At 44.5% G+C, this 144,179-nt stretch overlaps 3 protein-coding genes across 3 annotated transcripts in view; 1 reads left to right on the forward strand and 2 right to left on the reverse strand.

Moving 5' to 3' along the window:
• Positions 1–21,295: 21,295 nt before the first annotated feature.
• Positions 21,296–32,718, reverse strand: LOC110307185 (large ribosomal subunit protein eL33-like). The gene is made up of 4 exons (XM_085828226.1): positions 32,694–32,718; positions 28,572–28,784; positions 21,715–21,861; positions 21,296–21,534 (listed from the first exon to the last, which is right to left on the reverse strand). Exons 1-4 carry the CDS (start codon positions 32,716–32,718, stop codon positions 21,296–21,298), a joined length of 624 nt encoding a protein of 207 aa, XP_085684352.1.
• A 7,526-nt stretch (positions 32,719–40,244) lies between these two features.
• On the forward strand, positions 40,245–75,538 carry Bfsp1 (beaded filament structural protein 1). The gene is made up of 8 exons (XM_021156425.2): positions 40,245–40,600; positions 45,548–45,608; positions 53,091–53,186; positions 56,106–56,195; positions 60,319–60,426; positions 70,009–70,229; positions 71,893–71,978; positions 74,430–75,538. Exons 1-8 carry the CDS (start codon positions 40,245–40,247, stop codon positions 75,401–75,403), a joined length of 1,992 nt encoding a protein of 663 aa, XP_021012084.1. The 3' UTR covers positions 75,404–75,538.
• Positions 75,539–85,923: 10,385 nt separating this feature from the next.
• Pcsk2 (proprotein convertase subtilisin/kexin type 2) overlaps positions 85,924–144,179 on the reverse strand; it is a 263,586-nt gene continuing 205,330 nt past the window's right edge. Inside the window, exons 7-12 of the mRNA XM_021150157.3 lie at positions 143,595–143,683; positions 126,764–126,939; positions 110,035–110,250; positions 107,650–107,750; positions 102,386–102,613; positions 85,924–88,817 (exon numbers count right to left, since the gene is read on the reverse strand). Of these exons, the coding sequence (XP_021005816.1) occupies positions 88,331–88,817; positions 102,386–102,613; positions 107,650–107,750; positions 110,035–110,250; positions 126,764–126,939; positions 143,595–143,683 (1,297 nt within the window). The 3' untranslated portion in view covers positions 85,924–88,330. The remainder of the gene's footprint in view (positions 88,818–102,385; positions 102,614–107,649; positions 107,751–110,034; positions 110,251–126,763; positions 126,940–143,594; positions 143,684–144,179) is intronic.

Raw genomic sequence — 144,179 nt, forward strand, 5'->3', positions numbered from 1 at the left:
GGTGATGCTTATTATCCCAGGACTCAGAAGACTAAGGCAGAAGGACTGCAAGCTTTGGGTCAGCCTTAGAGCAATATCCTATCCAAAATAAAAATATTTTTGACTTACAAGGATTTCTTGTGTTCAGTCCCATAACATACTAGCCACGTAGGAATCTGAGTAGTCTGGTTAATGTTTTTTAAAGGGCTGTTTTCATCTTCCTAGTGTCTATTATTGCTAAATGTTTTCCCCATGAAAGAGAGAAAACAAGTACTAGAGAGAAGCTTGTATTTGGAGGCAAAGCAAGGCTCTTGTTTCCTTCCTAAAGGCTCATCCCTTTGATGCTTTCTGACTTTGACCTAGAACTGTTTCCTGGAGTCCACTTTTGCCAGCTATGGCTGTTAGCCAAAAGCGCAAAGATGAATAAGTCCATACATTTCATACATTTCTGTCAGGCAGCAACAGATAAAAGGCAAGAGAGGCTGAGCCCCCCTGGGATTGTTCTAGATCCTAAGCAGTGGGGCAGATCACGTCAGGCAAATGTTAGGCCACCACCACCTAGCCATATGTTACCAGGTCTTCAGGCAGCAAGCCATCCACAAAGGGAAGCCATAGAGTTGGCCTCTGTGACCAATGTGAATGAATATAAAGGAGACAGCTGCCGGGCTCACTGAGAGGTGGAAGTTTGGAGGAAGAGAGCACAGATATACTCCTATCAAGAAATTAGACCTCATATCTAAGATATCTGAATGTAGAACTGAACGGTTTGTCTGTATGCATGTTGGTCGTCTTTGGGTAAGGGCTGCTATGGTTTACGTCCTTGGTGTCCCATCTTGACATGAAAGGGGTGGTGCCAAGTAATGACTCAGTCACAGAAATCCAGGTCTTCTCAAGGAGGAAAACAGTTATGGCCAAAGAAGCCACTTCTGGAAGTCAAAATTATTTTCATTGCTACTTCATAACTGTGATTTTTCTACCATAATGTAAATATCTGTGTTTTCTGATGGTCCTAGCGATCCCTGCAACAAAAGGGGTCACTACCCACAGGTTGAGTGCCACTGCTGTAGCTGCTTCATTGAGAATGGAGATGGAACTCAGTGGAAGAGGTCACGTTTAGCTCATGTCAGGCAGACCCAGGATTCAATCCTCAGCACCAGAATAGTTAAAATAAATATTTAAAAAATATTATTGAGAGTTTAACCTGGTCTTAGTAATTTGTATTTTATGCAAGCCATATGAAGATGGACAGATTTTCACTTATAAACTCTAAGACGGGCACTAGACATAGTGGCTGTTGTTTGATTGATTCGTTTTTTTATTTTTTGTTTTTGTTTTTGTTTTTTGTTTTTTAAGATAAGGTCCTCTGTAACCTAACTTGGCCTGAAGTCACTGTGTAGCTGAAGGTGGCCTTGATCTTGAATTTCAGATCCTTTGCCTCTATCTTTGTAGTGCTAAAATTGCAAGCAGGTGCTATAGGAGCAGTGCTGGGTACTGAAACCCTGGTGTCATGAATGCAGGCCCAGTCTCTCAGAGGTGAGCCTCTCCTGGGATTCTCTGTGCTGGAGGTGGGAGGAATCACTAGCTCATTTTGTTCTTGTTCCTGTGGAAAACTGACTCGCCTGCTCCTTCAGCCAGTGAGTCACTTCCTCCCTGACAACCTCTGAAGTCTCCTTCCTTGCCCAGCCCAGTTTAGGAGCTTCAGACGACTGTAGGGCGAGCACCCAGACTTTGACCCTTCAGAGATGGATCCTCCAGGCAGGAGTGTGCGGGTGCCCCAACAGAAGCTGAGTGTTGGATTCTAGGCTTTCTGTTTTTTCCTTTTCGTTTTTAAACAACTCTAGGAAAGAGACGTCCGTAGAAGGTGCTGCGAGTGCAGGTTTCATTTATGACTCATGGAAATTTCTAAAATGATAAATATTGGCTCCGAAGCAGCCTGACCTAAGAAACACTCCATTAAACCAGATGCCATGGTTACAAGAGAGAAGAGCGTATTCAACAAATAAACTGTGGTCCACTTCCAGGCTGTCAGAGAAGAAAGCTAGACCTTGCTTCTCAGCCTTGCTGACAGGCCAGTGCCCTGCTGGATTTTCCTGAGATCAGAAACACCCCTCTGAGCTGGTTGCACTGTCTTTCTGGCCAGGAGGATATTTCAGATAGTTTGAATTCTATACTTAGTCCAGATTCTTTTTGCCTAATGTAATGAAAATATTTTACCAATCATAAAAATTAATGAGAATAAACATAAAAAATGTTCCCTTCAAGAAAGGGAGGGGGGAGGAGAGAATATTTTCCTTGTTGTTGAAAACATTGACTCTCTCTGTGTGGAAGAAACTAGACTGCAGAAAAGCTAAGAATCTGGACTTGTAGACCAGCACCTGCTGGCCTGAGATTTTCCTGGTAATAAAAGAGCTTTGGTTTATCATGCCATCAGCTGCCTGTATTTTCTAAAGAAAATATTACATGGAAACTTTACACCCAGTGAAAGGCTGATGAAAGGCTGATGAAAGGCTGATGAAAGGCTACTCAGGAAGATTGTAACAAATGTCTGGGACCTGCTTTTCAGTTGGCTTGTCTTCTGTATAGATTTATTAACAGAATTGCCTTGTTGGTCAGCAGTGTTCCTTATAGCTGGATGCCAAGTGCATACATGTGCACATATATATACACATAGACAGCCACTAACACTCACATACCACTCACATGCACACATAAACACACGTATATCCACATACCACACACGTACACACATGCATGCAGAAAAAAACATACACCAATATACCACACACATGCACACATAAATACATATACACACACAAACATACACAGTCTAGAGTCATGATAAACATAAGGTAAGGAGGGTTAATGGCCTAAGTGCTATTTTCTTAAAGTTTTATTTGACACATAATTATGCTTTTTATTGAAAATATAAGGGGCTGGAGAGATGGCTCAGCAGTTAAGAGCACTGACTGCTCTTTCAGAGGTCCTGAGTTCAATCCCCAGCAACCATATGGTGGCTCACAACCATCTGTAATGGGATCTGATGTGTGTCTGAAGACAGCTACAGTGTACTCACCTACATAAAGTAAATCTTAAAGAAAGAAAGAAAGAAAGAAAGAAAGAAAATATAAAACAGAAATAGATCCCCTCCCCCATATAATATATCCTAATTATGGTTTCCCCTCTCTGTGCTTCTCCCAGTTCCTCCCAGTTCCCCTCCCATCCCGTTCCCATTTCGTGTTGGGAAACAAGCTATGAGTTTATTTATGGCGTAATGATGAAATCAGGATATTTGGCTTACCCACCACCCATAGTTTCTTTAATGGTGAGAATATGGCCAGTCCTAGGTATTTTGAAGTGCACAGTGGAACACTGGATTCTATTCACCCTTGTGTTCAATAGCACTTGAGAGCTTACTCCTCACGTCCAGCTGTGGCTTTACACGTAGAACCAGTCTCCCTGCATTCCCCCTCCTGTTCTCCCTCCCTTCTCTGCTAGCCACTATTCCATCTTCTATTCTCATCGAATCCATGATTTTTATAATCCACACATGAAATAAGTGATGTGGTACTTGTCTTTCTATGTCTACAGGCACCAGGGAGGGTAAGACAGGACGATCACCCCGCTCTGCCAGACTAGCCTGGGCTACATGGCAAGACATTTGTAAACGGACTGGATGGCCACTAAGATAGCTTAGTGGAGAAAGACATTTGCATCATAACTCCAATTCCTAAAAGAAAGAGCTCCACAAAGCTGTCCTGGGACTTCCATACACAGACTCCCACACACATAAAATAATACATTTCTTAGAACCTGGCGTAATGGCATGACATACACCTGTGTCCTCGCCAGGACAGATAGGAGAGGAGGACTGTGAGTTCCAGGACACACTAGGCCACATAGTGAGATCAGACAGTACTCCACTTGCTAGTGAGCCCACTCTGCCCTTACAGTGTACTCAATAAACGATTCAAACAACCCAACAACAACAAAATAGGTAAGGGAACCATGAAACATGTAAGGATCCCAGGACTTAAAGGAAGGTGCCTGAGGCACCAAAGATTAAACCTCCCAGGTCTTACTGATCACTTCCCACAGCTTTCCAACAATGGTGGACTTCCCTTCAACAATACAGAAGCCATGTTGGGACAGAGATAGGGGCTCAGAGTAAAAACTCTAGAACACATTGAAGAGAGTTGGAGATAAAGGGTGCATGTGTTCCTTTATAGAAGCCCCTGAGGTGGCAAAGACCTGGGTGGTGTGGTCTGGGAAGGGGGAAACAATGGCTGCCTTTTGATCCAGCAGCTGGGAAACTTATCTCAAGTTCCATTAAGGAGAGAAATGGAGCCAAATGTATCAGTGGCCTATGGCATGGCTCTGGCTCTAATGCTGAGCAGTGCTTCTCCTTCAGGCCAGCCCCTCACTTTACTGTCCTTGACTTCTCCTCTTAGATTAACCAGGGTGCAACCTTGCACTCTGCCAGGAACAGAGTGCTCCCCACCCTTCCAGCAGTGACAGGAGTCTCTCTGCAGGTAGTCAAGGTGACGCTGGCAGCTGCATCCACAGCCATTTGATGGTACTGGCAAGAGAGGCTTGTTGTCTGCCAAGGGAGAAGGTTGGGCCCAGGGCCAGGATGCAAACGGACCTGAGAAATTCTGCAGGTTGAACTAGATGACAATAACAATACACTTAGAACAGAAATCATTCGGGTACATTTTTTCTGGTTCTAAAAAAAAAATGTTTATTGCATGACTGAATCTCATGCATTTAACGTTTTCATTATTACATAAAGATCAATGGAGAGTCATATCCAGGGGTAAGAATAATACAGACTCTATGGACCCTTCAGTTCCCAAGCAACAGATGGCAACACTATGGTATATGTCTCAGTGCAGAGAACACAAGAGTGCCTTGTGGTGGCTTTCATGTGTGTGTGTGTGTGTGTGTGTGTGCTTGCTTGCTTGCTATGGGAAAATATGGATGTCAGAGAACAAGTTGGTTCTCCCCTTTTGTCATGTGGATTCCAGGGATTGAACTCAGGTCATCAATGTTGGTAGCAAGTGCTTTTACCTGCAGAACTGGTTTTTTTGTTGTTGTTGTTTGGTTTTTTGTTTTTGTTTTTTGTTTTTTGTGGCTCTCATAGTGCCTTTCTTTGCCCATGCATATGTCCTTCCTCAGCTGACCGCTTTTAGCACATCCACTTACACGCTCTCATTTGTTCAATCCTGTCACTGCATTCTGTCAGTGGAGGTTGGCTTTTGTTTCACTAGTACAATTGTTTGGAGGATGCCTTAGTTAGGGTTTCCATTGCTGTGAAGAGACACCATGGCCAAGGCAACTTTAGAAAGGACAACATTTAATTAGGACTGGCTTACAGGTTCAGAGGTTCAGTCCATTATCATCATGGTAGGAAGAATGACTGTTCAGGCAGGCACAGTGCTGGAGAAGGAGCTGAGAGTTTATCTTGTTCCAATGGCAAACAGAAGACTGTCTCACGGTGGATCCTCCTGGGAGAAGGGTCTCTTCCACACAGGGCAGAGCCTGAGCACAGGACCTCAAAGCCCAGCCACACAGTGACACACTTCCTCCAACAAGGCCACACCTATTCCTACAAGTCCATACCTCTTCATAGTGGAATTTCCCAAGAGCCCAGCTTATTCAAACCACCACAGAGGGTTTTTTAGTTTTTGACAATGTCATATATGTAAACAATGTACCTTGATCACATCCAACCCAACCCAAGCTCCGTTTCACTCCCTGAAGCCCCCTGTCCCCAGGGCTTCTTCCTCCTACCTTCACAATGGCCTTCTCCTATTCTATAATCCACAGAGTGAAGTTGGATGACCATGGGTGTGAAGAAACTCTTATTCAGGGCAGGAGTAACCTCCCAGCAGCCACACCCGAAAAGAAACTGACTCCTCCTACCCCACCAATTATTACTAATAGTCACTGAATGCTGATACCTTCACAGGGAGGGAGTCTCCTGGGCCCCTCTCCCACTCATACTGGAATGCCGCTGGCTTGATCTCTGGCAAGAAACCACAGCTTCTGTGGGTTCATGAGGACATGCCGTGTCAGAAGACAGCATTTCATATTGGAGGTCATTCTCGGAGTTGAGTATACAGGTGGTTTGTTCCTGTTTAGTGCCAAATTGTATTCCATATGATGACTATGCTATAACTTAGCCATCCATTGAACTATATCTGACCTGCACTGGGCCTACAGAAGACTAGGCCTATCAACATCCAATCAGAGACAGGAGAGAGACTCATTCAACTCTTACATTCTAAAATATTGGCTACTGATGGATCTGGAGGGAATACATCTTTTTCTTCAGTTGAACTACCAAACTCCAAGTCTTACAGACAGCCTTCACTAAAATCAGTGGGTCATAATTTTCCTGAAACTGGCATAGTTTCTCCGTGAAGAAAGACTCACTGTGTATATGTATCATATTTACTTTCTCCACTCGCCTGTGGCTAGGAGTCTAGGTTGGTTCCAGGACTTGCTTACCGGGTACAGCATCACACTGAGCATGGTCTGTCTCTGCAGTGTGCTAGATAACATGGTAATTCTGTTTTCATTCTAATAGGGCCTCCGTTCTCAGTTTCCTAGGACTCTAGTTTATATTCTCGGCTGCAGTATGCAAGGGTTTCCTTTTCTCTACGTCCTTGCCAGAGTCATCGTCGTCGTCATCTGTTTTCTAATGATAGCCCTTTCCACAATCGTGAGATGGAATTTGCATCTTCTGCTGGCTAAGGGTGTGGATCAATTATCATGTATCCTTTGACGGCATCTGTATTGCAGCTCTGGTAAAGTGTCTGCTCATCGCATTTGCCAACTTAATTGTCGGGCTGTTTGTTTTAGGTGTTCAACATTTTTGTGCTTTTTATACTTTAGAAAATAATTTCCCGTGAGGTATTTAGACAGAAAGAGTTTTCTCCCATCCCGTAGGCTGCCCCTGCAACCTGTTAATTATTCCTTGTTCTGTACAGAAGTTTTTTAACTCCAGCAGTCCCATTTTCCTGAGCCACTGGAGTCCTTTGAAGAAAGTCCTTGTCTACCTACATCTTGCATTTCCCCCTTGTAGTTTACACATGTTCCATTAAAGGTCTACGGTCCATTTTGAGCTAATCCTTATGCAGAGTGAAAAATACAGTTTTATTCTTCCTCATCTGATACCCAGATCCTCAGCACACTGGTTGAAGAGGATGCCTTGCCTCCAGTTTTTGATGCCATTGTAAAAACCAAGTTGGCCTACAAGTCCTTTATCAACTCTGTTCCATGCTTTTTTTTTGTTACTATGGCTTAAAAAGATCAACATCTTTTTGCTCAAGGTTGTTTTGACTATATAGGGCATTTTGTGTTTCCATGTGAATTTTTTTTCCTATTTCTGTGAACAGTGTCACTGGCCTTTTGATGGGGATTGCACCGAATCTATAGAGTGCTTTCAGTATTGTAGCTATTTTGTTCATTCTGACATGACATGGGCATGAGAAGTTATTGCATATTCCAGCATCATCTTCCATTTCTTTCTTTGTCGTTCTAAAGTATAGTGGTCTTTCACTTCCTTCAGGTGTTTTGTTTTGTTTTGTTTATGTCTATTGTGAATGGGTTGGTTACCTTTATCTTTCTCTGTGTGTTTATTATTAGCACATAGAAAAGCTATCTATGTTTAAGTCGTTTATCTTCTTTTGGTTTAATTTTGGTAAGTCAAGTCACATGTGTCTAGGAATGTGTGAGTTTCTTCTACATTTTCTAATTTATTGAAATACATATTTTTAAAGTATTCCCTAACTGACTCTCTGATATTGACAGCTATTTTCTGTAATGTAATGCTTGTAATTTGTAGTTTGTGTTTTCTTTCTCTTTTTTGTTAGTTTAGTTAAGGGTTTGTCAACCTTGATTTTTTTTCAGACAAGCAACTTTGTTGTGTTAAGGTTTTTTTTGTTTTTTGGTTTTTTTTTTTGCAATTGCATTTTAAAGTCTCTATATCATTAATGTTTGGCCTGATCTTTATTATTTTTCCCATCTACTAATTTTGAAGCCCCCCCCCTCGTGTTTCTAAAAATTTGAGTTTTATTACTGGATTGTTTTGTTTTAGTCATCTGTGCATTCATAGCTATGAAATCCCACTTTAGAATCATCTTTGCTGTATCCTAAGGGTGTTAGTTGCATTTTCAATTTTTAATTTGATTTTTAAGAGTTTTTCAATTTCTTTCTTGATTTTGTCAAGGGTGTACATTCAGGGACTAGGGAGATGGTTCCATTGGTAAAATGTATGTATATTGCATAAGAGTGATGGTCCAAGTTTAAATTGCCAGCATTCACACAAAAAACTTCCTGTAGCAGCATGTTTTTCTAATGTTCATGCTCAGCAGATGTGTGCACGTGTGTGCATTTACGTGTGTATAAAGGGTGCTGGTTGAGACAGGTAGCTTCTGGGAACATATTGGCTCCAGCCTCAACAAATTAACAAGCTCCAGATACAGTGAGAGACCTCGCCTCAGAATATAAGGCGGAGAGAAGGCGTGGGAGGGCATCCGCATCGAGCTCTGCGCTATGTACACATCTATGTTCACACATATTTATAGGAACACATACATAGAGCACACACACACTTATGTTCACACATATTTATAGGAACACATACATAGAGCACACCTATGCATTTTTAAAAAAGAGTATATTGTTCACTCTCCATGCATTTGTCTAGATTCTGTAGTTTCTCTAGCTACTGACTTCTAGCTTACTCCATTATGATCTGATTAGATACAGGAAACTACTTCAATTCTTTTGTTAAGACTTGAACTTGGCCCAGAATGTGGCCTATTTTGGAGAACATTCCAAAGAGTTGCTGAGTAGATGGTAGGTTTGTTTTAGCTGTTGGATAGATTATTCTGCAAGTGTCTATCAAGCTCACTTGATTACAGATTACATCTGAAGTTTTTCCATTTTGGGTGTGTGTCTAGCCAATCTATTGATGAGAGAAGAGTAATGGAGTTTCCCACTATTATTGTACCTGGTCCTGTTTGTCACTGTATGTCCAGTAGTGTGTGTGGTTTTTTTTTTTTTTTCAATGAAATTAGATGCACCAACATTTGGTACAAGTATATCTGATGGGCTCCTTTATCTCTTTTGACCAACTTTGTCTTGAAGTCTGGTTTGTCTTATATAAGAGTGGCTGTTTCTGCCTGTTTCCTGCTTCAGTTTTCTTGGTACATTGTATTCCATACTTTACCTTTCTAGCTGTGTCTTTGCCGGGGAGATATGTTGTCTGTAAGCAATAGATTATTAAGACCTTGATTAAGACCTTGTGGGTGTTTTTGTTGTTGTTTTTAATTCTTAAAATTTATTTTATGTGCATTGGTGTTTTGTCTGCATTCATGTCTGTGTAAGGGTGTTGGATCCCCTGGAACTGTAATCACAGACAGCCATGAGCCACCAGAAGGTGCTGGGAATTGAACCCGGGTCCTCTGGAAGATCAGTGCCCTTAACTGATGAGCTATCTCTCCAGCCCTGAGTGTGACAGTTCCTCAGCCTCGTCTTTCTTCTGCCTAGTGTTGTGTGCAGAGGCTACTTCCCACTGCTTTATTTGATTGGTTGATTCCTTTTTTTTAATTTGTTTATTTATTATATGGAAGTACACTGTAGCTGTCCTCAGACGCACCAGAAGAGGGTGTCAGATCTCATTAGGGATGGTTGTGAGCCACCATGTGATTGCTGGGATTTGAACTCAAGACCTTCGGAAGAGCAGTCAGTGCTCTTAACCACTAAGCCATCTCGCCAGCCCCTGATTGGTTGATTCTTTCATCCCACTAATTTCAGTTTGGTTCCTTTTCAGAATCTCAGTTTCCTGCTTACTTTCTCCTTCATGCAGCAGAGTCTCTTCCCATGCTGCTGACTTTTAACATCTAGGTCTTGGGCTAGAGAGGTAGCTTAGTGGTTAAGAGCACTTGTTCTTACAAAGGACCCAGGTTTGACACCCAGCACCCACATGGAAGGGCACCAGGTGTACACACACACACACACACACACACATATGCAAGCAAAAACATTCATGCACACAAAATAAAATAAATCTAAAGAATAATAAAACCTAGGTCTTGAATTGCTTTCTCTCATTTGTCTACTTGTTTGAATCCTCTCTGATGTTGCTGAGTTTTAGTGTTTTGAATTGGCTTCCCTGTATTTCAGCTATTTCAGTGTCTTTGGCTTCAGTTAGGGAGGCCTTCTGGGGGCTGTGGGAGGCATCGTGCTGGCTTTTTTGTGGTTTGTGTTTCTGTGTTGTAATTTGCACATCAGTTGGGATGAGTGTGTGTGTGTGTTTTCTCATTCTTTTTGTTAGTTTTAATTTATATATAGATCTTCTTAGTGGTTGTCACTTTGACTGCAGGATCCTCACTACGAGTTAGAAGGGACGTACAGGTAGTGCTAACTTATTTTCTTTGCTGATAAAATGAGCCAATCCAAGGCAGATTAAAATATACATAAATGCAGGTTTATTGGGAAACTGCTCTTGGGTGGGCCAGGTCACAGGCTCTAAGAGGAAAGAGACCAGACAGAGGGGAGGGGGAAAAAGGAAGAGAAAGTGCTCATGCAGAGAGAGGAGAAAATGTCTGGATTATACAGGGAAGAGCATCTGTGGGAAGGGCAGCCCAGCCCCTGGGCTGGAAGGTTCAGGATTAAGGGCAGGGTATTCCAGGTAGGGACTGAGGGATGCTGGGAGAAGCTGGAGGCCAGGATTGCTCTGGTATGTAAAGTATGTACCTAGGTCCCTTGTCCTAGGTCTGAAACTAAACAGATAGCAGTAATAGGAATACTGATTAGATCAAACGTAGTGCTGAAACACATCGGGGGAAAAAAGGTTAGAGGCAAAAAAGGGGGCACTTCAGTTACACTTCCATTAGGGCTAATGTGGTGACTGATCTTAATTACCAACTTAATAGGGTTTACAATGACCACATATACAAACCTCTTGGCATGTGTGTGAAAGATTTTTAAAATTAGGGTTTTCTAAACATGGATGGTGCCAGACCATTCCTGGTTAGGTGTCCTCCATTGTGTAACAGAAGGAAGTTAGTTGACCACCAACATTCATTCCTCTCTGCTTTCTAACTGTGGGTGAAATGTGACTAGCTCCCTCATCCACTGGACAAGCCAACTTCCCTGCTGCAATGGACTGTACCCTCAAACTGTGAGCCAAAGAAACTCCTCCCACCCTTGTTCTGACACGCGTTTTCTTACCACAATAAGAAAAGTAATTGATAAAGCTAGGAAGCAGAAAGTTAGGATACAATGGGCAGTGGTGGCACACGCCTTTAATCCCAGCACTTGGGAGGCAGAGGCAGGCAGATTTCTGAGTTCGAGGCCAGCCTGGTCTACAGAGTGAGTTCCAGGACAGCCAGGGCTATACAGAGAAACCCTGTCTCAAGAAAAAAAAAAAAAAAAGTCGGAATGCTTTGATTAAAGGTTAGCAACGCTAAGGAAACTAACAAGCGGAAAGAAGGAGCAGGGAAAGAAATGAGACCAAGAAAGGAAAACCACGTAGGCCACAGGGAAAGGAGCACAGTAGAATGACCATAAAGTGAGGAAAGACGAAGATGAAGTCAGCACACAGATGTGAAGACAAAAAAGAAAAAAAAGAAAAAGAAAAAAAGAAAAGGTACCGTGAAATAAAGAAATGAAGATAAAACAGAGTACAAAACTAGCCAATAGTTTTCCCTTGTAGGGCGTGACAGTCTTCAGGTCTCCAGACTTCACTTTCTAATCGAACTTTACTGAGAACAGCTCTTTGTGCCTCAGGATTTCAAACAGGTTAGACCGGAATGGTTTGTGTGTGGTGCCCTGCTGGGGTTCAAACTGGTTGGACAGGAATGGACTGAGTGCAGACTAACTTCTGTTTCTCTCTTCTGCAGTTGATTTCCCTCCCAGGCAGCAGCCAGCCTGGGTTTTATGTTTGTTTGATTGTTTGTTCGTTTGTTTGTTTGATTGATTGATTGATTTAATTTTCACTTTTAACCATGCGTATGTGTGGATATGCGCATGTGCATGAGGTGCCCCTGGAGTCTGGAAGAGGTCGGCAGATCCTCTGGAGTTGGAGTAACAGGCAGTTATGAGCCTTGAACATGGGTGCTGAGAACCTCCTCTGGGAGGGCAGGGCATGTTCTAACTGCTGAGCCATCCTTCCAGCCCCTTGGAGCCCGCGTTTCTATAAGAGTTTCCTAGCTCTAAGCAAAAGTTGCCCCCTGAAGATAATACCTTTCCTGCCAACCACTGTCTTCTTTGTGTGCGTTGTGGTCACATTTTCCTTGCCTGAATATCAATTTTCTTGCGTCTCATGGGTGGCAATAAGGCTGTATTTATCTTTGCGGTTGGATTTCCTACCCGTCCAGAGTCCAGGCTGCTTTCTTAAGTGTCCCTCAGAGTTTCTGTAACTTTGTTTGTGGCCACTGAGTTTATGTTCGTCAGCTTCTGTCGGTTGTTACATACTTAGTCAGTGGTGGGAAGGGGGTGGGGGGAGCCCCACATGGTATGACATGTTACCAGGGAAGCTGGGGGTTCCTTTTTTAGGAAGTTAGTTTTGTTAATGAAATAATTTATAAACAAAATTGAAATGAAGCATGAAGACAATTAGAATTTGAGAGGGAGAGGGAAAGAGAGAGAGAACACTACAGGGTAAGCACACTATAAACGTGGGCAGCCGCTGACAGGAGGAAGGATAGAAAAGGGAAGCGAAGGGCATGTAGTTCATAAGCAGCCGCGTGGCACCAGTGTACAGTGAGCAGCGTCAGAGAAGGAATGAGAAGCTCTGGGCACCCAGGAAAGTGTGCCTAAGTTTGGACAAAGAGATAGGAATAAGAAAAAGAAAGGTCGTGCCTATCTGAGTCAGTTATGCTCAGCAATGTTCACTCTGGCAGCTCTGTAACTGTCTGCGCTGACTTAATCTCATAAGGGGATAATTATTCCTCCCCTCTCTCCTCAACACAGCATCGGGAGCCAGGGCATCAGCCTTCCTACCTGGTAATCTCTTGGCCTGGTGATCAAGAAACCCAGCTGGATTAACCTTCAAGGAGAAGGAAACAGTTAAGAATGTTCTTTCTAATCTGGAGAAGAGATCAGCATGCCATGCCCCTCCCCTGAGCCAGAGGTAGTTTCCAATCTTTTTTTTTTTTTTTTTTTTTTTTTTTTGGTTTTTCAAGACAGGGTTTCTCTGTGTAGCCCTGGCTTTCCTGGAACTCACTTTGTAGACCAGGCTAGCCTCAAACTCAGAAATCCGCCTGCCTCTGCCTCCCGAGTGCACCACCACGCCTGGCTGGTAGTTTCCATTCTTTAGACCACGAGGAAAGAGCATTCCCTTCATGGTCCTCAGCAAAGCCGTGGTATCCAACCTTTATGGCCTCCAGTAAATACTTCTGTAACTGTAAGTGTTAGTATTTCTGAATTCTATCTCGTTTCTTGCCATCTATTTATCTGTGGCATTTCTTTGCGTCACCCTGCCTCTCACTTCTTCCTGCTATCATAGATCTAGTATTCTCTTACACGTGTGCAGGAGAGTTTTTATCTCTGCTCTACGGTCTTTCTTTTTCCTCTGTAGTCTTTGCACTTTTATTCTAAACCTTGGTTAAGGAAGTCTTCTCCGAGGCTGGAGAGATGGCTCAGTGGTTAAAACATTTTGCTATGTAATTGCGAGGACCAGAGTTTGGAACCTACTGTGAGTGATCCCATGAACACCTGCAACCCTAGCACCAAGGAGGGCTGAGGGAGGAGGGTCCTTGGGGTTGGTTGACTACCAACTTAGCTGGAAAAAAAATGCAAGCTCCAGGTTTAGCTACAGACCTGGTCTCAAAGGAGTACAGCAGGGAATGATGCTGGAAGACACCTCCTGGCCTTGGCACACTGGAGGTCTCTCTCTCTCTCTCTCTCTCTCTCACACACACACACACACATACTGAATAAACAAACAAGGTCTTCTCTACCACTAAGACTTCACTTAGAATTAGTTTTATATATTATTAGGTAATCTAAATTTTTTTCTTAAATGTAGATCTAATTGTCTCAGGATGATTTGTCTAGTCTTTTCCATTGGTGTGAAACATCATTTTTATTGGGCTTTCATCACTTCTTGGAGACGGATACATATAAAGTTATACTGTTCATTTTTAAAAAGATATCACCTTAGAAACTGCTCTAGCATGCGCAGACTGTCTTAGTCAGTGTTCTATTGCTGTGAAGACACATCATGACCACCACAACGCAAAGAAAACATTTAGTTGGAGCTTGTTTACAGTTCCAGAGGTTTAGTTTATTATCAGCATGGTGGGAAGAATGATGGCAGGTAGGTAGACATGGTGCAGGAGCTGAGATTTCTACATCCGGATCCACAGGCAGCAAGAAAAGAGAGTCACTAGGCCTGGCTTGGGTTTCTGTTTTTTTGTTTTTTGGGTTTTAATTTTATTTATTTAATGTATGAGTGCTCTGCTGCATATACATCCTCCTGCCTGAAGAGGGCATCAGACCCCCCTGAAGATGGTTTGCGAGCCACTGTGTGGTTGCTGGGAACTGAACTCAGCCAGTGCTCTTAACCACTAAGCCATCTCACCAGCACCTCTCTCCTCCCCTGCCCCAGCTTGGGCTTCTTAAACCCCAAAGCTCACCCCCACAGAAACGCGCTTCCTCCAACTCCAACAAGGCCACACCTCCTAATCCCTCTAAGTAGTGCCACTCCCTGGTGACTAAACATTGAAAAACAAGGACCTACGGGAGCCATTCTTACTCAAATCACCATACATACATATACACATACACATACACATACACATACATACATATTCATATACATACATATACATACATATTCATATACATACATATACATACATATACATACATATACATACATATGCATACATATACATACATATACATACATACATACATACATACATACATACATACATACATACCTATCTACCTATACACACATCTCCTCACATTTTGGGTTAGCACTGTATCACGCAGCTTCATCTTCTGCCCAGTAATATATTTTAAAAATTGTAAGGTCATTTTGAAAGCTATTTTTTAAAGTTCTTATGCATTTTCTCCCATATGAATTCCAGGCTCACTTGTGAAGTTTTATCTTTTAAATGCTGATGATGTTTCGAGGAAGGCAGGAAGAGATGCGTCTGGTAGTTCAGTGTAGGGGCCTGAGAGTAAACCGTTCTAATCCTTGTCGGGAAATGGGAAGGGACCCTGATTGGTTCTCTCCTGGCCAGAGGCTGGGATGCCAGGGTGAGTTCTGGTTTTTTATTGTTCTTCTTCTGGATGAGGACCCACACTGGAGGCTGCACACGAGGGTGTGAAGGAAACACTCTCCCAGACACCAATCTGTCTTGGTGAAGAGCTTTGGAGTTGGATTCCTAGATGTTCGTGGTTTAATAACTATACCAATCCAGCCTATCTCCTAGACAGTTTTACAGTCTCAATTGGAGAGGGTGATACTGAACTCTCAGAGGCCTCTGAGGATGATTACCAGAGTTTTGTTGAAGCTCATAAAGGGAAAACTCATGGGGAAAAATAATCTAGAGTCATTCTGTTTCTAAACGTGAAAATGTTCTATATATCCATCCTCTCTCTTCAAAGTTAACCTAGCTGTGCCTCTCAATCACCTGACCAAGAGATTACTACTCAGGGAAGGTTGATCCGCCTAATGCTAAGGAGAGGGAGGAATAATTACCCCTTAATGGGATAATGTCCTTATCCTCCCAAGAAACTCTGCCCTCCATGCAGTTACTCACAGAACCACTGCCACATAGTTCTGCTAAGCCAGCCTGCTTTTCTAAATTTCTCAGAAAAACAACTTTTTTCTTCTTCTTTCCATCGTCTTGTCCAAAGCCGCAGGCATGCTTTTCCAGACGGTCTGGGCTTTCTCGGTCTTTCCTTTGTTTTTTCTTTTTCTTTTTTTTTTTTTTTTTTTTTTTTTGTTTTTTGGTTTTTCCAAGACAGGGTTTCTCTGTGCAGCCCTGGCTGTCCTGGAACTCACTCTGTAGACCAGGCTGGCCTCGAACTCAGAAATCCGCCTGCCTCTGCCTCCCAAGTGCTGGGATTAAAGGCGTGTGTCAACACGCCTGGCATTTTTTTTTTTTTTTTTTTTTTTTTTGGTTCTCAGTCTTTCCTTGAAGCTTGCCCCCCCCCCACACTTTGCAATGAGCATCTTCTGAGCATCCTCCTCCTTTGGGAAACTGCCGACATTTATAGCTTTTCTACTACCCTATTGTTTTCTCTCAAACTCTAATAAAATGATAATTTTATTAATGAGACCAAGAATTCATGAACGGAGACCCCAGTTCCTCTAGCAACCTGTTTAAAAAACGCTTGTTTTCGGTTATGAGTACATGACTGATGGTGGCCTGTGTGTGGGAGTGGGGTTTGTGCATGTTGGTGCAGATGCCTGACGATGCAGGAGGCCTCTGACCCCTGAAGCTGGAATTGCATATAGGTGTGAGCCACCCAGAGTGAGTGCTGCGAACAGAATTTTAGTCCTCTGAAGACTGGTCCATACTCTCAACCACTGAGCCAGCCCTCCATCCCTCCACCCCTTCATCCCTCCATCCCTCCAGCCCCAGTATAGCCTGGTTTTAACTAATCAGTTTGTAGAGGAGGTGTGTCTTTCCGCCACTAGCTGAGTATTGCATGTTTTTGATCTGTTCAGATCTTCCTTTTAGCCTCTCAGTAAAACTTTATAAGTTTCCCCTTGTAGAGTCTATGTATAACTTAACTGAAACATTAGAAAGATATTTTATGATTTGCTGATTATATTGTGTGATTAGTTATTGTTTGAATAAAGGCAAACAAAAGTCAACCTTGATAATTTTAGGATGGTTCCTCTGGATTTCATTAAATGCTTGAGAATAATGTTGTACAAGCCACAAGCAATAACAATTCTGTTTCCAGTTTATAACTCAACCCTGACTCTTGTAACTGCATAGGTTAAGTTGAAGGTGGCCATAGTGACAAGCATCTCTGCCTTCTGCTTCCTTTCTGGTGGGAAAGCTTCCAGCACTCCACCAGCCCTCTTTGCATTAACAAATCAAGCAAAATTCTAATCCCATTTTGTTAGGTTCTTGTAACTTTAATTTTTTTCAAACCTTATTTTTAATGATGGTTCTTAAAGGCTTTAGCCTCCCTTGGAGCCCACCACCCATCAGAGGTAGTGGAAAAGAAAGGCTATGGGGGTTGGTGGAGGGGGGAAGCGGACCTGTTTAGAAAGGTTCTTTGGAGCAACTCCAATCTGTGTTGTATGGAAATCGTCAGTTCAGTTCACAGATCAGCAGGCAGCAGCACTTGATCCACACCTCATGGATACACCAGCAGTCCAGTTCAGTAGAGTCGGGTTAGCAACAGCAGTGACACAACCTAGCAGAGACAGCCAGGCATCAGCCTCAGCTCGCGTCAGCAGGAGGGACCAGCAGGATCACCAGGAGTTCTTCGCTATGCCTCTTTTAGGGAAAGCTAAGATCATCGAACACTTGAGATCCACAGTGGTTACACAGCAAGCCAAGCTCTGTCCTGGTCACTTCGTGGAGTCTTCTTTATACTCTGCAAACATCATGTCATCATGTGTCCTCCGTGTGCCTTGCCTCAGCTCGTGCCTCAGCATATGCATCCAATCAGCTCAAGTCCAAGGACTTTTGACAAATGCAGCTCAACCACGCAATGTAAGATGGACTAATACACGAGTCTTGTTAGTAAAGTTTCCTTCATCACGTTCCTTTCACATGCTTGCTTTAGCAGAACATCTTCTCTTCTGTGTCTGCTTCAGCAAAATGTTCCTTCAAGTGTTTGCCCCAGCAGAACACCGTCCAACCGACTTTCCAAAGAACCCTTAAGTTTCCACTTCAGGTTTTGTTTTTAATCAGCACTGCATGCCTATCTAGTTTACTAAATATTTTAAAGAGTCCATAGGAGTGTTACCCACTAATCGAACAACATAAATTATATAGAAGGATTTTCTTATGTTGAACAAGTCTTGCCCTTTATGATGCATATCTACATGGCTATGATTTTTGTTTTCTTGTGTGAGGTGGGAAGGAACTGATGTATGCATGTGTGTGTGTGTGTATGTGTACATGAGTGTGTGCATGTGCGTTCTTCCTTGCTCACACACCAGTATACATGCAGAGGCCAGAGAAAAATGTCAGATGTATTATTACTCTATCTCTCTCCATCTTATTCCCTTAAGGCAGGGTCCCTCGATGAGTCTGGAGCTATGCTGGCAGCAGAAAGCTCCAGGGACCTGTCCTATCTCTGTCCTCTCACAGTGCTGGGTTACAGGCACATACAGGCATGGACAGTGCTTCACATAGTAGAAAGATAGGGAAAAGGAAAGATAAAAATGTCTGTTCTTGCAGGCAGTGGTGGTGAACGCCTTTAATCCCAGCACTTGGGAGGCAGAGGCAGGTGGATTTCTGAGTTCGAGGTCAGCCTGGTCTACAAAGTGAGTTCCAGGACAGCCAGGGCTATACAGAGAAACCCTGTCTCAACACCCCCCCCCAAAAAAAAATTCTGTTCGTGTGGAGTTTATATTTAAAAGAAGGTAACAGGAATGAACTAAGTTAACTAGAGGTTAAGGACAGGAGAAAAAGCTAGGACAGAGAAGACTGGACAAGGGTCACCAAAATAAAGTTTTATAGAGGGGGAAAAATTCTAATGTTGTACCATAGAAGGGAGATTACACAACAATTTGCTATATATTTTATAAAGAACCAGAGGGGAGGAGTTTGAGAGTCTCAATATAAAGAAATGGTATATTTAAGGAAACACAGTGGTAATTACTCTGATTTGATCATTATGCATTGTACACACATATATTGAATTACCACACTGTAATCAATCAATAGATACAATTAACATATCAGTAAAGAGTTCATGCCCAGCTTGGTGGAATAAACTTATACAGGCTTATCAGTTAGGAGGTTAAGACTAGAGGTTCATCTGAGCCCACGAGTCCAAGACCAGTTTTCTTCTGACATAGCAAGCCTTTATCTCAAAAAGAGATTAAAGCAAACAAGTAAAAGCTACATTAAGTTAATGGTGACAAGTGATACAGAGAAAATGTAGACATTGAAGGGAACTGAAGAGATGGAAGTGGGAGAAAATTTCAGACAGTATAATCAGCAAGGTCTTTCCTAAGGAAGTAATATCTGGGCAGAAAATTGAAGTATGCAATGGGCAAGCCCCATGAAGTCTAAGGAAGGTGTACTCTAGCCTCAAGGAAGATCTAGTTTGGCAGGATAGGCCAGGTTTGCTCAAGGAGAGATGATGTGGTTAGTATGACCAGCATGCAGACGGCAGAGAAGTGGAGGAGGGACCACAGGTCAGATGAATTGGGTCAGACAGCTAGGGGCCGGAGCCTTTCTACAAAATCCCTTGTAATGGTTTTGTTTTGTCATGTCAGTAGGAGACCATTGAGAGTCTGTTGGCACATAGAAGGTTGGCAGCAGAGAGCTGTGGGATAAAATAACTGAGTTAGACTCCAAAGTGTTGTTAGGAGGACCCTGAGGGTGTAGAAGTGAGACCCACGAGGCAGCTGGGTTTTTTTGTGAACATGGGCCCACATATGGAGATGGCAGAGTAAAGACAGGGATGAACTGGGTCTAGTGGCCAGGCCACACAGACTCGGAACTGCCCTTCTCTGTGCTCCATATTATCCCAGAGAAGTTCAACCTTATCTGTGTAAGCCATTGCTGTTGGGTGTCTGTTGTGTGCATCAGACCCTGTGTGGTGCCAGCTACTGATAGCTAAGGTCAAGCAGAGTCTGACCTCTGAATAGAAAAGAGAAGTGAGCTCTACTATATCAGTCTTCAAGGAGTCTCAGTAACTCCAACACAGTGAGTGGGAGCTGATGCTGTCAGGAGGCTGACAAAGAGTGAGAATAGGAGGAAATAGAGAAGCAACTGGGGTTATGGAGATAAAGGTGCCACAAGAAGGGAACAGTGATGGGCAGACTCAGATGCTGATGAGACACTCTCAGGAAAGGAGCACACCATTGGTATGGGAGGCAGGACTGTAGTGGGCTTTAAGTGACTTCTGTCTTGTTTCTCTGAGATTGCACCATGACCGTGTGTGGTGATTCTGAGTGCTGCCTTGCTGGGTTCGTGCTGCTGTGAAGGTATGCTGGGGATATGGTTAGCATTAATAATCATTTGCTTTAAGTAAAAGCAGATTGGCTTTAAATAGTTAGCCTCACCCAACTGGTTGAAAGTCTTTATAGCATATATTAATTTTCTGAAAAGGAAACTTACCTCCAGACTAAAACACAGAACTCGACCTGAGTTTCTATCCTACTGGCCTGCCTGGTGCTTTTTAAATTTCAAACTTGCCAGCCCTACAGTCACACAAGCCAGTCCTTTTAAGTAAATGTCCCCGACCCTTCTGTCTGTCTCCAATTCACAATCCATTGCTAGAGACCATTGACAGTTTATAAATTTGCCCAGTTATGTTTTTTTAGCTAAGTTCCAGGAAGTAGAACTACTACTGATGTTCATTTAAAGAACTGTGTATGCTATTGTTAACTTGCTTTCTAGAAATGCTATGAGACAGGCACACCAGTGGGCGGGCCTCATGGGCTGGCAAGCCTTCTGGACTCGCTGCGTGAAGCCGGTATTTATGGGCCCTTTCATCTTCACTGTTGTTGGGAGATACCACCTGTTCATTTGATATTTGTGATGCTCTTGATGAATAGTGAGTTTTGAAGCTTTTTTGTTTGGGGATAGATAATATGCCTTCTTAAAGACCTCCTGTTTTATGTAGATCTCTAGAGAAATTACTTGGATTTGAAACAATTCTATTAGTTACAGCTAATTTTCCTTCTATTTGAAAAGACTGCTGACGTTGAAGACTAATACAAACTTCTCAGCTGCTTGGCTTTTGCCCACGTCTCTCCTGAATGTTTGTCTTGTTCCTTTCAATTTGAAATTTTAGAAAGTTGTGTATTTTTATTTATTTAATTTATTTATTTGTGAATTGATTTATTTATTTGTATGCGTGTGTGTGTTTGCATACCCGTGTAGAGGTCTTAGTCTGCATCCTGGAGGCTATCTGTAGAGATCTCAAGCCCAGGCTGGTGGGAGGGTTCAAGGGAAGAAAAGGCGCGAGCAGGGAGGGGAGGTATGCAGGGGGCGTCTAGTGTCGAAAGCCTTGGGAGAGCGTTCTCTTCCTAGGCACTTACAGCTCTTGTTGCTCTCCGAGTAATTCTCACACATCTTTATTCCTTCTGGATAGGATTTTTTTTCCTTTTATTTATCTACTCTCCATTAGTTTAAATCCAGGATGGGTACAGCACCACACGGATTCTGTGTCCACTGGCCTTTGCAGGAAGGTAGCTTCGGAATTTGGCGCGAACCATATCACTGTTTCCGTGGGCCTGAGTTTCTTTTTCCAAGATCGCTCTGGTTTTGTTCGGTTTGCTTCCAGGAATCACTGTATTGTATTTTGCTTTGTACGCATAAACACATCTCTTGCCTAAGTAGAACTCAGTTTCATCTCGAGCATAAACGCCTTCAATTTTTTTTTGTTTTGTTTTTTGTTTTGTTTTTTGAGACAGGGTTTCTCTGTATAGCCCTGGCTGTCCTGGAACTCACTCTGTAGACCAGGCTGGCCTCGAACTCAGAAATCCGCCTGCCTCTGCCTCCCGAGTGCTGGGATTAAAGGCGTGCGCCACCACGGCCCGGCAAACGCCTTCAATTTTAAGAAGAGCCATGTGCTCTCTTTGGTTTCGGAGACCTCGCTTGTAGCCAGCAAAAATGGCCTTGCCCCACAGCCTTCCAGACAGACTTGCTTTTAGAAGTCCTGTTCCCAGCAGGCCTCCACAGGCTCCGAGGTGGCCTGGATAGGATCTTATATACAGTTTTGGGGTGGGTTGGGCCTGACAGCAGGTACTTCCTATTGGCTTGGCCTGAGATGCCTCATCACATGCGGAGGGACTTGTGGGCGCTGCCCCTCCATGACTGAGGCCATGATTCTCTCTGTGGAGGGCTGTGGCTTTGTGACAGAGGCATGGAGCAGGAGAAACTCCTCAGTCCCTTGTGGGTCTCCAGGGCTTCAAGCCCTAGCTCAACTTTACCAAGCTTTCTCTCACGGTCTGCCACCCCACATAGAGGTATGTCAGGAATTCTATCTTTCCTTTCACTGTGTGAATTCCAAGGGTGGTCATTAAGATTGGCAGCAAGCATCTTTACCCACTGAGCCTTTTCCTTGATCCCAATTTTCTTTATGCAGCACCATGTCTTTCATCTAATATTCGAACTTTCCCTCATATTTTGTTTAGTCCTAAACGTTGCTTATGGGTTTTGTTTTTTGTTTTTTGTTTTTCCAGGCAGCACATTTACCAAAAAAAAAAAAAAGTAACGCTGAAGCCTACCAGTCTTTTTCTTTTTTCTTTTTTTAATTTTATTTTTATTTATATGAGTACACTGTAGTTGTTTTCAAACACACCAGAAGAGGGCATGAGATCTCATTACGGATGGTTGTGAGCCACCATGTGGTTGCTGGGATTTGAACTCAGGACCTCTGGAAGAACAGGCAGTGCTTTTAACCACTGAGCCATCTCTCCAGGTCTCAGTCTTTTTCTTATCAAAGCTCCTCGATAGTCATTTATTGTAGCAGTGATGACCATACATATGAATTCTGTTCTTTTTTACATAAAAAGGACACAGACAACCTCAGAAGCAATAGGTGTAGTTCTCTGCTTTGGATGGAACTTACAGTGCTAATAATGGTTTTAGCATTTGCCTCTCTGTCTGGATGCATGGGAAAGTCTTACCATGTTATTTGTCCTAAAGCCTTGTCTGGTTTCAGTTGCTGGGGAAACCTGCTATTCAGCTGCTAAAAGCTTAGAAATTTTGGAGGAAAGAGGGATGGTTTCTTTTTTCATGAATGCTTGGCTGAAACATGGCACTGTGAAAAATCATGAATACAGCTTTAGCTTCAAGTGATAAGCATCAAAGAGGAAGTGAAAGGCTCAAAGTAGATTGAGCATTTAAACTCCACATATTATCCCCAATTCTGTGTTGATCTGATAAAAGCTTATGTAAAAGGTTTTAAAAGTGGCATATTTTATTTCTTGCCTTATTACCTCCATCCAAAGCAATACAGAGGAACTGGACTGGAAGCTCAATGGCAAGGTAGTTGCCTGGTGTGGGCAAAAGCCCTTGGGTTCAATCCCCAACATCACAAAAATAAGATAAACTAAAACTAGCATAAATGAGCTTTGGTTTGTTGTTGTTGCCTTAGCTTCTCTGGAGGGCTGGTCCATTAAAACAAACAGGCATACATCACTAATGAACACTAATCGAGATGGCTCAGGCTCCTTCACACCTAGAGCAGCCTGCCTATTGGTGCACCTGTATTAGTTACTCTCCGGAGCAGTGGGAAAATACCACAACCAAAAGCAGCGTACGGAAGAGTTTATTTTGGCTCATGGTTGTAGAGGGTTAAGAGTCCATCACGGCAGTGGGGCACAGTAGCAGAGCCAGGCATGAGTGCAGGAGTGAGAAGCTGAGAGCAGGCATCTTCACACAAAAGCACAGAGCAGAGAGAAAAGGGAACGTGTTTGGAGGCTTTGAACTCTCAAAACCCCACCTCCAGTGCTTCCTCCAGCAAAGGTGCACAGCCCAAATTTCCCCAGACACTGCTACTGAGAACAGAGTGTTCAAAATGGAGACCTATGGGGGAAACTTCTCATTCAAGTTGTGTGTGTGTGCATCTATCTATATATCCATCTATCTATTATCTACTTATCATCTATCTAGTATTTGTTGCTCTGGGTTCGTGATTAAGTCAAGTACAAGAGGAAATTATGCAATCTTTTTCCAGCCTAGCATACTGATTCACAGTGAGTAAGGATAGTTTTTAAAAAATTTTTAGGTTTATTTATTTACTTTATTTTATGTGGATGAGTGTTTTGCTCACATGTATATATGTGTGCCATGTATGTGCCTGGTGCACACAGAGGTCAGAAGAGGATGGTAGATCTCTTGGAACTGGAGTTCCAAGAGCCACTGTGTGAGTACTGGGAATTGAACTTGGATCCTCTGTAAGATGATTATTCTAAACAACTGAGACATCTTGCCAGCCCCTACTTTTGCTCCAGCCTCCAGAATCCTAGGATTAGGGGCATGTAATGTCATACCCTTCAAAAAATTTTTTTTCAGTGCTGGGGATAGAACTTGAACATATTAGGCAAGAACTCTACACTAAACTACATTTCTTTTTTTTTTTTTTTTTTTTGGTTTTTCGAGACAGGGTTTCTCTGTGTAGCCCTGGCTGTCCTGGCACTCACTTTGTAGACCAGGCTGGCCTCGAACTCAGAAATCCACCTGCCTCTGCCTCCCCAGTGCTGGGATTAAAGGCGTGCGCCACCACGCCCGGCCTAAACTACATTTCTAGTCTCTTTACCCCACCCACCTGGAAAGATCAAGTTTTGTTTTCTGAATATATTTTTTAAAGATTTATATCTTTTATGTTTATGAGTACACTGTCGCTGTCTTCAGACACACCAGAAGAGGGCATCAGATCCCATTACAGATGGTTGTAAGCTACTATGTGGTTGCTGGGATTTGAACTCAGGACCTTTGGATGAACAGACAGTGCTCTTAATCACTGAGCCATAGCTCCAGTCTGCTTTCTAAATATTTTTAAACAGTGTTTTTATTTGTCCCTTGAAAAGTTCATACACCTTTACGATGTATTTTCTTTTCTTTTTTTTTTTAATGGCTACTTCTGTTTAGAAGTAGCCAGCTGGAGTCAGTTTAGGACAATCCCAGTTTCATTGTCAACATCCAGAGCCAGGCCTTCTTCTCTCCATCGGGTCTTAGCAGGGTATTGCCTTTGACTACATCAGTGTCATAGAGGCTTCACAGCCTGTTTGATCTGGTGCTTGCTGGTCCTGACACCCACAGTAAACACCAGCGTACTGTTGTCTTGTCTTCCTCCCAGCTGACTCCTCGGTCAAGGGGATTTGATGACAGGTGGGTGGCATGTAGATCTTTCTTTCTTTCTTTTCTTTTTTCTTTTCTCTTCAGTCGCTTATTATTGTTATCGAGTATTGTAGACTCTGCAGTTATGATACCATACTTTTAGACACCTGGCAAAGCTGGAGGCATGCTCACACCTGTGTTGCACAGAAACATAAGGAACGCATTACTGTGACAGCTGTGATATCACTGGGCGATGGGACTTTTCTTTCTCCGTTTAAATCTCTCCACATCACTTTATGCAGGAACTTCAGCGGGGTTCCTGCATGCCTTTGGCAGTCACCTCTCCACACTGAAGGCCACCTCCTCAGCACCACCTGCTGTTTCCTGTGCTTTGAGTGTTCTGCCTTCACGAGCATCTCTATCCTGACAGGTGACAGACAGAGTTGTCTACTGTCAGCATCCAAAGTCTTTTCCTGGGCTGGCTCTGCTCTATGTCTTTTATCTGTACCCTAGAGCCCAGTGGGGCCCAGGTTGCCCACAGTGGCACTATGGCCACAGTCCCATCAGGGCCCATTTTCTCTTTCAGGCCTCATTTCCCCTTTCTTTCCTGGATCTTGTCCCAAATACATGACCTGTATTTGAATTCTTGCTTCAAGGTCAGCTTCTGAGGAATTCCAAACTAAGACCAATGTTAAAATAAATCAGGCTACTTGTAAAAATAATGTCTGGTGTCTATTAAGGACTTATCATCTACCAGACACTGTCCTAAGTACATCCTTTAGCCCTCACAGTAACTCTTTGGACACTAGTGTTATTCTCAATTTTCAGCCAAGGCCTATAAAGCTCAGAGAGCTTAAGCATTAGTAACAAATCATGAAGGCTTTAAACCTTGATGAGCTAACTCAAGTGCTCGTGGCTTTAATTACATATGCCCTTTGATACAGCACATCGAATTACTTCAAATATCTTCCCTGGTTCATTTTTTTTATAGGCTTTGGAGAACATTTTGCCTATCGGGGTTTGCTGATAGATGAGTTTATAGATTTTTCTTTGCGATCTCTCAGCAATAATATTGCATAATATGATGTGAATGCCATGGCCTGCTCTCATCCAGCTGAAATCGGAGTCACATGCAAGAGGCTTTCCTTTTTGTGACTGTTTCTGACTGTTCAGTGGGGTTAGCTTTTCCTGTCTGAGCTGTTCTTTGGCACAAGTCTAGCTTTGCAGCCAGGGAGGCCGCTTAGCCTCGTTGTTTAGAGTGTCTGGTGGTATTTTTGCAGATGTATGTTCTTGCTGATTTTGTTAAAGCTAGTTGCCCAGTTTAAAATTTATTATATGGTAAGTAAACGGCACCGTTTCTGTTGCAATAACTAGTTGAACCAATATAGGCTTCTAGCTGACCAGACACTGGGTGTGGCATGTTCATTTCTAGTTTGAAAGACAACATTTCATGGACCCCTGGTGACGCTTATTTGAACTGGAATGTTCTGCTAGCAGCTGATCTTGTCAGGCTTTTTTTTTTCTTCTTTTGTTACAATGTAAAATATTATCCTCCGCTCTTACCTCCCCTGTTGTTCAGAAAACAGGAAAACAAATGTTTTGTGGTTCCTAGAAAATGTTATAAAGTTGTTTCCCAAGTTAGGTCATTGCAGTTACAAAATTTCTGTTTTGAAAGAAGACGTGGCCAAAACCAACAGAACCGAGGGTCAGTTATTATTTCAGGGGAAAAAGATCTTGAGACTAGCCAGGAGTTGTGTCTCCCTTTGCACAAAAAATACAGACAGAATTTTTCCAGCTGGGCTTAGACTATTTTGAGACCATCTCTTTCGCTCTCTCTCTGTAGAGTCAGACTTAGTTTACTGGCTGACTTCCCCAGGTTTTGAAAATGCCCTATAAAATATTGAAAGGCATTTTAACTTTATAAGGCAATTTATCATAAATTAATTTACAGGAACTTTTGAGCCAATGTAACATAAGAACCAAACTCCTGAGTCACAGGCTCTAATTTTAGTTTGAGATTTTAAAGGTATTTTCTCTGATTATTGAGGTGTGTGTGTGTGAATTTTGCTGGTTACTGGTGTGTGTGTGTGTGTGTGTGTGTGTGTGTGTGTGTGTGTGAATTATGTGACTCTGAGGTGTAGAAGTACCATGGTGGACATGTGGAGGTCAGAGGACAGCCTTTGGGTCTTGGTTCTCACCCACCCTGCTGAGGCTTCGTTGTTTCTGCTGCTCTGTGTACTCAAAGTGACTAGCTAGTTAGCTTATTGAAGATTCTCTGCTCTCTTCTCTCTCTCTCTCCCTCTCTCTTTCTTTCTTCCTTCCTTCCTTCCTTCTTTCCTTCCTTCTTTCCTTACCTCCCTCCCTCTCCCCCTCTCCTCTTCCTTCCTTCCCCTCTCCCTCCCCTCCCTCTCCTCCTCTCTTCTTCCTTCCTTCCCCTCTCCCTCCCCTTCCTCTCCCCCTCTCTTCTTCCTTCCTCCCCCTCCCCCTCTCTTTCTCTAGCATGGACTCTGGTGCCCTGACTCAGGTGGTAAGGTTTTCAAGGCAAGGGCACTTACACACTAAACATCTCAGGATTTCCTCACCTAAGTTTTAAAATTAGGATTTTAAAATTTCAGCATCAGTTAAATTAATATGCTCATGAAGTCCAAATTTTTTCTTTGTGCTCACAGAGGCTGGGCAAAGGATGCCAGCAGGTTTTTTTTTTTTTTTTTCTTTTTCTTTTTCCTAGAAGTTTCAGTCATCAGGAATTAACATTATTTAAGTAATATGAAAACAGTAAATATTTATAATTTTTGTGAAAACAGTAAATAATTATAATTTTAACAGTTCACTAGCCAATATGAAGATGTCTTTACCTGCAGGCTTTGGCAGTTCCTATGGTGTAAACACCCTCACAGCAGGCTAGGCTTTGTTAGTTCCTATGATGTAAGCACCTCACTGCAGGCTAGGCTTTGTCAGTTCCTATGGTGTAAACACCCACACTGCAGGCTTTGTCAGTTCCTATGGTGTAAACACCCTCACTGCAGGCTTTGTCAGTTCCTATGGTGTAAACACCCTCACTGCAGGCTTTGTCAGTTCCTATGGTGTAAACACCTCACTGCAGGCTAGGCTTTGTTAGTTCCTATGGTGTAAACATCCACACTGCAGGCTTTGTCAGTTCCTATGGTGTAAGCACCCTCACTGCAGGCTTTGTCAGTTCCTATGGTGTAAACACTCACACTGCAGGCTTTGTTAGTTCCTATGGTGTAAACACCCTCACTGCAGGCTTTGTCAGTTCCTATGGTGTAAGCACCCTCACTGCAGGTTAGGCTTTGTTAGTTCCTATGGTGTAAACACCCACACTGCAGGCTTTGTTAGTTCCTATGGTGTAAACACCCTCACTGCAGGCTTTGTCAGTTCCTATGGTGTAAACACCTCACTGCAGGCTAGGCTTTGTCAGTTCCTATGGTGTAAACACCCTCACTGCAGGCTTTGTCAGTTCCTATGGTATAAACACCCTCACTGCAGGCTTTGTCAGTTCCTATGGTATAAACACCCACACTGCAGGCTTTGTCAGTTCCTATGGTGTAAGCACCCTCACTGCAGGCTTTGTCAGTTCCTATGGTGTAAACACCTCACTGCAGGCTTTGTCAGTTCCTATGGTGTAAACACCCTCACTGCAGGCTTTGTCAGTTCCTATGGTGTAAACACCCACACTGCAGGCTTTGTCAGTTCCTATGGTGTAAGCACCCTCACTGCAGGCTTTGTCAGTTCCTATGGTGTAAACACCCACACTGCAGGCTTTGTCAGTTCCTATGGTGTAAGCACCCTCACTGCAGGCTTTGTCAGTTCCTATGGTGTAAACACCCTCACTGCAGGCTAGGCTTTGTCAGTTCCTATGGTGTAAACACCCTCACTGTGACTGACTTCAAGCTGCTGCTGCCAAGCCAAGCACACAGCAGGTTCCTGCAAGTTTAGCAGTCGGCTCTCATGAGCTGCTCCGAAGCATCTCCAGACAGAGGAGAACAGATGACTCAGTCAAATCACATCCACTAAGCAGACTGAGCTCCTTGATTTGGTGTCTTTGTGATATCCTGGAATACAGCACAGAGTTTACTTACAGCACACAGCAAATCCCGGATGAGTGGCTTGTTCAGATCCAGTGTGCATCACCATCTTAATTTTCTGTTGCTGTAACACAATACCTGAAAGTGGGTAATTTATGAAGAATAGAGGTTTGTTTCAGCTTCTGGCTTTGTTTTTGTTGTGTCTGCTTTGACACTTAAACACTGAAGCCAGGGCTTTTCTCATGCTAAGTGCTTGTTCATTTTACCTAAATGAGCTATAACTCCAGTTTTTGGTTTACAGGTTAAAAAAAAAATCTGTCGTTGTTTTTGAATGATAGCTCGAATTTATTTTCTTCAAGAACAGGCATTTGATAGCCAAACAAAGCAAGTAGATTCTAAGCAAAGGCTGACAGGATTGAGTCCTCACAGTGTAATAACTGCTTCAGGAAGCTTCGTCAGAAGGGACCCAAGGTTAGGTAGAGTCCACTACCTTTTCTCTCATAAGGCTTAGGGGGACATGGTGCATCATGTGGAAAAGCTAGTCAGGATAGTGGAAAATGGAAGCATGAGGCTTGTCAGGAGGTTCAGCAGTCAATCCTCTGGGTCTCCAGCTGCAGGTGTGATATCTACAAAGCCCTAGTATATAGGAGAGACTGATAGGACCTGCTTTTTTTTTTGTTATGCTGGGGCTCCAGGATTGCCAGAGCCGATGGGGTCACATTAGTCAGCACAGTCACCAGGAATCAACAGGACCAGACCAGGCCTAATGTGGTTGATAATAACAACCACTGAAGCCTCCAGGACACCCTCACCACTTTCTGCAGCGTGCATAGCTCCTCGTTCATCTCCCTCAGGCCATGTCTTGACTACTCCAATCTTCTCTGCTGGAAGTCTTCTAATCTACTCTCTTCTCCCTATTCTCATGGTTCTTGAAGCTGGAAAGTGCAAGGGCATCAGCTACCTCAGCAGAAGGCCTCCTGCTGCTCTAACCTGCAGAGGAAAGCTGGAGAAGAAGTGGACAGGTGCAGAAGACAGGACAGTGATGCCAGGCTGCAGAAGCGCTTCCTTATTCCTGGGAGATAGGCAGTTCTATGCTCATGAGGGTCTTGTCCTGGGACACATCTGCTGATGAACCCTGCCTCCAGATGCTGCCAGATGCTGGTGGAGGAGGGAGTTCTGTGGCAGAGCATTTGCCTAGCACACACAGGGTCCTGGGTTTCATCCCAGCACTTCAAAAAGCAACACAACAACAACAGCAACAACAACGAAGCAAATCCTCTAAATATTCCAAAATTTGGACTTTGGAGGACACAATTGTGCCTTTGCTTTCTCCCCTGGGAGAAAACACCCTCTTTAATTATCCTTGGTAGGTCATATAGTTAGGGTCACCAAGGACAGTCCAAGAGCGTTTTAGACACAGGGGCCACTTACAGCTCTGCGGCTGGGGTGAAGACTGCTGTGTTCAGCAAAGGCTGACCACAGAACAAAATAAGCAACTGGAGTCAGCCTGGATGCCGACTGGGTTTTGTTTTAGGCTCATATCTGAAAACCCACAGCCTCTTTTGAGGAGGCCTGGGATGTGTCCTCATCACCTAGAGATCTCTTCCTCCCTCCCTCTCAGCCCTTTTCAAAGGACTTAGTTTTTCCCTCTCTCATGTCTTATGAGTACAGCCATTCTCCTGCCTGCTGCAGATACCATGTGACCAAAGATGTATTGGTGCTCTGTCCCTTTATAGGTCCTCTAATGATGAAAGATGACATAAATCTAGCTATCAATGTGGGGAAAAGTGGAGAGCAAAGTATATTTCAATTTGAGGCTGCTGCTAAATTTGACTCTGCCCTTTGAAACAGTTCAGTCAGCGAATCTGGAGTGTGAGGCCAGGCCCTCCTCTGAGCTGCTGATAAGAGTGAGCCCAGGCAAGGCTTCATCTGTGGTCACATGGTCTCTAGCTTCCCAGAGAAAGTTTCAAGATGACCCTCCCAACAGCCAACAATCTCATCTTTCATTTTGAGTTTCCAAGGTTCTCTCACACGCCCTCACCTACCCCTGCCTTTTGAAACCAGGCTTCGAGGTGTGTCAGAAGTTTTAGTGGTTGATGAGTGAGATACTGGATTGCTGAGTTCCTGTGTAACTAATGGGAAATAGACGGGATAAAAAGAAGGCTTAACAGAAGAAATCTTAAGGCAGGGATAGTATCTAGGGTTATGGGCAATGTCAAAGGAAGCAACAAAATACAGCCAAGTGCCCAGGGAAGAGTGACAGTGGGAAACTATTGTTATTTTTAAACCTAGAACTGCATGAGAGGAGCCCGGGAGGTATGCTTGGAGCATGGGGAAACAGAGTAGAGTCCTCTTGGTCTGCCAGTGACCCCTACACACCAATCTGTACATGAAGCCAGAGGGCAAGACAGGCAGATGATGCTACCTCTGTGTGTGTGTGTGTGTGTGTGTGTGTGTGTGTGTATGTGCACATGAATAATATGCTTTCTGAAGCCAGAGCAGAGCTTCAGATTCCCTGGAGCTGGAATTATACGTGGCTGTGAGCTTCATGATGTGAATGCTAGGAGCTAAATTCTGGTCCTCCGCATGAGCACACTCTTAACCACGGTCTTAGCCACAGAATCTTCTCTCCAGCCTGACACCTAGGGTTTAAAGTGTCATGGAGAAGGATGGAGGGCAGAACTCCGTGGATCCACAGCTAGCATGTGGCTTCTTGGAACTGGGGAGCATTGTCGGCTGTCCCGTCTTCATGAGGCTATCGTCTAGAAGGGGCAACTCAGTGGGCAGTTCCATCAGGATGGAGGAGGGCTGAAGCCCGAGTCATAAGAGTGACTCAGCTTATAAGGACCTGAGTGTATAAAACAGGACTTCTTGAGGCCTATTTGCATACATTAATATGTATAAGTGGCTGAATGGGAGGTCCGAGTGTTAGAACAGGTAATTCTCTGAGTTTTGTTTGTTTGTTTGTTTGTTTGTTTGCTTTGAGACAGGGTTTCTCTGTGTAGCTCTACCTGTCCTGGAACTCACTCTGTAGACCAGGCTGGTAGAAAACTCAGATACCCACCTGCCTCTGCCTCCCATGTGCTGGGATCAAAGGCGTGCACCACTACACCCTGCCAAACAATGGACATTTCTCTAGAAACTTTAGGGGCTGGTGAGACAGCTCAGCAAGTTAAGACATTTGCTGCCAAGACCTAAGACTTGAGTTCCATCCCTGGAACCCAATTGGTGGAGGGAGAGAACTGACTCCCGCAGACTGTTCTCTGACCCTCCCCACACACGCTATAGCGTGCGTGCATGCGTGCGTGCGTGCGTGCGTGCAGAGAGGCACACAGAGAGAAACTAAATATAATTTAGGAGGGAGTTTAAGTGTGAGAGTTGGGGATTAGAGCTTAAGGTATAGTCTCCACACATTCCCTTCCTGTACTCCTGTGCAGGACTTGAAACAGCTGATGAGATAGACAGCTTAGGATATTATTCTTTCCAATTTCAGCCAAATCGAGGCAGAGGATCAACCTTGGGGATATTCCTTTGTGAAATATTTCAGTCAGTGTCATCTGATAGCATGGGGAAGTAGTCCCGGACAAAACATACAAACAAACAAAATCCAGACAAACAAACAAACAACCTCCACACCGTAGAGTCCCCCAAAGCAATGGCCACCTCCAATGTATGTTTAAGTTTGTTTTGTTACGTTTGCTTTTGTAACCGGATGCCATGTTGGTCTGGCTGGTTTTGACCCCACTCCCGCTGTGTAGCCAAGACTGCCTTGAACTCCTGATTCTCTTTCCTGTGAGTGCTGGGATTGCAGAGGTGCAGCAGGACAGCTGACTGTGAGTTTAAATGTGAGTGTGCCTTTCCATCAGAAATGCCTTCCCAGGTGTCTGTGCTCAGTTCTGGAGGATCCATCTCCTAACTGATATAAAGCAGGGCTTGAAAGAGTCTCTTTAATTTTTTTAAATTGCATTCTTGTTTATTCATTTTATGTGTGTGCGTGTGTGTGCAGGTGTGTGTGTGTGCATATCACAGTACAGCTATGAAAGTCACAGGATAACCTTTGTGGGAGGGTTTTTTCCTTCCACCATGTGTGTTCTGGGGCTAGAACTCAGGTCATCAGGCAAGCACCTTTGCCTGATTGCCATGAATCAAACAACCGCTTTTATCCCCCTCAGACAGGGTCTCATTCTGTGGCCCCCTGGCTTGAAACTTGCCCTCTGGACCAGGCTGACTTTGAGCTCACAGGGATCTGCCCGCCTGCCACAGCATCTGATTTAAGGCATGAGCATCAAATCCATCCAGCCTAAAGTGTCTGCTTACAATGTCTTCCTTTTTCATTTTTATTTTAAATGTGTGGGTGTTTTGCCTGTATGCGCTGCCCATGGAAGCCAGAAGAAAAGTGTGGGATCTCCTGGGACTGGAGTTACAGATGCTTGTAAGCCACCATGTGGGTGCTATGAATGGAATTCTGGGTCTCTGGAGGAGCAGCTAGTGGCTGATCTGAAGTGCTGAGCAGCCTCAGAGTATCCTCTTCTCAAGGCGATGTGGGCATGCCAGTTGGCCAGAAGGCCTGATATCCATCAAACCAATTAATTCACAAAAGCACAGAGCTTGTGGTCCCAAAGTAGGCTGGCTTACTTGAGAGTGAGGTAGTAGGGATGGCTAATGGTGTTACAACTTTTTTTTAAAAAAAATTACTTTTATGTGTGTGTGTTTTCCTCTTCGTGCATGAACGTATGTGCACCATGTAAATGCCCGGTGCCTGCAAGAAAGAGGGCAACAGATTCTCTGGAACTGGAGTTACAGATGGTTGTAAGCCACCATGTGAGTTCTGGGAACTGAATGTGGGTCCTCTGCAAGAGCAACAAGTGCTTTTCCCTGCCGAGCCATCAGAGTTACATCTTAAAGAGAGGTACAGAGCAAAGATCTGGTTAGCAGGGGGAGATTGACATTCACAGAAATTAGCCATGAAAGAGGCTTCTCTATACTCAGCCAGGATGGCGAGGCCTGCAGGGACAATGACACATTTCTACACCTCAGAGGTCCTGGGTAGGGTGACTCTTCCTTCACAGCCAGAGTGAGGATGAATTGGTGTGACACCCTAAGGATGTGTCCCATTGCCTTATGTGTAAGAAACACAAGACTTGATATCGCTTAAGAGCTCCAGCATGATAAAGTTATATGGCAGACTGAAACAGTGCTCATAGCCGTCAGTGACGTTGTGGTTGCTGAGGCCACTCCATCTGGGGCATCCGTGGATCATTTCTTGCATTTTTAATTGTTACTAAGAAGTATTTGCTGGGCTGGGGAGATAGGTCAGTGGTTAAGAGCACTGACTGCTCTTCCAGAGGTCCTGAGTTCAATTCCCAGCAGCCACATGGTGGCTCACAACCATCGGTAGTGGGATCTGATGCCCTCTTCTGGTGTGTCTGAAGAGAGTGACGGTGTACTCATTCCTATACATAAAATAAATAAATCGAAGAAGAAGAAGAAGAAGAAGAAGAAGAAGAAGAAGAAGAAGAAGAAGAAGAAGAAGAAGAAGAAGAAGAAGAAGAATTTGCTTTACAGTTACTTAGGGATGTGGTCCCTGGCCAGTTTATTCAGCTCCAGCAGATGGTTCCTCATCCATGTTATATAAGCAGCATTGATAGACTCGATGCGTTATTTGTTTAGAGAAGGAGAAGGAGAAGGAGGGGGAGGAGGAGGAAGAGGAGGAAGAGGAGGAAGAAGAGGAGGAAGAGAAAAAGGAGGAGGAAAGAGAGCTGGAGAGATGGCTCCGTGGTTAAGAACACTTGTAGTTCTTACAGAGGACCTGGGTTCAGTTCCCAGCACCCACATAACTACCCATAACTCCAATTCCAGGGGATCTGACACCCTCTTTTGATTTCCATGGGCATGAAATATGTACATGGGGCACGTACAAACATATACACACACACATACATGCATGCATGCATACATACATACATACAGGTAAAACACCCAGACAATAAAATAAAATAAATAAATATTTAAAAAGGTACAAAGAAGACATAAGTTAGGAGGGAGTCTTGGAAGGGACCTGGGAGGAGGTGGAGGAGGTGTGAGGGTTACATAAAATCAAAATACATTATATATATATATATATATATATATATATATATATATATATATGAAATTCTCAAATAATATATATGCATATATGTATAATTATACATCTATTTGCTATCGTCACAATTTTCCTGAAGTTCTTGGGATCTGAGGCTGTAATTTTGTTTTTTGTTATAATGTTAAACTTACAGAAAACTTGAGGGAAGAAGTGAGGGGCCCCCTCTGTACCCCTGACCAAACCCATCATCTCTTAACATGTTGGCTGACTTGCCTTGTTAGTCTATGAATCTATTTGTATGTGTCTAAACTCCATCCCTACCTTTTTATTCCCCACCCAGTGTGTTTCCAAAGAACAGCTTTCACATGTCCTAAATACAGTGATCAAGATAAGGAATTTTAAATCTGTTTTGATATAATTGGCTAGTCCACATTCCACATTTAAATTTCAACAATGGTTGCAGTAACACTCTCACTCCAGTATTTCTTGTTTTCAGCATCATGCATTCCAAGAGGCCAACTGTCCTCATGTAAATCTGGGTCACCTGATCCTTCAGTTGGTCAAAGAGAATAGGAGGCATAGCATCACACCGATCGCTTTGTACTGCTTGACTCTCAACTTTCACTTTCCAGAAGCTTCTTGGAGTCAACTGTGCATATACAGTTGGAGTGACTTCTGAGTGTGATGTCACCCTTCATATTAACTTACCACTCCCGGGACACTGAGCATGCATTGCTGTAAGTCTTTAGACTTGGGGCCTGGTTGGACCATGGGCTACATTAAGCAGGGATCTTAAAGCCAAGAGTCTTCTAGTCTTTCCAGGCTTTCCCGGGCAGGCAGTCTTGCCTTCTGAAGTGGTGCAATCTGCCAGGAAGGCTTCAAGCACTGCAGCTGGGCATATGCCTGCTGCCCTCTGGCGGCAGACAGCTATATGTGGTGGGAAAGGATGAGAGCAAGCCTCACAGGCCAGGCAGTTTAAACATCAGACCTCTTCTTCTCCTGGCCTAGGGGCTGGCCATCTGACATCGAGGCGTCATAGGGACTCTCTGATTCCCTATGTTTTCTTCTCCTGTGTGCCTGTGTTCTAATCTCCTCCCAAAAGGACACCAGCCATGAGAAGGCACGCCCTATTATCAGTTATTCCTAATTGCCTTGTTAAAGGTCCCATCTCCAAGTGAAATGGCATTCATGTGAGGTGTGCGGGGTGTGAGTGGGCCGGGGGAGGTACAATTTAGCCCATAGCAAGCAAGAAGGACATGTGAGGGTTTTTTTATTTTTTATTTTTTTTTATTAAATCGATCATTAAAAAACAAAACCAAAAACCTTGGTTAATAACATTCTTTAAAGTGTTCAACATCATTAGCAGGCAGAGAAATGCAAGTTAAAACTGCTTTGAGATGCCACCCTATTCAAGGTATAATGGTACTACCAAGAAATCAAACTTAGATGTTAGGGAGCACCACCCCTCTCTATTTGTTAATAGGTTGTTTCTTACTTGGGATTTTTTGGGATGCTATCACACAGGTCATACCTGAGTTACACAAGCCAGAATCCAAGCACGGAAGATGGTGCTCCCTGGAATGGTGCTCCCTGGAACGGTGCTCCCTGCAATGATTCTGGGATAGGGAATGTGAGTGTGCAAGAGAAGTGTGCTGACTCGGCTGTATCTGTGAATTCTCATTGCCTTTTCCTCACTGCCATACTGAGGCCAGGTTGGTTCAATCACTTGCTAAATTCCAGAATTTAACCTTGTGTCTTTTTTGATTCTAATAACACTCATTTTTCTACCCCCACCTCCAAACTAGCATCTTTTATTTTTAGTTTATTGGGCATGGTTGTTTCCTCTGCATGTATGACTGTGTGGTAGTGTTGGATCCCCTGGAACTGGAGTTATAGGCAGTTGTGAGTTGCCATGTGTGTGCTGGGAATTGAACCTGGGTCCTTTGGAAGCATGGTCAGTGAGTGTTCTTAACCACTGAGCCGTCTCTCCAGCCCCTAAACCAGTGTCTTTTAATTCTATTTAGTGAAACTGTCCTATGGCCTGTGGATATGCTCTCCTAACATGTCTCTAGACCCAGCTAATTCATTCATTCATGATTGCTTTAGCACATACATATATGATGATGATGATGATGATGATGATGAAGGTGAAGATGAAGCTCTGTTCCTTCCGATTGCTGACCAGCATGCAGTCCCTTCTGTTGACTTAGAAGTGCATTTGGAGTTTAGTGGGGCCAAGTAATTTGGCCCCATTCAATGATATTGTCTGGAAATGTTCAAAACCAGCCATGCTATCATTCTCTAAGATGAACGTCAGTACTCAGGAACAGTAGCTACTTCAGTAAGTACACAGGGCGAAGGCTACAGCTCACTCCAGACTGATGCATCTCAGGAGCAGCAAGCAAATCTTTGTTGTTTATACCCCTAACGTTGGGGTATTCTAACCACAGCATAAAACAGCTTACATGCCAATATAAATTATTGTTCTTGTCTGCTGACTCAAAGCAACTTGGGAGGAAGATTATAGCCTGTAATATGTCTTATTTCTTGACAGGAGGGACATCACCTTGCTCAGTTATTAACTGAGTTAGATGGATATATCACCACATTGGCTTATTAGTAGATAGTCTGAAAAATACTTGCTGCACCATATTATATGGGAACGATGCTGTCCTTCTCCTTTGGTATATTTCTGGGATATATTTATTTCCAATGGGATTATTCTGTGCTGTAGAGAGAATTGGTATCGATTCTTTACACTAGTGTGATGGGATAATATATCTAAATCCTTGTCATGGTCCGAGTGAGCCATTCCACCCCACTTCATCCATTTGTATGTACGTATGCCCTTCTGTGTGTGCACAGAGGGAGGCCAGAGCTCAACTCCAGCTGTCTTTCTCTCTTAGTCTATACGGTATTCTCTGAGACAGAGTCTCTCATTGAACTTCAGCTCAAGTAATTTGGCCCCATTCAATGATATTGTCTGGTTCAGTAAGCTGGCTGGCTGGAGAGCACCCTACATCTGCTTGCTTGTCTCCCAGCTCCAGAATTGGGGTTACATAGACTTGTGACACCAAATTCTCCTTCCACCTGAAGGAGATGGGTGCAGGGATGAGGGGGACTTCAGGTACTCAGGCTTAGCAGAGAGTATTTTACTGAGTCATCTCTTCAGACTCCCGTGTAACTCCCCACTTGGGCTGTCTGTGAGCCTGTAATTTGACTGAGCAACAGGATGTGAGTGGACTCACTGCCGAGGGAAACCTGGATGAACCTGTTTGGCAGGGCTTCTGACATTGCTAACTCAGAAGGACAAGACCTATGGTGCTGTCTCAGCCGATCAAAAGACCTGCAGCTAGAAGAACTGTTCAGCCGGGCTGGGGACCCAGAGAGTGGTGATAAATACGTGTTATTTCTCGACTCTTAGTTTGGGGTCGTTTGTTCTGTAGCAACAACTGACTAACACGTGATGTCAAAGGCCATGGATGATTTACCGTACCTGTTACATGTGGGTTTTGCTCTCTGGGAAGTTGGAAATCAATTCATCACTAGCAGTGTGTGGGAAACCTTCAAAATACTCACATCATGCTCTCCTCCACTTGGCCATGAAAACCTAAATGTCTTAGGAGAGAGAGGGAATGATGGAGGAAGGAGGGAAGGGAGAGAGAGAGAGGGAGAGGGAGAGGGAGAGGGAGAGAGAGAGAGAGAGAATATGACCATGTCACCACACATACAGATCATACATTGCTTTGTTCCAGACTGAATCCTTTATTATATAGGCTTCTTGGAGTGATAATAAACTAAACAAAGATCTCGGTGATTTTCCCTATTTTTAGTAACTTTAATTTGTAGCATAATTATGTGTAATCCATATGGTTGGTAATATATGGTGTTGCTAAGCCTTAATTTATAAGAGGCCAGTCCTTTTGATAATGGTTTTTTAAACTGTGGGTGATACACATGTACTGCTAAGTATGTGGTTATAGAAATGTGAAATGTGTGCACGTATATGCTGCGGTAAGAGGAGAGCATTTAGTGTCTTCCTCACTGCCTTCTGCCTTACTGCCTTGACAAAGGGTCTCTTATTGAACTGAAGGTTTGCTGTTTCTCCATCACTGTGTCTCCCTCTCCATTGCTGAGTTATAGGCATATTTAGCCATGTCCAGCGTTTCCTGGGTGCCGAGGATTTGAACACAGGTTCTTGTGATTGTACAGCAGGCATGCTTACCTACTGAGTTATCTCTCCAGACTTTGATAATGATCTTTAAATAAATATTTTAATATGATAAATATTTATATCCTGGAATAATCTCATCAAATAGTTCAATATTTTCAACATTAATTTTACTTTTGAATTTTTCAAAGCCTATCACATTGAGTGAATGTAAATATTTCAAAGCTTGTTTTTAACTCCAACTGCTATTTCCATAATAAAGTGAAGCATAATGAGAATATTTACTTGAGAACTGGATAGTTTATTAAGTCCTTAGACTGTAAGGATTTCTGTTAAGTTTGAAGCATCTAACCTCACCTCCTTGGTGAGAGAGCAACGGTGTAGCTCAGTATCACCAGTCTTCTTAAGTCGCTGTACAAGTTGTCAAGCCCTCACAAATACACCCAAACAAACAGTCATAAGAAATTACTAGGAGGGCAGCTCAACACTTACAAGCTAGATCATTTTATCTGCATGCATAGTTAGGAAGCCCTTGCCGAGACAGCCTCAGCAACATGGTATTATTGTAACCCCTTTAAAAGCCTGAAATCAACAACAAACAAAACCCGGTGTTAAGTAAATTCATAATGAAAATTGGAAGGGACAGGAGAAAGTGCCAGGCCTTCTGCTGCAGAACTTTAGTAAGCTGGCCTTGGGTGGCATACACAGAGCCAGTCAAAAGAGCATCGTGCTTCTCTTGTCCCCCTGACCCTCCGTGCTGTCACACAGCAACAGGCCTCCACAATGGCGGAACAAAGAGGTCCTCGCCCGATGCCCCTTCCACCCGGGAGCTGTATGGGCGGCTTAATCCCGGCACACAAAGCGGCCGAGGCTCTCCATTGTTGGGCGCCCGCCCCGAGGGCACATCTGCTGATGGGCTCTGGAACGTCCCAGCCGGGCGGACCGGGTTATTTAGCAGGCGCGGCCCAGGCTGCGGCCTTCCGGGAGCCATGTACCGCCGCAGCTACGTCTTCCAGGCCCGCCAGGAGCGCTACGAGCGCGCCCAGCCCGCGGGCCCTGCCGCCCAGCCCGGGGGAACCGCGCCCGGCCTGGCAGCGCTGCAGGCACTGGGCGAGCGCGTGGCCGCCCAGGTCCAGCGGGCCCGCGCGCTCCAGCAGCGCCACGCCGGCCTGCGGCGGCAGCTCGACGCCTTCCAGCGCCTGGGCGAGCAGCCCGGGCCCGAGGACGCGCTCGCCCGCCACGTCGAGGCCAATCTGCAGCGCGCCCGGGACCTGGCAGCCGAGCACGCGCGGCTCGAGAGGCAGGAGGCCGAGGCGCAGCGCGCGCTCGACGAGTTCCGCAGCAAGTAAGAGGCACGGTTAGGGAGACTGAGGCACCGCAGGCAATGTGGTGGGAGGTGTGGGGCAAGTGCAGACTGTCCGCGGAGAGAGGGGCGTCGGGATGCACGGGATGCACGGGATGCACGGGTCCTGCAGATGTCCAACTTTCAGGTCCATGGCACTTTCGGGTTCCGGCTTCATTTACTTTTCCTATGTTTTGGGATGATAGATAGAATGGACCGTACAGGTTTTAAATGCATAGTTCGAGTTTTTGGTGTTTAACTTGAGCCAACACCCAAATATGCGAGGTGGTTTGCACCACCCCAGAGCTGCAGCCTCCCAGTTCCCAGTTGCACCCCGGTTCTATAATTTCAGAATATGCACTCTCACATGACCGATTTTGACTCCATACTTTTTTTTCAATTTAATTTTCATACAGGTACATATTGTATGCACCTTAACCGCATTCTTCCCTGGATCCTTACCTTCCCTTTTCTCATTTCTCCTCCTTCCCACTTATCTCCCTTTTCCCCAATTTCTTTTCTTGTGTGTGTGTGTGTGTGTGTGTGTGTGTATGACTTTATGTGACTATATACAGTCTAGGAACTACACATTGGAGAAAACATGTATTTGCTTTCTGAAACTGGATCAGTTGGCTTTAATGTTAATCTCCAGTTGCATCCATTATCCTGGGAACAACATAATTTTCTTTTTTATGGCTGAAAAATTTACATATATATATCAACTGTCTGTCTTGTCTGTTTTTTGTTTGTTTGTTTGTTTGTTTGTTTTTTGAGACAGAGTTTCTCTGTATAGACCTGGCTGTCCTGGAACTCAACTTGTAGACCAGGCTGGCCTCGAACTCAGAAATCTGCCTGCTTCTGCCTCCCGAGTGCTGGGATTAAAGGCATGCGCCACCATGCCCAGCCATCTGTCTGTCTTTATCACATTTTCTTTATCCATTCCTTTGTCGTTGGATACCTATGCTGGTTTTGTTACTTAGCTTTCATGACAAGAGTTATGGTAATCATTGGTGCAGAACCAGGCTTTTGAGAAGTCCTAATGTCATATAACCTTCATAGCCAAATCCTACCAGATCGTTTACAGAGAGACCAAGGCTCAGAGTGGGAAGGGATCTGGGGCAGATCACTCACTTAACGTATGCCTGTGCTGGACATGACATCCAAATCCACACATGCCAAGTCTAATTGTCTTCATGGTGTTGTGGGTGACATTTGGGGACTATGTTTGAATGAGTGAATGTGTAAATTTTAAAGCTTGTTTGTCAAGTCCAACTGCTATTTCCATAATAAACGTTAAAATGAAGCATAATGCGAATTTATTGGCAAGCTGGATAGTTTATTAAGTCCATCAATCTTTCTGTTCCTGGTTTTGAGCCATAGGAACCCATTTGCAAGAAGGGACCTGAAACTCCATCTCTCATGGGGATATAAGCCTTGCAGGAGCCAGTGGGGAGCAGGGCTTGAACAGAGACTTGTCCTGGCTGTACATTGTGCCCAAAGCAGTCTTGGAAAATCCATTACTGGATTCCTGTAGAGTGTGGGCAGAGATAGGCTCTCCTTCAGATGAAGCTGATGTGCCAGCATGCACAGGAAAGTGTACATAGCTGTAGCCTACCTAGCCTTGGCCTTGGTACTATAGTTTAGCATGACTTTGGCTCCCCCCAACCCCAAACAAGGTTTCTTTTTATGTAACTTTGGCTGTGCTGGAACTCACTCTGTAGGCTTGGCTAGCCTTGAACTCACAGAGATTTGCCTGTCTCTGCCTCTGCCTCTGGAGTGCTGGGATTAAAGGCTTGCACCAGCATGGTCATACTGCCTAGCATGACCTTAGATTTTTTTGTGATCATTCTGCCAAGAGCTGGGATTAGAGATGTGTTCAAAATTTGGTGTTGTGATCAAATCTAGGGCTTTGTGCACTCTGGGCAAGTTTTCTACTACTGAGCTGCACCCTTAGTTTCTCCTTCTGGATTTTGTAGGCTATGGAATGCTACAAGAAACTGCTTATTCCATTTGGGTGGGTCAGTAGCCCTCCTTCTTTTGGTGGGGGTGGTAAAGTGCACACAATGTGAAAATACCATCACAGTCATTTGGCATATACTGTTAGGTGGTATTAAAAACATTCACAGTATCGGGCAGCTCAGATACCAAAGCAGCTTGATGGATTGATTGATAGGTTGTCCTGGGTCCCCAGATAGCTGTCATCTGTTGTCATTTGGATGAACATGACTCCTGTGAGACCTCACTGGTGAACAACTATGTTGAGATTTCCTGGTTGTTGAAGTTTGATCTTTTGACATTATTGTAATATTAAATACTGGCCCCCAAGGCCTGGTTGCTCCCAGAAATGAGGAAATCCACATGTACATTATGACCTTGCTCCTTAACTTAAAACTATTGTTAAATAAAGTTGCCAACAGCTAATAGCTGGGCATATAATATATTAAAGGTCACATGTGTCTTTTATCTGGGAGTTGAATAATCAAAGGTGGGGTAGAAGCCCCTGATTGAGTTGTATGGCCACCACGGAACAGTTCTTCACACTCCGTGGTTGATTTAATACCTCCTTGGATTATTTACTACCATTTCCCCAAGGAGGAGTTTTAATACTTTGTGTTAGTGGGATTTGAAAATCTTTACACACACACACACACACACACACCCCACTCCACATTCATCATTCATGGACACACACACACATCACTCCACACTCATCCTTATTCATGGACACATACACACAAACACACACACATACAAACACACACACACACATCACTCCACACTCATCCTTATTCATGGACACATACACACACACACACACACACACATACATACACACACCACTCCACATTCATCCTCATTCATGGACACACACACACACTAACTGACTTGCATGACAAATTTGTTTTTTCCTTTTCAAGGTGAGCTGGTGTGTAGCCAGAGGCAGGTGAGAGTCATTAGGTAAAGGGAAAGTGGGAGCCTCGAGGCCCACAGCCTGTTCGACATGCTCTCCATCTGGGACGTGGGTAATTTCACAGCCGTGTTTTCAGTGCTGATAGCAAAGACTAAATCAAACAGTAAACAACAAGAACTATAAAAACTAGGAAAAGCACCAAAATACAATAATGAATATAATCAATTATCCAAATGGCCGGAAACAAAACAATAATTTACATAAACAACTAGATAATGGAAAATAAAGTATTTTTTACTTTATGAACTCACTGATATGAATATGGGAATTCTTACCATGAATTTTATATAATGAAATCACTTCTCTTTACTATATGTGGATGGGTCTTCCTAGCATGAAAATTACCCATGAGACAATGTTGCTGTGCTCATTACCAAACATGTTGTTAAGCTGCAGAGAGTCCTAGATGGTTCTAGTGAGAAAAGGCCGTGAGAAAATTAGATTTTTGTTAGCAATGTTATTCTCAAAGATAATTACCTATTGACAAAACAAGTTCTGGCTCTATTAGAGCCACACAAAGAGGAATGACTGCAAATGACCTCTTGGTGTGAAATGTAAAACAAGTTTAGGGATGCTCACCCTACAGCAAGCTGCTCAGCCCTTTAAGTCTGAGAGCACAGAGGAACTTGTAACTGGCAGGCAGTGTTGCTTGGGTTTGGTTGTCCTTCCAGCCCTTTAAGTCTGAGAACACAGAGGTTACACATAGCACCTTCCATGGCTGGCAGTACTTCACTCTGACTCATGGGCCAAGATGAACTGGCCACAGAAAGTTGTGCTGTGTGGGTTGGGCTCGGTGTTAATTAGAATTGGTTTCTGCTGTGAGTGACAGAAGCACCAGAGTGACATGGGCCCACTCTGTGTCCCTGAGGATGGATAGAGACAGAGATCAATGAGATGTCTGTAAGGATGGGATGCCCTGGGCCTCCCGATAGGATGCTGAAGCCACAGAGTTGCTATAGAGAGGATTTTCTCCAGAAGCTAAACACAGTATGACCTGTAACACAGCCTTTCTTTCTCAGCATCCATTGGAAATACTTGAAGTCTGGCTCTGGAAAAGGATAGCTTGCATCCATGCTCACAAAAGCACCATTCACAATAACTAAAATGTCTAAGCAAATGTAGTGTATACATAAAATAGACTATCATTCAGCTTTAAAAAGGAAAGAAGGAGCAGCCCTGAGCCTCTGACAAAGGCCATTGGTCAGAGAAATCCTCTAGCTTGGATAACTAATGCACATGCTAGCTGCCCACGGTGCTAGCTTGCTTGACAACACACTTGGTGCTGTCAAGGATGCCCATCATCCTTCCTACTCCCTGCTCAAGGCTCCTTGAGGTCCTTTCTCAAATAAGCTACCTACCTGGCTTCGGAAAGATTCCAAACTAAGAGAGATGGGAGAAAGACTCAGGTCCTCATGGTGGAGCAGTAACCACTTTAGCACTGGACCGGATCCCATATCCCTCGCCCCTGAGCAAGGTTCTCCACTCGGTTCCCCATCTCTACCACCAAGGTAGCCATACTCGCATTCTTTGGATGTGAGGTTGAATGATATAATACAGAAATATTGACATGTTGCAGTGTGAAGGAGCACCTCAGATGAGGAAATCTGTCATTTGTTACAGACTGAACAGGGCAGCCTTCCTGTCTCCATCCCATGTTTGGGTTACAGCTATGCTGAGATATAATGCCCTCATCCTCAGGTGCTGGGTGGGAAGCAGCCAAGGTGGTCCAGAATGGAAGGAAAACTTCTATGTCATTTATATTTTCTCATCATTTGCATTTTCTATGTGCTTGATGGTATGAAAATTATTGGGAAGCAGTGGGCTAGGAAGTGCGGAATTAGCTCTTTCTTTAAGATTATAATTGCCTCCTTAAAGGAAAGGGCACGGTGTTATCTGAGATTGAACTTTACGTTGGGAATGTGATCTGTAACCGTGAAAGTCTCGAAGCTGTCTAACTTGCCTGTGTGTCCGATTCACAGATACGAAAATGAGTGTGAATGTCAGTTGGTGCTAAAGGGAATGCTGGAACGGCTTAACAAGGTGAGCAGACCACAGCCTTGGATTTAAGGAGCTTCCTTCCAGCTACTGAATGTCTTGCTACCATTTTCTTCCTTGACTTCTTAATGTCCGTGAGTCTTTGTGAGTGAACTGACACACGAAAACACCTTATGATGCATTGTACTCGGTCTCATGAGAGAACCATAGACCATGAAGCTGATATGGTATGCTAGGTATGTTGACCCTGTTTTCCATAATATAATGAAATACCCAAGGATGGGAAACTTGTAACAAAGAGAGAGTTCTCTACCTCGCAGTTTTGAAGTTGCTAGTACAAACACATGTCACTGGATCTGGTGAAGGAGGTCCCTGACTTAGAGCTATTGTGGGAACATGTGAAGTGAGCTTGCATGGCAAAATAGGAAGCCACAGTTGGGGCAGGGGATGGAAGGCCCTCTCACCATGCCCCATCCTTTGAAGGTCCTATTATCTCTTAATACCCCTGCCCTGAAGACCAAGCTCCTGACACATGAACCATAGTTCTGGACTCAAAATATGATAGCATTACAGCAAACAGCCCACTGCTATTTTATCCAGATAGATGGATCATGAATGACAGTGTTTATTGTGTAAATTGACACCTTTATTCTCTTGGCTAATAGTCTTGAGGTTGCTTTTCTGAAGCAAAGGGCTCAAGGAAGAGGGGAAGAACCATCCGTTTCCCTTGAAGCTCCCTCTTTTTGAAGCACAAAAACAGCCACAGGGGAGGTGCCAGGGATCCTGGAACATTCCAGAAATGGTTGTATGAAGTTGTTCCTAGGGAGGGCAGTTTCCTTTTTCTAATTGTACATTGTCAGCCGGATTGGGTTTTCTGTGGAGTTGGGAGAGTTCTGCTATGAGTAGCAGAGTCTGTTGTGGACAAAAGGGTTGGACAGACACAGACATGTCTAAAAACTACAAGAGCCATCTTTCCTGGTCATGCCAGAGCTCACGCATTGGGGTGGAAGGAGTCATGCGATGCTGTTGTTGGCTAGCCCTCCAACTCTCCCCTGCTCACATCCTCATCCTCCTTGCTGCTAAGACACTGAATTTGTCCTGTTTGTTCATTTTGTCAACTTGACACAAACTAGAGTCATCTGAGAAGAGGGAATGTCAGTTGAGAGAATGCTCACACCAGAGTGCCTGTAGGCAAGTCTGTAGGACATTTCTTCACCAATGATTGATTGGTATGAGAAGCCTTGGACTCGTGGTCCTGGATGGTATAAGAAAGCAGGCTGATCAAGGCATGAGGAACAAGCTATCAAGCGGCACTCTTCCACGGCCTCTCTTCAGTTCCGGCCTCCAAGTTCCTGCTTTGAGTCCTTGCCCTGACTTTATTCAGTGACAGAGTGTGACCTGAGGGGTGTAAGCTGCCACACATCCTTTCATGTCCAGGTTACCTTTGCTCATGGTGTTACCACAGCAGTAGAAGTCCTAACTTAGACAGAACTCTTCCCCGCTGAGTGCAGATTTGTCTTACAATTCTCCCCATATACCTACCCGGCAGCCGCTTTAGACGGTAGGGGTTACCGTCTAAAGCAGTGCACAGTCTTCATCTGTGGTGATGAGCAGAGCATCTGATGTGACAGTTACCAGCTTCCCTCCCCCCTAACTGTGACATGCATGACCTGATGGAATAGGAGCGGATTCCAGCTGGTTCTAGCTGGTGCATGGAGGAGTATAGTTCTTCATGGTTGTGAATTGACTTTTTCTTTTATTTTTAGATTTATTCGTTTCATCTGTGTGGGTGTTTTGTTCTCATGTGTGTCTATGCGACATGTGTGTGGCCTGGTGCTTGCAGAGGTTAGAAGAGGGAACTGGAGCTAGTGCACTGGAGTTATGGATGGTTATGAGTTGCTTTGTGGGTGCTGGGACCCGAACCCAGGTCCTTTGCAAGAGCAACAAGTGTTCTTAACTGCCCAGCCATCTCTCCAGCTCCCATTATCATTTTTTTTCCTAAAGAAGTTTTACTTATGTGTATATATGTATGTGACTGTGTGAGAATATGCCGCGTGTCTGCAGGTACCCATGGAGATCAGAAAGGGCATCCGGTCCCCTGGAGATGGAGTTAGAGGTGGTTATGAACCACCTGACATGGGTGCTGGGAGCTGAACGTGGGCCCCCTGGAAGAACAGCGTGGGCTTTTTAGCTGCTTAGTTATCTCTCCAGCCTCCTGAATTATGAATTTTTATGGTTGCTTTTTATTTCAAGCATATTACATTTTAAAAGTTCATTTCAAATAAACCTAAGGAAAAAAAAACCCTGAATCAACCTAAAGAAAACCCAGAGTGGACAGTAACTGCACTTGGGTTAAGTGAAGCCATGTAAACACTGGATTGGGAAGGTCCTTGGGTCAGCTTGTGGGAGTGCCAGATCAGCCTCTGGTTATTGATGGGGCAGATGTCACTCTCAGAAAGAAATCAGCCCAGCTTCTTCCTCCAGTGACAAACTCCCTTGAGCTTAAGCAGCTGCTGAACCCTGCATCCCGTGCATGGTAGGCACAGGCCGGAGTATTTTGTATTTGTGGCTCATTCTCAACTTCCTAATGACTATCAGAGAAACAGTCCCTCAGAAGCCAGACACAAAGTCATGTGCTGCAGGTGAGAGGCAGATCTTGATAGTGGATCCTTATCCTGGGACACCTGACCCGGTTAGCACATGTGCAGGGAACAAGGAGGCTTCCTGCGCCTCTTGCTGTGGGAACGTGACTCACTCAGCCCAGAAGCATGGGTGTGCACACTCCAGGAAGTGAACCTTACTCATTGAGGGTCAGCAGTGTGTGAATAAGTTCCCCAGTTGTTCCTTCCTCCGAGGAGAGAGTTCCACAAGTCTCCAGGGTTTCTAGGCGGATTGAGCTTTGTTCACAATGGTGATCTGTCTGCCTGGCTAGCTCTCTGTATCCCATTGTTCTCTGTCTGTGGATGGGTGTCATCAGCTGAGAAGGAGGTTGGAAGAGTGGAATTCTCACCCTGTTGGTCAGAAAAGTGATTTCATGTGTTATTTACATTTGTTGTTGTTGTGTGTTTGTATGTGGGCGCATGTGCCATTGCATGTGATCAGAGGACACCTTCAGGGGGTCTGTTCTCTCCCTCTACCACAGGATCTTGGGAGCTGAACCCACGTTCTCAGCCTTGGCAGCAAGTATCTTAACTGCTCAGCCATCTTGCCAGGCTTGGGTCAAAGATTTTGCTGCACAAGTCTGGAGATATTTGCTTAGTCAGACCGACTCTTTGCCTCTCCCGTTAGTCTCAGGGCCATTTCCTGGAATGTCACTTGCAGGACGATTTCACCCTTGGGTGTGGCTGTGGAAAGACTTTGATTCAGCCTTTGATTCTTTGTTCACACTCCTGTCATACGTTCACATTGCTCATGCAATTGGACTTCCGGACCAGAACATTTTTGGCTCTCAACAGCACATACATTAGAGCAGGTCACTCTTTGTTACCCGCTTTGAAGGGAAATTAAACCCTCAACATAACACTTAAAACAGTGTGGCCAGAGTTAGTCACATGCTCAGCCTTTGATGGAGCAAGAACCGCAGATGGCTTTTAAATAAACATTGAGGCTTGTACAGCTTCTATAATTCATTGCCACACAAGTGTACTTAGAAGATTACCAGCTACCAATGATTCCCAAGTTTGCTTATCGGTTGAGAGGGCTCTAAGAAGTGGACTTTGAAGCCTTACTCTCCCCCTTTTCTTTAAATTGAACAGTTTAAATTGATTCGACTTCTAGGTACACGGCTTTACTTAAAAACAATGAAAAACATTCAAAGGCTGGCTCACACCGTGCAGTTTACTGGCCTCTGACGTTGCCTGTGGGAAAGAGCAGGAGGCACTGAGGTCCAGGGCAGTAATGATGGAAAATGAATCGACCACTGTCTGGGTTACCAGCTTCTACCAGCTTCTACCAAGAATTCCTCACTCTGGGGGGCGGGGAGCGGGGCTGGGAAGGGAGGTGGCTAGGAGGAGGCTGGAGGGTGGAGAGGCCTTCTGGAAAGGAAGGTGGAGGAAGAGCAGAAAACAGAAATGAGGCCAAGGAGAGGAGCCTCAGCTCACCCAGAGCCTCCTCCAGACAGACACAGAGAGCAACTTGTAACATTTTTGGGGAAGATTTTTTTTTTTGATCTCCGGAGTTGAAGGAAAAGTGTTTATAAATTAAATCCTAGCTTTAATCAGTGGCTTTAATGAACTTGGTTCTCCATTTCTTAGCAGCTGGGGTTTGAAGTTGTCAAGGGTGCCTTGAATTTTAATTGTCTCTCTGGTTCCTTTCTCAAAAATGGCTTGGTAGGAAAGTGCTTTCGTAGCATGCGCAAAACCTTGGTTTCCATCCCCAGCACAGTGCGGGTGGAGCTGTAAATATCCCGGGTCATGGGGAACTTCACTGTGTCCTCAGCACCTGGAGTGGGTATTGGAATCCCCACGAGCTTTTGCATGTATGGCTGGCTCTCTCATGGTGTCATCTGTTTTGTGAACGTCTGCCTTGTTTTGAGCTCACACAGTATCAGGGTTGGATTATTTTCTCAAATTAGACAGTTGACACAGGCAGTCAGTTCTGAAAACTCTAGATGCCTCTGTTGCTGCAGCGTTTGAAAATTCAGCTGACAGCATCTCAGGCATAATGAAAACACAAGCGTCTACACATTTCTGTGCTCTGGCACAAATAAAAGAACACGCTTCCAAAATAAATTCTCATCATATCAGCAGCTGCGCAGTGCAGACCTGCTGGATCTCCTCTGGGATTTTCCGGGCAGTTTGGAGCATGATTGTCTTTCAAGCAAGACGTGTGCTTACAGAAGCACCTGATTATCCTACTGTAAAGACAAGCATTGCATTTTTATTATCGTGACAGGCGGCTTTGAAATATTGCTTTGTGGGAGCCAGTGCTGGCCCTGGCGTTAATCCCCAGGGGTAGGTGTGGAAGGATGGTAGGTGTCTGTCTGGTAGGAGGAGCTCTCCATTCAGCATCCCAGAAAAGCTCAAGTCCTGTACCATCTGTTAGTTTCCCTTAATGAATGGAGGGACCCACTGCTCCCTCCAAAAGACTTTAGGCTTGAAATGTACTTGCCAGAGCCATACATTCGATGGATTTGGTTGGAGGACCATGAAGGGACTAGAACTGCTGGACTGATGGGCTGTCTGTGTTCTTTTATGATCTGCAGGAAGATGATCCAGTGTGCTTAGCATGTGTAAGGTTCATCTTAAAAGGAAAAAAATAAACGAAGCACCTTTGCTTTGATCTTATACAGTGACTTCCATGGTACACTTTACTTGAAGGACGGTATGGCTGGCTTTAAAAAACTCGTGAGCAGACCAATGTTCTCCAAGGTCTCTCCCATCTATAAGATTCCGAGTGTTTGATTTCTCTTAGCAATAATGCAAGGGACAAGGGGTGCGTGGAATTTCATTTCTAATTCTTCAGTAATTGCGGGTCAAATATAGGTTCATTTTTGGTTAAAAAACGGAGCATCAATAAGAGTAACTTATACTTAGCCCATCCTAACCCTATAGGGCTTAAAAGGGACCGAGGCAAAGTAGAAAACATCCGAGAAATTGGCTTTGTGTCTTTTTCTGACACTCCACATCTGTCCCAGATAACTCCAGCTCCAGGGTGGTGAGCCCCTACCCATCAAAGGGCTATTCCTGAAGGAGGTGAGGCATACATACATTCAAAGTATTTGTTCTGACACAGACCCCAAAATCCCATGGGGGCATGAGTAGACTCCCTGCAGCTCTGACTCTCCAGTGTCACAGGTGTGAAGACAGCAGTGTCTAGGAAGGCCACTTGAGGCAGGTCCCACTGTAGAGTCAGAATCTCTGTATCCTGCCTGTCAGCATCAGATATCAGGAATCTTCCTACATCTATGGTCTTTTAATAAGAACATTTAGGGAATCCAGTGACATTCCAGAGAATGCATTCCAAGAGCTCTGCTGGGCTAACAGTCAAAGTGTCTCAATAACCCCTGGCCATCCACTTATCTTGGTTATTCTAACTCTCTCATTGGAGAGTAGTGTCTCTTAAATAGTTTGACCTAACCTGTATCTACTTTTATTAATAAAAAGCCATTACTAGCATTCATCATGAAAAGTTCTTAAGAGGTCAGTACAAAACCATTTGGCAAATGTCTCAGGTATTGGCAGGTGTGCCTAGGCAGATTCCTGACAGATCTACGTCACACCATACATACTGAAGCATTTAAGTCAATTTCAGATATGAGCACAACCTTTAAAACTATTTTATCATTATTGTTATTATTATTGTATGTATATATAAGTGTGTGTGTGTGTGATGTAATGTGGGGGAGGGGTGGGGTTACATGCTGTGGTGTTTGTGTGTGTGTGTGTTTGTGTGAAGGTCAGAGGACAACTTTGTGGAGTCATTTCTCTCCCTCCACCTTCATATAGGTTTGGTCTTGAAATTCAAGGTAGTGATGGCAAGATACAAAACAAACATAGATGTATGTAAGTCTAAAGGCTATTTGGAATGTGAGTATGTCTATACTCTTGGCCTTTTCTTGATAAGGTTTCTGAAACCTTGCACTGTGGATGTTTAGGCTGTAATAGTCTTTGTTGTGTGAGTGTGGTGTGGTGTGGTGGACTGTTGTGTACTGTAGGAGACTTACAGCAGTCTTCTTCACCCTGCATTTAAGTCCTGACAATAATTGTACCTCTGGACATTGCCAAATGTCCCTTTGAGTTCAAAATCACCGCATAATGAGAAGTACTGTTCTCAACCAGGTTTACTGAGTAGCCTACTGCTTTATTTAGAACTCAGCATGTAGGGCTGGCAAGATGGCTCCGTGGGGAAAAGCGCTTGCTGTGCACGGCTGATGACCTGCTCAGGATCCCAGGAACCCATGGTGGACGGAGAGACTCAGCTCCTGAGCGTTGTCTTCTGACTTCCATCCATGCAAGATGGTTCACATGTACACACACACACACACACACACACACACACACACACACACTCACACACACACACACTCATACACACACACTCACACACACACACAAATACACACACACACACACACACTCATACACACACTCACACACACATTCACACACACACTCACACACACATTCACACACACTCTCACACACACACACACTCATACACACACACACTCACACACACTCACACACACACTCATACACACATACACACACACACTCATACACACACACTCACACACACTCATACACACACTCATACACACACTCACACACACACTCACACACACATTCACACACACACACTCATACACACACACAAACACACTCATACACACAACACACAAACACACTCATACACACACACAGAGTATAGAAGAGAGAGAGAGAGAGATCTAGACCCACTGAACAAGAATCCCTTATCAAGTCCCCACCTCGGCCCCGTGCCCTGTGTTTCTACACTGGTTCACTTTACACCTAAGTGCTCATTGTGACCCTAGCATGGCTTTTTTTGTTTGTCTGTCTGTTTCAGGAAGCGGATGAAGCCTTATTGCGTAACCTGCACCTTCAGTTGGAGGCACAGTTTCTGCAGGCAGATATCAGTGTGGCCAAGGACAGGTACAAGAAGGTAACCAGCACGTGTGGGAAGCCCTTGCTCTTACAAAACCCAGCATGGGTTGGGTTGGACAGGAGACTGCTAGAGTGAGCAATGTGTGACTACAGACCCTGAACTGGCATGAGCTGGCCACTGGACAGCACTTACCCAGCCAGAGGTGCCTAGAGAACATCAGCAGACAATGGCAGGATATGCTGGGAATTGCGATGTTAGGTTTTAGTGTCGTAATTTACAAAATTATTTTGGCAGCTCCATCCCTATTAAGCAGTCTACTGTTTTATCTCAGAAAAATAAAGAGAAGGGAGAATATGTGTGTGTGCTTGTTTTACAGTTCTTAGCTCTGCCTTAGAGGCAACCAGATAACACTTTCTTTTAGGAACCTCTTTTATTTGTTTATTTATTATTTATACTAATTATTTTATTTATTTACATTCTAAATGTTTTCCCCCTTCTTGGTCCCCCCTCCATGAGTTCTTCATCCCCCTTCTCTGGGGCATCACGTTTCTACAGGATTTAGCACATCCTTTCCCACTGAGGCCAGACGGGGCAGTCCTCTGCTACATATGTGGGTGCCGGGGTAGGGGGGGGTGGTGGCATGGGCCAGCCCATGTAGGCTCTTTGGTTGATGGCTTAGTCTCTGGGAGCCCTGGGGGGTCTGAGTTAGTTGATACTGTTGTTCTTCCTATGGGGTTGTAATCCCCTTCAGCTAAGAGCCTCCTCCTTCAGAGTATCCTAACCTTTCCACTCCTTACACGCCTCTGGCAGGTGTGATGCTGGAGGCCTTGGCACACTGGACAATCACATCCTAGCATTGTGTAATTGTGAGAGAGCAGCCTGGCCTCTCTGGGCTGCTTCCTATCTTTAAAATGTGAGTGGTATCCTCTTTGGTGCTGCTCTGGGTTAACCATGGGTTAACAGAGAGGGGAGGCAGTGGTCTTAGGCTCTGGTCTTCTCTAACTGCCCATATGGTAACCTCAACCTTAGGTCTGTTGTGTCTTGACTTACCAGCAGGAATCTGGACACAGGAATGGGAAAAGCAGAGGTTTTCAACCTTCCTAGTGCTGCAACCCTTTAATACAGTTCCTCCTGTTGTTGTGACCCCCCACCCCCAACCACAGAATTATTTTTGTTGCTACTTAATAACTATAATTTTGCTACTGTTATAAATTGTAGTGTTTTCCCACAGTCTTAGGTGACCCCTCTGAAAGGGTCATATTACTCCAAAGGGGTCGGGACCCTCAGGTTGAGAATCTCTGGGATAAAGGGAATAAAGTTATTTACAGCTGACCAGAATTCGTTCCCTATCTTCCTTGTTATTTTGGAAAAGAGAGGAAACCAAAGCCAGGAAGTGTCCTGCATAGAGTTAGTTAGCTGCAAGTCTCTAGGGCTGTGAGGACCCTGTTCCTGGGGTGAATGGGGGAGTTTCTTATTTGTCCTGAGGCTCTCTCTGCTCTCACCCAGGCTAGAATTTCTTGGGGAAGCTTTCATTCTGTGGAGTCCTCTTTGGGGTCCTTGTTTCATTGATACAGTATCTGTGTCTTTTTGCCAAGGAGCTTACTGTAGCAGTGGAAAGCTACACTCACATAGGAAATAGAGGGGAACTTCTCTACCCCTGGAGCAGCCTTGTTCAGTGGCTGATGGGCGTCTGCGTGTAAACCCCCTGGGCTCCTCTTGTCTGGGTAGCAGGACTTGGCGGAGGTCCTCAGCAGTCTGATCTTTGTGCCCACGGGAGTGCAACTGATGGCACGTCCTGCTTAGCCAGTGTCCTTTCCCTGCCTCTTCTCTGTCCTGTTAGTCACAAGGCCCCGAGCCATTGCCCAACTCAGCTGTGTCCACACCCAGATCTTTCTCTGGGGAAACTCAGACTAAGACAACTTGGTAATTTAGAGACAGCTTGGAGCTGGGCAAGGACCCAGCTAGCCTGGTGTTCCCTCCCACCCTCCCCACCTCCCTGTGTGTACCCTGCACTCTGACTGTAGTACCCTCTCCCTGGCAGTCTTCCCGGCCTCTCACCAGGCCCTTGCCTGCTTCCTCCTCCACACCTTCCAGCTTCCTTATATTTATCTTATCGGATCCCGAGAGCAGTGTCTGGAGCCAGCCTGAAGTAGGCAGGCACTTAGAACAATGGTGGGAAGCTCCCATTCGTTATCTGTTGGGTCCCAGCCTGATGAGGAAGGGCTCGAGTCAGCCCCTAGGAACAGAGCCTGAGATAGTGGTCCTTGTTCCACAGTTACATCAGTGGAGGACTGTGGGGGATAGCGTGAGAGAGGGGAGCACTGGTCTCACCTGAAGGCCAATCTTTTTCACTCATGGGGTGGGGCCCTCGAAGTTTCCTGGACAACTTGACCAATGATTAGTCAAGGCTGTTTTCTGTAGAGAGTCGTGTTATCAGTCATTGCTCAGAGCTAGGAAAGGTGCAGTGTCTGTTTAAGGTCACCAGGCCTCCCTGTAGATGGCTAGCCCTGTCTCATAAAAGGACCTTTAGTCTAGGAGACTTTGAAGCTTACCTGAGAAGACACTCATATCCACTAAGTCATCCAGTGTAGGCGTGACTGGCTAAAGTTGCCCTCTCACTGAAGCACTGCCCTGTACTGTCACAGTCCTTTGTAGCTTCCAGGCCTTGTTCGGTCCCCTTTCTTCTCACCTGTTATCCAGGGTGCTGTGAGGCCAGGGGCAGTGTGTGAAGGCACCTGAAGGGAAATGGCAAAATAAGCTGAGCCCAATGGTTCTCCTGCCCCGTTGCTTCTGCAAATGTGCAATGCCCACTCCAGTATGACATCCGTGGAGGCTGCAGCTTATCCCTCTGTCCTTCCGAGTGTGGCCACAGCTGTGGGCCAGTGTGTGCAGGCACTCACTCCTGGGCTCACATAGGGAAGGGGGTGAGATTCCAGCAGCTCAACTTCTAATGAAAATGCTTTCCCTCTGCAACAGAATCTTCTGGAGATTCAGACCTACATCACCATCCTGCAGCAGATCGTACAGACTGCTCCTCAAGTGTCCCTGGTTACTGGGGTGAGGGAGGTAAGTACTGGAGCCCCAGCTGCAGGGAACGCTATCCAGTCCTGCAGGGAGGGGCTGTACTCTGAGTCTTCACTCCCATTCCTGTGGAGGAGTTGACCTTCTCAGAGGTCCAGGGACAAGCACTGGGTCTGACTGCTGGAACTACCACAAGTTAACTCCTGCCTACTTCTAAGTGCTATTCAAGTGTGAGGTTTGTTCTTTGTTCAAACTGTAAACGCTGATAGATTTCAGGGGACATAAGCTATGTCCCGTAAATACCTTAGGTATTTTCTTCTAGGAAATGTGGTCTGCCAAATGAAGTGGTTTTCAAAATGCTTTGCTGTATGGCCTCTTTTCTATTGCCCATAGCTTGCCATTCTATGACACAGTCATAGTATGGGCAAGCTATAAAAAGGGTCGTGTTGGCTTACAGTTCCAGAGATTCAGGGTCAAGGGGCTTCATCTAGGTGCAGTGTTCCTGCTGGTAATGTCTTACAGAGTCTGTCTGTTTGTCTGTCTATGTCTGTGTCCTTTGATTTTTCTCTTCTCATAAAGTTAGCAGGATTCACCAAGGGAACTGGGCCCTGATGACCTTCAACCCTAATTACTTTCTATCGGCCTCTTTATAGTCCTGACCAACCTCCCCTCTTTTTTCTTTCGAGTCAGTCTTGCTCTGTAACCCAGGCTGGCTTGGAGCTTTTTACTCATCCTGGCTTGGGCTCCTGAGTGTTGGGATTGTAGACATGGCTTCTACGTCCCCAATGCTTCACAAATAGGGACTTGAATCCAGCAGAAATGTGCAGAGGCTACGAATGGTGTTTCTGCTGTACCCGGCTGTGGTTGCAGTCCCTTTAGCTCTGAGAGAGCTCCTGCTTTATATTCCTGACAGAGCTTGCTGCCTCACCCTTCGTTCTTGGTTCCTGTTTGGTTTCTCTGCTCGGTGTGTAGTGAGTCTGGTTGTGGTTGAATTTGCATCCTCCAGTAGCTAATGATGCTAGGTATCGTTGTCTGATTTAGCTGCTCTTAATCAATCTTCTTTGTCAATGTCTCTGTTCTCCTCTTTTGCCTGTTTCTTAAAGTTGGGATGGACCTAAGCCTGTCTGATTTGCTATAATACAGTGCCATAGACTGAATAATTTATAAAGTACAGAAATTAGTTTCACACAGTCAGGAGTTTGGGAAGTCCAAAATCAACGAACTAGCTTCTGGTTTGGGACTGTCTTGGGCTGCCTTTCTTGGAAGGTGGGAAGGAAAAAAATGGGTAAATTCTCATCCTCACACGTCAGAAGAACCGAAAAGGAGAAGCCCCTCCCACGGGCTTCTTCATAGAGGCACCAATCCATTCCCAAGGACAAGAACCTTCAACTAGGCCCCATTCTCAACTCTGCTGTGTTGGGGATTCATCTGCGAGGCATCCCCACAGTAGCAGACTGATTGCTTTCTTCTTCTCTTTAGCATTTTGGTCATGAAGTTGAAACTTGAAGACATTTCATTTTCAAAGGCCAGCTCTGTTCATGACTATGGGTCTCTGGCAGGCGTGAGAGATGTAAAATCCTTTTCTCAGTCTAAAACCCCCATTTAGATGATGGCTGCTGCACGTGTGAACTTATAACAGCCCTCATTACCTGCGTCGGGTCTGCACAAAGCTGTGCTGGTCAACATATTTATGCATGGGGTGGGGTCATGGGGGGTCTAGCCTTCCCCTAAGAGCTATTGGCTATTGATGGCAGGGGTGGGTGATACTTGTTGTCTTGGTGTCCATCTGTGCACAGGGAAGATGAAGGCATAGATTTAGAAAGCTTCCTGTCTTGTTTGTTGTGAATCTCAGCTCCAGAGTTCTGCACACTGCTTAGTTTGCGAAGGTTTCTTACATCGACTCTCAGATGTTTTGTTTCTGGAAATTTGTGGAAGTCACCTTTGCACAAATGAACAGTTAGCGTTTGAATGTGAAATGTCTCTTACAGGTCATGTGTTTGAATGCTTAGTCCCTAGTTGGCGGCTTACTTTTGGGAGGCTATGGCACCTCTAGCGGTAGAGCCTAGCTGGGGGAAGTGAACCAGGCCTTAAACGTTTCAGACTGTGGTCAGTTGGCCTCTTGTTGTGAGCCTGTGGCAGTGTGGCACATCATGGCAGGAGCAGAACAAGAAAGATAAAGGGGGTTTGGGACCCAGAATCCCCTTCAAGGGTATAACACCCCTGCTTGTTCCCACTAGTGTAGGGTTATGGGTTCTGTGTCTGCTCTGCCACAGGGCATGGCCGCTGGAGAGGCAGGACTCGGGAGATCAACTGCGCTTAGCGCACTCTGTCGCTGGGTAGGTGTTGGGCTGTAGGGAAGCCCCAGGACACTGCTCTGGGTGAAGGGAAGCATAGTCTGAGGCAGGGACAGCTGGAGCTGCCTCGGGGTCCCCGGGCCTGCCACAAGGCTGGGGCCGTCTGGTTTTCAGGCTCTTTGGCAGCCAGGCATTGCTGGAAGATGAGGGAGGGCTGAGAATGGAGTGGGGGCCCACAGGCTAGGTCTAGCCCAGGGAAAAGGGGGACGCTCAGGCTGGTCCCAAGGGAGAGTCCTTGGCTTGATGGGTGGCAGTCTTAGGCCGGGCTTGGTCATCGAGGCTAGGAGCACAGAGCAACCTTCTACGGGAGATTAGACGCTGGCTCTATAGGCCAAAGCCTTCTCTTTGGCTCCCCATGGTGGATCCCGACGAAAAGAGACAGACCATTTTTTTTAAGGTATTTATTGTCATAAATAAAAAATGGATGAGTAAAACCATACTCTACTTCTCGTTAAACACCTTTTGCAGGGAGGAGTGTCTGGGAAGGAAAGTGAATTGGCTAAGCCCTCCAGTCCTCTAGGTACCTTATTAAAATGGAGATCTGTCTTGAACCCATGTGACCATAGGCCACGTCCTCTATAAGTAGAGGGGCTTGGGGCATTGCCCTTACATGACCTAGGGCCACAAATCTATTAGGAGCTATGACAAGTGACAGGGGCCTGGTGTCCAGTAACTGGTGAAATACCTACCTTCCCTTCAGGGTCTCTGGGGTTTCAAGCCTTATCTCAACCGGGGACCAAGCTACCTTTCACGGTCCCACACACTAGGACCCCCCCTTCTAAAGGCTTTGCCCTCTTTCCACAATTCTATATGATAATGACCAAGCCTTCAACACAGGAACCCTGGAGATCTACACTATAGCAGTTCCTTGTGAGGTGTTGGTGGACAGGGGCTGCCTTCTGTATGTGGCTTGAACATGTAGAGCACTTGGTATAGACTCAGGTTTGGGTGTCTAGGGTTTTGAGGCAGTGTCCTCTGTGTTGCAGGTAGGGCTCCTGAACAGTTAGCCTTTAAGAATCACTGGTATTTTTGAATAGGTGGAGAGGCAAGTCATGACAGATTGTGGACAGGCTGGAAGGGGATTTCCTTCTGGACTGCCCCACTGATCATCAGTGTCTCAGCTTCATCAGGCCTCTTCTGGCCTTTCACCTTTTGGGGCTAGATGGTTTCTGCCTGGCACTGTGGCATAGCTGATGGCTCAGAGCACAAAATGATTTTCATCTTTATAGGCACAGAACCCTTAGCCAAATGAGCATCTGCATTCCACAGTGGTCTTTTCACAAAAGGGAAAACGGAGGTTTTGAAAGTCAAATGTCTGTCTGGCTAGCCAGTCTGTGGCACAAATAGGTCTATGCTTGGCTCTCTTGCTCTTTGTTGTCTGAGCTTTTCCTCTTGAGCAGTTAATGGTTCAGACAGTGGCCACCGTGGGCCTGTTTGGGCCAGCTTGGGCAGTTGGAACAGGACCCCTTAGCTTATTGCTCAGAGCTCTGGAGACTGGAAGTCCAAGATCAAGGTGCTAGCAGAATTGGTACCTGTTGCAGGTTCTTCCTCACTGTGTGCCTTGTGGTGGTGGTTGGGGGACGGGGGTAGGTCCCCGTTACCTCTTCGTTTTCTCATTAGCACTAAGTCCTAACGGAGCTCCGTTTTCATGACCCTAATCACCTTCCATAGGTTTCCACTCACCAATGCCTTAGCAGATCGGGGATTGGCACATGAACTTGGGGGGATACAAAGAAGGGTTCTTACTCCTTCATTGTCTCCTTTATCTTTGCACTTCTGCTTTGTCTGAATCTCAGTCTGGCCTCCTCATGCAGGAAAAGCTGTTCACAGAACGGGAAGTGGCCGCCCTGCAGAACCAGCTGGAGGAGGGCCGAGAGGCAGTCACCCACCTGCAGGCACAGAAAGCCGAGCTGCAGGCCCAGGTATGAGCCATCTTCAGCATATCTTATTGAACCGATACATGAAGGCAGAGGTGTCCAGTTCTGTGATGTACAGACTCAGCACACCCGTGTGCCCTGCACCACAGCATTCTGAGCAGGGGAGCAAACACCTTGCTTTGCCCTGGGCTGAGATTTCCCGGGATGTGTCTTTTAGCAATCTGCTAAGAAGAGTTCTGGGACATAGGATGACAGGGATGGAGACAGGGACACGTGGACACCCAGCCTCATGGTGGCACTCCTCTTGTCTCCATTGAGTCACATCTTTAACCCATCTCATCATGGATCGCTTTGCCTTTGTCAAGCCTGTTAACACTTAGAAAACACACACACACACACACACACACACACACACACACACATCCCAGGGTTTTAATCACACACACACACACACACACACACACACACACACACACACACACACCCCAGGGTTTTAACCACATATTCACTCAAATCTGGGCATCCCTGTTTTTCCTCTTCCTGTGGTCTCTCCTTTGGAATTGTCTGGGAAGAGTACCTGCAAGGAGGCAGGAGGTTGGCTTGTACCAGTGTTCGCCTCTCATGAGATGTCTGCTAGTGTGAGGCTCACAGTTCTGTTTCCTTTTAAGTTGTGGGTTTCATGGTTCACAGCCCTGACTGCTTCACACGCTCTCATTTCCATGCAGATGGACACAGAGACGTTGAATGTCGGGTTTAAATGCTGCCCTTCCTACAGCTGGATAACCACACATCCCAAACCAATCAATTGGCATTTAGTAGTCAGGTACCCTCAAGGAACAAACGAGAAAAAGATCTAAAATTCTGACTGTAAAACCCAGGGCATCTGGGTTGCCATGACACTCAGGGCCTACTGTTCAGAGCCCAGAGCATCAGGAAAAACTTAACTGGATTCTCATTTAATCACCATCTCTGACATCCTGTTTTCCATCCCCACTGGGCCCCTCACAAAGCTCACTGTGCAGCAGTCCCAGAAGACACTGCCAGGCAACAAGGAATAGTGGTTGCCCCCTGAGTAAAAGACCACAGGAGAGAAATTGAGTCAGGACCTAAAAATGCCTTCTTCCCAGGACATAACCATGGCTCAGGGACTAGATACTTCTCGGTGACTGTGGTTTCTTTTGAGGACTGAAAGGGGTTGAGGGAGGGAGGGAAGTGGAGAAGGGAGAGCTGGAGAAATGTTTATGTAGAGAATGTGGTGTGTGTCTCTGTGTGTGTAATATGTATATAGTGTATATGGTGTATATGGTATGTGTGTATATAGGGTCTGTTGGTAGTGTGTGAGTATATGAGGTGATGTGAGTGTATTTGCTGTGTATGTATGTAGAGTATATTGTAAAGTGTGTATGGTATGCATATTGCATGCATGTGTAATGTGAAGGGTGCGTGGGGTGTGCATGTGTGCATCTATGTGTATATACGTGTGTATATGTGGGGTGTGTAATGTCAGGTGTATGTGTGGCATGTGATGTTCATATGAAGTATGATTTATTTATCTATCTATGTCGGGCATATGTGCATGCATGTGGGATGTGTGTATTGTGTAAGTGTTTTACATGTGACTGAGGAAGTGGGTGTAGGCCCAGTCCCGGTTCCCGAGACTGTGGTTTTCTTTTTTTTTTTTTTTTTTAAAGATTTATTTATTTATTATATGTAAGTACACTGTAGCTGTCTTCAGACACTCCAGAAGAGGGCATCAGATCTCATTACAGATGGTTGTGAGCCACCATGTGGTTGCTGGGATTTGAACTCTGGACCTTCGGAAGAGCAGTCAAGTGCTCTTACCCACTGAGCCATCTCACCAGCCCCGAGACTGTGGTTTTCAAATTGTTCATTGAAATTCATTTAGTGTAAAATGAATTCAGTAGAATTAACTGGTACTAAAAAGGAAGAAAGCAGGCTGGAGAGATGGCTCAGGGGTTAAGAGCACTGGCTGCTCTTCCAGAGGTCCTGAGTTCAATTCCCAGCAACCACATGGTGGCTCACAACCATTGGTAGTGGGATCTGATGCCCTCTTCTGGTGTGTCTGAAGATAGTGATAGTGTGTTCATATACGTACAGTAAATACATAAGTGTTTATAAAAAAGAAGACGAAAGCAACACTATGGCGCTGGGAATAAGAAGTAACAGAATGCATGGCAGTGAGAAGTATACAAAGTTTATCCTGGAAAACTTTTGTCTTAAATGTATCTGTGTATTTTTCACTACACATGTATTTGCTCAAATGCACACGTATGATGTGGCCTATGGTGTGAACTATGTCACTTCCTGTGGTCTGGGTGACAAAGTTGAAAACCACAGCCCTAGATACTAAAAAGATCAAGGCCCTAGCCTCACACGGAAAATTCTAGTTCTGGGTGGGGCGGGGTTGGGGGGAGAATGTTTGTCTTTCTTTGTGTGCACACATATTTTTGAGGGCTCTAAAACCATGATATGTATAGGAAGTGTGTGATCTATCGATGTAGGGTACATGTGCCTGCATGTGGGATGTGTGTATTGTGCGTGTGTGGTGCATGGGACTGAGGAAGCAGGTGCAGGCCTGTCATGGTCCTGGAAACCCATGTTTTTCAAACTCTTAGTTATAGTTCATTGGATGGGAAATAACAGGCTTGGTCTGGTTTCCGAGTACATGAGGTACAGAAACCTCATGAGGGTCAGGTCCTGTTCTCAGCCTCTGACACTACTGAGACTTAGCAGTTTATCTCTGTGTCTAAGGTAGGGTCTCACTTTCTCCTCTAGGTCCCCTTCCCTGTCTCTAGATTTTATTAGTCCGGTGAAGTTTGTGGATCCTTTCTCATAAAATGTTGAAGGCAAAAAAATTATTCGAAGCAAGCCAATTCTATAAAGATAGTTGTCACCAGTTACCAAATCCCTCCATACGTTATCCAGTGTCCGTGACGCGAGGGGTCATGTCTGGATGAATCTGCGGCAAGCTGAAGTAGCCTGAGGTGCACATGGCTTTTATATGGCCCGTTTATCTATTACACACCCCAACCAAACAACACAGCACCCTGTCCTGTCGAGTGTAGGGTGTGTCCTGGCTGACACAGTCATGGCTTGCTGCCACACCACTGCTGTGCAGGAGGGCAAAATGCAAACAGGAAGCATGGCCTCTACAGAAAGCACAGTGCTTCCACACTGTGGTCAAGTGGACCAGTGCACGTCCATGATGCTCTGCAGGGCGTGGATAGTTGTTTGTCAGTATCCAAGGGGGATTAGTCTTCACAGCCCCACAGGTACTGAAATTCACACTTGCTCAAGACTCCGAAGTGCTTAGTGTTTGTATGTGAACTATGAAGTTCTCCCGTAGGCTTGAACTCAACCCTAACAACTTATAACACCCAGGACAGTGTGAGTGGGTATAAGTAGTTTTATTTTTTATTATTTAGGAAATGATGACAAACATTGTTATATGTGTGTGTGTTTATATACACATACACATACACATATATATATATATATATTTTTTTTTTTTCAGCAGAGGCATAATTGGTTGAGTGGGACTCTTAGGATCCAGAGAGGTGACTGTTCAGTAAAAAAATACAGCTACTGGTCTAATGAACCTCAGGTGTGCCACCTTCACGGGTTGTCACAGCCCATGTATGTGACGTGGCTCCTGCGTATTTTCTCATTTTCACACTGTTCTGTAAGTCAGGGAGTGGGGCAAGCGGGTTGGTCTCTCTGTTCTGGGTCTCCCAGGGTGGCATAAAGTGTGTGTGTGTGTGTGGTCCACCTGGGCCCCTGATGGAGGATCTTATGGGAGAACTTGCTCTCAGTGTCGTATGTGTGCTTGGTACAAGTCAATTCTGACAGGCTATAGTGGGGAGGACCCTGTTTAGTCATAGAGGTTGTGCATTCCTTGGCCCAAGGCTGTTCCACGCCAGCGCTGTCTGTAAAGTCCTGGGTCTAACCCTCTGCCTCCAATTTCTCCTCTCTAGCTGTGGCTTCTTCTTCTTCTTCTTCTTCTTCTTCTTCTTCTTCTTCTTCTTCTTCCTCCTCCTCCTCCTCCTCCTCCCCCCTCTTCCTCCTCCCCCTCCCCTCCTCCTTCTTCTTGGCTTATGTGGTTAGGATTAATTTAAATAACTTACTCTGTGGCGCTGGTTAAGGTTTTCGATACTTCCAGAATGTCTCCCGGTTAGGACCTTCAGGGTAAGTTCCCTGGCCCAGCAGCATCAGCAGCATCTGGGAACTTGTCAGAAGTGCAGATTCACGGGTACATCCAGACCAGCTGTGGTCTGGCAACTCCTGTCTTAAGTCCTCGAGGCGGCTCCACAGGCATTAGATCTATGCTTCTAAAAACAGAGCCCGAGATTGGAGCTGGGGGCCTCTCCTTCAAGTCAGCCAAACACAGGTGCCCAAGTCCCCTGGGGATTAATTTCTTCCAGGCGGACAAGGAATGACAGACAATTCAGTGTCTTGACAGGACCTGAAAACGGTTTTATTGATTGGCAAACAGGATGAGCCCTGACCTCTTTTTCATCAAGGTTCTTTACCGCCATCTAGTGGTGAGATTCAGCATCAGCGCTTGATCAGGGCACCATCCCTCAAGCAAAACAAAACACACCACATTTATCTCCCTCCCTCCCTCCCTCCCTCCCTCCCTCCCTCCCTCCCTCCCTCCCTCCCTCCCTCCCCCCGTCTCTCGTGTGTGTGTGTGTGTGTGTGTGTGTGTGTGTGTGTGCGCACTCGCGCATATATGTGCATGCACGTGTGGAGTTCAGAAGACAACTCTCACAAGTCTATTCTTTTCCTTTTATTGTTTGGGCCGGGGGCTCAGACTCAGGTTGTTAGGCTTGGTAACAAGAAACTTTACCCACAAAGCCAACATGCTGGATATATCATCATCATCATCATCATCATCATCATCTTTACCTAGATTAACCCATTTATTATCAGAGGTTTCAAATAGTGATGCTCTCATTGGCCTTTAGTTCCTTCTGTCCTCTGATGGCTCACTTGACTGTGACAGAATTATGGTGGGTCTAGGTCCTGACAGCCACTGTTCTTACACAGGGCCACATGCCTATGGCCCACATCTTCACCTTGGTCTTGCCATAGGAGGGACAAGGATACTTAGTATGCTGCCTGATTTCAATTTTCTTCACCATTTTCTAGGTAGCGCTTCTCAACCTGTGGTTTACAACCCCTTTGGCAGCTATTTTATCTCCAAAAATATTTATAGTATGATTTATAACAGTAGCAAAATGACAGTTATCAAGCAGCAACAGAAATAATGTTATGGCTAGGGGGTCACCACACTATGAGGAACTGTATTGAAGGGCCATAGCATTAGGAAGGCTGAGAAGCCCGGGAGGCAGGCACCATATTGGGTCCCACAGTTACTGACAGTTGTGACCTACTCAGTACATTTAGCCATGGCACTGAGATCTAGGGCTGATCCCCGAGAGTCTCTTCCTCCTTTTACATAAAGGTCTTACACCCAACAGCGCTCTGGTGTTAAGAGGACTGAGGCTGGAGTTCACTGCACAGAAGGGCAGTTATCTGGCTCCTGCAAAGGCTCCTGCTGCCCTGTGCTGCTGTCTGAAGAGATAGAAAGAGACAGACCATCTATGCTCTAAGCAGAGACAGCATTCATCTCGCTCACAGTGTGAAGTGCATGCTTGCACGTGGCTCCTGCCCTCCTCCCGCCTCTCTCTCCTGCTTTAGACACTCCCCTCCAGATAACCCTGGAAAGCTCTTCCTTTCTTCTGGCTCCTAGGGTACCTGTCTTTTATGAATAATTTCTTTCTTGAAATCCCTTTCCTTATGCAGTGCCAGGAACAGGCCTTTGAGATGTGGTTGAATCACCTGCCGGATTCTGTGTCTCATTCTCTGCTAACCGGTGCGGGCTGGCGAGGGCTGGTGATGACTGGTCGTCCCCAGCACAGTGCAGAGATGTTGCACGTTTGGGGCTTTCCTTAGCCACACCCAAGCTTGCGGAAAGTGAAGCTGATTGTTTTTCTTGAATATTTTTTTTCTGATGCGTAGTTTATGTTTTTGAGCTATGAAAACCACATTGGTGCAGACAGAAGTTTAGTTTCATAAACAGATCCATCTCCTTGGACAGTGAGGAAGATGGATGGGGTCTAAGGAGCCATGGAGTATTGGCTGCCTGTTAAAGGTTGGGCAGTGCCTGAGACACATGGCATGGATGACGTGCCTGAGGGCATAGCCTTTAAAACACGGGCATCTTCAAAGAAACAACAGTCAGCACACTATCCACCGCCAGAACAGAAAAGCAAATCATAGATTATAAAAACCTCGTCTCTAACTTTGTTCTGTGATTCCCGTTGCTGCCCGACTTACAGTTTAGAAGCCTGAAACACTCCAGGAAATCTCTGCCTGAGGTCACATTGAGTCCCCTGTGCATTCTGTGAGCAGAGCTGCTGTGTCTGACTGGGGATAGATGGCAGTGTAGTTTACCAGGGCCCTGGAGTGGATTCTATTCCCCACGATTCTCTGTCTCTCTTTGTCTCTGTCTCTCTCTGTACCTGATGCCCACTGCTCACCTCTACTCTGGGGGGAGGATAGGATGGGGAGGCCACACTTTCAGGAAACGTCTCACACTGTGCCCAGGTGGGTTTGCATCTTGCTGTGGTGTTGATGGGAAAGTCATTTCTTCTGTAGGCCTCGATCTCCTCATCTGTAGCAATGGGAACAATAGCAGCTTCTCCCTGATGAGGCAGTACAGACCAGACTCCATACACAAAGAGGATGCAGGTTCTCTGCATGCCTCACTCTTCCTCCTGCCCTTTATTGAGGAACATTTCAAGAACACGGAAGGTGAATGAGAGTGCTCTCAAGCCTTGTGTCTCTGTCCCCTGGACCTGTGGCTCCACACATTCCCTCAATGTCACAGTGAAGCAGCTCTTGAGAGACAATCCCCTTGTTTCTTGAAAACATTTCTTGGTGTGTGTGTGACCACTGTCATTTGTCAAGATCATGGTTGCCCCAGTCGGTGGTGGGTGTGACTTGGCATTTGACACTGCAGGTGGAGGCTGATTTTGAAGGACTAGAAAAAACATGCAGCAACTGACTTAACCCAGAAGGACACTGTTGTAGTTTGAAATAAATTTAAATTTCTACAAGGTTGAAAAAATCACTCTACAGCCTGTATTTTCTCTGCCCAGCCCCTCTCCCCCAAGTTAACATTCTGTAACCACATAGGACAATGGAGGGCACCAGGGAATTCATGGCGCTTCACCTATCGTCTGCTGCCCTCTGCCTGTGTTGAGCCCGTGTGTCCCCTGAGCCCTGAGCTCCTGCCCTCCAGAGCAGTGCCTTAGTGTTTCTGCCTGGATGGCCTTGATGACGGGGAGGGATCTGTAGACCGGACCTGCCCAAGGGCTTCCCTAATGCGTTGTCAGGTCCTGACTGAGGGCCTGCGACAAGTGCCATTTCTGTGACAAGTGTGATGGCGCTGACTGCCATGACTTGGCTGAAGTGATGCATGTTGGGTTCTCCACTGGGAAGGTTTTCCCCAGCCCTGAAGGAAGTGCTTGTATTGTTTTGTTTTGTTTTTTTGGTTTTTCGAGACAGGGTTTCTCTGTATAGCCCTGGCTGTCCTGGAACTCACTCTGTAGACCAGGCTGGCCTCGAACTCAGAAATCCGCCTGCCTCTGCCTCCCGAGTGCTGGGATTAAAGGCGTGCGCCACCACACCCGGCAGGAAGTGGTTGTAACAGGAAGCTTATGAAATCTGAGAGCATGTATGCATTAGGGACCAGGAACCAGGATCCAGCCTCTGAGGCACCGGCTCACTGGCTCTCTCTCTCCCTCTTCCCTCTCTTGACACAGGCTCCTCCATCTCTGTTTATCTTCCTTCTTTGGTTTCATTTCTGTGTTTGGAGACTTCTCTCTCAGCTTCTCTATGTACATTTCAAAAGGTCACTGCTTCAGAACGGCAGCCTCAGGTCCCCACTTGCACGTCCTCCTGGTAGTCTGGGAGCTGCCTCCACTCCACTGCTTCTGAGTTCCCTCTTTCTGAAGTCCCAGGGGAGAAGATAATGCTAGGATCTCTTGAGCTGGCTTCAATGCTGGTTCCAGGCTCAGTACATTGTGGGGTGGAGACAGGCAGCTCTCAAGAGCTTGCTCGACAGCCAGACTCACCAAATGGTAAGCTTATGGTTCAGTGGGAGATATCGTTCACGGTAAGAAGGTAGATAATGACTCAGGAAGACCCCTGCTTTCCTGATCTGGCTTCAGCACATGTGGGCCCCCACACCCGCACACTCAGTACATGCCTCACACCTTCTACCACATCCCCACCCCTCCAACCACCCCACACAACACACATACAACACACACATACAGCCCTCCACCCCTACATATACCCATCACACATACACACACTCCACAATCAGAATATGCCACGCACACGTATATATCATGCACACTACATGTACATATAGATACATGTGCATACTCCCCATGTACACAGCCAAACATAAATCACATGCATATACACATATCATACACACATATCAGTATACCATAGACATACACACATATCACATTTCTCCACATCCAGCACACATATATACACACTTGCCCCCTAACATCACACATGATATACATGCATGCAAATACCCTCCCTGCACCACACACATTCATAAGAGGGTTCAGCCTGTGTATCCATTCCCATAGTTTCCTAATTAACCTTTGCAATCTAAGTTTCCAGATATTACCACTGAGGGAAGAGTTCAGTTGTCACAGCAATGGTTGTCACCAGGATACGTAGCATGCACACTTAGGCTCCATTGCAAGAAGTACCTTGAGGTACCCATGCACGGACCTGGATACAGACGTCTGTCTAGCTCTCTGTAGCTTTAAGCATGACCCGTGGACCAGCACCACCAGCATCCCATGGTGTGTGTGTGGTATATGTGTGTGTGTATGTGTGTGTGTATGTGTGTGTGTGTGTGGTATATGTGTGTGTGGTATATGTGTGTGTGGTGTGTGTGTATGTGTGTGTGGTATATGTGTGTGTTTGTGTGTATGTGTGTGTGGTGTGTGTGTATGTGTGTGTGGTATATGTGTGTGTGGTATATGTGTGTGTTTGTGTGTATGTGTGTGTGGTGTGTGTGTATGTGTGTGTGGTATATGTGTGTGTGGTATATGTGTGTGTGGTATATGTGTGTGTTTGTGTGTATGTGTGTGTGGTGTGTGTGTATGTGTGTGTGGTATATGTGTGTGTGTATGTGTGTGTTTGTGTGTATGTGTGTGCTTGTAGGCATGCCCAGAGAAGCCAGCAAAGGATGTCAAGTATCTTTATCATTCTTGACCTTATGTTTTGAGACTGGGTCCATCACTGGCCTTGAAACTAACCATTTCAAGTAGGCTGGCTAGCCAGTAAGCTCCCTGAATCTGCCTGTGCCTCATCCCTACCTCCCCCCTCCCCCAGCCTACCAGCATGGTGGCCTTTGCATGGATGTTGGGGATTTGAGCTCAGGTCCTCTTGCTTGTTCTGCAAGCATTCATACTTATTGAGCCATCTTGCCAGCCCCCACATTAGCTTTTACCTGTTTGCAGGAGGTGTGATGAGCTTCGTCCTCTTTGCGTTTGCCCACAGACCACGGCCCTGGAACAAGCTATTAAGCAAGCTCATGAGTGTTACGATGAGGAGCTACAGCTTTACAACGAGCAGATCGAAAACCTTCGGAAGGAGATCGAGGAGGCGGAGCGGTCTCTGGAGAGGTCGTCCTACGACTGCAGGCAGCTAGCCGTGGCCCAGCAGACGCTGAGGAATGAGCTAGACCGTTATCATCGGATCATTGAGATCGAAGGCAGCAGGTGCGGTCGTGTGTCTGTATGCCTGGCTCCCTGGCCCCCCTGGCCTGTCCACACCCTCATTCTACAGGTCTTTGTCAAGTGCTTACCGTGTGCCAGGAACAGTTGGAGGGAGTGGTGATGTGGCAGACAAGGAAATGCAGACGTCCCTGACTTGAAGATGTAGCAGGAGCATGACAGACCACTGGAGATTTGGGCAGAGAGCATGGGAGGGAGGGTGGGGATGATTGGAGATATGTCTGATATTTTAAGTTGGGTGACGAGAAACAGCTGCAATTAGGGGTCTGCTTTGTGCCCCACGCCCGGAGCTGATGGATTTAGCAGGTTTTGTGCCTTCTTCACTGCATGACACTGAGGAGTGTTTAAAGCTACTGCTGCTGCTGCTACCTCTGGGATTTTACTGTCTCCGAGGATCAATGCAGGGCTTCTTCATCACAAATCTGTGATAACCCCACTGACTCCTGGGAAATTTCCTCTCTCTCTCTCTCTCTCTCTCTCTCTCTCTCTCTCTCTCTCTCTCTCTCTCTCTCTCTCTCAGCTATGCTGATAGCCATCTATAGATAAGCTTTGGAGAATGGGTCGGGCAACCAGTTGTGGCTCTTCAACACCACCCCTTAGTTCTTTGGATTTAGGTTGAGTGAGACTGGAAGTCCTTCCTCTCCAAGGCCTTGCAGCAGAGCTCCTCCTCCTGCTCCAGATGCTCTGCCTCAGCTGTGTGTGCCTGGTGCAAGTGTTTCCCAGGGAAAGCAGGCTTTTCTCTGTTCTCTCTCTGTCAAGAGCCCTGTGTCCTGGGGTAGCTCACATGCTACATAGGTTTCTGTGACTGCTTTGAGCACACCCATGAAAAGAACTCGAGAACTGCACTAAATTCTTTTTTTGACAATTTTTGTGATAGGGAAAGGGCAGCCCACAAAGTTAATGCACACATGTTTGGTTGGCTTGTTGATACCAATTTTTGAAGTAGATTAAAAACAGATAAAGATCTTACAGTGTGGACTGAGCAACTCCTGAGCACTCTGCTTAGATGCAGTAATTTCTTACATCTTCTCTTACTTCTTTAAATAGCTTTATGTTTACATACTACATATTATTTGAAATTTTTATGTATTATTTATCCTAGATAGTATTTTACATCCTATACTATATGTATCATATACTATATATTATATTTTATATATGTATATTATATATGTGATTTATATCCTAAATATGTGTATCCTGTATATTGTACATCCTATAGAGAATAATTGTTTGCTCTAATTATCTAGAATTTAACTGAATTTAACTATGTAATTAAAAACTGGAGGCTCCAGACTCAATGATGGAGAACTGTGCTTTCGATTCTGAGTGGTCGCTGTGCAGTACCCGTCATGGCCTTTTCACAGTTGATGGCTTGAGCTCAGAGAAATGAGGATGTCTGTGTGTCTTGTCCAGTGTGTAAATGTCTATGTGGTTAACACTTTGAAGTGCAATTCATGCCCACTTTGGTCTAGAGAAGGCTCTCTCTGTCTCTGTCTCTCTCTGTCTCTGTCTCTCTCTGTCTCTGTCTGCCTGTCTCTCTCCATTTTTCATTTTTGCTCAATATTCAAGGCTTGATCTTGTCCCTCACTTACTTGGTTTGATGACTTAAAGATGGTGCCACATTGTTTTTGGTTCTTCCTTCCAGGCTGAGCTCCGTTTTCATTGAGACGCCCATCTCTCTGATCACCCCAAGCCATGGGGCCCCTCTCAGCCTTGGATCCAGTGTGAAAGGTAACCCCTCAAGCCCGGCCTCTGGTTTCCAGCCCTGGCTTCCTCCACTTTCTTCTCTTTAGGCAACACCAAGATTTTCTTCCTGCTTGACATTCATGTTCCCCTCCAACCTGTCTAGAACCTCAGTGTGTGCAGTGCACATGGGTGTATATGTGTGTGTAGGTGCACAAGGGTGTGCATGTGTTATGCAGTGCACATGGGTGTGCATTTGTGTGTGCAGTGCACATGGGTGTGCATATGTGTGTGCAGTACACAAGGGTGTGCATGTGTGTGTGCAGTGCACATGGGTGTGCATGTGTGTGTGCAGTGCACAAGGGTGTGCATGTGTGTGTGTAGTGCACATGGGTGTGTATGTGTGTGCAGGTGCACAAGGGTGTGCATGTGTGTGTGTGCAGTGCATATGGGTGTGCATGTGTGTGTATGCAGTGCACAAGGCTGTGCATGTATGTGTGTAGTGCACATGGGTGTGTATGTGTGTGCAGGTGTACAAGGGTGTGCATGTGTGTGTGCAGTGCACATGGGTGTGTATGTGTGTGCAGTGCACATGGGTGTGTATGTGTGTGCAGTGCACATGGGTGTGCATGTGTGTGTGCAGTGCACATGGGTGTGCATGTGTGTGTATGCAGCGCACAAGGGTGTGCATGTGTGTGTATGCAGTGCACAAGGGTGTGCATGTGTGTGTGTGGTGCACATGGGTGTGTATGTGTGCAGGTGTACAAGGGTGTGCATGTGTGTGTGCAGTGCACATGGGTGTATATGTGTGTGTAGGTGCACGAGGGTGTGCATGTGTGTGTGTGTGCAGTGCACAAGGGTGTGTATGTGTGTGTGCAGTGCACATGGGTGTGCATGTGTGTGTGCAGTGCACATGGGTGTGCATGTGTGTGTGCAGTGCACATGAGTGTGCATGTGTGTGTGCAGTGCACATGAGTGTGCATGTGTGTGTGCAGTGCACATGGGTGTGCATGTGTGTGTGCAGTGCACATGGGTGTGCATGTGTGTGTGCAGTGCACATGGGTGTGCATGTGTGTGTGTGGTGCACATGGGTGTGCTTGTTTATTGTTCCTTAGGTGATATTCAATCTTCTTGTTTTGCTTTGTTTTTATTGTCTGGTTTGGTTTTGTTTTTATGACAGGGTCTCTATATGCAGCTTCGGTTTACTTGGAACTTTCAAGTAGACCAGGTTAACCTCAAACTCTATAGAGATCTGCTTGCCTCTGACTTCTGAGTGCTGGGATTAATTGCACGCACTAACATCGCTGTCTGTCTGTCTGTCTAGACAAAGTTTCTTATTGGCCTGGAACTTGTTAACTAAACTGAGCTGTCTGCCTTGCCCTCATATCCCTCTGGATTTCCCAAAGGGGAGAAAAGGTGCCACTTCACCATTAACCCTCTGCTGGAATAATACAGAGACACGTGGTACTGTACCATAACACCCAGCTGGAACAACTCCAGTCTCACTCCCATCCCCATACTGTTCACGCAGAGCACTTGGATCCCCACTACACAGTGGGAACTCACTCCACACAGCCATCTCTCTAACCGCCTCAAAAGAAGCCCGTGGCAAGGCTACTGGGCCTATGACAGGTTCAGGTGGCTTCAGGCTGGGGACAACATCTACCTACAGTGTCCCAACAACCTGACTGTGATCTCCCTTGATTGCCATTCCCTCCATGGGACTGAAAGAGGAATTAGTGCTATTTAACTCATAAGTGACTATGTATCTGTATTTCTTCCCCAGTTAAATATTTTGTATTGAGACTGGCATTCCTGTCTCCATAGGAGACAGGAGGATCCATAGGAGGAGAAAAAGTAAAAGAAAGAAGCGATGTGGTGATATGAGTCATTGCTAGGAGACAGAGGCATGCAGATACATGTTCACTTATGAATTTAATAGCACTAATTCCTCTTTCAGCCCCATGGAGGGAATGGCAATCAAGGGAGATCACAGTCAGGTTGTTGGGACACTGTAGGTAGATGTTGTCCCCAACCTGAAGCCACCTGAACCTGTCATAGGCCCAGTAGCCTTGCCACGGGCTTCTTTTGAGGCGGTTAGAGAGATGGCTGTGTGGAGTGAGTTCCCACTGTGTAGTGGGGAGCCAGGCACTTTGCCGTGAACAGTATGGGGATGGGAGTGAGACTGGAGTTGTTCCAGCTGGGTGTTATGGTACAGTACCACGTGTCTGTGTTTTACTCCAGCTGAGGGTTAATGGTGAAGTGGCACCTTTTCTCCCCTTTGGGAAATTCAGAGGGATATTGTGACTCACGCACAGTTTCTCAGGTGGTCGAGCTGGGACCTCACCATGGGTGACAGATCTCTGGCTCTTTCCCCACCGTGTTTGGCTCAGCTTCTTCCTGGGCACTCACCTTCAATCCAGCTGTTATATTTTTCAGTGAATGTCATTATTCCCTTTCATTGACATTTGGCTTTGCTGCCTGTGTGTTTTCCATTAGATCTTACCAGGGCCGTGCAGGATATTACAGCAGCTAAACCGAGACAGAAGGCCCTCCCCAAGAGCCTTCCAAAAAGAAAGGAGATTATAGCTCAAGATAAGGTGGAGGAAACTCTGGAAGATGCACCATTAAAACCTCTGCAGGAGCCAAAGGCACTGCACGTGGACCTGAAAGCAGAAGGTGACTCTCAGCCCGGAGCAGGGGGAGGACATGGAGTAAGTCCCTCACAAGAAGGGGGTCCTGAGGATGTGCCAGACGGGGGCCAGATAAGCAAAGCCTTTGGGAAACTGTGCAAAGTAGTCAAAGAGAGAGTGAGCGGCCACAAAGAGCCCGAGCCCGAGCCACCCGCGGACCTTTTCACCAAAGGACGGCATGTACTCGTCACAGGGGAGTCTAGTTTTGTTGACCCCGAGTTCTACTCCTCCTCCATCCCAGCTAGAGGTGGGGTGGTGATTTCCATTGAGGAAGACTCTATGCATCATGACGGCCACGTAGAGCCCTCTCCTGGACAGCCCATGCCACCTGTGGAGAATGGACAGGGCGTTCCCCAGGGCAGGGAAGGTGACCACTCAAACCATCAGCAGGGCACAGACAAGAATGGGACACGGGCCAAGGAACCAAAAGACCTGGAGGAAAGAGATGACGATGGCAAGAAGGAAGCTGAGGGGAGCAGGAGACCCTGTCCTGTGATCATACCTGGTCCTGAGGAACCATCTACATCCCATTCACAAACGTCTGGGTCCAATCAGGGTGGACCAGTGGGGCCTGCGAGTAAGAGCAGTAGCCTGCTGGCAAAGAGCCCTTCGAAGGCTCTGTCTATTAAGAAGGTGGAGGTGGTGGAATCCATTGAGAAGATTTCAACAGAGAGTATTCAGACATATGAAGAGACTTCTGTAATTGTGGAGACCGTGATTGGGAAGACAAAGGGCAGCAAGAAACTGGGAGAGAAGAGCTCGTCAGACACCAGGGTTTGAAGGAGGAAAGTGTCCGGGCAGTGTGGGAGGAGGGCTTTGAGATGGGCTCCTGTTTGGATTAGATGATAGTCAACCTGTCTGCATAGCAGGTGACCTCCAATGACCTTCATTAAACTGCTTTCTTTTTTGCTTGCACCATCTCCCTCGTGTAATTAATAGGGCCTTGGGTCAGCTGTACTGAGGTCAAGGGTGATCTCTCTCTCTCTTTTTTTTTTAAAGATTTATTTATTTTATTTATGAGTACACTGTAGCTATCTTCAGACACAGTTGAAGTGGCCATCAGATCCCATTACAGTTGGTTGTGAGCCACTATGTGGTTTCTGGGAATTGAACTCAGGACCTCTTGAAGAGCAGTCAGTGCTCTTAACTGCTGAGCTATCTCTCCAGCCTGGGTGATCTCTTATTGGTCAGCACACCATCCTCTTTCAGGAAGAGACATGCTTTTCAGCATGCTTTGTCATTGTTTCTTTGAGACAGGGTCTCTCTATGTAGCAGTCTGTCCTTGAGCTTTCGAGCCATCTGGCCCAGCCTTGGAACTGTGGGGATTACAGGCATGATTCACCTTACCGGACTCAGCATGCTGCATAGATTCATTAAAATCTCAGATGCTGTCTTGGTTTCACACAGAAAACAGCTAGTTGATGACAATGGGTCCTTCATCCCAGTCTAAGCACAAGCATGTGTTTGTGTGGCTGAGGGTTTTGTTAGACATGAATTGATAAGAAGTTTCTAAGTAGCCGGGCATGGTGGCTCATGCCTTTAATCCCAGCACTTGGGAGGCAGAGGCAGGTGGATTTCTGAGTTCAAGGCTAGCCTGGTCTACAGAGTGAGTTCCAGGACAGCCAGGGCTACACAGAAACCCTGTCTCGAAAAACCAAAAAAAAAAAAAAAAAACAAAAAAACAAAAAAAACAAACCAAAAAAAAAAAAAAAGAAAGAAAAGAAAAAAGAAAACAAAAGAAGTTTCTAAGTTTGGAAACCCTCAAAAGCTGGTCCTGAAGAGAGAGAGAGAGAGAGAGAGAGAGAGAGAGAGAGAGAGAGAGAGAGAGAGAGAGAATGTGTGCATGTGTGTGCATACACATATGTGTGAGTATTCATCTGTGTGCAGTTCCACATGTGTGTATGCGTGTATGTGGAGACCAGAGGACAGTGTAGGTATTGCTCAGGTGCTGTCCACACGGCTTCTCACTGGATGGGAGTTTACCAGTTAGGATAGTCTGGCTGTCCAGCAAGTCCCAGGGACTCACCTATCTCTGCTTCCCCAGCATGCACCACTGTGCCTGGCTTTCTATGTAGGCTTTGGGTAACTGAACCAAGGCGTATGGTTGCATCACTGAGTCATCTCTGCAGCCCCCATCCACCTGAATGTAAAACGGGTTTTTTGTAATATGATCTCAGGAAGAACCAGGGAGCAGAAAGGAGTCAGGAAGCCATGGGAAGTCTGTCTCCAGGCAGGGCCAGCAGAGTTGAATTTCACGAAGCAGCTTTGGGAGTATGATAGAGAAGGGAGTAAAGAGGTCACCCATCTTCTACACTACCTGCAATGTATGCATGTACACTAACACAAATGTATACACACGCAAATATATGCATACATATATGTAAGAAGCTAGTGAATTAGTCTAACAGGCACTCTCAATTGACTATATATTACATGCCAGACACTGTAAGGGGAGATTTTTCAGATTTGTTTATGATTTCAATAGCATAGCCTTGTCACATCTGAGCATGCAAGCTTTTTTGTATACACACACACACACACACACACACTCACTCATACATACACACTCATGTGCACCTCCGCACACCATATATACACATCACATACATACCCATACCACACCACATATACATGCACATATACTTGCTATGCCAAGTTCTATAAAATAGAAAATACATCATCATGGGTCTTTACAAAAAGTGTGTGTGAAGTGTGTGTGTGTGTGTGTGTGTGTGTGTGTGGCTGGATAATCAAACCCAGGACCTTGTACCTGACTAACTATACCTTCATCCTATAGAAATGTCAAAACTGCCTGTATGTGCCTACTATTCTATTAGCAGTCTAGAAGTAGGTTTCTAACTTGTAACAATTAGAGTTATTTCTTCACATGGATGCTCTGTAATACACAAGGGACACTGAGTGATTGTGCCTAAGTTGATTGTTGTGTTGGCCTCAAAAGGACAAAACAAGCACCTGGCAAGGCAGCCACACACTGTGAGAGAAAGCTGACAGGGTCACAGTGCCATTCAGGTGCTACTTTGTCAGGAACAACAGAAGACCAAACACAGTCACCTTTCATCCTGAGGTAGAGCCTTAAACAGTCTTGTTCCGGATTCATTGGAGGCTTTGGTTTCAAGAAAGAAATATGCTTTTGTTGTTCCTTCTAAAAGATGAATGGAGAAGCCAGTCCATTCTGTAGTTTGAAATATTTATAACTTAAAAGCTTAAGAGAGAATGATGTGAGCTGCTGGCTGGACCCTGGGATGCAGGACCGTGGGCCCATGTGTCTATTATATTAGACGTTAACAGCCACCGAAAAGCCTTTCTTTTCCCCACTAAGCCTTTTTTATTGTCTAGACTGTGTGTTCAGTGAATATTCTTATACAAAAAGGCAGGGGGTATCATTTTGGAATGAAAGGCCATTTTTATATTATATTTAATCAGCCAGGAAAAGTAGATTGGGAGTCTGTCCTGACAGGCTTTGTAAAGACTGTGGGGGAGGGGATCAGGTGTGACCCTGTTGCTCTGGTGTGGGAAAGAAGAGAGTACAGAGGCAGACAGAACTGCTTGGGAAAATCGGACACGGTGCTATGAAGGAAGTCAAGGGGGTGGGCTTCTGGACAGTGCTATGAGGGATGTCCATAGGGTGGACTGCTGGGGTGACTGGTGGTGTCTATTTGGGATTGAAGGGTAAAGAGAAGGCCCTATGAGGAATAGGACCAGTGATCTAAATGATAAAATGGGGCTTAGATCCGAGGGAAGAGCATTCCCGGAAGAGATAATATTAAGTGCAAAGGCTCTGGTGCCCGTATGGACTTGGTCTGTTTAAATGAGAGTTTCAGGGGTATAATAGAAGGAGAAGAGGTCAGGGTAGGAGGCAGAGACCAGATGAGCCCCATTTCCTGGCGGGCTGCCTCAGCCTGAAAGCAGGGACCATGATGCGCAAAGCGAAGATGGCCTCAGTGGGCACCTTGGCGTATAACTGAACTCCTGGCCTCACCTACCCTAGAACTCCTGTGCCCAGCCTCACTTGCTTGAGTTGTTGACTCTGCTGTCTATGGCCTCTGCTTGCTCTTTTTTTTCCCCCTGGAAAGCTTCAGAATTGGTTAATTTTCTTAGCCTTTCTCAAGATCTCCAAATCTTTTGTTTTCATTGCTTATTAGTAAGAATGGGGACTCTGACATACTCATCCCCTAGTGTCCAGCACAGGGTCCTCATCTTCTCTTTTCTCACTCTTTCTTGGGATTGAGATATTCAATATTGCCTCTTCCACATGGCAGTTCCCATTCATGGCAGTCCCCACCCCAGTCAGGCTCCAAGCATCCCAGATAACCCCCGTCATGGCGACTTGCACCACATCCCTGTAGTACTGGTTCTGTCTACACTCACAGGTCTCAAATCTGGCTGCAAGCACACAAGACTCTCTGCCTTAGGGTATCCTCATGGCAGAAAGTGTTTGATCCACACACTGAGCAGTCTGGGAGCTCTGTGGAGTTATGCTTCTGGGGTAGCCCTCAACCAAGGATGGATAGGAGCCAGAGTGGAAGACCTCAATCTTCTCCTCTTTTGGAACAATGGAGGCATATGCAACACAATCTCTCAGAAGCTGACGATGAGTTTGAGCCCAGACACCCAGGAGGAAACCCCAGCTGTCAGCTGCCCTCCATTGACCCCCTTGCTGTCCTATATTACTTCCTTCTCCACGTAGATGCTTCTTTTCCACTAAGCCGCTTGCTCTTGACCCCTGTTCTCAGGGTTGGCTTCTGGGAAAATCCAGCTTAAGATGTTGATGGACATTGGCTGCCCTTCCTTTCCCAGACACACTGGCTACCAGGCAAGAGATTCTGCCTTCACTGGCCTGGGCTGGGTGAGCCTCCCAGTCTTGACTCATTAGACACTCTCTCACTGGAATGTTCCATTAGATGGGAGTGGGAAAGAGTGCCCTGGCCAAAGGACCTAAGACTGGCCATGTTACAACCTCCCTCTAAGGCAGCATTCTCAACCTGTGGGTTACGACCCCTTTGGGGATCAAATGACTCCTCCACAGGGGCCACCGAAGCCTATCAGAAAACACAGCTATTTACATTATGATTCATAGCAGTGGCAAAATTCCAGTTATAAAGTAGCAACAAAAATAATCTTAGGTTTGGGGGTCATTGCAACACGAGGAACTGTATTAAAGAGGCGCAGCATTAGGAAGGTTGAGAGCTACTGCTGTAATGGATGTGGTCTTGTGAGGTCACTCCCCGATTCCCGCTCTGTATCCAGGCTCACAGACTCTCTGTGACCTCTGACCTTTGCTAGGAGGCTTTTGGCTAAGGTCGTCAGGCCTTACTTCCGGGAGTTCCACTACATACATTTTGTTTCATGAGCTAGAGTTGGTTTCTTCTGTGCAACCCCAAAGGTCCTAAAACTAACTGCTGGTTATGGAGAGTCAGAATCAGTGGAGAACCAGAGAGGTTTGAATTCTGTTGGCTTTCACCCAAAGTAGATGCTGGACCTTGGTGGCTTGCTGGAGCCATGATGGCAGCCCAGTGTGCTGGCTCAGGAAGTCATCTCTTACTCCCAATCCTCTCTCTCTCTTTCTCTCTCTATTACTCTCTGTCTCTCTCTGTCTCTGTCTTTGTCTCTCTCTGTCTCTGTTTCTCTGTCTCAGTCTCTCTCTCTCTCTCTCTCTCTCTCTCTCTCTCTGGTTGTTTTCTTGAGACAGGGTTTCTCTGTGTAGCCCTGGCTGTCCTGGAACTCACTCTGTAGACCAGGCTGGCTTCGAACTCAGAAATCCACCTGCCTCTGCTTCCCAAGTGCTTAAAGGATTGTGCCACCACTGCCCAGCCTCCAATCCTCTCTTTTCTCCAGGATCACCAGGTTGGGATTCTCCAAACCACCCTTGTTCAGGCCTTGCCAGCTATGCTCCCTTAGATGGGAGTGGGAAAGAGTGCCCTGGTGCAGGAGGGAGAAAGACCACCCTTTGCTGTTTGCTTATTGTGTCTGTCCACAGCACCCCAGTAATGCTTCTGCTATTTTCTAAGTGTCCCAGTGCCCCCAGATCACACTCCCAAAGTGATGGCAGCTAAAGGAGCAAGTCTCACGGATGAGATTAATACTCTTAGTCAATGTAGTAGGTGAGGTTAAGTTAGAAACTGCTGTCTAAAAACCAGGAAGCAGACCTTCGTTGAACCCTCAGATCTGCCATCATCTCCAACCTGGACTCGTGGTCTTCAGAGGTGTGGGTGGGGTGGGGAGCAGTTGCTGTTCTCTGGATGCTCCTGGCCTATGGTGTTCCGCTCTGGTGGCCTGAACGGATGAATGCGGCTTCCCCATCCTGTCCCCTCATGGAACAGCATTTGCATAAATCAACTTGATTTCAGTGGCCTTAGAGGTACCCATACTAACCTGTTTAGCCCTCCTCAGAGGCCTGGGGGCACAAGGGACATTAATTCCAGCCTCTCCTATGTATACCTGAGTTCATTGTCTAACACAACCCTGACCCACTTGGGCTTCCTGCCCAGGTTGAAAGCCATGTGTCCTCAAAAGGCCTCTAAGCATCACTCGCCCTCTGTTTCTAGTGGGAATCCAATTTCAGCGACTCAGGGATGCTCATGTGCAAACGCTCTACCAGTGAGCAGTAGGCCCGGTTCTTGTGCATTGCTTTTATAAGGTAAGATGGTAAAGGTTTCATGTTCATGTTTAAGGAACATCAGCTAACCTGAGGGAAAACTGAGGCCCCACCCGTAACTCAGATGTCCACTTGTTATGTCCACACCTGTGTGTGTGTGTGTGTGTGTGTACCTCCACTGGAGTTGATTCCAGCTTCACTCTGCTCAGGCACAGGCTACCATCTTTAAGGCCTTGTGTATGTGCTTATACTCATTACTTCCTGGCAACACAGAGGAGACAGGCCCAGGCACCTCCTTAGAGGCTGAATGGCTGAGGCTCCCACATATCTTACACACCTCGAGCCACACTACTTAATGTTTTCTTTGGTCTTTTGAATCCACTAACAATTCTTTTGCCCGGTTTCTGCTACTATATTATCACATTCTCTCTGTTAAATGTGTCCTTCTGGTTTCTGCCTCCTGAGGATTTAAGGGATAGGGCATGTGATAAGGAAAGGATGTATCAAGCAGGATACATCAATGGACCGGCTACCACTAAGGGGAAATTGACTCCATTCTGTTGGGGACCTCTTGAGAGACTGTCTAGAAAATCTTCAAGTTGTTCCAGCAGGAGGTGAGGAAGCTGAGATCTTACATCATCAGTTCCCATCCCCCTCTAGTTGAGGGTGATGCTTGGGCATTGACACTTCACTCCTCTGGCCTGCTCCAAGTAGGCGTGCTATGTTTCTGCAGTTGGTGAATACTGCAAGCAGATAGCATATATGGCTTTTGGTATGTATGGAAACTACACAAGGGTCTTCCTAATGGGCCAAGGAGCTACACTGGTAGGGTTGGCAATTTTCTACCCCAAAGAGCTGGGGAGATGGCTCAGTCAGGGAAGTATTTCCTGCACAAGCCTGAGAGCCTGAGGTCTACCCCTGGCACCTACTTAAACACATCCAGATGTGTTGAGATATGCCTGTAACCCTAGATCTGGGGAGACAGACACAGGAGGGTCTCTGGGGCTTGCTGGCCTGCCAGTTGAGCTCCAGGCTCAAGTGAGACACCATGTCTCAAAAATCAAGGTGGAGAGCAACTGAGGAAGGTGCCGGTTGTTAACCTCTGGCCTCCAAAGACACACATGTACCCATCCGTGAATATGTACACACACAGAGACATACTAAATAAATAAGGGTCACATAGTGTCTCTTATCATTACTCAACTCTGCTGTTATAATCTAGCACAGACAGAACAAAGACAAGCAGGCATGCGCTTCCAACACAACTATACTTACAAACACAGGCAGTGCCTGGATTTTTTTCCATGGCTATAGCATACTGCCTTCCTGACAGGAATGCACCCACAGGACCTGCCACTACCTTAACTTAGGCCATCAGAAGGTGATTCTGCATCTACACCTTCATGCTGGAAAATTCCAGGTTGTTGCTTCCCTGGCTTGAAACCTATAGGGGAGGATCTTGAAGTAACCATTACAATCATATTTATCCTAAAACTTTTTCTGTCATAGATTTGTGGTTGGGGTATACTGGTGAATGAAGTGACCTCAAAACTCATGCTATTTGACACACTAATGACAAAGAGCATCATTAGGTACAAATGCCTTCATTTCCCCAGGTTTGCATAGTAGGAACTAAATGCCACAAACAAACAAACAAACAAACAAACAAACAAAAGAGCCAGACTGATGCTAGATAAATAAGTAAACAATAGGACTTTTGAGCCCAAACTGATACAAAAATAAAAAAAAAGTAAATAAATAAATAAAAGGACTTTTGAGTTGAGATTGATTTCTGGGGCAATCGCTCCATGGTATTGGTGCCCTTAGCAGCCACACTTGCTTCTTTGCTTACATGTGGGTATCCTGTGGCCACGTTGCCTACCTGTCACCTGTGGGCATAGGACCACAAGGGAAAATGGGAATAGTTCATGGAATGTTCTTTTGGTGCCTCCCTCAACTTCCCAAGAATATTAACTTCATCGTCAGGGATACCCACACCTAGATCTAGAGGAAAAGCTCTTTCTACTGCAGAAGAGCCCGCAGATGAGATGATGGGTGAGACACTCCAAGCGGGGATGGGAAGGCCCAGGCCTCAGAAGATTCCTTGGTCTATAAATAGGTGACAGGTGACATTAAGATTTAGGGGAGTGGCAGTTTCCTTGTTGGGCTGCTCTGACCTCTGAACTCTGTGGGTTGGGATTTCTAACTGCCTTTTCACCCTGCCCCTGTCCCAGTCCACTCACACTGAGAATTAGGAGTTCAGCAACACAAAGCCTTCACCTCTCTGGGCTGAGTTAGCAGGCCAGACTGGAGAATTTACCTCCCAATCAGATTTTGCTTCTTGATTCCTTAGAAATCTGAAATCAAATCTGATCAGTTTTTTTAAAATTAAAGGAAAGGGATTAACTAAATGAATAAGAGACTAGAAGGGAACTCCCCTCCTCCCACTTACTGTCTCATCTGCAGGAGAAAGAGCTTTCTTCTGGATCTAGGAGTGTGTATCTCTGAAGATGCAGTTAATATTCTTGGGAAGTTGAGGGAGACACCAGAAGACTGAGAGTGGACATGGGGTGGGGCCACTGGCAGCTGATGGATTCAGTGCATCTAGGCCTGGCCCACCCAGTCTACTGGGCTCTGTTCTCAACAGACTTCCATTTTTCAGACACTGGGGTTCTCCTGTGTGCTACTTGGTCTCTGCCAGGTTCTGCCAGCCTTTCTCTCCATGCATTTAAGTCCCTGTAGGCTGAAAGTCCTTTCTACGACCTTCTCTATCAGCCCACTCTCTTTAGGGGCAGAGAACCACTTTACTGGATACAACAGAATTATCTGCACTGGCTCATGAGACATGTGCTGGTGTTATTTATTTCAAGCTCATATCCATTCTTCCTAATCTTTGTGGTTTTATTTTTATTTTTTCAACATATTAGACTCTTGCATCTATAAACACTCTGGATCCAAAGTCAACACATCTAATTTGGTGTTTCTCTTTCTATCTTAATTTGTAAAGTACACAGATATATGGTTTTACACTGTGTGTTTTCCATACAATCACTTGAATTAATGAATGTGTCTACTGTATGGAAAACCATCATTAATTTATAGTGACATGTGTAATGGAGGCACAGAGTGATAACTCTATAAGAATTTTAAAAACTAGGACTAGAGAGATGGTGCAACTGTTAAGAGCCCTTGTTGCTCTTGCTGAGGACCCAGGTTCAGTTCCCAGTGTCCATATGGTCGCTTACAACCATCTGTAACTCCACTTCCAAGGGATCCAACAGGCACACAGGTAGAATGTGCATAAAGTAAAACAAATAAAAAAGTGAACAAAGAGAAAACACTATACACATACACACACACACACCCCTTAATCTTTAGTATATCAATGCCTGAACAAATTTACTGACTTACAGTGTTTCAATGTCACAAGACCAAATACCTTTCTACATGTGTTTTCAGTCATAGGCTCACTTGAAGTTTTAATAATTGAGTGTAATAAAAATAGGATCTGAGAACATTATAAATGGTTTACAATGAGTTACTTTGAAACAATATTTGGAATAACATAGGGTCACATCGGGGTGAGGTACAACTAGTTTGCCATAAATGCATAGCACCATCTATGAGGAGAGGTCACTGTATCAAGCAGAATTAAAAACTTGTTTTCCAGGAATACCAGGCACCACAAGAGGCGGGGGGATCTAAGGCCTACTGAGATTCCATGGGATGCCTTACATTTCTCAGTTGTCTGATGTTCATGTAGGTTCATTGACAAGAACTGGTTGGTGCTGAGGGCGGAGTGTCTGCACATCTCCTGACAGAGGGGAGGGTGGGAAGGTGCGTGGTGACTTCAGCAACCCTATGTTCAGACCACTACGCAGGAAACTGAAAGAGATCCCTGTTCAGTGCTTGGAGATCTGCAGCTTTGGAGAGTTACCCAAACCCACATTTGAACTCGTGGCAATGACAAATAAACCTTTGCATTAAGCCACTGAGATCCTGAGTCTGTTATTATAGTATAAATTAATCTAGCTTAGTGTGTTCTAGAATCATGTTTCTAAAAGTATCTCTTTTTTTTTCTTCCTGAAACAGGGTCTCTCTATAAGCCCTGGCTGTCTTTGAACTCACTATGTAGACCAGGCTGGTCTCAATCTCACCAAGATCTGCCTGTCTCTTCCTCACAAATATTGGGATTAAAGGCAGGTGCCATCATACCTGGTCTAAAAAGTTTTTGATCATGGTCCACAACAAGACATAAACTTGACATCATGTGCCAGTGTGCATGCTCAGTTGGAAGAAAGACAAATGCATGCCTGCACACACACACACACACACACACACACACACACACACCCACCCACACACACACACACACACCCAGGGAGCAGGTACAATACTTAATATACATGACTGACTTATTCTCCCTTGTTAAGAGTTCCGGTATTGACTACCTACACTGAATTTACAGCCCACTACCAAGGTTGATAACTGAAGTCTCAGAAATGCAGCTGTTGGCCATAATTTACTTGTGACTTATCTGCAAATTGCACATCTGTCATGCATATTTACTAAAGCAGGCTTTTAAGATCTGTTTTGGCTCCAGCACTGGGTGGAAGTTTTTTTTTTTTTTTTTTTTTTTTTTTTTTTTTGTATAAGATACAGCACATCCCACATATTTTTCCGGAAGGTATGTTTTATTGTTGAGCCTCCTAATTTACAACATATATTTTTAAATTTGCTTAAAAATTCTTGTCACAGGGAGTAACAATGTTAACCTGATTGTTATTCACTTGCTCTTCAGTTTTTAAAATAAATGACTGTCTCTTGCATCAGACTCAGGGGCATCATAAAAAACATCACTAGCTTGACAGTTGGTGCTAATACTGATGCCAAAGATGAAATAGAGACCAAATATTTATACTTAGCACTATTTGTCTTTATATACTATATACTCATATCAAAACTTGCCATTTCTATTAAGAAGCAGATAAGTTACTCTCTAATTTCATAAATTATACCACAAATGTGAAAATATGGACAACTATTTTATATTTCTGCTGCTCATATAAGACAATTAATGTTTATACAGAGAGCTTCAAAATTACAGAGGTGTCATAATGGGAAGAGATGGACAGACATTTCACCTGAATCTCTACCGGCCTTCTACTCGGCCGGAATCATTTCGATATTTTCTGAATACTCTTTTAGAGATGTATATGGCGTCTGTGTCTTCAATACATACAGAATACACCCACATTTAGGTATATGTGTGTATGTACATTTATACAGGTATATATACACACATATACACATGTATATAGTCTACATATGTATATATATATTTCTGTGTGCATTTATGTATACGTGCACACAGAATGTCCTTTGGTTTTATTTCCAGACCATTAATGTGAAATGAATTCTCAATGATTGCCATTTTTTTCTTTAAATCTAAGGTGGTTTAAAAAGACCTTTGTAACAAATAATAAATTCCTTTTAGAAATCATAAATATTATTACACTCAAAAGCATGACACAGGGAATGTTACAAGGTGCCAGAGAAGACAAAATCCAGGCTAAAATGGGGGACAAAAGGAATGAAAGAAGCTTCCCAGAATTCTCTCCTAAAGTCGCCCCCCAGGAACGGAACCTTAGTGCTTCTGAGTTGCTGGCTTCAGCAAAGGAACTCCAGGCTCTGCACATGCTTCAGGGAAGGGAGGGCGAGAGCCTAGGGTTGGGGGAGGACCAATGGACACTGAGATCTGAGTGGGAAGCCAATCCTTGGGCGGGCACTCCAAGTGACAGTGGGTTACTTTAGATAGAAACTGGGAATGAAGCATGTCTTTTAAAGTTGACAGCTGTCACCTTTGGGGTGCTTGCTAGATATTCTCATGGTTGCTATGGTGACAACATGTGTTTTCTTGAAAGAGGTTGTCTCTTGCTTCCCTTCTGGCTTCGAGTTATGGGGAATGAGGTGGCATGGGCCCCTCTCCATGCAACAAGCTTGTAGCAACTAGAGGTCCACATAAGTGTGGCCACTCATGCCTTCTGATGTGCCCCCTTCATCCAATGGCCCCTTCTCAAACAGTGACTCATTTCTCCAAAACACCAGTGAAATTACAACTTGAGGGAGGGAGATATTGCACTCCAGTGATAGTTTTGGGAAATCAAAAGCCCTGGTTGGTGTGGGTGAAGCTGTCAAAACCAAATCAAAACCAAAACCAAACCAAAACAAAAAACCTCTTGCCTCTTGGTTGTGTCATAACAGGGAGCTTTAAAACCACTCAGGGAAGGGGATGCTCCTATTTCTAAAATTGGTAAACTGCTCTTAGCCAGTCAGCAGCTAGATCGACCTTGTAGTTTCTCTCTTGGATGGCCGCGTAAAGAGTACCTGAAAACTGCTGCTCCAGTGGGTTCAGTCCCAATGAAGAGCAGTAGCTGGTGACAGAAGAGCCATGTGTTTTCATTTTATGCCATCCTGGCAGAGCAGAGGGGACACGATTTGGGTATTGGGATTAAACTTTCAAAGCTCATGCCTTTTAAACTTCCTCAGCCTATCCAGTATTTGGGCTTCAGGGCTCCCTGGGGGACAGCATCGTTCTCATCAGACACCTCAGTTTACATCCCTGACTAGCCTTGCTTAATCCAAGCCACCCTCCAACCCCCCATGCTAGAGCTGTGGAGTTCACTCTCTATCAGCATCTTAGCTGAGACCACGAATATTCTTGAGTCACCATGTGTGGCTTTTTAGATGCATTCTCTTCTCTTCTCAGATAGGGGAAAAAAAAAAAGCGAGGGCAGAGCTTTCCTGGTTTCAAGTGCAGTACAACCACCCATTTACATGACAGAAATAAAGGTCGAGTCACACATAGGACATAGATGTTGGTAGGAACGCTATATTTGGGCTACAGAATAAAAACGGTTGCTTCCATTGTAGTGAAAATAATCATTGACAGCGAGCAAAGCTTCAGACCAGGCTGGGATTGCTTGTGTCGGGGGGAACAGGAATTGCTGGGTGGCTGGTGGCTGCCAGAACTGTGGAGCAAGGAGAGGCAGAGACAGGGAGGAAGGGGAGGTGAAGGCGGAAGTGTGGCCCTAGTTCTTTCTCAGGATACTTTGCAGACTTCTCTCCACAGCCTCATCCAGCTCTTCCTCCAGCTCTTGCTTCTTGGACATGGCCAGCTTAGACTGGTAATCCCTCACCACCTGATCGATGTACGGGGCACTCTGTGTGCCGTGAAGCATCAGGGTCCATTCCTTCAGCAACCCCTTCTGTGGTGCACTGCCCACAAATCCCAGCTCCAGGGTCCAGGTCCCTCGGGCATCCTCCCCCCAGGTGTGGGTGGTCATGAAAGGCCACTTGTCAAAGCCCACCTTGGAGTCGTCGTCTCTGGGACGCCGGCTCAGCAAAATGGACTTGGTGCCCATCGGGGAGGTCATGTTGATGTTCAGGTCTCCTCTCCTGGTCGCGTTGACTGTGATGACAGCTTGGACGTGCTCCAGGTAGCGGACGAAGTTTTCCTTCCCCTCACATGCGTTTGTTTTGAGGGTCAGTACCAGCTTGCCGGTGGGTGGTATTTTTCTGAGGACAGAGAGGGGAGGAGATTAGGTAAGAGTGTTTGGTATACATGCCATGAGAAGAGGTTTCAAGACACTATTTTGTAGCAGGAAGAGAAAGTACTTTGGGATTAATTATTGAGACTGATCTGGGTTTTGGCTTTCACATCAACTGTGTGATTCTGAGAGTGAACATTCCTTGTAAAGGGACGGTTGTAGCCACTGTTGGTGTCCTTCCTACATCCCCCAGGCCCCCCTGAGTCACCTGCAGCTACAGCTCCCACAGTTCCCACATAGCCTGACTAGGTCAGCTCTCTCCCAGTTTCTTTCCCTGCCAACACCATGAGAATCTGCTCAGTCGGTGCAGGGCAGCTACAGGTGCCAGGGATTTAATTCCTCAGGAGAATCCTGCATCAGTGACTGACAGATTGTGGTCCGTAAGAGTTCTCTGGCATCCCCCACCCCCTCCCGGTTCTCAGTGGCCTGACTCATTGTCCCAGATTGGCAAGGTCAGGTCTTAGGGCTAACTTTAAGAGCAACTCAGATGGAGAAAAAGGTCTCATAATGATGTATTTTTCTTTTTATAAAAAAGAACATTTTCAATTTATTCTTTGATAATGTCATAAATTATGTGTCTCTTGATCATATCCACCCCACCCTCCGATTTCCCATCCCACTCCCCTGGTGCCCCCAACACGGCCCCCTTTTTGTTTTCATGTATTTCTTCTTGAAAAACAACTTACTAAGTCCAACTAATGCTGCCCGTACATTCATGGGTCTGAGGCTGTCCACCAAGGCATGGGTAACAGTGGCCACACCCTGAAGAAAAATGACAGTCCCCCTCCCCAGCTATCAATTGCTGGGGACTCCGCAGCTAGTGGTGGAGCCCCATGGGCCCCTCTCCTCTATTTGTCATTAAGGGCTCTGTCTTGTGTAGACTGTGTAGGTGACCACAGCTGCTGTGATTTAATGAGCCATGACCGCGTCAAGGCTGGAAAACAGCATTTCACACCACTCTTCCTTATCTTCTGGTTTTTACATTCTCTCTGTCCCTTCTTCCGCAATGTTTTCTGAGTCTCGGGGACTTGGTATAATGTCTCATTTAGGACTGATCGCTCAATAGTCATTGATTCTCAGTACTTTGTCCTCTGCATGGACAGCTAGCTGCGCACTGCAAAAAGAAGTTTCCACGGTGCCTTTCTTTCAAAATGCTAAGTCCCATGGATGGGAGCTATTGCTGATTTAATTGTTCCCACAGACTGAGTCCTCCTTATTGCAAATGCCTGGGACTAGCAGTGCTTTCGATTTGGAACATTGGAATACGTGCTTATGCATATTTTGGAGATGGAAGGCAAGTTGAAACAGAGAACTCGTATATGTTTCATATCCTGATATACCATCCTGAAGATAATCATAAATAATACTTTCATCTATACAGCGATGTTTTTACCAGAATCTGTCACATGAAATCCAGTGTGAGATTTTCCACTTAGTATCATTTTGAATCTTGGAGCATGTTTGATTCTTAGCTTGGGGATGCTCAACCATTCTACCACTAATAATGCTGAAGGTAGTTTAATTCATTCAAATGAGAGACCGGTTGATTTTGGGGGTGTGTTTGGCTAGAGCTGGGGACCTGGGAGGCCAGCCCAGGCATTCTCTAGGCTATCTATGCTTACAGCATACCTCCTTCTGGGAGACTATGTGAGGACAGCACGGCATGATGGGAGAACTGCAGAGTCTGGAAACATACTGGGATTAGAATTTACACTTACAGGTCATGCAAGATCAGGAAAATTATTTAAGTGTTTGAAGTGTGTCTGCTGTAGGTGGACCTGTGAGGTTAATGACTGTGTGAAAGCACCAAGCACAGTCCCTGGCTCATGGTACCTGTTAGGGCTCTTCCCTAACTCCTTGTCTATGAAGTATCCTCATTCTATATGACTTTACACTTAGAACTCCTAACAGTACACACTTATTTGTTTTAATGAAATGATAGCTATCTTAAAACATATATCTCGTAGAACGCATTTACAAAAAGATTCTCATCACACACAACCAGCTTGGTGCCATGCCTGATTCTGTATTATCCTTGGAACCAAGATCACAAGTCTGAGAGGGTTTCCGGAAGCAAACACCATGTTTGATTAAGGCATACTCTCCAGAGCAACTTGAAAACTATGATGTTTAACACCATCATTGTCAGCTTGACAGGATCTAGCATCTCCCAGGGAACAAGCCTCTAGGCCCATCGGTGAGGGATCATTTAGACTCAGGTTAGCCTCTGATCATGACTGTGAGGGAGTATATTGGTTGGGTTAATTGCTATAGGTGGGGCCATTTTCTGAATGGGGACTCTGGACTGTATCATTATAAACTCAACACTGGCATTTGCCATTCTCTGCTCTCTGACCATAGATAGGATTTGACCAGTTGCCTCAAGTTGCTGCTATTGTAACATCCCTGCCAAGATGGACTATAACCTTGAACTATGAGCCAAATAAGTTGCTTTGGGCAGGGAATTTTATCACAGTAGCTGTAAAAGTAATGCAGAAAATAGGTATCTCCATGGAGTGAAGTGGCACCAATGCTCGATGGCCCACAAAGCAGCTACTGGCTATAGAGAGCTGGGGACAGTGGGGAAGTGGCATTTTAGTCCTAGGCTCTTCAGAATTTGTTGGTGAGCAGTCATGAAGCCAGCTTTGGAAGTCAGTTTTATACATGTATGTATACAGAGCATATTTGTAAATGGCTGGATTGGCATTGGCCTACAGAACCTCCTACTTCGGTGGAAGTGTTCTGTACCTGGGCACACTTGTACAGTAGGCACTGCCCACCTATGGCAACGGAACACTTAAGCTGCAGCGAGCACGAATGAGGAGCTGAAGGTTTACTTTAGAATTTTAATTTAATTAACTTTTTATTCATTGATATGATAGTTAATCCCAGATAGAAAGCACAAGTGGAAACTGTTTTTGTCTGATAATCTGAATCTGATAAGAACAATGATATGTGGGAGGGGTCCTGGTCTTCTGTGTTTATGAGTGCCAGTTTCTTCCTGGTAGATTAACAATGCAGGATTTCTGGCCACCCTTTGGAGGTTTCTAGAATGGCTAGCACCTAAAGGTATGAGAACAGTTTGCCACAGGGTTTCTGTGAAGACGGTATCCAAGGGGACTGGGATTTGCAAAGAATGAAGTCAGGAAGATGCCTGACATAGTCTGAACAGTATCCTATTCCTACGCTCTTGGCTCACTTGGAAAGTTCAGTCACTTGAAAAGTGAGTTCAGGAAACTTACAAGCTGTATCCATTCCTCTGTTGAGGGACATCTGGGTTCTTTCCAGCTTCTGGCTATGATAAATAGGGCTGCTATGAACATAGTGGAGCATGTGTCATTTTTACCGGTTGGGACATCTTCTGGATATATGCCCAGGAGAGGTATTGCTGGATCCTCCGGTAGTACTATGTCCAATTTTCTGAGGAACCGCCAGACTGATTTCCAGAGTGGTTGTACAAGCTTGCAATCCCACCAACAATGGAGGAGTGTTCCTCTTTCTCCACATCCTCGCCAGCATCTGCTGTCACCTGAATTTTTGATCTTAGCCATTCTGACTGGTGTGAGGTGGAATCTCAGGGTTGTTTTGATTTGCATTTCCCTGATGATTAAGGATGTTGAACATTTTTTCAGGTGCTTCTCAGTCATTTGGTATTCCTCAGGTGAGAATTCTTTGTTCAGCTCTGAGCCCCATTTTTTAATGGGGTTATTTGATTTTCTGGAGTCCACCTTCTTGAGTTCTTTATATATATTGGATATTAGTCCCCTATCTGATTTGGGATAGGTAAAGATCTTTTCCCAATCTGTTGGTGGCCTTTTTGTCTTATTGACGGTGTCTTTTGCCTTGCAGAAGCTTTGCAATTCTATGAGGTCCCATTTATCGATTCTCGATCTTACAGCACAAGCCATTGCTGTTCTATTCAGGAATTTTTCCCCTGTACCCATATCTTTGAGGCTTTTCCCTACTTTCTCCTCTATAAGTTTCAGTGTCTCTGGTTTTATGTGGAGTTCCTTAATCCACTTAGATTTGACCTTAGTACAAGGAGATAGAAATGGATCAATTCACATTTTTCTACATGATAACCGCCAGTTGTGCCAGCACCATTTGTTGAAAATGCTGTCTTTTTTCCACTGGATGGAGTACTACTCAGCTATTAAAAAAATGAATTTATGAAATTCCTAGGCAAATGGATGGACCTGGAGGGCATCATCCTGAGTGAGGTAACCCAATCACAAAGGAACTCTCACAATATGTACTCACTGATAAGTGAATATTATCCCAGAAACTTAGGATACCCAAGATATAAGATACAATTAGCTAAACGCATGAAATTCAAGAAGAACGAAGACCAAAGTGTGGACACTTTGCACCTTCTTAGAAATGGGAACAAGGCACCCATGGAAGGAGTTACAGAGACAAAATTTGGAGCTGTGACGAAAGGATGGACCATCTTGTGAATGCCATATGCAGGGATCCATCCCATAATCAGCTTCCAAATGCTGACACCATTGCATACACTAGCAAGATTTTGCTGAAAGGACCCAGATATAGCTGTCTCTTGTGAGACTATGCCGGGGCCTAGCAAACACAGAAGTGGATGATCACAGTCAGCTATTGGATGGATCACACGGCCCCCAATGGAGGAGCTAGAGAAATTACCCAAGGAGCTAAAGGGAACTGCAACCCTATAGGTAGAACAACAATATGAACTAACCAGTACCCCGGAGCTCTTGTCTCTAGCTGCATATGTATCAAAAGATGGCCTAGTCGGCCATCACTGCAAAGAGAGGCCCATTGGACTTGCAAACTTTATATGCCCCAGTACAGGGGAACCCCAGGGCCAAGAAGGGGGAGTGGGTGGGTAGGGGATTGGGGGGGTGGGTATGGGGGACTTTTGGGATAGCATTGAAAATGTAAACGAGGAAAATACCTAATTAAAAAAAAAAGGAAACTCACAAGCGGACAACAGGATGGTTACTGTAATAACTGCCTTCCGTGCCGTGTAACTTACTCATTATCTGCTGAACACAACTCATTGTTGGTTGGGCAGAGAGGTGCACACCTGTAATCCCAGCAGACGGGAGCTAGCAGGAGGAACTTGAGTTTCAGGCTAGCCTGGGCTACATAGCAAATTCAAGTTGATGCTGGGCTACATATAAAAGCCTTGTCACAAAACAAAGCAAAACACCACCACTAATAAAACAGTCTATTATCTTAATGATTCAATCCACCTCTGAGACAGGCCTCTGGGCACAGGGAAGTTGTTTTTTCTGTTTCAATTAGATCCAGGGTACTTAGGACCGGAGTCACTCAAGGACATTCTCTTTTCAAATGAGTTTGTAAAAACTTTGGTAGAAAATTCCTTTTGAGAGCACAGGTTGTATTTCTTTGATTGTTTAAGAATCAGAGGCAGGGGGGACATCTTAGCTCAGTGTACATCCGAAGCACAACACACACTCGAGTCTCTGACTTAATGAGTCCTGCAAGTGAGAGAACCACTCTAGGGTTGACAGAAGAAGAGAAATATGCATGGGGCCAAACCTAAGATACAGGCACATCCTAGCTGAAGAGATTCAGTAGATGGTGCCAGTGCCCAGTCCAGAGCCCATCCCTTCTCCAGCTGTGTGAGCACGAGGGGCTGAAGATGCTTGGCTGGAAAAAACATACATCAGACACAAGCACAAGTGCTTCAGGTCAAAGTGGGGCATCTGTTGAGTGCCACTGATGGTCCAGCATCCAGGTGGCTCGGGTCACAGGAGCACACACAGGATATGCATCCTTCTCAGGTCCTTCCTGCTTGCTTCGAACCGGTCACTCCTAACAGGGGCTTTCTGAAAAGCCTCCCATCTGTAAAGCATATATATTCAAATTGGTTCTCAGGCTCCATTCCAGGCAACTTCCCATCCCTGCAACACCACCTGTCTCCACTCAGCATCGAAGTGACTCATGTCATTCTTGGCTGCAGAGAATACTGGTCTATTCCGTCTTGTAACTTCAATCTTTCTAGTTCCTCTTGTTCCTGTAATGTCAGGACTTCAGAGGCAGGAGGAGAAGGACTGCTAGGAGTTCAAGGTCAACAGGAGCAAGTGGCAAGTTAGTCACTATCTCAAAAGTTGAAATCAGACAAGCAAAAGCCCTTGAGAAGTCCTTGTAGAGAAAACTACGCTGGCACTGCCTTGACATCTAGTGTGCAGAGGCTAGCTGTCCATTCTGCTGTCTGTTTCTCCTACACCCTGCTCCACCTTACTTAGGTATGACATTAGAGACAGAGACAAAGGGAAAAGTGTCAGCAAGGTGACAAGGACAGAGGAAACACAGGACAGCTACTTCCTGCCCAGGGCCTTGAGCTGGGGCACTGTATACTTGTGAGAGTGGGTTTAGGGAGAGATGGAGGGAAGTGGATAAAAACATTGAAAGGTTATTACACATTTTGGAAAGCCAAAAATCAGATTGGGGTGGGAACAAATGTAGATTTTTGTTAGGAATTACAAAATTTCCTAGCCGTGGAGGTTGGAATGTATACAGGGATCAGAAAGCCATGCCAGGGGAGTGTGGCTTGTCTGGAGCTACGGAGAGGGAGAATTTCTGTTCCTCCAACTCTTGTGTTCACTGCACAGGAGCTGGGGTCCCCAAAACAGGATCTGCTTAATTGGACCGCATTGGAATGTTAGGTTCTTTGAAATGAAAAGACTGATGTGAATCCCAGAAAGAAGCTTGGCAGATTGACAGCTCCTTGCTGGAAGTGTGGCTTAGTGGTAGAGCACTTGCCCAGGCTGCTTATAGCTGCCCTGGGTTCAGCTTCAGTACTACAAAAAAGAAAGGACACCACCCTCTCCTCACAGGCAGGAGTTTTGCAAGTACCATGGCCTCTGGAGAACTAAGATGATATAGCTCCTAATCCATGGCTTGCTAACTCATGGTGTCAACCAATGGCAGATGGGAAAACTCTGGAAGAAGATCACATTGGTACTGAGCATACGTAAGACTCCCCCTCTTCTTTGTTGTATAAACAGTACAGCATAAGGAATAGCTAAATTAACACATATTCCTTTACATTAATATCTAGAGGTGAGCTGGAGCATGCGGGAGCATATCACAGGTCATAGGCATGTCGGATGAGGTTTTACACAAGCAACAGCGGTATCCATTGATGTCCCAAGCATCTGAGGTCCTGGAGCCAAGTCCCCCCACACCCTGGAGGATAAATGTATTTCCAGGGGTTTCTTATTTATTTATTTCTTCTCATTTATGTTTTGATTTTGCTACAGTGACATCATCTTGTTTTTATATAAAGAAAATAGGAAAAAATGTTAATTCTAAATGAAAAAAATCAAGATCTGTGCTTAGGAAGAGTTATGTTAGAAGTTAAAATAGGAGGTGGCTGTGGAGTAGATATTTCGAGCAGTCACAGAATGCTCATTCTTAGGCTGTGTTCTGGATCACTTTCAATGCAAACACTCAGCAGGACACTTCAGGGAAGCTGACCTCATAGGAGGACATGCACAAAAGTCCAGTGCTCAAGTCCTATACACCCGCAAAGGTAGTTGGCTCCCATCTTTATCTTGCTGTATTTGCTTTAAGCAAGCAGTCAGTGGACTCCTGCCTAGAAGCAGGTGTTTCCCAGCGCACTCAGTGGAACGCCCTTGTGTGACGAATCATCAACTGTATTGTGATTATTTCATTAGTCACAGACAACAGCCACTCTTTCTCAAGTGTATAAAATGCCTACAGTGCTGCATTTGTGGGAACCCCTAGTGGGGTGTCCATTTAGGGTTCCTCTTCTGTATAAAGGATAGGGTCAGGTGCCCAGTGACCCACCCAGGAAGGCACTGTGGTGCAGCAGCCACTGTGCAGGATCGCACAGCTGTTACAGGACATAGCACATTCTTCTTGCTCTCCTCCAGACCACTTCTGACGTTCATATCCGCTTTTAACACATTTCTTTTCCCCCCTTATTCCCCCTGGAACTCAGTTGGAGCACATACCCAGCTAGAGGATCTGTAGCAACAGTTCCCTTGGGGTTGGGGCAAGGGGGAGGAGTGAGTGGCTGGCCTGCGCTCAGCGCTCCCCTCTGTGCAGGTAATGGGGCAGCAGAGTTCATTCCTCATTCCGTTCTTTGCACATGGCTGGCACAGCTGGTCACAGCCGGTTTTCTCTTCCCTTTGATCCTTCTTGAGCACCCTTCACTGACTCTCTTGATAAAGTTCTTTAGAAAATTGCTTTTCAAATTGACTCCTTCTCTGGAAAGATAAATGCTGTGGAAACTCATATACCTGACAATCACTGGTTCTGAGAGCCCTCTCCACCTTGCCCGCTGTTTCTGGGCAGCCCGAATGACGTAGAAAGCAGTGGTTTGGAGGCTATTCATCCCTCTTTCAGAACTCCTTGGAAATGATTTCGGGTCACTGGGGTCAGCCCTATGTTATCCACCAAGCTCGCCTGTCAAACCTCTGTCAGCTCTGCTGCTGCTGCTATGGCTGTCCGTGTGTGAGAAATGAGCAGTGGCTCTTCCAGTAACAGGAGCACAAGGGAGGCCCAAGACTGTAACATGAGGCCAGGCACATTCCTAGCCTCACATTCTTGACACTCTGCGTGGAGCTGTTGTTATCAGATTGTCATTTCCCATTCTGTTTGCCCTGTTCATCAATTCCCCTGCCGAAGAGGAACCTTAGTGTTGACATTAGTTTGGAATCAGATTGAATGGGAGCTGCAGCCTCTCAGTTGCACGTTTAGCATCTCTAGTTCTCCACAGACATCGCTACTCTTTTGGATGGTGTAGATAGAAAACATTTCACTACCCATAAAGCTTTGCAGCCTCCAAACTTTCAAGAAATTCTACTAAACTCTACTAAGAGACAGCAGTGGTCAAGGCTTCTATAACTGACTTCAGGAACCATTAGTCATGGTCAATAGGGCAGAACCCTAAGTGTCCCAGGCAGACAGTGTGTTGCAATGCTCTCTGTTTGGGAGTTTGTTACTCCCAAAGGACACTGGATACTCCATAGTGCAATGACAGTTATGGATTTTTGGGACCCCTCTATAGGTAGGTTTTCAAAGTCTTCAGGAAACTTCTTAATAGAAAATTTCCCCAGGCTTCTCCCCCTTCAGTGCAGACTCACTGAGACACATAAGGTTCTACATAGCTTTCACTCAAATCCAATCTTGGCCACTCAGTAGCTAGGTAATCATTAGTGTGACTTCAGCTTTTGCCATATAGCTTTCGCAGGACTGCCATATAGCCCGATATAGGACACGAGAGCACAGGGGGTCACTTGGTCAATGAAGTAAGGCCAGAATCATATAGTGAAAAGAGCCCAGGTCTTGGCCTTTCCTTTGTTTTGGTGTCCCTTGACCTTGAGTACATTTCTTATGCTTTCTGCATCTCAGCTTCCTTATCTGTAAAAAGTAACAGTGAGAGAACACACCTCCTATGCAAAAGCTTTCAGGAACTCTTTAGTTTTACTGGAACTTATGGCCAAGTTAAGATTACAACCCGAGGTTCCTTAAGTTTAGCTTGATATTCTGCTGTGCACTTAGCCTTTGTTTAACTTGTCTTTTAGAGAATGGATTAACAACCAATCTCACTAGCCTTGAATTTTCCATGTAATCTGCTTTTACAGCTTAACACTAATGTATAGCTCTAATCTTAAGTTATGTGCTTTTCCATGTCCTGGATCAGATAGCAGTGCATGTGTGTTATGATAATTATTTATTGAAAGCAACAAACAGGCCAAAAACAACCTTATACAACAACTATCTGCAGTATGTTGGAAGTGGCTTAAGATATTATTTAATAGAGGCGTACTTGCAGTATTGAATGCTTTGGGATCAGTTGAAGCAAATAAACTTAATACCTTGTAAAACTGTTAAAGATTTCTATAAAATATACCTCATTCTTTCATGTAATGCTGATTAATAAATGCAGGCCAAAGTCTTTTGCTAGGGGCAATTAAACCTCAGGCAAACGTAGGTACACACACAGCAGTAAGAACAACCAGAGGCAGAGGCAGAGGCAGAGGCAGAGGCAGAGGCAGAGGCAGAGGCAGAGGCAGAGGCAGAGGCAGAGGCAGAGGCAGAGGCAGAGGCAGAGGCAGAGGCAGAGGCAGAGGCAGAGGCAGAGGCAGAGGCAGAGGCAGAGGCAGAGGCAGAGGCAGAGCCAGAGCCAGAGCCAGAGCCAGAGCCAGAGCCAGCTACCGCTAGCCACAGACACAGACATAGACACAGATATAGATCCAGACACAGAAATAGACACAGACACAGCCAGACGCAGACACAGCTACAGCTACAGCCAGACACAGACATAGCCATAGCCGCAGCTACAGTCACAGCCACAGTCACAGACAGAAACACAGATACAGGCGTAGACACAGCTAATACAGCCAGAGCCAGCCACAGCCACAGTCACAGACAGATATAGATACAGACAGTCACAGCCACAGTCACAGAGACATAGATACAGACACAGACACAACTACAACCATAGCCACAGCCAGACACAGACACAGTGGCAGCCAGACAGAGACACAGATGCAGACACAGGTGCAGACACAAACACAGACACAAACAATCCACAAACTGTAAGTGACATATAGAATAAAAGACACAGGGAGAGAAATGGGGAGTTCAAACTTGGGCTTGCTCTAGGTCAAACCAATCCAAGGAGAAGTTCTGATCTTTCTTTTCTTAATAAACACGGATGCATATGGTGCCTCTGAGGCTGTCTTTAATGCATTTAATGTCTTTAATGACTGATGCAGGATCTATAACATTGTTTGAGGCTTGTGCTTTTATATTATCATGGGACCTGGTCTGAATTTTTGCTTTGCTTTTCAGTGCTGACTGAAGTGATGGTTTTTATGAGATCATGGAATAGCTTTGGGGGAAGTGTGGGGACTCTGAAGAGTGTATTTTTTTTTTTTTTTAGATAGTGAGGATGATCACCAAGGGAGGATGTTACCCCATGGGAAGATATTCACCTATGGGAGGATGCTCATTTATGGAAGGATGCTCAGTCAGGGAAGATGCTCATCCAGGGAGGATGCTCATAAATGACTGCTCATTCCTGGGGGGATTCTCATTTAGGGAGAGTGCTCATCAGTGGAAGGATGCTCAACTATGCCTACTCACCGGTGGGTTTTCCCTCCTAAGAATGTGCTAGTTGACTGGAGAATGAACATCCAAGTCTTTCCACTCGAGAAAACTTTAAACATAAGGCGCAAATTGGAATCCACACAGGAACCTGACAGTTACTCCTTCCTGATTTTTAAGAGATTATCATCTTTTTTCCTAAAGTGTGAACTAGGAGGGTTTGAAATCATGGATGAAAGGAAGAGGCAAAGCCATGTTCATTATGTACTACTCGCTGTATGCCAGCTTTATACTGTGTCACTAACACCTCTCAGAAAGCTTGGTAAGGAAAGAGGCATTAGTTTCACTGTTACATAAGGAGTAAAAGATGTCCTTCTGGGGCCCAACGAATGCAAGCGTATTCATTCACATGAGGGAAAACCCCCTCTACGTCTTAACTGTCACTGAAGCATGAAGGAAACTTGGCTTCTGTTTGGTTCATGAATGTGCCCCCTGAGACAGAGTGGTCTCAGCAGACCTTGTGAGAGCCACAGCCTTTCACATCTTATACTGCATATACCTTGCAGTAGCCTTTTGAAAAGACAGGGTCTCGCCGTGTGACCTAGGCTTTGTAATTCTCCTGCCTCAGTCTCCCCAGTGTAAGATCACAGGTGTGTGGTACCTGCCTGGCTTTGCAGAGGCATTTTCTTCCCCCATCACTGCTCTGAATTTATTGTGTACGTTAGATGCACACAATAAACTAGATGTACACTACAAATTTTTGTTTAACTTGTTCATAGAAAAGAGCATGGGTTACTTTATTACAAACCAAACTTTTAAAAATGCTGTAATGTTTTCAATAAAATTGACTTTCTTTGTCTCTCTTTATGTTTTCTATAATAAGGTCAAAAACATTATATTGGGCTAGGCTTGTAGTTTGCATACTGCCAAAGGGGTCAGGTTACAATGGCTTGAAACTGGCAAAAGTAGAGGGTCATAAAGGTCAAAAGCTCAGAGGAGGAGTCTAAATCAGCAAAGTCTAGATTTGAATTCAGGACCAGACAACTGAGTATTCAGCTACAGAGCATCTAAGACCAAAGGGAGACAGGAGTGGATACTGTCTTCGTCTGATTAGGTCTCTGTAAGTTCAGATGATCATCAGGAAAGGCAGGAGTGGGAGGTGCCTGAAAGGCACAGCACAGCCGGGCAGATTTAAGTGGCATACACCACAGGGGTGAATCCTCACAATGGCAAACTCATCAATGAGAGTGAACGAGAGATTACCACATGCAACAGTGGGGGCGCATCTCACAACTTTAATGTTGAGCACAATAAATAGGAAACAGAAGCACCTATGTGATGAGATTCTACCTAAACGCCAGCACCGGTATAATGAATCCACAGTGAGAGGAATATGAATGATGGCTGTAGGTAGGGTGTGTGTTCTGATTGGAAGGGAACACGAGGAACATTTCCAGGTGGGTGGGATTTACTCTCTTTCTATGGGTGATAGTTCCCCAGTTGCATATATTTGCCAAAACTCAAATAAGATTCTGCTATGGAGCATACCTTCAATCCTAGCACTCTGGAGCTGAGACAGGAGGATTGTGAGCTGAAGTCAGTCTATATTACATTGTGATTTCTTATCTTAATACTGTTCCCCACAAATAAATACTTGCATTTTGGGATCTTCAGGGTATATTCATGTATTTTCATGGTATGGAATATAGAAATCATTAGCGTCATCTTATTAACGAACCAATAAGGATAGAAAGAAATTCAGTGAAGAGGTCTCTTTACTGACTAATTCGCTTGTCACACAGGGCAAGTGGGATGGAGTGTAGCTATATTTGAGTGAATCAATGGTTTTTGTGTGGGGAACTCACTCAGATGCCTTTAAATCACAGCCTACCTCGTGAGGAATAAATCAAGCTGTTCCCTTGTCCCACGAATAGAGTGAACAGTAGTGTGGTAGGCCCACACTGGATCACTCTTCGACAGTCAACATAAACTACAAGCATACACTGAATATGCTCAAATCTCACAAATACAATTTTCTACATAAGAATTTAGATATAAAAGAGAACACAATTTAGGTTCCATTGATAGTAAGTGTAGAACAGCAAAACACTCTATGGAGTCAGAATAGTGATTGCTCTTGGAGAGACAATGATGGAAGAGATTTTGGGGTGCCTCTGGGACATGTTTTATTACCGATCTGTGTGCTTGCTAGATCTGTGCACCTAAAAATAATATTATAAACTATGGAAACAGCTACAGCACCGGTGCAGAGTTGCACATCTGTGTTCTGGGTCATGCTTCCTGCACAGCTGTGCATCTCTATAGCTTTTCCCAGAAGTCGATTGTCTCAAATGAAATCCAGGTGTTTCCTGTTGTGGAGAGGGTCACTGGGATTATAGTCAATGAGTACCTTCCACACGTGGCAGAAGAAGTTCTGCCCCTACTTACTCAGGGTTCTGTACAGAGCCTCCCACACAATGGAATCTCTCCGGAACAGTTTTCCAGTCTTTAGCCATTTTCACCATGGCACCTGCATCAAGGACTCCGTAGCCAAAGAGGTGATTAAATTCCAGGCCAACCCCATTCCGTCGCCACTGATGAACCTCATCATGAAGCTGGTTTCGCTTGGAGGTGAGCACAGTCAGATGTTGCATATCTCTCCAGGTCAGATCCAGGCTGGTTATGGGAGGCAGAGAGAGCAGAACAAAGACAAGAGTGAGGGAGGGAGATACACATGACTGATGTAAGAAACGCTCAAGACATGTCTCCTTAGGAGATTTTGGAACATCTGTGAACTTTTAACTCAAGGAAGGCGTTTGTGCATTATCTAGAATTACTGTATATATCAATTAAAATATTGTTGCTGTTGTTACTTTTAAAGTAACAAAGAGCATTTTGCATATATATATTGAAGCAGCTAAGATGAGAAAGATTGGAAATATCAAGTATGGACAAAGATGTGGAGCAATTGGAACTCAGACTTTGTTGATATGTGTATAAATCATTGAAAAACAATAGGCTATATCTACTAAGGTGGTCTCAATGTGCATGACATAGCTTGCTAATTCCATTCTTAGATATGTGTCTGGGAGAATGTACAAATATTCAGCAGCTAAGTACAATACACTATTTATAGCTCTAAATTGTGCTTATTGTAAATGCTCATCATAGTAGAATACATTTTTGAGGTACAACTTGTGGAATGTGGAAGACTACACCAAAATGAAAATGACTGGATTATGATTATTTCTAATAATATGTAGAAATGTCTTCTTTTGGAGACAGGGTCTTATGTAACTCTGACTGGCTTCAAACTGTCTACACAGCTGAAGATGACCTTGAACTCTAGATTCTCCTACCGCTACCTCCTGAGTACTGGGGTTATAGGCGTGTGCTACCACATCTGGTTTATGTAGTACTGGTAATTGAACTCAGGAACTTGCATATGCTTGACATGTACTCTGTCAATGGAGCTGCCTCCCTAGCCTTCTATGGACAAATACTACCAAAATAATATTGAAGCCAGGGAGAGAAGAGAATGCTGTGGTTGATATAGGATTGAGTGTATCCCTAAGGGCTTGTGTTGGAAGCTTGGTCGTGGGTCATTGCTTAAAGAGGGTGGAAGCTTTACGAGATGTTGTGGGGTGGAGGGGAGTGGGACATTGTGGGCATTGACCTCTGGAAGCATTCATAGGACTCTTATGGTGCTCTGGCTAGAGGAGGAGTTACAAAGGACCAGACACAGCTTTTTCCCATTCTCTGGTTTCCCGTTTAATCATGTGATTCCTTTCCCGATCATGTGCTTCTGCCATGACCATTGCCTATCAGAGTGGCCTCCACCAGAGGCTAAACTGAGGGAGTACTTGGTCTTGGGCTTTCAGTTCCAAATCTGTGATGTAACAAACCATTTTCTTTATTAAGTACCTAGCATCAGGTATTTTATTATAGCAAGGGAAAATAAACTAGTATAGGGGATATACTATATGGTTAAATTTGTTGAAGGCATAAAAGCAGAAACAACTAATTTATGATATTTGGGAATTGATAAAAGTTAGTTTGGGGTGACATGACTGAATGTAAATGTAGGGTGCACTCATTTGTGAACTAGGAAATCAATTTATTGCACAGGTAATCTACCTAGGCTGTAGGCTCTCTCTAGGGGCATTTGAAGTCCTCATCACAGACAAATTAAACCATAACCTCTGGGAGTGAGAAGTAGTTGCTGGAGATTGCTAACATTCCCACAGCATTCTAATAGACAAGATTGAGATCCAGGCAATCCTAGCACTTGATGGGTAGAGGGAGGATGACTGACATTTGAGAGTTGTTTGGGATACATCAGTAGAATGTCTTAATACTAATGAATTGATAAACTAGATTAGAAGAGAAAGACGGTGCATGGATTTAAAATGATAATAGCATTTCCATGAAACATTTGGGGTCGGTGTGTTGGGTTGAAATGCAGAATTAATTTTTTTGCTGAGGGTCATGGAGGGAGAAAGGCAACCCTGTGAACTACTGTTGTCTTCAGAAGCCAACCAATCAAAAGGACAATGATTCTTTTAAGGAGCCAAGCAATAATTTATCTGGCAAAATTTCAACACATTCAAAGTGCATTGTTCTGAAACTCTAAACCTGAGCTCTGGTAAGCCACATGCTCCCCAAACACCGACTGGTGCCTTCAAGGGGGAAGGTTCAAGGCAGGTCAATGCTTTGGGGAAGATTGTGAGCACATCTGGCCCATCCAGAAGCTGATTGTGGCTAACTGCTCTAGAGTGGGATTCTGAGTTTACAATTGCTAGAAGTGCTGACAAATGAGAATCTGAGAGACCCAAGGGCTGGCCAGCAGGTGGAGGAGTTTTCATGTCTTCCATACAAAGGTGTTGTGTTCCCAGTGTCTGGGGATCATCTCACCTGCTCTGCTGACGTTTTCCTCATTGGACATGTATGAGACACAACAGAGAAGTTCTCACTTCTGAGATAAATGAGAGCAGTATAGACTCATTTAACTCTTGAAGGTTTGTTGAGGAATAAATGTAGGTCATGTATGTAATGTAGGTCATACGTGTAAATTATCTCATGCAGTGTTGACATTCAAGGTTTATTGCTCACTTAAGCAAGATAGAAAAAAAAAACAGTTGAAGTATTGACAATGATATTTAGGTTGCCATTTTAACCTAGTGGATGGCCTGATTTTGAATATTTTGCAGATAAGATAACAGAAATCAGGACAGAATATTGGCCCACATGGATACTGGACAATCTCAGTAGTTATCTTTTTCCTGTTCTTTATTCATCTTTGCAACAGATGGAGACCACTACAGAAAAACCACAACCAATCAAAAGGTAGAACTGTGGAGCCCTGTCCCAGTGGATACATCTACAAAATATTCCTGCCCCTAAGGCTCAGGGGACATTGCAGAAGAGGGGATGGAAAGACCATAAAAGCCAGAAAACCAGGACTTTTACTTTGAGAGTGTGTTTCCTAGTGATGTCAGAAGCTACACCAAACATGAGCTGAACAAGGACAAGGAAAAGCCCACGAGGCCTCAATTCTATACAGAGAATTATAGGCAACTGAGGGAATCGGAGAACAGGAGAGATGCCAGGGAAGAGAACACCATTTGGATGTTCAGTACCAAATGGTCAGCTCTGAAATCACACAAGTAACATTATATGGAGAGGTTATATTTAGGAATACATATGCGCATGATTTTATCTATCTATCTATCTATCTATCTATCTATCTATCTATCTATCTATCTATCTATCTATCTGTAATCTGCCTATTATATATCATCTATTTCTTTCATGTATGTATGTATGTATGTATGTATGTATGTATGTATGTATGTATGTGTATGTATCTAATATGCAATAATAATGAAAAAAGCGGCCATAGATTTGGAGGAGAGTTGGAAGGGGTACATGAGAGGATTTGGAAGGAGGAACAGGAAGGGAGAGATGGTGCAATTATAACCTGAAATTTTAAAAAAATTGAGAAAAGAAAAAAAAAAAAGAGAAGCTCAGGTTTATTCAGAGCAGCATCATGCTTAGTGACACTGTATTTATCAGCTTCTTTTGCAGTATGAGGTGCTCTCATGAATATTTCTAGCCAATGAGAAATAAATAGAGGCTCTGGGTGGAGTTTCTTGGAAAGCACATGCACTGAGTATGTGGGGAGAAAGAATACTGATTGGTACAGGACTAAGACTCTGTTTAGCATTCCAGTGGGCTCCTCTCTCCTCCCTCCAACTTACTGAGGTTGTTCATTGTAAGTGTAAGGTCTGGGGAGTGACATTTTGCTTGTCCAAATCCCAAGGAACTGCGCTGAGCCTTGTCTAGTGAGGTTGAAAGGCTGAAGGGAGATACTTATTTGGGCTCACAGCTGACTGAGCAAAGCCAGCTTAGGTCCCAGGATCTGCTGAGATCCTGTGATGATTGATCTCAGCTTCTGGTAATGCCTGTCAGGCGTGAGGAAGGTTTCACTTTCGGGCTTAGAAGGGCAGAGGTATCAGTTCTTCATAGTCAAGTTTTGAAGTGTTCCATTCATGCTGTCCTAAAACTTACACCTGACATTTGCTGGAAAAATCAACATTTAGACAGAAAGGGAACAATGAATGTCTGTCTGTTTTTTTTTTTTTTTTGTTGTTGTTGTTTTTTTTTTTTTTTTGGTTATCTGTTTGTTTGTTTTTTATTTTTGTTCTTTTTTGAGTCAGAGTCTCTCTATGTAGCCCAAGCTGGCCTCAAATTCCATATTACCCTGCTGCAGCCTCCTGAGAGCTGGGACTTCCAGCCTGCACCACTGTGCCTCCTCAACTCTTGCTTCTTTTGCAGATCAGAGAGCGTAGTGAATATTCGGAGAGAGACAAGCAAGTCTGCCTGGATACTGATGCTAGAAACTGGTTACCTAGCAACTTCTGACAAGGATGGGAACGTAACTCCCCTACCTGAGAAGCCTGAATCCAACTTCTCACAAGTTGCTGGGTGATCCATTCTCTGAACTCCCCCATATAATCTGTGAGTATAGTAGTATAATTTCTGGAGGGCAAGGCATACTCCAGAATGTAAGTCCAGCCTCTGATTTCTCAGAGAAGGATCCCTACAGGTATTGCCGATGATGCTTAAATCTGAGCTACATCCAGGAGGAGTCACACGTGGCCTCTCCATAGGCTGTTAGAACATAGGAAATGATCTCTTATCTGCCACCTAGAGGGCTTCCCAGTAAAGCCTGTTTCCTGGCTGATTCTGCATGGCTTTACCTGCTTTGTCTTGGTGCAGAGAAGTGGATTCATTGTATAGGAACAACCTTGGTAGTTGTTCCTTCATCTAGCTGACTGAGAGCAGGCATAAAATAGCTGTGTAACTCACAGAATAGAAAGGAGGGTTTCACGAAGGAAGAGATGCATTTGTCCTGTATTTTGGTGGTACATTGTTGATTTGTGCTGTGGGTGTTGGAGCCTTCTGCTCTTTCAGGCATTCCATTTTACGATGTATGCATATGACTGGGTGTCATTTAAGGACCGAGGGCCTTTTAAAAATGTCTATCTGAATCCATTAGCCTTGACTTTCTAGGTGCTCATATCCATTCCTGTCTCTGTGGACACCTGCATGTGGGTGGAAACACACACACACACACACACACACACACACACACACACACACTAGTCTACCCTTCAGAGCTGGGTTTCCAGCTCCAAGGTGAAACATACTTAGCCTCCAAAGCTAATGCAAACACGCCAGCTGCCTCTGGAGCAGCTGCAGATGTCCCAGAATGTCTCAGAGTACAGTTGCCATACAAGTCTGTGGTAGCCTGCAAGAGAAGATATGGAATACTGAATGAAAAAACCACACTGTTTGTACTCCTGACAAGGTAGGATCAGGGTAGAATCCATTTGTCTTATTTAAATTATTTTGAGCAGCCCATAGTCAATGGTGATTTGGGTTGCACTGAGCTTGGCTTTTGGACTTTCATCATGAGTCTATCATGAGATGTCATGACTTGTGTTAATAGTTTTCTCTTCCAGAAGGGAAAGTGGTATCCCCAAAGTAGACCAGATATCTGAAGGATACATAGGAAGGTTAGGTTATTCAAAACAAATATTCCTCTCTATCTAAAACTTACAAAGAGATTCTGAGTCATGTTTGAAACCCTGGTGTGTGCTGGTTACCTCCAAGCTGTGTCCAGGGGAAGACGTGGATACCTGAGTGTTAAAAGACTTTTTTGAAATGAGAACAATTTCATTTTCAATATTATTGGGAGCTGGAGTTCCCATTGAGATCATGTATAAACCACAGAAATTTTCCCTATGTAGCAACCATTCTCAACCTGTGGCTTGTGGCCCCCTTGGGGGTCGCATATTAGGTATACTGCATATCACATATTTACATTATGATTCATAACACTAGCAAAATTACAGTTATGAAGTAGCAACAAAAATAATTATATGGTTGGGGGTCACCACAAAATGAGGAACTGTATTAAAGGGTCATAACATTAGGAAGGTGGAGAATACTGCTCCAGAAAGCTATTATATCTATCTATCTATCTATCTATCTATCTATCTATCTATCTATCTATCTATCTATCTAAATTTAATTTTTTTGAGGCAGGGCTTCTCTGTGTAGCTTTGGCTGTCCTGGAATTCACTCAGTAGACTAGGTTAGCTTCAAACTCAGTGATCCACCTACCTCTGCCTCCCAAGTGTTAGACTTAAAGGTGTGCATCACCACCATCCAGCTAAGAGAGCATATTATTTTGAGGAATAAAGGATTGGGAATAAAGGTGTCTATTGGGAAAATTACAATATCAGATAAAGGGGTCTTCTCTAGGCAAGTACAACAAGGGTCTTAGATAAGGGCTGAAGACACTTGGGACCTTTGGGTAAGGGCCAGGCTCCTAGAAGCTAGAGGGAGGTACCACGCACAGAACAGGTTGGGGGCTGCCTGCCACTGTCCCTTTCTGTTTGGCTCTGGATGAGTCAGAGGCACTGAAGTCCCATGCTGCTTGAAAGGAACTGGCATATCCTCTCCATGAATCTTAGGAGGGGCACAGAGGGATTAGTAGTTAAGGGGTACACCTCTTCTAGGCAGAAGGTTTCTTTCTCTTCTATTATCTATGGAGCTGACTGGCCAAGGCTGAAAGACCAGAGGAAAGTGTGGTGTTGAAACCCTAATGGTAATAATGTCTGTGTTCCAAGCTCCTGTCCTCTTCTGTCGAGGAGTCTCAATGGCAGTGGAAGGCCAGCCAAGATGTAGCTTATCCGTGACTTTTAATCGTATGTCAAATGCCTAGCATAGAAGACCGAGGAAAGACTGGAATGTGAGCAAGGCAGCAAGAGAGGGAGAAATCCTTAAAGTGCTATTGTGCTCTGTAGCTGGGGGTTGGGGGCATAATTTACTATTTCACCAGTTGCTCTGGAGGAAGATGGTTTCCTCTGGGGTGATGACAGAGAGGGGGCGGGGTGGGGGGAGGGAGAGAATATGAATGAGTGCACCCTGTGACTCTTAATTTGTGTTTTAAAAATCTTGGACCTCTTTTATAATATGATAAACTCACACTTTCTCACCCTGAAAAAATACACAACTGTGCTGCTGCTCACCTTTAGGAATCAGATAAGTCACTTATGGATATTATTATTATTATTATTTTATACTGGGGATCCAACTCAGGCTGAAGTATATGTTAGGGCAAGCGTTCTACCCTTTGCAGCCTCATTCCTAGCCTGGTGGCATTTCTTACTTCTTACTGGGGTGTTTTCTTGGGACTTGTGATACAATGCCTCAGTTCTTACCATTATTGTTATTCTCGCAAGTGACATGCCAAGGAAACTTATTGATAAACCAGAGCTCATCATCACTTGTATGCCAAAACAAGGAAATCTATAGGAAATGAACTAGAAAAGGCTCATCACACGATCTTGCTTCTCACCTGCAGAGGGTAGGTCTCTACCTTGGTAAAGTACACTTGGACATAGAATGTCTTCCTGAGAAGTCGTGATAATTTATCAATAGAAAGGGAGGGGGTTGGGAGATGAGCCTGCGATAGAGGGGCTCCTGTTCACAAGGAAGCTGGTCAGGCAATAGCTTACACTTACCACACCAGCCTCAGGATTCCTCTTCCTCCCATTGCTGAAGGTGGATGCTAAGGTGGAAGAGCAACTCTCATCATACAAGGCAGTCCTGCCATCATTGATGGCTGAGTTGATGGAGATGGTCCACATGCTTGAAGCATAGCCGTCACAATTGCAGTCATCGTAGCTGCCACCATCCCCAGAAGCCCACACATAGATGCTGCCTTTGCCCCCACGGCCCTGGTAGAGGAAGGAAGATATGGTGCTAAGCCCAGCATGGAGGAACCAGGTACTGCAGGGATTCAGGGAGGGTTTCCTGCCCAGGTAAGGTTCTGGCTTAGGCGGGGTCAAGATTTGAGCTAATGCAGCTTAAATAACCAACCTCATTTTACCTGGCCAGAAATTGTTCTTCTGATGGGAGCTCATAGGAATGATATTATTGCTTAGAATGAGATAAAATCACCAGAATTTATAATTGTAGTTGAGAATAGGAGGTTAGCAAAAGCTGGAAGCAGCACCTTAAAGGGAGGGGTGAAAGAGAGGGAGGGGAGGGAAAGATAGAGTAAGAGTTGCGGGGTTGGGGGGGGGGCAGAGAGACAGAGGAAGCTGGCCTTTGTGAGGCCACCAGGGGTCTGTGATTCAGTGGTTTAAGGTGAGATGTCATTAAAAAACAAAGGGCTGGATTGCCTCCAAGGTTTGTCTGCCTCTTGACAAAGAGAAGTGGCATTCTGAATTTCTTCTAACAGGGCTGGGAATTAATTAACCTGTGACTGAGTGTGTCAATAAGTCCACAAGTAATTGTTTGACTATAAACTAGGAATTGTCTTCAGATTCTTGGTAAATCTATACAGCTGAAAGACTCCATTAAGACAGGTGACTGTTCTCAGAAACCAAGGCAGAGGAGAAACATGGTTTCTGCACGAGTTGTGGAGGGACCTATATCCGGGTTCAGATTAGGGCAAAATACCTGGGTAACCCTCCCTTACCAGTTCCTGAGCAGGCTGCCAGACAGCTAAGCAACCTTGACACAAAGAAACACATTGGTAGGGGATGTTACTGTGGCCTCTACTTGCACAATTCCAGGTATTGATGCCCTTTGTAATATGATGTTGCAGGGTTATTTTTCCCCAAGAGGAGAAGGGGGTCTATTTTCTACCCCTTGGGGCCTGACTGGCTTCATGTGTTGATTTGCCCATTAGAATGTGAGAGACGCTCTTCCGGTCAGAAAAGCACCGGGGCAGCTGGGGCGCAGGGTCGGCTGACACTCTCCAGCTACCCACAACACCCGCCACAGGATCTTAAGACTTCTGGAGAGTGGAACACAGCTTCTGCTCCAATCCAATTGTGCGCGGGACCTGAGACTGCATTAGTTAGGGAAGCAGAAACCGGCCTGAGTAGGGCCACAGGCCTCATCCGGCCGGATCAGCGCCGGGGTAGCTGGAGCGCAGGGTTGCCTGACACCCGCCAGCTACCCACGACCCCCGCCGCAGGATTTTGGGACTGCTGGTGAGTGGAACACAGCTTCTGCTCCAGTCCAATCACGCGGGACCTGAGACTGCTCTGGTTGGGGAGAGAGAAATCCGGCCTACATAGGGCCACAAGCCTCTTCCGGTCAGAAAAGCACCGGGGCAGCTGGGGCGCAGGGTCGGCTGACACTCGCCAGCTACCCACAACACCCGCCACAGGATCTTAAGACTTCTGGTGAGTGGAGCACAGCTTCTGCTCCAATCCAATTGCGCGCGGGACCTGAGACTGCATTAGTTAGGGAAGCAGAAACCGGCCTGAGTAGGGCCACAGGCCTCATCCGGCCGGATCAGCGCAGGGGTAGCTGGAGCGCAGGGTTGCCTGACACCCGCCAGCTACCCACGACCCCCGCCGCAGGATTTAGAGACTGCTGGTGAGTGGAAGACAGCTTCTGCTCCAATCTTTAAACAGTGACAACGATAACAACTAACCCCAGAGATTACCAGATGGTGAAAGGTAAACGTAATAATCTTACTAACAGAACCCAAGACCACTCACCATCATCAGAACCCAGCACCCCCACTTCGCCCAGTCCAGGGCACCCCAACACACCGGAAAAGCTAGACACGGATCTAAAAGCATATCTCCTGATGATGGTAGAGGACTTCAAGAAGGACTTTAATAACACACTTAAAGAAATACAGGAGAACACTGCTAAACAGGCAGAAGACACTAAAGAGGAAGCACAAAAATCCCTTAAAGAATTGCAGGAGAACACTGCTAAAGAGTTACAAATCCTTAAAGAAAAACAGGATAACATAATCAAACAGGTAGAAGTCCTTACAGAAAAACAGGAAAACACATCCAAACAGATGATGGAAATGAACAAAACCATACTAGACCTAAAAAGGGAAGTAGACACAATAAAGAAAACCCAAAATGAGGCAACACTGGAGATAGAAACCCTAGGAAAGAAATCTGGAACCATAGATACGAGCATCAGCAACAGAATACAAGAGATGGAAGAGAGAATCTCAGGTGCAGAAGATTCCATAGAGAACATCAGCACAACAATCAAGGAAAATGTAAAATTGAAAAAGATCCTAACTCAAAACATCCAAGAAATACAGGACACAATGAGAAGACCAAACCTACGGATAATAGGAGTGGATAAGAATGAAGATTTTCAACTCAAAGGACCAGCAAACATCTTCAACAAAATTATAGAAGAACACTTCCCAAATCTAAAGAAAGAGATGCCCATGAACATACAAGAAGCCTACAGAACTCCAAATAGACTGGACCAGAAAAGAAATACCTCCCGACACGTAATAATCAGAACAACAAATGCTCTAAATAAAGATAGAATACTAAAAGCAGTAAGAGAAAAAGGCCAAGTAACATATAAAGGCAAGCCTATCAGAATTACACCAGATTTTTCACCAGAGACTATGAAAGCCAGAAGATCCTGGACGGATGTTATACAGACACTAAGAGAACACAAATTCCAGCCCAGGTTACTATACCCAGCCAAACTCTCAATTAATATAGATGGAGAAACCAAAGTATTCCACGACAAAACCAAATTCACACATTATCTCTCCACGAATCCAGCCCTTCAAAGGATAATAACAGAAAAAAACCAATACAAGGACAGGAACCACGCCCTAGAAACAACAAGAAGGTAATCCCTCAACAAACCTAAAAGAAGACAGCCACAAGAACAAAATGCCAACTTTAACAACAAAAATAACAGGAAACAACAATTACTTTTCCTTAATATCTCTTAATATCAATGGACTCAACTCCCCGATAAAAAGACATAGACTAACAAACTGGCTACACAAACAAGACCCAACATTTTGCTGCTTACAGGAAACTCATCTCAGAGAAAAGGATAGACACTACCTCAGAATGAAAGGCTGGAAAACAATTTTCCAAGCAAATGGCATGAAGGAACAAGCTGGAGTAGCCATTCTAGTATCTGATAAGATTGACTTCCAACCCAAAGTCATTAAAAAAGACAGGGAGGGACACTTCATACTCATCAAAGGTAAAATCCTCCAAGAGGAACTATCAATCCTGAATATCTATGCTCCAAATACAAAGGCAGCCACATTCATTAAAGAAACTTTAGTAAATCTCAAAGCACACATTGCACCTCATACAATAATAGTGGGAGACTTCAACACACCACTTTCACCAATGGACCGATCATGGAAACAGAAACTAAACAGGGACACAGAGAAACTAAGAGAAATTATGAATCAAATGGATCTGGCAGATATCTACAGAACATTCTATCCTAAAACAAAAGGATATACCTTCTTCTCAGCACCTCATGGTACCTTCTCCAAAATTGACCACATAATTGGTCACAAAACAGGCCTCAACAGATACAAAAATATTGAAATTGTCCCATGCATCCTATCAGATCACCATGGACTAAGGCTGATCTTCAATAACAAAATAAATAATAGAAAGCCAACCTTCACATGGAAACTGAACAACACTCTTCTCAATGATACCTTGGTCAAGGAAGGAATAAAGAAAGAAATTAAGGACTTTTTAGAGTTCAATGAAAATGAAGCCACAACATACCCAAACTTATGAGACGCAATGAAAGCATTTCTAAGAGGAAAACTCATAGCTCTGAGTGCCTCCAAAAGGAAACTAGAGAGAGCACACATTAGCAGCTTGACAACACACCTAAAAGCACTAGAACAAAAGGAAGCAAATTCACCCAAGAGGAGTAGACGGCAGGAAATAATCAAACTCAGGGGCGAAATCAACCAAGTGGAAACAAGAAGAACTATTCAAAGAATCAACCAATCAAGGAGCTGGTTCTTTGAGAAAATCAACAAGATAGATAAACCCTTAGCCAGACTCACTAGAGGGCACAGGGAAAGCATCCTAATTAACAAAATCAGAAATGAAAAAGGAGACATAACAACAGATCCTGAAGACATCCAAAACACCATCAGATCCTTCTACCAAAGGCTATACTCAACAAAACTGGAGAACCTGGATGAAATGGAGAAGTTCCTAGACAGATACCAGGTACCAAAGTTGAATCAAGATCAGGTTAATGATCTAAACAGCCCTATATCCCCCAAAGAAATAGAAGCAGTCATTAATAGTCTCCCAACTAAAAAAAGCCCAGGACCAGATGGGTTTAGTGCAGAGTTCTATCAGACCTTCAAAGAAGATCTAATCCCAGTTCTTCACAAACTATTCCACAAAATAGAAACAGAAGGTACTCTACCCAACTCATTCTATGAAGCCACAATTACTCTGATACCTAAACCACAAAAAGACCCAACAAAGATAGAAAACTTCAGACCAATATCCCTTATGAATATTGATGCAAAAATCCTCAATAAAGTTCTTGCTAACCGAATCCAAGAACACATCAAAACAATCATCCATCCTGACCAAGTAGGTTTCATCCCAGGGATGCAGGGATGGTTCAATATACGGAAATCCATCAACGTAATCCAGTATATAAACAAACTCAAAGACAAAAACCACATGGTCATCTCGTTAGATGCGGAAAAAGCATTTGACAAGATCCAACACCCATTCATGATAAAAGTCTAGAAAGATCAGGAATTCAAGGCCCATACCTAAACATGATAAAAGCAATCTACAGCAAACCAGTAGCCAACATCAAAGTAAATGGTGAGAAGCTTGAAGCAATCCCTCTAAAATCAGGGACTAGACAAGGCTGTCCACTTTCTCCATACCTATTCAACATTGTACTTGAAGTCCTAGCCAGAGCAATTCGACAACAAAAGGAGATCAAAGGGATACAAATTGGAAAAGATGAAGTCAAAATATCACTTTTTGCAGATGATATGATAGTATATATAAGTGACCCTAAAAATTCCAACAGAGAACTCCTAAGCCTGATAAACAGCTTCGGTGAAGTAGCTGGATATAAAATTAACTCAAACAAATCAATGGCCTTTCTCTACACAAAGAATAAACAGGCTGAGAAAGAAATTAGGGAAACAACACCCTTCTCAATAGTCACAAATAATATAAAATATCTTGGCGTGACTCTAACTAAGGAAGTGAAAGATCTGTATGATAAAAACTTCAAGTCTCTGAAGAAAGAAATTATAGAAGATCTCAGAAGATGGAAAGATCTCCCATGCTCATGGATTGGCAGGATCAACATTGTAAAAATGGCTATTTTGCCAAAAGCAATCTACAGATTCAATGCAATCCCCATCAAAATTCCAAATCAATTCTTCAACGAATTAGAAAGTGCAATCTGCAAATTCATCTGGAATAACAAAAAACCTAGGATAGCAAAAACTCTTCTCAAGGATAAAAGAACCTCTGGTGGAATCACCATGCCGGACCTAAAGCTCTACTACAGAGCAATTGTGATAAAAACTGCATGGTACTGGTATAGTGACAGACAAATAGACCAATGGAATAGAATTGAAGACCCAGAAATGAACCCACACACCTACGGTCACTTGATCTTCGACAAGGGAGCTAAAAACATCCAGTGGAAGAAAGACAGCATTTTCAACAAATGGTGCTGGCACAACTGGTTGTTAACATGTAGAAGAATGCGAATCGATCCATTCCTATCTCCTTGTACTAAGGTCAAGTCTAAGTGGATCAAGGAACTTCACATAAAACCAGAGACACTGAAACTTATAGAGGAGAAAGTGGGGAAAAGCCTTGAAGATATGGGCACAGGGGAAAAATTCCTGAATAGAACAGTAATGGCTTGTGCTGTAAGATCGAGAATTGACAAGTGGGACCTCATGAAACTACAAAGCTTCTGCAAGGCTAAAGACACCATCAATAAGACAAAAAAACCACCAACAGATTGGGAAAGGATCTTCACCTATCCTAAATCAGATAAGGGACTAATATCCAATATATATAAAGAACTCAAGAAGGTGAACTCCAGAAAGTCAAATAACCCCATTAAAAAATGGGGCTTAGAACTGAACAAAGAATTCTCACCTGAGGAATACCGAATGGCAGAGAAACACCTGAAAAAATGTTCAACATCCTTAATCATCAGGGAAATGCAAATCAAAACAACCCTGAGATTCCACCTCACACCAGTCAGAATGGCTAAGATCAAAAATTCAGGTGTCAGCAGATGCTGGCGAGGATGTGGAGAAAGAGGAACACTCCTCCATTGTTGGTGGGATTGCAAGCTTGTACAACCACTCTGGAAATCAGTCTGGCGGTTCCTCAGAAAATTGGACATAGTACTACCGGAGGATCCAGCAATACCTCTCCTGGGCATATATCCAGAAGATGTCCCAACCGGTAAAAAGGACACATGCTCCACTATGTTCATAGCAGCCCTATTTATAATAGCCAGAAGCTGGAAAGAACCCAGATGTCCCTCAACAGAGGAATGGATACAGAAATTATGGTACATTTACACAATGGAGTACTACTCAGCTATTAAAAAGAATGAATTTATGAAATTCCTAGCCAAATGGATGGACCTGGAGGGCATCATCTTGAGTGAAGTAACACAATCACAAAAGAACTCACACAATATGTATTCACTGATAAGTGGATATTAGCCCAAAACTTAGGATACCCAAGATATAAGATACAATTTGCTAAACGCATGAAACTCAAGAAGAATGAAGACCAAAGTGTGGACACTGTGCACCTTCTTAGAATTGGGAACAAAACACCCAGGGAAGGAGTTACAGAGACAAAGTTCGTAGCTGTGATGAAAGGATGGACCATTTAGAGACTGCCGTATCCAGGGATCCATCCCATAATCAGCTTCTAAACGCTGACACCATTGCATACACTAGCAAGATTTTGCTGAAAGGACCCAAATATAGCTGTCTCTTGTGAGACGATGCCGGGGCCTAGCAAACACAGGAGTGGATGTTCACAGTCAGCTATTGGATGTATCACAGGGCTCCCAATGGAGAAGCTAGAGAAAGTACCCAAGGAGCTAAAGGGATCTGCAACCCTATTGTTGGAACAACATGATGTACTAACCAGAACCCCGGAGCTCTTGTCTCTAGCTGCATATGTATCGAAAGATGGCCTAGTCGGCCATCAATGGAAAGAGAGGCCCATTGGACTTGCAAACTTTATATGCCCCAATATAGGGGAATGCCAGGGCCAAAAGAATGGGAATGGGTGGGTAGGGAAGTGGGGGGCGCTATGGGGGACTTTTGGGATAGCATTGGAAATGTAATTGAGGAAAATATGTAATAAAAATATTAAAAAAAAAAAAAAGAATGTGAGAGACATTCGGTGGGCAAAGATTCCAAGCCCAAGACTTAGGAAACCTTGTACATCTCTGCTATGTCTCAGAGCTTGGTTACACCATGCAATGAATCTGACTTAGCCTTATTGATGATAGTCACAGAGCCCAGTTAAATTCACTGCCCCAGCTGATAGTGAACAGCTCCCAGATTCCTGCAAGATCTTCCTTAGACCAGTCAGTCTCTGGCTTACCTTCCAGTTGATCACAGATGCATGATTGAGGCTATGGGAGGGCACTGGGCTGCAGAGGGGCTGCCACCAAATGGAAGCAAAGGTTTATAGTTTACCCTGGCTTTGTGATCTCGAACTCACAGAAATCCTCCTGCCCCAGCTTCCCAAATGCTGGTTCCACAAATGGTTTCCACTCTGACGTCTTAGTACATTAATATGCTTTAAAAAGTTATTTAACTTTTTATTGTAAAAATTACATGCAATATTGAATAATTGAAATATACGGACTATGGAGAGGAAAATAGGAATTCTTTATAACCTGAGAATAAATGATTCTTTGTGTGATTTTGTGGGTTCCTGACAGTTTTATGGAGAGAGGCAAAGTATTAGAATAGCTTTAGAAATGAACCTGGGATAATGAAAAAGATTCATTTATTTGTCTTACTTAAAAATGTGCTTTTTACTATTATATAATTAACACCTACTCATGTGATTAATAATATTCTATGTCATGTTTTATTAGCTTTTTTAAATAGGCATTTTACAATTTATTCTCTTTTTAGACATACGTGGAGGCTTATTTCTAGTTTAATAAAACTGCCTATTGTTTAAAATAAACATAATTCTCTATGTATCTATCTATGTATAATTTATATATATGTATGTATGTATGAATCTATCTATCTATCTATCTATCTATCTATCTATCTACTATCTATCTATCTATCTATCTATCTATCTGTCTGTCTGTTTGTCTTTTTAGCTCTGTTTGGCAGAGTTACTAAAAGAAGAAGTTTTTGATGGGAAGAAATTGTATATTTGAAGACTTTCTATCCACATAACATATTTTTGCTCTATATAATGACTATAGCATTATCATCTATAAATCATAATTGCCAATATAGATTATTTTTTTGTGGAGCTGGGGATTGAATCCAGGGTCTTGCACATGCCAGGCAGGACTTCCCTTTTTTTGGCAGGAGCTCAGACAGCCCAGGTAGGCCTTGAACTCCTTATGTAGCTGAAAATGACTGTAAATGCCTTGATCCTACAGCCTTTGCCTTCCTGTATTTCTTTTTCGTCCCAGAAATGCAGGGAAGACTTGCAATGGTATGTGAACCATTTCGGAGACCGAATTGCAGGCTTCATGCCAAGCAGCCCTCACCCAAATGTGAGGCTTTACTGGGCTTCAGAGAATAAATCAGGACTGGTGTTCCTGAGTGCTCTGTGGCAGGAGGCATCCATCGCCTGCTGAGGCCCTGCCACTGGTGCCACTGTATCTGACCCACACTCTGATTAAATTTCAACAAGCAGCATCAGGGCTTGGCCTAGCTTGCACCTGATTAATCACCTTCTCCCAGCCAGCCCTGTACCCCTCCCTCCTGGATGGGCACTTGAGCCAGTCTCTTGTAAGGGACTCATCTTCATATATTCTAGTGCAGAAACCCGATGCTTGTGCTATGCCCCATCCCCACTCAGTCTCATCAGCACCACAGAGGATTGTTGCAGATTGTCTCTAACTATTCCTAAACTAATTATTTACTCTTTCTAGTAGCAGTCCTTAGATGTGATTAATAATGGCGCTGAGATATAGTCATCAGAGCCAGCCAGAATGTTCCAGGCTACCTTGGATGTCTGTGTTCCCTTTATGAGAGAGAAGAACCTCATGAGTCCTGTCACCGTCAAGGTTCTCTCGTGCTGTCTGAATTCTTCCTCTGGTTGTCAGAGGAATGGAAGATGTTGGAGGATGAGATACTGTGCTCTCTGATGGCTTGCTTGTCTGTTGCTTCACTCATCCTCCTGCAAGGACTGCATCCTTTCATTCACACAGTGAACCAGTTCAGAGGCCAAGTTTTGTCTGGAGGTCTCTGATTAGATTTTGCTTTAGCTGAGCTCCACTGACTGTAACAGGTGACAGATGGCATCCTCGATCCCCAGGACCTCAGAACCTCTTGTGTATGGTTACTTCCCAAGAGGCTGAAGGCTTCTCCATGAACCTGCTCTTTGGCTTTGACTGGTAGGGCACAGCCACCCCTTGTGGGAGTAAATATCAATGTTTTTCTTTTCTTCTTCTTTTTTTTTAATCTTAGCTCCTTTGCTAAGATAAATATACCTTTACTGTATGTTCTATGTGGATTTTTGATATTCCATGATTTTTATCGCTCATTGTATTAGTCAGGGTTCTCTAGAGTCACAGAACTTATGGATAGTCTCTATATAGTAAAAGAATTTATTGAGGACTTACAGTCGGCAGCCCAATTCCCAACAATGGTTCAGTCGCAGCTGTGAATGGAAGTCCAAGGATCTAGCAGTTACTCAGTCTCACACAGCAAGCAGGCAAAGGAGCAAGAGCTAGACTCCCTTCTTCCAATGTCCTTATATTGTCTCCAGCAGAAGGTGTAGCCCAGATTAAAGGTGTGTTCCACCACACCTAGAAGTTTTGGCTCCAGAGAGGGGAGTGCTCCTACCAGGAGCTACAACAAATATTCCATTGAACTGGAAGCTCAGACTTCCCCCTGGTCATTTTGGGCTTCTAATGCCCTTAAACCAACAGGCTAAAAAAGGAATAACCGTGTTAGGAGGAGTGATAGATCTAGATTACCATGGGGAAATTGGTACCAGCAGAGTGGGGTATTCCTGTGACAACCTGACCATGTTTTGGGGAGGACTGTGGAAGGACTTTGGAACTTTGGGCTTGAAGATCCATTCGTTGTTAAGAGCTCTGTCAGATGTTGTGTAGGAGCTTGGAAGATAATGCTGAGAACATTGCAGAAGATGGAGGCCTGGTTTGTGAAATTTCAGAGGGAAAATTAAAGACTCTCTTCAGGGGCATTGCTGTTTTTATTGTGAAGATTTTGTAGTTCTGGTTAGCTGGGGCTGAAGAATCAGCTGTGATTAACAAGATACCAGAACTACTAAAGCAAAAACTTTGCATTACTGGGACTATTGATGCTGGTTAGCTGGAGCTAAGAAATTAACGGTGATTAAGAAGAGACCAGCATCATTGAGGTGACATCTTCTGGGAAATGTTTTCTGAAAGCACAAAGAGGCTGTGTTCCAGAGATAGGCAAGGTTGTACTCCTTCTGCAGTGGGACTTGGTAATGTGTAAGGGTCACCCAGGTGGTACTGGTTTTGAAGGCATGAAGGGGTCACACAGCAGCTCAGGCTCGGCACTGTGAGAGGCCATGGAAGGCATTGGTGAAGGTGCAGCCCCAGTTGTAATTGAAGGCCCAGGACTGAAGGGGTCACGCAGTGTTTTGGAGATGCCAGTACCACGAGATGACCACCAAGAGCAGCAGCAGCAGTGGAGTACAGGCATCTGGAGCCCAGAGGACGACGTGTGTGCTACAAAGGGCATGGCTGGAGAAGTGACCCAAGCCCTTGGAGGAGCCCAGAAGATCGAGAGTTGGATCCCAGACGTTGGACGGTTGGAGATTGATTTTTGCTTTGATTGTGACTGTGCCCTGATATTTTCCCTCTTGAAGGAAGAAACTGTTTTAGTGGAGCCCACAGTTAAGAGACTTTTAATTGTAAAAAGACTTTGGATTTTAAAAGAGATGGATATTTTAAAGAGATTGAAATTTTAAGAATATGTAAAGACTGTGGGACTTTTAAAGTTATTTAGATCTTGGGGATGAATAAGAATGTAAGGGTTGAGGCTTACTAGTGATGTGTTTGTGTGTCAAGTTGACAAGGGGTCAATTGTACTGGCTATTTTTGTGTCAACTTGACACAGCTGGAGTTATCACAGAGAAAGGAGCTTCAGTTGAGGAAATGCCTCCATGAGATCCAACTGTAAGGCATTTTCTCAATTAGTGATCAAGGGGGAAAGGCCCCTTGTGGGTGGGACCATCCCTGGGCTGGTAGTCTTGGGTTCTATAAGAGAGTAGGCTGAGCAAGCCAGGGGAGGCAAACCAGTAAAGAACATCCCTCCATGGCCTCTGTATCAGCTCCTGCTCCCTGACCTGTCTGAGTTCCAGTCCTGACTTCCTTTGGTAATGAACAGCAGCATGGAAGTGTAAGCCGAATAAACCCTTTCCTCCCCAACTTGCTTCTTGGTCATGATGTTTGTGCAGGAATAGAAACCCTGACTAAGACACTCATGTAGGTAACTGGCTTGAGTACATGGCCTGTATTGACCATTTATGGTTCTCGTTACACCTCCCTATTTGCTACTGGTACTCACTTTGCCTCCCAAATAACATCAACTCAAATCCTGAATGTAGAGATAATCTCTTGTGCACTATGTTGACAATTCATCTGTCAATAAGAAGCTGATTGGTCAATGAACTGAAGCCAAATTGGAAGATAGGACATCAGGAGGGGAGAGGGAAAGGAGGATGATTCAGGGATAGAGACAGGGGAGGAAGAGGTTCAGCCCCACACAAAGAGGAAGAGGTGGCATGTAACTGAGGACCAGTTAACCAGTCACATGGCAGAACATAGAAGAGAATAACAAGATTTAAATTCTAAGCTAGTTAGGGAATGAGCCAAGGCTTTTGCCTAGGTACTTATTCATATATAAGAAGCCTCGAAGTTGTTATTTCAGGGGAGTTGGTGTAGGTGGAATGCTTGAGGTTACACCTAAACTTGAGTTCAACTCAAGTTCAGCTCAGATCTTAAACTCAAGTCTTGTCTCAGGGTTTGCTTTCGGGAGATCCCAAACTTACACTGTGTCCCAGTTAGGTTTCTATTGCTGTGATAAAACACGGTGACCAGGAGCAACTAGGGGAGGAAAGAGTTTGTCTCAGTTAACAATTTGTAGTCCATCCTCCAGAGAAGTCAGGGCAGGAACTCAAGGCAGAACACTGGAGGCCATGGGGGACAGCTGCTTACCAGCTTGCTTTCCATGGTCTGCTCAGCCTGCTTTTGTCTAGCACCTACAGTGAGCTGGACCCTCCTGTATCAGTCACTAATTAAGAAAGTGTACCATAGGCCTGCCTACAGGCCATTCTGGTGAAGCCATTATCTTGATGGTGGTCCTGTCTTTTCAAATGTCTCTAGCTCATGGTCAAGGTAACACAAAACTAGCCAGCACCGGTAGAGATTAATCATTCAGAATCTCTGCTACCAACTTCCCAGCTATACTGTGAAAAATGCTTTAACTATAAACCTAATATGTACACTACAGAGTTAAAGAGGCAACAAGCCAAGGGCAAAGAGTTCATTCTTTTCCTGGGATTCTGCAGACCAAACCCAGAGCCTTGTGATTGGCAGAGAAGCACTTGACCACCCAGACATGTCATCTGCTAGTCTCTTTCCTTCTGTCTTGCCTATTCTTTGATGCCTTTTCAAGCATTTACTGAAAAAAATTTAGAAGTGGCCCACTGACATTTCTAAAGATTCAAATAAATGAGGTTTTTGTGTGAAGCAGATGATAGGCACTTGGGAATAGCAAACACCATGCCAAACAGTGTGGGCACTGTTAAGAGTAGAGACCCATCTCTTCATTTCCTTCTCATTTTTATGGCTATTATATTCATAAAAAAACCCTTTGCAGAATGTTAATATTCAAAGACAAATGTAAGAACTGCCCCTCGGTGACACTCACAGTCAGATTCCTGTGTGTGGATGGATAGCATCTTTCCCAGGTGGGTTTTTCTTTAGAGTAAGTCAAATAACTGATATAGAGGAGCCCTTTGCTTTTATATACTATGCTGTCACTTACAAAGCATACCAAAACTGTCTAAAAAGTGTTATCTTGAAACAAAACCCAGGAAAAAGTCAAATGAGAAAACATATTCCCCACTGCACGGTGCACTCTCCTCTCCAAAATATTTGCATGCTGTTGTCTGAAGGTAAGCCATGAAGATTCTTTTCTTCCTTTCCAGCAATCTTGGTATGTGATGCAGAGCCATCCCACTTGAGAAGGCCTTTCAGTTGCAGGCAGGGAGGTTACAGATGGAGCAAAGAGAAGGATCCAGCTCTGAGATGTGACATTCAGAGGCATGGTAAATGACAGGAGCCGCCCAGGGATGCCCTGTTTCAATGAGATCTGCATCGCATATGTGGACAGAGGCATTTGTTGCAGACTTGCCTGACTCTTCCAGCTTTAGGTGCCAAAACACACCACATCCACTGTCATCTGGTCCTGAGTTGGATGCATGCTTTTTGTCAATCATGAGGTGAGTCACGTGTTAAGAAGGCAAACTGCTGATGTGTCTAAATGTGCCTTCGCTACTTGAAACAGGGCAGCAATGCCACCTCCTGCCACCAGGTCCTATTGGTAAGCCTTTGCCCTGTACCATCTAATGTCAGGGCCCTCCATATGGTTTTAGATTGGCTCAATTGCAATGGCAGACTGCCACAACCTTGTACCAGGGCATCATTTTGTTAGTTTCCCAACAGGCCCTACCCAAGTGTAGGAAGTGATAGATGGCAGATGACTGGCAGCTGTACAATTCCAGGACTCTGTGCTTTTTGAACCTTGTATTGAATGTAAGGGAGACAACTCTTAAAGAGAGAGGTCATGGCTTACTTAGCAAAGCTGATCTGCATGGACAGGATATGTGGTGACTCAGGTTGAAAAACTTTTCTTTTTGTAGAAACACACAATTCGGGATCTCAGGTGCCTTTATCCCAGTTTTTCCCCCTCCCAAAGGGAACTTTAAACCCTACTAGGCCAAGGCTGTCTTCTACATACAAGGTGAATATGCAGTATGCAAATTCTGTGACTGAAGGAAAACCAGGGCTATGTTGGAGAACAAGGTCTCTCCCTGAAGGGGACATAGAAGCTCTGTTTGCCAGCTTCCATGCCTGATTAGTCTTGGCTATAAAAGAGAGAGCAGGGGACATCAAGGTGAACTGTAAAAGTGACCAGGTCTTTCCACATTGTTACAGAGTCTGGCCAAATGCCCTTTCTGATTGTCTGTTACAAGATTGGAAGGGTGCATTAATTTTCTAGGAGTACCATAACAAAGTACTATAAACTGGGTGCTTTAAATAACAGATATTCATTGCCTAGCTGCCATAGGATCTAGATGCTGGAGATTGAAGTGTCAACTGAATTGCTTCCTCTCCACAGATTGGAGGAGAGCTCTTCCACACCCTCCCCAGTCGCTGGTGATTCTCTGACATCCTGGCACCTTGGTGGTTTGTTTGTTTTTGTTTTGTTTTGTTTGTTTTATGCATATGGTTCCTATCTTCAATTTTGTGCAACATTCTTCCATTGAGCATATCTGTGGGCAAACACTTCCATTTAATAACTGTGGATTTTTTATTCTTATCATGCTGGCTTAGAGCCTGACTCACTTATCCATGCCTCATGATCACAAGTTTTATCTGCACTGACCTGAATTTCAAATTAGGCTATATTCCAAGACACCTAGTGTTGAGACCTCAAAGAGGAGGAATTGGGTACGCTATCAAACCCTGTAACAGAGAGGGATATATGGTCTCATATTTATGTTCAGGTCTTTGATAGAACTCAACAGTACATGAGAGACTTCTCTGTTGGAGGGTGATGATTACTGAATATTCACCATTATCCCACAGAAGAGAAAAAGAAGGCATTAGACAGGTCACTGTCCTTGATCCCTTCATATTCTGAGTCTTCACACAGAGCCATATTAGTTTTGAAGTCTCGGCTTGGGAAGGACATGTCCCCATGGGCCCAACTTGGGCCCAACATTTCCCTGGAAGCAGTAGGGACAAGTGGCACAGAAGCTGCCAGGTTGTGATGAGCAAGAATGGGAAGGGGACCTTTGCACTACCTGAATGCATGCCCCAAGGAAGAGAAGAAAGGATGGGGGGGGGGAGGGACAGGGAGAACAGATGGGTAAGGGTGGCCTAGGATTTGGACCTCAGAGCCCCAATGTGGGTTTCCACACATCTTACAGCCATTTGGAACCCAGGCAACCCAACTCCCCTTCAGCTATCTGAGGACCTGCCTGAATCACCCTACTGCTCTGGTCATTCCTGTCTCCTCAAAAGATGTCCCTTCAGCTGGGCTACCTGGATGTCTGCTCCTGCAGTATTGAGATAAGGAGGGCATACAGCGTGGTCACCAAACATTCACATGACCCTGTTATTCCCTGAATGTAAGTGGTTGACACTCCTCTTTCTGTTTAACATGTGTGTTTAAAGTGCTATTTTATGATCTTAGTATCTTAGGGTCACAAGTCATAGATCCCAGAGTCATCAACAACAATGACCCTCAGCTCCTGATAGAATCTTGTTCAAATGAAGCATGGGCTACAGCAGGCCAGCTGGGCTGAGACATGGCATCTCTCACCACCTCTATCCCCGATGCTTGCCAAGGACCATTGCTTTAAATCCAGCAATTCAGACCAGCTTGTGAGAACAGTTTGGAGACTGATGCTCAAATCACAAATACTTTGGCACTTCAGGCCCCCGGAGGAGAAAAGTCGGGTCACCCACAATGTACCCTTTCTGAATTCCTGATCCATGCTGTGTTTGTGCCATGAAGTCTTGGGTAGTTGACTAAGGGCCTTTTCTGTGGGCCATGGGCATTTCTTTGAAGGATTCCACATATGAATATTTCATAGGCAACAAAGCAGGCTAGGCTGGGTGAATTCATTTTCTGAAAGCTTCTTGGATACTAGGAATTGGAATAGGGTCTTGGCCCAGGAGTTCTCTGATCCCCGAGCCTGGCTCATGTTCTACCTAGGTGACCCCTGCCCTGTATATTCTCTAGGAATTCTTTACCATGTGCCTCTTACACCACTAAACCAAACTCTGTGCCTATCTTCCACAGGATCTAAACATAGAGGTCTATAGAGATGTAGACCCACTTCCATCTGACCCTACCACTTTACCCTCTATATCCTATCTCATGGGTGGACCAGGGCCTTGTGGTGACAGGAAAGTCTTTACCTTGTTCACGCCATCAGCCATGGCCTGGAGTGTGAGCTCTCGGGGCCCGTCAACCGTCTTCCCATTGTCTGTGGGGCCCCAGCTTGCACTGTAGATGTCGATCAGTTGAGGCATGTGGCTGATGGAGGAGGCTTCGATGATGTCTGTCATAAAGGGCTGGTCCAGCATCCGGATCCCTGTGCACAGGTGGGACAGGAAACAAGACTTTGGCACCCTAGCGCTCAGAAGACATGGGGGGTAGAGAAAAGTTTGAGTTCTGGGAGGTGCTGGGGACCTTCAGTGCCCTCAGAACACCATGGAGTCTGAGGGTCAAAAATGGTGCTCAGAGCTGGGCAGTGGTGGCACACGCCTTTAATCCCAGAACTTGGGAGGCAGAGGCAGGCGGATTTCTGAGTTCGAGGCCAGCCTGGTTTTCAAAGTCAGTTCCAGGACAGCCAGGGCTACACAGAGAAACCCTGTCTCGAAAAAACAAAAAAAAAAAAAAAAAAAAAATGGTGCTCAGATCACCCTACTCACTCCTTTTTAGACCTCACTCATGTCTTTCCTTGAGGCATTTTATTCTCTAAACAAAAATTACTTGAGTTCTTAATGGGGAAAGACATGCTGTGCAAGGGTATCCCTACTAAGTTTCTAAGTGGGAACCTAGCCTTCAGCAGTGCACAATTGATCACTGTTGATGGGGGAGAGGGGAAGCAAGGTTTCTAGGGTGAATACAGTTGTGTGGAAAGAGGGAGGCAGCTGACACTTAGCAAGAAGCTCCAGGGTCCAGTGAGTGGGGGACAGGAATGTTACAAGAGATGAGATAAAAAAGAAAAAGGCACCGTCAGTTCATCATAGCTGAGAAGGAATATAGAGAGGACAGAGATGGAACACATATAGGGAGGACAGAAATGGAGCATGCTATTATAAATGGTCAGTAATGAGGTACTTGGTACAGTATGGTATATCTGTAAGTCTGTTATTCTCTAATGCCTTTTGGGAGTGACATTTGCCAGCAAGGAGCAGAGCCTGATGTTTAGGACTGAACTGGGCAAATCAGAGTTGAACACGGGGTCATAAGGGGAAAGAACAAAGAGGCCTTCACTTCTGCCAAGCTGCTCATAGCAACTTCCAGCTGACTATAAGACCTCTTTAGTATGAACTCTCCAGCCTACTGACTCCTCCAGATGTTATGACTGGTCCAGACTGCTCTCTACAAGGCTTTGTTATGTGTGTTATGCCTGCTATAGCTTAGAGTTGGGAAGCTGAAGTAACTCTGACCACGGGAACTTCTGTGGTTTGAGTGTGTCTCCTAAAGGTTTGTTCTGGGTCCTGGGTACTCAGTAGCAATATGAGAACGGAGGTAATTAGGTGGTTGTGTGGCATTGCTTTTGGAAGGGATTAAGGTGGTTCATCTTAAGGTGGGGACCCTGGATGGGTCCCTTGAGAGTGAGTTGTTAAAAACAGCAAAACGGAACTTCTCCATTCTCTGGCATGTATTTCTGCCAGGTCCAATGGGGTCCCCTGATCTTGACCTTTCATCTTTCAAAGCTATAAGCCAAATAAACCTCTTTATACATAACTCATACTTTATACATAATTTTGTTATAGCAACAGAAATTGAGCTAAAACAAGGATTATGAAGTGGAGTGCCTAGGTCATGCCTAGCTAAAATCTGGATCCCAACGCTCCATTCTTAGTTCCCACGAAGCCATAGGAAAACACTTGCGGACAAAGGACATTATTGTTCAAGGACATTATTTGTCAATCTCAATTCTGTAACACAGTATGCAAATTAATTTAAATAAAGGCCACTCAGGTCTTGTAGGGCTTGAAGAATTGATAAGATATTGTTTTCTTTCTCAAGACCTATTCTTTTTCAAAAATTATTTTATCTATTTACATTCCAGCTGTTGTCCCCACTCTAGGCCCCCCACCACAGTTCCTTATCCCATTCCTGCTCCCCCTTGCCTCTGAGAGGGTGCTCCCTACCCCACAAACACCCTTCTTCCCTGGGATCTCAAGTCTCTCCAGGATTATGGGCATCTTCTCCCACTGAGGCCAGACCAGGCAGTCCTCTATTATATATGTGTCCGGGGTGGGACTCTTGGCCAGCCCGTGTATGCTGCTCAAGGTCTGTTCTTACCCCAAGAGGCTAGGCATTCTGTCTTACCACCTCAATGATGTGAGGTTCACCCCCCTCCATGCTTGGATCAAAGTTTCTCCCAGACCCCCTTTAGGCAACTGCAGGGGTAGCAGTGCTTTATGTCTTATCAGGCAGCAAGGCGTTTTGGTGCCCGGGTGCTGTTATTGTGTTTACTTCTGTCCCTGGGCTCAGCATGATGCTGGATATTCACCTCCAGATTGATTCTTAGGAGTGAATGTCTGTATGTGATTTATCTGTATCTTTTCTCTCCAACAGCAATAACAGGTTCAGAACAAGTAATAAAGGCCAGAGACAGCCATTAATCCCTCAGCCTCTGCCTTAACCCTGAAGTCAGGTCACCCATTTATGCCAACTAACATTCAATTATGAATTAATATCTTTTCTTTTGGAGGAAGTTCATTTAGATAAAGATTTGATCTGAACTTTTTAGAAGTTGTGTTTCAAGAAAGCTTAAGACTACACTTGGTTATGGACCTATATCTAATTTATTTACTTAAGAAATGTAGCAGGGCATAGTGGTGCATGCCTATAATTTTCTTGCTTTAAGGAGAAAGTTCATATGCTTTTAAATTTGCTTAGTTTTAGACACTTAGGCCTGAGTGGCCCACCTCTAAGAGAGAAGCAACTTAGGAGGGTGAAGTAGGAAGACTGCAGGTTCAAGACCAGAGTGGTCTACTTACTAAGATCTTGTTCCAAACAAACATTAAGAAATACTGACGAAGCTCAGTGATAGACTGCTTGCCTAACACACACACACACACACACACACACCACACCACACACACACACACACAAACACACACACATACACAAACACACATACAAACACATACACACACAAACACACACATAAACATATACACACACAAACACACACATATACACACAAACACATACACACACAAGTACACAGACACACACATACAAACACATACACACAAACACATACACAAGCACACACACAAACACATACACAAATATAAACACACACACAAATATAAACACACACACAAACACACATACACACAAACACACACAAATATACGTATGTGTGTGTATGTATGTATATATGTATGTATGTATATATGCATAATTTTGGGTTCAATTTTTAGCAGGCCTGCAACAATTTAACATAGAGACCACTGGGCTACAGAATAAGCTGAACAGAAATTTCTTTTTAAAGTGAAATTGTGTTTGCTTTGTGGGTGATAAATAAACAGGTTGTTCTCTTGTTTTAGAGAGAAAGTTCATAAAGTTTTGAATTTGTCTGGTATCAATTATCCAGGCTTGATCAGTCAACCCTAAAAAGCAAGGTGAGGCAAACTTAACACTGGCCAGAGTAGGCCTTGACTGTCCCACCAGCTGGCTGATGGCAGCCCTAGGTTTGTCAGAGTCAGTGTGGGCAGGCGGCTGCACCTTGAACCTTCTTCCTCTTTACAACTCTGGTTCCTTAGTGTGCTTCTTACCTTACCATGACATGAGCTCCCTTTGTGATGAACAAGAAAGAACACAGGAACAGATGTGTATTTATCTGACTGCCTTAGCATCGACGGAGGTAGGGGTGTCATAAACTGAAGGTTAGACTCATTCATATTCCTGGGGCCAGGCTCTTGGCATTTCTTTTAATCATGTTACCCTCCAGAGGACGGAGGCATGAATTAATTGAATGTGACACAGTATTAATTTTGCAAATGACAGCACTATTAGTGACCAAGACATAGGCTCAGGGTGACCTGAAGTCTGTTAGAGAGGGTCTCTATCTTTCCTGTGCCCTGTGAGCAATGTGAGGATAGTGGAAGACAGGGAGAGAGAGGTGTGGGAGGAACTGGGGGGGTCAGTGCTTTCATATCTGTAAGATGTTCTATTGGTTGTCATGACTTGATAGGTGGGGACAGCTACAGGCTGCATAGCTGCCATTTCCACCTAACTCACCCCCACCCCCAGGTCTGTACATCTCATTAATGGTCAGAGGTACTCTCTTTTCCTGCTCCACACATTTAGAAAGGTATAACTTGGTGCCCTGGGGCTGCAAGGACCCAGTGGATTTCGGGAGAACCTCCCTCTCCATTCCTGTCACCAGAGGTGTGCTCTCATCTGATACCAGTGCATGCTATAATATATCACCTGGGCACAGATAATTGGTACTTTCTGTGCTCATGAATATTAGCCCCGGAGGCTAAGAAGCAAGCTCACACTCAACCAGATTTTAGGGTCTCAACAGTCATCATTGATGATGCTTATGGCGACTTTATTTTTTTTTTTGATTTTTAATATTTTTATTACATATTTTACATTTCCAATGCTATCCCAAAAGTCCCCCATAGCGCCCCCCACTTCCCTACCCACCCATTCCCATTCTTTTGGCCCTGGCATTCCCCTATATTGGGGCATATAAAGTTTGCAAGTCCAATGGGCCTCTCTTTCCATTGATGGCCGACTAGGCCATCTTTCGATACATATGCAGCTAGAGACAAGAGCTCCGGGGTTCTGGTTAGTACATCATGTTGTTCCAACAATAGGGTTGCAGATCCCTTTAGCTCCTTGGGTACTTTCTCTAGCTTCTCCATTGGGAGCCCTGTGATACATCCAATAGCTGACTGTGAACATCCACTCCTGTGTTTGCTAGGCCCCGGCATCGTCTCACAAGAGACAGCTATATTTGGGTCCTTTCAGCAAAATCTTGCTAGTGTATGCAATGGTGTCAGCGTTTAGAAGCTGATTATGGGATGGATCCCTGGATACGGCAGTCTCTAAATGGTCCATCCTTTCATCACAGCTACGAACTTTGTCTCTGTAGCTCCTTCCCTGGGTGTTTTGTTCCCAATTCTAAGAAGGTGCACAGTGTCCACACTTTGGTCTTCATTCTTCTTGAGTTTCATGCGTTTAGCAAATTGTATCTTATATCTTGGGTATCCTAAGTTTTGGGCTAATATCCACTTATCAGTGAATACATATTGTGTGAGTTCTTTTGTGATTGTGTTACTTCACTCAAGATGATGCCCTCCAGGTCCATCCATTTGGCTAGGAATTTCATAAATTCATTCTTTTTAATAGCTGAGTAGTACTCCATTGTGTAAATGTACCATAATTTCTGTATCCATTCCTCTGTTGAGGGACATCTGGGTTCTTTCCAGCTTCTGGCTATTATAAATAGGGCTGCTATGAACATAGTGGAGCATGTGTCCTTTTTACCGGTTGGGACATCTTCTGGATATATGCCCAGGAGAGGTATTGCTGGATCCTCCGGTAGTACTATGTCCAATTTTCTGAGGAACCGCCAGACTGATTTCCAGAGTGGTTGTACAAGCTTGCAATCCCACCAACAATGGAGGAGTGTTCCTCTTTCTCCACATCCTCGCCAGCATCTGCTGTCACCTGAATTTTTGATCTTAGCCATTCTGACTGGTGTGAGGTGGAATCTCAGGGTTGTTTTGATTTGCATTTCCCTGATGATTAAGGATGTTGAACATTTTTTCAGGTGTTTCTCTGCCATTCGGTATTCCTCAGGTGAGAATTCTTTGTTCAGTTCTGAGCCCCATTTTTTAATGGGGTTATTTGACTTTCTGGAGTCCACTTTCTTGAGTTCTTTATATATATTGGATATTAGTCCCTTATCTGATTTAGGATAGGTGAAGATCCTTTCCCAATCTGTTGGTGGTTTTTTTGTCTTATTGATGGTGTCTTTAGCCTTGCAGAAGCTTTGTAGTTTCATGAGGTCCCACTTGTCAATTCTCGATCTTACAGCACAAGCCATTACTGTTCTATTCAGGAATTTTTCCCCTGTGCCCATATCTTCAAGGCTTTTCCCCACTTTCTCCTCTATAAGTTTCAGTGTCTCTGGTTTTATGTGAAGTTCCTTGATCCACTTAGACTTGACCTTAGTACAAGGAGATAGGAATGGATCGATTCGCATTCTTCTACATGTTAACAACCAGTTGTGCCAGCACCATTTGTTGAAAATGCTGTCTTTCTTCCACTGGATGTTTTTAGCTCCCTTGTCGAAGATCAAGTGACCGTAGGTGTGTGGGTTCATTTCTGGGTCTTCAATTCTATTCCATTGGTCTATTTGTCTGTCACTATACCAGTACCATGCAGTTTTTTTATCACAATTGCTCTGTAGTAGAGCTTTAGGTCCGGCATGGTGATTCCACCAGAGGTTCTTTTATCCTTGAGAAGAGTTTTTGCTATCCTAGGTTTTTTGTTATTCCAGATGAATTTGCAGATTGCACTTTCTAATTCGTTGAAGAATTGATTTGGAATTTTGATGGGGATTGCATTGAATCTGTAGATTGCTTTTGGCAAGATAGCCATTTTTACAATGTTGATCCTGCCAATCCATGAGCATGGGAGATCTTTCCATCTTCTGAGATCTTCTATAATTTCTTTCTTCAGAGACTTGAAGTTTTTATCATACAGATCTTTCACTTCCTTAGTTAGAGTCACGCCAAGATATTTTATATTATTTGTGACTATTGAGAAGGGTGTTGTTTCCCTAATTTCTTTCTCAGCCTGTTTATTCTTTGTGTAGAGAAAGGCCATTGATTTGTTTGAGTTAATTTTATATCCAGCTACTTCACCGAAGCTGTTTATCAGGCTTAGGAGTTCTCTGGTGGAATTTTTAGGGTCACTTATATATACTATCATATCATATGCAAAAAGTGATATTTTGACTTCATCTTTTCCAATTTGTATCCCTTTGATCTCCTTTTGTTGTCGAATTGCTCTGGCTAGGACTTCAAGTACAATGTTGAATAGGTATGGAGAAAGTGGACAGCCTTGTCTAGTCCCTGATTTTAGAGGGATTGCTTCAAGCTTCTCACCATTTACTTTGATGTTGGCTACTGGTTTGCTGTAGATTGCTTTTATCATGTTTAGGTATGGGCCTTGAATTCCTGATCTTTCCAAGACTTTTATCATGAATGGGTGTTGGATCTTGTCAAATGCTTTTTCCGCATCTAACGAGATGACCATGTGGTTTTTGTCTTTGAGTTTGTTTATATACTGGATTACGTTGATGGATTTCCGTATATTGAACCATCCCTGCATCCCTGGGATGAAACCTACTTGGTCAGGATGGATGATTGTTTTGATGTGTTCTTGGATTCGGTTAGCAAGAACTTTATTGAGGATTTTTGCATCAATATTCATAAGGGATATTGGTCTGAAGTTTTCTATCTTTGTTGGGTCTTTTTGTGGTTTAGGTATCAGAGTAATTGTGGCTTCATAGAATGAGTTGGGTAGAGTACCTTCTGTTTCTATTTTGTGGAATAGTTTGTGAAGAACTGGGATTAGATCTTCTTTGAAGGTCTGATAGAACTCTGCACTAAACCCATCTGGTCCTGGGCTTTTTTTAGTTGGGAGACTATTAATGACTGCTTCTATTTCTTTGGGGGATATAGGGCTGTTTAGATCATTAACCTGATCTTGATTCAACTTTGGTACCTGGTATCTGTCTAGGAACTTCTCCATTTCATCCAGGTTCTCCAGTTTTGTTGAGTATAGCCTTTGGTAGAAGGATCTGATGGTGTTTTGGATGTCTTCAGGATCTGTTGTTATGTCTCCTTTTTCATTTCTGATTTTGTTAATTAGGATGCTTTCCCTGTGCCCTCTAGTGAGTCTGGCTAAGGGTTTATCTATCTTGTTGATTTTCTCAAAGAACCAGCTCCTTGATTGGTTGATTCTTTGAATAGTTTTTCTTGTTTCCACTTGGTTGATTTCACCCCTGAGTTTGATTATTTCCTGCCGTCTACTCCTCTTGGGTGAATTTGCTTCCTTTTGTTCTAGTGCTTTTAGGTGTGTTGTCAAGCTGCTAATGTGTGCTCTCTCTAGTTTCCTTTTGGAGGCACTCAGAGCTATGAGTTTTCCTCTTAGAAATGCTTTCATTGCGTCCCATAAGTTTGGGTATGTTGTGGCTTCATTTTCATTGAACTCTAAAAAGTCCTTAATTTCTTTCTTTATTCCTTCCTTGACCAAGGTATCATTGAGAAGAGTGTTGTTCAGTTTCCACGTGAAGGTTGGCTTTCTATTATTTATTTTGTTATTGAAGATCAGCTTTAGTCCATGGTGATTGGATAGGATGCATGGGACAATTTCAATATTATTGTATCTGTTGAGGCCTGTTTTGTGACCAATTATGTGGTCAATTTTGGAGAAGGTACCATGAGGTGCTGAGAAGAAGGTATATCCTTTTGTTTTAGGATAGAATGTTCTGTAGATATCTGCCAGATCCATTTGATTCATAATTTCTCTTAGTTTCTCTGTGTCCCTGTTTAGTTTCTGTTTCCATGATCTGTCCATTGGTGAAAGTGGTGTGTTGAAGTCTCCCACTATTATTGTATGAGGTGCAATGTGTGCTTTGAGATTTACTAAAGTTTCTTTAATGAATGTGGCTGCCTTTGTATTTGGAGCATAGATATTCAGGATTGATAGTTCCTCTTGGAGGATTTTACCTTTGATGAGTATGAAGTGTCCCTCCCTGTCTTTTTTAATGACTTTGGGTTGGAAGTCAATCTTATCAGATATTAGAATGGCTACTCCAGCTTGTTTCTTCCTACCATTTGCTTGGAAAATTGTTTTCCAGCCTTTCATTCTGAGGTAGTGTCTATCTTTTTCTCTGAGATGAGTTTCCTGTAAGCAGCAAAATGTTGGGTCTTGTTTGTGTAGCCAGTTTGTTAGTCTATGTCTTTTTATCGGGGAGTTGAGTCCATTGATATTAAGAGATATTAAGGAAAAGTAATTGTTGTTTCCTGTTATTTTTGTTGTTAAAGTTGGCATTCTGTTCTTGTGGCTGTCTTCTTTTAGGTTTGTTGAGGGATTACCTTCTTGTTGTTTCTAGGGCGTGGTTCCTGTCCTTGTATTGTTTTTTTTTTCTGTTATTATCCTTTGAAGGGCTGGATTCGTGGAGAGATAATGTGTGAATTTGGTTTTGTCGTGGAATACTTTGGTTTCTCCATCTATGTTAATTGAGAGTTTGGCTGGGTATAGTAGCCTGGGCTGGAATTTGTGTTCTTTTAGTGTCTGTATAACATCCGTCCAGGATCTTCTGGCTTTCATAGTCTCTGGTGAAAAATCTGGTGTAATTCTGATAGGCTTGCCTTTATATGTTACTTGGCCTTTTTCTCTTACTGCTTTTAGTATTCTATCTTTATTTAGAGCATTTGTTGTTCTGATTATTATGTGTCGGGAGGTATTTCTTTTCTGGTCCAGTCTATTTGGAGTTCTGTAGGCTTCTTGTATGTTCATGGGCATCTCTTTCTTTAGATTTGGGAAGTTTTCTTCTATAATTTTGTTGAAGATGTTTGCTGGTCCTTTGAGTTGAAAATCTTCATTCTCATCCACTCCTATTATCCGTAGGTTTGGTCTTCTCATTGTGTCCTGTATTTCTTGGATGTTTTGAGTTAGGATCTTTTTGCATTTTACATTTTCCTTGATTGTTGTGCCGATGTTCTCTATGGAATCTTCTGCACCTGAGATTCTCTCTTCCATCTCTTGTATTCTGTTGCTGATGCTCGTATCTATGGTTCCAGATTTCTTTCCTAGGGTTTCTATCTCCAGTGTTGCCTCATTTTGGGTTTTCTTTATTGTGTCTACTTCCCTTTTTAGGTCTAGTATGGTTTTGTTCATTTCTATCATCTGTTTGGATGTGTTTTCCTGTTTTTCTTTAAGGACTTCTACCTGTTTGATTGTGTTATCCTGTTTTTCTTTAAGAACTTCTACCTGTTTGATTGTGTTATCCTGTTTTTCTTTAAGGACTTGTAACTCTTTAGCCATGTTCTCCTGTAATTCTTTAAGTGAGTTATTAAAGTCCTTCTTGATGTCCTCTACCATCATCATGAGATATGCTTTTAGATCCGTGTCTAGCTTTTCCGGTGTGTTGGGGTGCCCTGGACTGGGCGAAGTGGGGGTGCTGGGTTCTGATGATGGTGAGTGGTCTTGGTTTCTGTTAGTAAGATTATTACGTTTACCTTTTGCCATCTGGTAATCTCTGGGGTTAGTTGTTATCATTGTCACTGTTTAAAGATTGGAGCAGAAGCTGTGTTCCACTCACCAGCAGTCTCAAAATCCTGTGGCGGGGGTTGTGGGTAGCTGGCGGTACCCCGGTGCTGGTCCAGCCGGAAGAGGCCTGTGGTCCTACTCAGGCCGGTTTTCTGCTTCCCTAACTAATGCAGTCTCTGGTCCCGCGCGCAATTGGATTGGAGCAGAAGCTGTGTTCCACTCACCAGAAGTCTTAAGATCCTGTGGTGGGTGTTGTGGGTAGCTGGCGAGTGTCAGCCGACCCTGCGCCCTAGGTACCCCGGTGCTTTTCTGACCGGAAGAGGCTTGTGGCCCTACGTAGGCCGGATTTCTGCCTCCTTAACCAAAGCAGTCTCAGGTCCCGCGTGATTGGACTGGAGCAGAAGCTGTGTTCCACTCACCAGCAGTCTCAAAATCCTGTGGTGGGGGTCGTGGGTAGCTGGCGGGTGTCAGGCGACCCTGCGCTCAAGCTACCCCTGTGCTGATCCGGCCGGATGAGGCCTGTGGCCCTACTCAGGCCGGTTTCTGCTTCCCTAACTAATGCAGTCTCAGGTCCCGCGCGCAATTGGATTGGAGCAGAAGCTGTGTTCCACTCACCAGAAGTCTTAAGATCCTGTGGCGGGTGTTGTGGGTAGCTGGCGAGTGTCAGCCGACCCTGCGCCCTAGCTGCCCCGGTGCTTTTCTGACCGGAAGAGGCTTGTGGCCCTATGTAGGCCGGATTTCTCTCTCCCCAACCAGAGCAGTCTCAGGTCCCGCGTGATTGGACTGGAGCAGAAGCTGTGTTCCACTCACCAGCAGTCCCAAACTCCTGTGGTGGGGGTCGTGGGTAGCTGGCGGGTGTCAGGCAACCCTGCGCTCTAGCTACCCTGGCGCTGATCCGGCCGGATGAGGTCTGTGGCCCTACTCAGGCCGGTTTCTGCTTCCCTAACTAATGCAGTCTCAGCTCCTGTGGGCAATTGGATTGGAGCAGAAGCTGTGTTCCACTCACCAGAAGTCTTAAGATCCTGTGGCGGGTGTTGTGGGTAGCTGGCGAGTGTCAGCCAACCCTGCGCCCTAGCTGCCCCGGTGCTTTTCTGGCCGGAAGAGGCTTGTGGCCCTATGTAGGCCGGATTTCTCTCTCCCCAACCTTATGGCGACTTTAATTGATTTGCTTAAAAGACCCAGATACTAAGTATAGAAACTCATGAATGTGTTGTATAAACTAGTGGTTAATAAGAGCGATGGCCAAGTGGAAGTGACTCATTGGTGACAGAAGTTTCATATTATGTGATCAATGGTGTGCTTCTCATAGTCCTTACTAAATTTGTTTTTAAAATTACCTTTTGTTTCTAATTAACACTGAAATCGAACACCGTCGTGGGCTACCATGAGATGGAGCATGTCTGTTTCCTCAAGCGTTTATCTTTTTATGGTGAAGAAATCAGCTAATGGTGATCTCATCTCCTGTGCAGTTTCATCTGCTCTGGTTTGAGAAGGAAGGCAGCCCAGGGCAAATCCACCTGGGCCTGCTATGCTTTGGGTTACTCAGGGAAGCCCAAGGTGTCATGGAACTAACTGTGAGCCTGTGCACAAGTGGAGGACTTTCCTGTCTGCCACCTCGCTTTACTCTGCTCAGAGTGGGAATAATTATGTCACATGGTCTTGCTTCTCCACCCTTGTCTTCAAATGAGGGAGAGAGGTGTCTCACCTGCTAGTCACCATGGGTTCCCTCCTACACAACATCCATGAACTATACAAATGGATTGAAGGCCTGAGACTGCATCACCCCAAAGGCTGGGCACTTCCCTGAGCTTTCAGCAGCGCTACGCTGACGAATCAGCAAGTAATGTTAATGGGAAAGTTTGTTATTTTTGTTCACTTACATATTTATGATTGATAGATTTTTAAATTTCAGTATTTTCTCAATCTCCCTTTTTCATTATGTTATGTGTGTACATGTATGTATGATATATGCATGTATGTATATTATGTTTGTGTGTGTATAATATATATGCACAATGTGTATGATGTATGCATGTGTATATCATATATTGTGGTGGTTTGAATATGGTGGGCCCAGGGAGTGGCACTATTAGGGGATGTGGCCTTGTTGGAGTAGATGTGGCCTTGTTGAAGGAAATGTGTCATCATGGGTGTGGGCTTTAAGACCCTTATCATAGCTGCCTAGAAGTCAGTCTTCTTCTGTTTGCCTTTAGAAAGTTGTAGAACTCTCAGCTCCTCCTATCTCATGTCTGCCTGGATGCTGCCATGTTCCTACTTTGATGATAATGGACCCAACCTCTGAATTTGTAAGCCAGCCCCAATTAAATGCTGTCCTTGGTCATGGTGTCTGTTTACAGCAGTAAAACCCTAACTAAGACATGTTTGTATGTGCATGCATGTTGTATGGCTTGTGTGCACATATGCCATGGCATGGATGGGGCAGTCAGAGAACAACTTTCAGTTGTCAGTTTCCTCCTTCCCTTCTAGGTTCTAGTGACTGAACTCAGGTAACCAGGCTCACATGGCTATATGCTCGTCTATTGAACCATCTTTCAAGTCCAGTCCTTTTGCTGAACAGGTAAAATGCAGTCTAAAAGTGAAAATTTAAAAAGGGGAGGAATTAGGTTACCTCCTTACACAATTACCCACTGAAGAAAGGGACTTGTTCCAAAATAAATAAAATTGGTCTTTTGTTTCGAAATTCATATTAAAGAAGTGACTAAGGGACTATCAACAATTAAAATTTCAGATGTTTTTTTGAGATGATTTAAATTCCAGACTATACCAATAATCCTGGACACCAGTCTCCATGTTAGACAATTACTCTTAAGGAGTCAGTGTGGTTAGAATTCTTCCAGCCTCCTTCCCTGGCTGAGTGGAGAAAATGCAGGAATAACTGTGTTCTTAAAACCAGATGCCAGAACCCAGGGAGTTCCTGCTTTGTCCCCTTCCCCAGGGTCCACCAGTTGTGATCCATCTGGGAGAGCAGGAAAGTGGAGCCAGAATGACACCTGTTAAAGATATTTTTAAGGGTCTCACATGCCCCTGAGTGAACAAATGAAGAGGAAGGAGCTGCTTTCTGGTCACAGAGGCTTGAAATGCCACTCTGATTCAGCTACTTCAGCAGAATGGCAGCTTCTCAATCAGGGACACCAGGTGCAAAATAACCTCACAATTTACTGATATGCGGTTCCCGTGTTTAAGTTTTGCACGCAAAAGGTTATGACATAATAGTACAAGTCATATAGAGATATAATAATGTGATAGAATTGCAGAGAACATAAAATGAGTCGAGATTTGCAGTGTTCTTGACAGAAAGGCAATGTGTTGATTGCTATTATTAGTTTTTATAATTGTCATTATGCAAGTATCTCCAGATATTTGGACTTTTAGAGTCATTTAGGGTTCCAGTATTTAGAGATTCTGAAAACGAGAGCCCGGGAAAAGTCACACACTCTATTTTCAACAGAGGAAGTTGGCCAATAGTCTTGTACTTTGTTCTGCATGGAGGGTCCCAGGGCGCTGTGCAAAGGGTTCATTAGACTGACATCTCTCGGGTATTTGAGAAGCAATGAACTGAGAGTGTCTGGAGAGGCTCCTGATTGCTGGGAACTGATCTGAAGGAGGCAAAATAACAGAGGTTGATGGTTCTGGTAGAAGGACATGTTTTACCTCCTGGGTGGACATTCCACTGACCTCAGGTCCCCAGTCTCTCAGTTCTACTTCTGTACCCCATTCTGTCATTCTGTTGTCATTAGTATCTTAGTGGGCTTGTCCATTGACTGACTCTCTCTCTCTCTCTCTCTTTAGAAGATTCATTCTCTATTTTCTGCTTTCATAAACAGCTCAGGCTGGCTTCTGATTTAGCCTCCCGAGTTCTGGGATTCTAAGTCTCTGCCACTAAACCGAGACAAGCCCTTTTCTCTCTTCTTTTCCAGGCTAAGTATTCCTACCAGAACTTCTCCAACATATTACCAAGCACCTCCAGACCACCACAGACCAACAGTTATCTCAGTAGATCACCAGGTGGCGCTTTAGTCCTCCATAGCATAGAAAATTGCTTAAGGAAAATTCTTTGGAAGAGTTTGGTTCATTTTTAGTAAAGGACACACACACACACACACACACACACACACACACACACACACACACACACGAGTTTTCAGGATTATCAGCCTTAATGAATACAAGATTTTCCCCTCTCAATTTTACATGACTGGGGGATGCTGAAACTGGTTTTGCTTGCAATTCTTGACCAACTTTGGTGTTTCCTCAAGCAGAAGCCCTCACGGTCTTCTGATACTCTAATGGGGGCACAGCATCGCATCGGACCAGACAGGCATGTCCAACCTGCTGCTTACAGGCTAGAAGAAGCTACGGAAGACTGTATCTACCTTGCTTTTGGTTTTGCTTTTAGGGAATGCAGGGACTAGGGGTTAGGGAACTGAGATGTTTCTAGAGGAAACATCCAGGGGAAAGAGAAAAAGAGGAAAGCAGGCAAAGGAGAAGAAGGAAGAGCCCTGATCTTAACTTTTTCAGAAACGCACACGTGTGTGTGTGTGTGTGCACATCTCTCTCTCTCTCTCTCTCTCTCTCTCTCTCTCTCTCTCTCTCTCTCTGTGCTTGCACATGTGAGTATGTGTGCACACATGTGTGTGCATATGCCTGCTTGTGTTCAAGCATGCATGTACTTGGGGAGATTGTGGCCAACTTTGGGTATTATCTTTAGGAACACTATCCATTTCCTTGGGGACAGTGTGTCACTGGCTTGGAGCTCACTAATTAGCCTAGAATAAGTGCCCAGGAAATGCCTGGAATCCTCTGTCTCCCTGTCCCTAATACTGGGATCATTTTTCTTTTCGACATAATTGCACCATCCCTTCCCTTTCCTCCAACCAAACCCTCTCATGTACCCCTTCTTGCTCTCTTTCAAATGCATGGCCCCCCTTTTTTATTAATTGTTGCTATGTGTACATATGTATATGTCTATACATGTAGTCCTAAATATAACCCACTCAGTCCATATAATGTTACTTGTATATATGTTAATTCTATGATCATTTGGAATTGAACAGCAAATTGGTAGCTTTGAAGACAATTTCTCAAATTCTAAGCATATTCTAGTTGCCTGTAGTTCTTTGTGTAGGGTTGAGTCCTTATGGCCTTTCCCCTGTCCACTTTGTCATGTCTATTGCTTTCCTTGTTCAGCTCATGTTTAGGAAGTCATGTTGATGATATTTTATGGGTGTAGCTTCTGAAAGTACTAAGAGACAGTCCCACAGGAAACTCTTTCATCCTCTGGCTCTTACAATCTTTCTGCCCTCTGTCCCACAATGCTTCCTGAGCCTTAGGTGCCCAAGTTGCTTTGTAGATGTATTTACTGGGACTGGGATCCACAGCTCAACATTTTGGTTGGTTGAAGATTTCTGTTATGGTCTCCGTCTGTTGCAAAGAGAAGTTCCTAGGTAAGGGATAGGGACCACACTTATCTGTGTGTATAAGGATAAATATTAGAATGTAGTTGAGAATTGTGATGGTTTAGTGAAGTGGTGGTTGTAGGTTCTCCTTCAAGATGCATGACTTCACTAGCTTTGGATAGTTGATTAGGTTTCCTGTACCAGGCACAGATTCCCTCTTGTTGAGCAGGCCTTAAGTCCAAGCAGAGAGCTGCTGGTTACCAAGGTATTCATGCCACTACTGTACCGTTAGGATTATCATGCCATGCTGATTGTTGGTGTGGTTCATAATGCTTGACATTTTTTAATGGGGTTTCTGAGAATCAAACTCAGGTCCTTGTACTTAAAAGACAGGTATTTTATCAACTAAGCCAGCCTCCAGTCCCCAGACATAGTCTTTTGTGAAATCTGTACCCAGTTCAGTCAGGTTTCTCTATAAACAGTCTGAAAAGAGCTAAGGGTGGGTTTGGAGAGCATCCATTTGCCTTATTTAGGCCTCTAGAAATGCAAGTGTCAGTACAAAGTAGGCTTATGGTCCAATTAAATTGCCAGGAAAGAAATTATCTGTTTTTCTCCCTAAATCTCAATGATTTTCTGTTCCCATTCTTAAAACCCTTGTAAGGAAGGAAGCATGAAGTACTCGATCCAGCTGTGTTTTATAAGAGGCTACAGGTGGATCAGGTCTCCTTGAAGATGAGTTGGACCATATAAAACAGTTTCAAGACCACCCAATATCTTTACAAATAATCCTTCACACCTGCAAATACAAATATGTTCTCTCTATAAAAATGTTATTGACATGGACATAATACTTTAAAGTAGCAACTTTGCATTAATATCAAGTTAAAAACCTGAGATAGTCATTTCTTTCTGCTGTCAGAAAACCTGACTGTGGTTATTCTTGGTTGGATAGGTATGGGTAATACCTGGACACAGGGTCATGAGGAGGAGGTCTTTGGGGTTTGGTGGGTTTTGTTGGTCTCGTGGTCAATACATTTATGAAAATCTATTCACATTTGAGCTATAGGTGTGTGTTCTGCCTATTTTGGGGGTGTCTGATGCTTAAAGAATTCTGTGTGAGTGCTAGAATTAAATGACCTTCCCATGCCTGCTCTACCTGTGGGTCTCAGAACTCCCGCCCAGTGGAATAAATGTGCTGAGCCCTGCAAACAGGAGATGAGAATGTGACAGCTCCCAGGGCAGGCTGTGCCTGTCTTGGGCAGGGCTGGCTCACCTGCCACCTTGGAGTTGTATGCTACGCCGACTCCACAGATATTGTTGCTGGCTGCAGCAGAAACTTCTCCTGCACACCTCGTTCCATGGCTGTGGGAAAATAGAGACAAGTCAGACACATGGTCAAAAGCATTTATAGGGGATTTCTTCAATCCTGTCTGCAGGGAGCAACTTAGTTTTTAAAGATTAAGCTGTATTTGAGCCCCTCCTCCAATGACAATTATCTGTCTGTCAACCCTCAAATTCCCTTCTATCCTCCCCTTTCTCCAGTGGCCTTCCTGACCCTGGGTTATTTCTATTATAAAGATGTTTCTGAGAATGCTTTTAACTGCAACCACTGGTCTTTACTTTAAAATTTGGAGCTTCTTCCAGTGGAAAACACAGGTTTTCTTAAAAATGAAACACACTATAAAATAGGTGTGTGCTGGCCTGTTGGAAGCACTAGAATCTATGGGTGTGTAGTTACTTTCAAGGGTGCCTCAGCATACAGGAGCGAGATATTGCCTACCAAGGATGGAGTGATGGTCGGTTACCTTCATTGAACTAGGTTTCCACTTTGACACAAAAATAAGAAATCACATTTTTT

The sequence above is a fragment of the Mus caroli genome, unplaced genomic scaffold, assembly GCF_978045245.1.
Source record: "Mus caroli unplaced genomic scaffold, Mus_caroli_1 scaffold_2, whole genome shotgun sequence".
Lineage (NCBI taxonomy): Eukaryota > Metazoa > Chordata > Mammalia > Rodentia > Muridae > Mus > Mus caroli.

Bases quoted from the DNA above. Each gene is read 5' to 3' on its own strand.
- LOC110307185 (XM_085828226.1), bottom strand. From the start codon at position 32,718: ATGGCATCCGGTTACAAAAGCAAAC. The intron at 28,785-32,693 runs GTAACAAAACAA...TTTACACCATAG, and splicing joins ATCCGGTTACAAAAGCAAAC to GAACTGACAAAGCCTGCAGT. The intron at 21,862-28,571 runs GTGAGGTGTTTA...GATCCTATCCAG, and splicing joins AGGAACTGACAAAGCCTGCA to GCCACCTCGGAGCCTGTGGA.
- Bfsp1 (XM_021156425.2), top strand. From the start codon at position 40,245: ATGTACCGCCGCAGCTACGTCTTCCAGGCCCGCCAGGAGCGCTACGAG. The intron at 45,609-53,090 runs GTGAGCAGACCA...TGTCTGTTTCAG, and splicing joins TGCTGGAACGGCTTAACAAG to GAAGCGGATGAAGCCTTATT. The intron at 60,427-70,008 runs GTATGAGCCATC...GTTTGCCCACAG, and splicing joins AAGCCGAGCTGCAGGCCCAG to ACCACGGCCCTGGAACAAGC.